The 142,952-nt window shown below is 38.4% G+C and overlaps 9 protein-coding genes and 2 non-coding genes across 17 annotated transcripts; 6 read left to right on the forward strand and 5 right to left on the reverse strand.

Moving 5' to 3' along the window:
• Positions 1-509: 509 nt before the first annotated feature.
• On the forward strand, positions 510-26,736 carry LOC6035559 (solute carrier family 46 member 3). 4 transcript variants are annotated; one of them, XM_038266987.1, is made up of 7 exons: positions 510-682; positions 20,275-20,625; positions 20,702-21,103; positions 21,484-21,752; positions 21,985-22,224; positions 25,931-26,171; positions 26,235-26,736. In XM_038266987.1, exons 2-7 carry the CDS (start codon positions 20,375-20,377, stop codon positions 26,557-26,559), a joined length of 1,728 nt encoding a protein of 575 aa, XP_038122915.1. In that variant the 5' UTR covers positions 510-682; positions 20,275-20,374; the 3' UTR covers positions 26,560-26,736. The 4 variants fall into 4 exon arrangements, with proteins under 4 accessions (XP_038122915.1, XP_038122913.1, XP_001845715.2 ...); XM_038266985.1 differs by having other exon boundaries at positions 20,270-20,625; positions 26,235-26,559; XM_001845663.2 differs by having other exon boundaries at positions 20,287-20,625; positions 26,235-26,559.
• Trnag-gcc lies at positions 12,605-12,675 on the reverse strand. The gene has a single exon. It is a non-coding gene; the product is annotated as a tRNA-Gly (tRNA).
• On the reverse strand, positions 12,908-12,978 carry Trnag-gcc. Its single transcript has one exon. It is a non-coding gene; the product is annotated as a tRNA-Gly (tRNA).
• Positions 26,737-32,408: 5,672 nt separating the features above from the next.
• On the forward strand, positions 32,409-38,880 carry LOC6035560 (angiotensin-converting enzyme). Its single transcript, XM_001845664.2, has 5 exons — positions 32,409-32,984; positions 34,705-34,920; positions 35,227-35,785; positions 35,844-38,382; positions 38,444-38,880. Exons 1-5 carry the CDS (start codon positions 32,979-32,981, stop codon positions 38,811-38,813), a joined length of 3,690 nt encoding a protein of 1,229 aa, XP_001845716.2. The 5' UTR covers positions 32,409-32,978; the 3' UTR covers positions 38,814-38,880.
• Positions 38,881-41,896: 3,016 nt separating this feature from the next.
• Positions 41,897-74,165, forward strand: LOC6035562 (soluble guanylate cyclase 89Db). 3 transcript variants are annotated; one of them, XM_038248656.1, is made up of 10 exons: positions 41,897-42,109; positions 60,678-60,971; positions 61,426-61,630; positions 62,145-62,336; positions 71,478-71,555; positions 71,869-72,351; positions 72,409-72,666; positions 72,725-72,963; positions 73,022-73,793; positions 73,939-74,165. In XM_038248656.1, exons 4-10 carry the CDS (start codon positions 62,295-62,297, stop codon positions 74,026-74,028), a joined length of 1,962 nt encoding a protein of 653 aa, XP_038104584.1. In that variant the 5' UTR covers positions 41,897-42,109; positions 60,678-60,971; positions 61,426-61,630; positions 62,145-62,294; the 3' UTR covers positions 74,029-74,165. The 3 variants fall into 3 exon arrangements, with proteins under 3 accessions (XP_038104584.1, XP_038104583.1, XP_001845718.2); XM_038248655.1 differs by lacking the exons at positions 61,426-61,630; positions 62,145-62,336; XM_001845666.2 differs by lacking the exons at positions 41,897-42,109; positions 60,678-60,971; positions 61,426-61,630 and having other exon boundaries at positions 62,074-62,336.
• A 32-nt stretch (positions 74,166-74,197) lies between these two features.
• On the reverse strand, positions 74,198-82,003 carry LOC119766460 (flocculation protein FLO11-like). The gene is made up of 4 exons (XM_038251019.1): positions 81,839-82,003; positions 80,599-81,775; positions 74,495-78,669; positions 74,198-74,427 (listed from the first exon to the last, which is right to left on the reverse strand). Exons 1-4 carry the CDS (start codon positions 81,920-81,922, stop codon positions 74,245-74,247), a joined length of 5,619 nt encoding a protein of 1,872 aa, XP_038106947.1. The 5' UTR covers positions 81,923-82,003; the 3' UTR covers positions 74,198-74,244.
• An 854-nt stretch (positions 82,004-82,857) lies between these two features.
• Positions 82,858-83,987, reverse strand: LOC119765223 (trypsin-1-like). Of its 2 annotated transcripts, XM_038248661.1 has the most exons (3): positions 83,823-83,987; positions 83,350-83,744; positions 82,858-83,295 (listed from the first exon to the last, which is right to left on the reverse strand). In XM_038248661.1, exons 1-3 carry the CDS (start codon positions 83,923-83,925, stop codon positions 82,918-82,920), a joined length of 876 nt encoding a protein of 291 aa, XP_038104589.1. In that variant the 5' UTR covers positions 83,926-83,987; the 3' UTR covers positions 82,858-82,917. The 2 variants fall into 2 exon arrangements, with proteins under 2 accessions (XP_038104589.1, XP_038104588.1); XM_038248660.1 differs by having other exon boundaries at positions 83,350-83,987.
• A 102-nt stretch (positions 83,988-84,089) lies between these two features.
• LOC6035564 (trypsin-1) lies at positions 84,090-90,508 on the reverse strand. Its single transcript, XM_001845668.2, has 4 exons — positions 90,014-90,508; positions 85,000-85,141; positions 84,552-84,946; positions 84,090-84,497 (listed from the first exon to the last, which is right to left on the reverse strand). Exons 1-4 carry the CDS (start codon positions 90,095-90,097, stop codon positions 84,123-84,125), a joined length of 996 nt encoding a protein of 331 aa, XP_001845720.2. The 5' UTR covers positions 90,098-90,508; the 3' UTR covers positions 84,090-84,122.
• Positions 90,509-105,733: 15,225 nt separating this feature from the next.
• Positions 105,734-109,413, forward strand: LOC119765222 (trypsin 3A1-like). The gene is made up of 3 exons (XM_038248657.1): positions 105,734-106,479; positions 108,428-108,984; positions 109,043-109,413. Exons 1-3 carry the CDS (start codon positions 106,101-106,103, stop codon positions 109,223-109,225), a joined length of 1,119 nt encoding a protein of 372 aa, XP_038104585.1. The 5' UTR covers positions 105,734-106,100; the 3' UTR covers positions 109,226-109,413.
• Positions 109,414-113,141: 3,728 nt separating this feature from the next.
• On the forward strand, positions 113,142-115,388 carry LOC6035565 (trypsin-1). The gene is made up of 4 exons (XM_001845669.2): positions 113,142-113,501; positions 113,581-113,749; positions 114,513-114,907; positions 114,964-115,388. The coding sequence occupies exons 1-4, from the start codon at positions 113,355-113,357 to the stop codon at positions 115,321-115,323; spliced, it is 1,071 nt and encodes a 356-aa protein (XP_001845721.2). The 5' UTR covers positions 113,142-113,354; the 3' UTR covers positions 115,324-115,388.
• Positions 115,389-133,356: 17,968 nt separating this feature from the next.
• Positions 133,357-142,283, forward strand: LOC6035566 (trypsin 3A1). Its single transcript, XM_001845670.2, has 5 exons — positions 133,357-133,638; positions 141,114-141,298; positions 141,372-141,549; positions 141,628-141,833; positions 141,910-142,283. The coding sequence occupies exons 1-5, from the start codon at positions 133,536-133,538 to the stop codon at positions 142,111-142,113; spliced, it is 876 nt and encodes a 291-aa protein (XP_001845722.1). The 5' UTR covers positions 133,357-133,535; the 3' UTR covers positions 142,114-142,283.
• Positions 142,284-142,952: the final 669 nt, after the last annotated feature.

Here is a 142,952-nt window from a genome sequence, read left to right on the forward strand (position 1 = left end):
ATAAAAATAAATACGAGTTTTGGAAATTTAAATTTTAGTAACAAAAAGACAAGTGAAAAATGGGAAAATTGGCATGTAAAGCATTTTTTATGTTTTAAACTAATATTTTATTCAAAACTCGTTTTAAGTTCCACCGTGTTTAGAACAATACTTATGATTGTCACGGCTTGTACTAACGAACGACGACAGTTGGACTAGCCAGGCATTGTTTGCCCGATCGAGCTCGAGCTACCGTTGATCGTAGGTATATGCGCTTAAGTTCCACGTTCTATCACGGACGCGGGTGTATGCCGATATCGTGGATGTCACCGCCACCGGGGTTGAATTGGGCCACAGACAGGTGGATGAAGCTTTACATTTGCTGCCCTGGTTCATGAGTGGTTAAAAGTTTAAGTTCAATTTCAGAAATGATTTTTTCATACTAAAAAAACGAGATCTAGTTGGCTATGACTCCTCCAAAGGGGTACACCGGCTCAGGTTTAATTTTTAAACCGACCCGCTCAGCTGGCTGGCGGTTTAGTCTCGCGGCAACCGTTTCGGCGTACGGTACGATCTTTCGGGAACTCTAAAACCTCGCGGCGGTTCTGGAGCGGTTAAGAATAGGCCAATTTCGTGCGGTTAGCGCCTCTCGGCCAGGTTTCGGTGACGATCCTCGAGGCACACAGTCTAGTTGATCAGGAAGGTTGTGTCAGTTGGGTTGACAAATTTGAACACATTTGTTTGCCAGTGGCGGGAACTCTGCTAAATTGGATTTACGAGAATGGTGTTTCGGCTCGTTAGTCGGAAATCTTCCCAACTCTATCTACGTGAAGTGGATTATCTCGCGTGATAACGTGATGTGGAGAGCAACGAAAGGAGGGGGGGATTTGAATTTGAATTTGAATTTATGTCCGGGATGCTCACATGAGGAAGATTGACGCGCTGCTCTGGTCGTTAAGTGTGTGTCAGTTTGCGAAAGAAATGTAGTTCAATGGCAATTACTGTTGGATTCCGGATGGCATTGCTGCAATTGTGAAGATTTCAGTGCAAATAGTGTTTTAAACCTAGGAAAATTGCGCATTTAACTGAAAATAACTGATCAAGTTAAAGAAAGTCTTTGATTTGATTTGAACATAAAAAATTGAATGTTACATAAAAAAAGTTGCTAAAATTTGTAACTATACATAAAAATAAATTTGAAATGCCACTATCTTGGCTAAATTCATTAACACCTTCAAATTGATACCCTGGTGACATTTTCATCTTGCCTTGTGGGGCAACCAAATGGTCAGCAAGTTTCGCATATGTTTGAGCAACTTTTAAATAACACACCCCGAAGATCGTACGCGAAAGGGTGTGCAAAAATTGGCGAATCATCATGAAAACATGGATCATGGTGATTATCCAACTAGTTGCAAATCAACTATGGACCAAAGAGACTAAACGAATTGCAAATAGCAAACACAAAAAAAAAACGTCAATTTGTTTCACCCCTGTGTACACCATCCTGTCCAAATGGGACAGTTTAGAAAGTTGCGATGAAGTTGCAAGGTTTCATGAAAATAATACTTCTATCATTTCAAAGCCGTGATAGAGACTCATTGCAAATCGATTTGTTTCGGCAAGTTAATTATCACCCAGTCTAATCAAAGAACCTGTCCAATGCGTCGCAAAAGTGTTTCTCGGACAATGTCGCTAATTTTTGGCTGATTTAGAGCGTGCGGTAATCCTCGTGATTGTCGTGTGATTTTGACTGAGTGTAAAAATTATACATTTTTACCGAATAATACGCTTTTAATGTAATTTTGGAACTCAAACTAAGTTATTTTTAGCTCATGTGAATTTTCATCATAAAAATATTGTCTCCTAAACTCATTAAAACAAACACAACTTATTTGTTCATCAGGAGGTTGAGATTGAGGACAGTCCAGATTCCATTATCCAAATATTCGTTTTGATTATCGAAGGTTTTTTTGGACTTCGGATAAACGAATGCTGACTAGTTATTTTTCCCGTTTCTTATTGTTTTACTTTTAACATCGTTAACGTTACTTAATCCACCTTCGTGAAAAATGTGAAAAAAGTCGATTTTTTCCCGTTTTCGTCATTTTCCCATTTTTGCGCGTGGCGCGTCGAAAAACTCAGTTTTTATTTTCAAAAAATCGTATCTCAGAGAAAACATAACTTCACCATTTTTGATGTATTATGTGAAATTTTCCGAGGAATCCGATAAAAATATTTTCAGACATAGGCTCTTTGGTCCCGAGACCTTCAAAACAGCATATTAAGTTTTCATACGACCTTTTCAAATGTTAAGCTAGATTTTTGAAACTTCTTACTATTTTTCCTAAATAGCCACAAACTAATCACGTTTCTTTTGCATCTAAGACAGCTAAAATCGGATGAAATGGCGCGGAGATACGATTTTTAAAAAAAAGTGGTTTTTGCGAAAATCGACGAAAATTGCCATTTTTCGGACCACCCTAACACGGCGTAGGTCACCGTAATGGCCAAACAAAAAAATACGGGTCTAATTATTTCGGCCAAGGAACCCTCGGAAAAATTTTGGGCCCGATCGGAGAACTTTTTTTTTCGAATCATGCTGTTTTCGTGGGGAATTGCTGCATATAAACAATGGGCAAAGTTTTTGAAAGATTTAAATATTTTACAATCAGTTTTTAACATAATATCAAAAAGACGATTTTATAGACGGCGTTTTCTAGCAAAAACGTACCTTAACAGAGCTTTTTTTTAAACCAAAACTAACTTTTTAAAAGGGCGTAATATTGAATGTTTGGCCCTTTTGGAATGCTAGTCTTGATTTAAAAATTTAAAAAAAAAATCGAAAGGATCGGAAAATTTCACGAATGTTTCATATTTCAACATTGTAAATCGGACCATTAGTTGCTGAGATCGACATTAGAAAATGGTGTGTTGTTTGGGTGGGACTTAGAAAACATCAATTTTCCTGTTTTTAAACCTTTGCATGGCAATATCTCAGCAACTTAGGGTCGTATCAACAAAGTTCATAAAAGCAAAATATAGAGAATTTTCACAGCTTCTCAAAAACATTTTTTTGCAAACATGTGCAGTTATTTAAAAAAATGAAAAACTGCGACTATTTTCAAAAAAGTCACCAAAAAATGAATTTAACTTACAAACGGTGCACTTTATCAAAATTTCAGTAAAGTACTTTTTGATTGCAAATTTGATTCACATCGAAAAATGAAGTTGAAAAATTTTTGCGACCAATTTTTTAAATCAGTATTAATTAAAAAAATCATAACTCGGTCAAAGATTTTTTACACAACCTGGAAATTTCTGAAAAGTTGACATTTGATGTCCTCTAAAACATATCAAAAAATTAAAAAAAAATAAAATAGTGTTTTTTTTGCAAATCAAGTTTTAGTGACAAAAAGTTAAATGAAAAATCACAAACATATTTTTACCGTGTATAATTTTTTTCCAGTGTAGTCCTACAACTTTGCCGAAGACACCAAATCGATGAAAAAAATCCTTCAAAAGATAAAGATTTTTGAATTTTCATACATCAGTTTTGTATGGACAGCTGGCGAATTTGTATGTAACAAACTAATGATGCAAAATGGCTTCTTTGGGCATACCGAAGGCACCCAAAAAGTTTCAGTCGGATTAAAAAATAAAAAAAAATCGAATGACTGAAATCTGAGAGAACTGCTCAGCTGTCGAATCGACACAATTTGTTCTCAAAAACGAGAAGAAGTTTGTCGATCATGTACCCAGTAGCGTGTCCAGCTCCTCGAGGAAGGTGGGGCAATGGACGTTTTGAAAATTTCGTCGTTTGTGGACGCCCCCTGACTAAAATTAGAACAAATTTCAGAGGATGGTGGGGCAGTTGCCCCATGTTGCTCCACCCTGTGCACGCTAGTGCATGTACCCAACATAACCTTATAAGCAGAATTTAATATCATAGATTTGATTCTTAAATATTGCCAAAACTTTTAAAAATCATTTTGAACTAGTGATTTGTCTACTAAAAACGTAACTTAATCCACCTTTAGGTGGTTGGTACCTTCCTCTCATTTATAGAGTGATTACAATCCCCTAAAGTGTCCACATGGTTTATGGATCTCCCCTATTAACGTGATCGCAGCACCTAAGAGGTCCTAATAAAAATAAGTGACGAGTAAAAAAACAGACTTCCTACAGACTTTTTGTCAAGATTATACAGACACCGCCTTTCAGGAAAATGGCATCCCTCTACAAGGCTTTTTTCGTGGCGATCAGACGGGACCATTTAAGGTTATGTAAATTCAGACCATTTTTAAACTGTTTGTAATTTTAGATAGGTAAGTCAGATCATAAAAAATCTTAATCCACAAGAAAGGTCTTCTCATATGCTTTCTAGAAATATATAACATTTGAGGGTTTCATGAAAAAACCACCCTTTTTACCATAGTTTTAATTTAATATGAAACAGTTTTTTTAACATAACTTTTTAAATACATGATAAAACTGCATGAATTTAAATAGCAACTTAGGGGACGTTAAGACGGATCGATTAAAACCATTCCGGCCAAAATCGGTTGAGCCTGTGACAAGATATTCCAGTGACATTGATTTGGTACACATGTCTACATACAGCCAAACACACAGACATTTACTCAGCTGGTGATTCTGAGTCGATATGTACAAATGAAGGTAGGTCTAGGAGGTCTAACTAAAAAGTTCGTTTTTCGAGTGATTTTATAGCCTTTCCTCAGTAAAGAGAGGAAGGCAAAAATATTTGAATTTCACTTCTAGTATTTCAACTAAAGTTAAATGCATACTTATGTAATTCGTAGTTACAATATTTTTCCTGAATTGTCATTCTATTTTGTTGAATTCACCAAAACCGACCAGATAATCTCTTATTAAATAGCTTTTTTAACACTGGAGGAAGGAGGGCGAAAGACAACAACTTTAAATGAAATTTTTATTGGATTCATTGAGTAACATAGCAAAATCGTTTAACAAAATTCCAATTTGCTTATCGTTAGATTTTTTGCAAAATTTCGTTGATTCATGCTTCAAATCTATTTAAATTCTATCTCATAATCTATTGATGGAATAAAAAAAATAATTGTGTCTTCTTGTTTAACTTCATGATTCGAAATCCGGACACTTAGTAGCATATCATTTTTGTTATAGCTGGCAAAAAATCATTTAATATGTTCGAAATGTAGAAATATCATCAGGATGTAGTATAAAGTTTTTAGAGAATGTATGCAAATTATGCCTTTTCTAACAATTTTCCATCACAATTTTAAAATTAAAATGACTTGTTGTGCTTCGAATCCCGGACACTGACAAAAGCTGATTCGAATTCCGGACACTCGATTTTGCTAATGAATCGCAACAATTTGCACAATGTTAGTGAATGGCATTCTTTAGGTCTTAAATAAGCTGTTAACATCAAAATAATCGATATTTTATATGAAAATTAGCTAGAATTTAAGGAAATCAAAACCATAAACTTCTGCATTGCCTTCCCGGTGCTTCGGACGCTTATGAAATATTTCAGTGAAATGTTTCGCATGTTTGGTAAACTTATAATTTTATTTTATTTAATTGTTTTGACATTAACTACAGCGCTCAAACAAACTTTAAATTAAAGGTGATGTTAGAATTCATCAAATTACCCAGTTTTGACATTCATAATGCGAACTTTTATTTATCTAAATAATTGATAACACAAGATGAGGTGTCCGGGTTTCCAAGCGTCCGGGAATTTGAATCATGACGTTATTTCTTAAAAAATAAGAAACTAGGACATGAAATTCAATTTTCATGCATTTTAAGTGTTTTGTGTTGCCTAAAAGCGTTAATTTTCAAAAGTATGGACAATGGCTGCAGAAGAAATTGAGCTTATATTGTTATTAAATGATTTAAAAAAAAATACGTCATTCAAAGAAGCATGAAGTTATCATATAAATTTAGAGTTTCTTGTTATTTTGATGTACTGGGTACTGGCATGTACTGGGCTCTTATCGATGCAAATTTTCCACCCATTTTCCGCGACACCTCGTACCACTGCTATCTTGCACTGTGTATCAGTAAACATGTTCTAATACCACAAGCATTGACTGCACTTCACACACATAAATCACCGATTTGCATGTCACTTGGTGCAGCACTGATGATCCACGGGCGGAACAACGATCAGCTGAAAAACTCTACACTCCGTCCGCTCATCATCACCGGTACTCACATATATGCGATTTTATCGGTGTAATGCAATCAAGAACGTAAGGTTTCGTCTCTGCACGTTTGCCCCTAATGTTCCGATAGTTGTCCTCGAAAAGCCCAGCCCTGAAAAGTGTTGAAATGTGAACTGCAACTGCAATTAATCACTGCCGTTTTCCATTTTTTTCAAGGAAGTTTTCTTTCCTTTCTTGAAGTTTTGATTTTGGAAAATATATTAGTGAGTTTGTAAGCACTCGCCACGAGAGCACTACAGTAACAAACGACATGTGCCTTTTGGGTGATGACTCGTCGGTTAGTCGCGTGCGTTTTTGGCGGAAATGCTCTCGCGCACGTCGTCTGGGATCGCGGGAAAATCGCCCGTCGAAGATCTTTACGACATTTCGCGTTACGCTGTACCTTTTTTTTTGCACAGCTGTTTTACTCAGACACGTTTTGGGCTTTTAGTGGCTCTGCTAATTAGACGTCAACGGAGGGCTGCTGTTGAATCAGCTGGTGGAGATTGCGCTTTTGTGTCACGAGGGTTGATTTTCTTGACAACATTAGGGATTACACTAGGTTAATTATTGTTATCGAACACAGATTGAACTCAGAACTCGATTGTATGGTCAGAGCTTAACAGCTTATTTTTGTTTGATTTGAGAATGTACTTGCAAATGAGGAATCAATTTTGTCTAAGCTATTACGTTTATTCTATTGATATTGTTATTTTTTTTTATCTTTTTATAAAAATTAGCAAACTAATTTTTGAAATGAGCCTTTAAAAATAAATTCATGCAGTAACACTACACAACTTAAAAAAACATCCAATTTTGAAAACCTACGATATGCTTAAATTTAAAAATTGTAACGTACTTCATAAAATTAATAAAAAAAATCACTCAATTTTGCAAATGTTGCTCAAATGTGTTTATGGATAGTCCAACTGGGTGACAATGACGCGATAAAAAAAGAGTTTTAGAACAATATACATTGTCGGGCACTTTGCAACACCATACAGTAGCTATACAACAATGAGCCACGTTTCCTCCCATACCGGACACCACTCCAGACTGTCAGCCTGCGAGAGTCACGTTTTGTCAACTGCAAAAATTCCACGGCGCTCAGCGTTGATGCACCTGGTGGCGATAGAACGATCGGACAGAAAGTGATTTTTCATCAACTTTGTTTTTCAAAGGCATAATTTTTTGTTTTGAATAATAGTTTGATGATGATTATAGATGATTTACCTATATTTGTCAACTTTACACTTATTTTCTCTATTTACAGTTTTTGTCTCTACACCTTTTAAAAGTGTTCTCTTGAAATCGCTCTAATAATAAACATTTCAAGTAAAACCTCGGAGCATAATTGAAATCATGTCTTAAGCTTTTTGAGAAAAAATCAAGCAAATCAAGCTTGAAGTTTCAAAACAACAATTTACAAAAAGAAAATTTTTCAGCACGAATTAAACGTTTAAGGATAAATAAGATGAGTGCTGAAAAATCGAGTTTGAAAACGAGTTGAATGCATTTTTTTTGCAAATGTAGAAGACACTCTTTAAATTGGATTTTTTCAGTGATAATTTACAATTGCTAAAAAGATTAGCATATTTTGGGAAATAAGAGCAGTTCTCTAGGATTTCGGTCATTCGATTTTTTTTGTATTTTTTAATCCGACTGAAACTTTTTTGGTGCCTTCGGTAATATTGAATGTTTGGCCTTTTTGAAATGTTAGTCTTGATTTGAAAATTTTAAAAATATTATTTTAGAAAAGATCGGAAACCTTTGCATTGCAATATCTCTACAACTAAAGGTTGTATCAACAAAGTCCGAAGAAGCAAAATATAGAGAATTTTCCCAGCTTTTCAAAAATATTTTTTCCAAAAGTGGGCAAACATGTGCACTAATTTAAAAAAATGAAAAACTGCGACTATTTTCAAAAAAGTCCCCTAAATATGGATTTAACTTGAAAACGGTGCACTTTATCAAAATTTCACTAAAGTACTTTTTGATTGCAAATTTGATTTTACATCGAAAAATGAAGTTGAAAATTTTTTGCGACGAATATTTCGATTTTTTGAAAAAATCAGTATTGATTAAAAATTCATAACTCGGTCAAAGATTTTTTGCACAACCTAAAAATTTCTGAAAAGTTGGCATTTTATGTCCTCTAAAACATATCAAAAAATAAAAAAAAAATTAAAAATAGTGTTTTTTTGCAAATCAAGTTTTAGTGATAAAAAGTTAAATAAAAAAATCACCGATTTGTTTTTACCGTGTATCATTTTTTCCAGTGTAGTCCGTATCCATACCTACAACTTTGCCGAAGACACCAAATCGATCAAAAAATTCCTTCAAAAGATACAGATTTTTGAATTTTCATACATCATTTTTGTATGGGCAGCTGCCAAATTTGTATGGAAAATTATATGGACAAACTAATGATGCAAAATGGCTTCTTTGGGCATACCAAAGGCACCAAAAAAGTTTCAGTTGGATTAAAAAATACAAAAATTAAAATTGAATAAAAAAGACCGATTTCGTAGAGAATTGCTCATAAGTAGAGCGTCCAATTTCCCGCTGTTACAAATTTCCCGGGAAACGGGAAATTTTCAGCCAATTTCCCGGGAAATCCCGGGAATTCCCGGGAAATTTTAAATTTATTGAAAATTGTTATGATCTTGGTTTTAATTAATATTATGCAACATAATTGTATAGCACATCAACATTAATGGTTTAAATAAGTGTGAAGATCAATAAACAGCTTGACTGCATGTAAAAAATCATTCAAGTGCAAGAAAATGTATTTTGGTATTTTTTTATGAGAAATTTTAAACTTGTCTCTATGACCAGTTTATTGAAATGAGAAAAAAAAAAATGCAGAAATTATTTTATTCATGACAAATACTGGTTTCAGCTCTTGAACAAATGGTAAAGCTTTTTAGTGTTGGTTTTACTCCAAACAACCCAATGTTTTCATAATTTGAAGCATGCTTTGAATATATTTTTGCATTTTTTGAGAACAAACAATAGAAAGTAATTTTCAATGATTTTTTTTTTGTATTTTTGTGCAACATGATTTAAATTATACGATAAATTAACATCATTCCACGAAAAGTCTTCTATTTTTTCAGATTTAACCCTCTAACATCTGTAGTTGCGCCAGTGCTTCATAATTCTTTTACTTCAAATTGTAATTTCTTTAGTACTAGGTGTTCAATCAATTGAATGAATTCTTTTGCACAAATTCGATTTACATCTCATTTGATCATGGTCAACAAAAACGTAAAAAAAATCTAAATTTTAATTTGGAGTTAAGGAGTTCATATTGTTTTGACGAAATAACATCAATCTGTTAAAAGCTTATCTAATTGTAATAATTTAATACTCATTAAGCAAGATCTATTCCCAGTTGCTTCAAAAATTAATATTATCAGAAATAATTCTGATACATATCATTATTTCTGATACTCTGATTAATTATATATAAACCAAACAATACATTTAATTGAACAAAATCATGTTGAGTTTGTTCATTTATTATTTTTTCAGAGCATTTTCAAAGAATAGTTCCAAAAATTTAAGAAAATGTATACTTCCCCTTGAATTTCGGGAATTCCCGGGAAATTTACAAATTTCCCGGGAAACGGGAAATATTTTTTTTCGGGAAATCCCGGGAATTCCCGGGAATTTTTTTCCCGGGACGGGAAATTGGACGCTCTACTCATAAGCTTTTTAGCAATTCCGTCGTGAAATTACTTGCTTTTCCTGTCATTTTTGAACGATAAAAAAGCCTATTTTCTGTACCAAAAAATAACAAAATTCAAAATAAATGCTGTAAAGTTCTACTTTTCAGCACTGAAAAGTTGAAATTTTCAGCACTTGTTTCGAAAAGTAATAATTTTCAACGTTTTTTTTTTATTTCAACGATTCATTGACAAAATACATACACATTTGACCTATATCCACTCAAAGGGTGTTTTTCGGAATTGCAAACAATGTTGTATGGAGCTCGTTGCAAAACCTCGTAGGATAAATGCACGACTCGTGCTGAAAAAATCTGGAGTTTTTTAAAAGGTCTAATAAACCATATTTCCAGTTTTTGCTTTTTGGGTGTTTTTGAAACCGCCTTGAGTCATGGGCATTAAAAAACACCCAAAAAGCAAAAACTGAAAATTTGGTTTATTGGACCTTAAAAAAACTCCAGAAGTCTTCTACGACTTTTTTTACAATTCTAATCGTTTTAAAATCTCCTAGTTTTGTTCTCAATTTGTTTTCCTTGTGATAATTTCTTATGACATAGAATTCAAACAAAATTTGGAGCAATTCCAGCCCAAAACAGTATTTTTTTAGGCACATTTTTCTCGACCCTCTCCGATTTCAATGAAACTTTGTAGACAAGTTATCCTAGGCATATATAAGCCATTGTTGTGCATATGGAGCCAGTTACACTCGATAATGACATTTGAGAAGGACGTGAGTGTTTTAAATATTTTTGTATTTCGTAATTTAAATATTGCTATATCTCGAAGCCGTTGCATCGTATCAAAAAGTGGTCAAAGACAAACTTATAGGAAATTTGACGGGCTTTTCGAAAAAAAAAAACACTGAAAGAAAAAAACATTCCACTTTTATGAGATTTTTTGATTTTAAAGTTTAAAAGTCAAATTTGAAGGTGAGCCCACGATTTTTTTCGTTCAAAATTGTTGTGAAAATAGCCTAAGATGTTACAAAAAGACTCACGAAAAATGCAGGATGGAGCAACTCATCTAACAAAATACAAAAATCATTTAAAGAAACTGTTTTTGTGAAAAGTGCTCTAAACTTCAAAATTTTTAAAATCCGAGTACGGGAATCGATTCTCCAGACAATTTTACATAAAAGTCTCCATATTGACCATTGTCCTTAGTCCAATCCTTGTGAAGTTACAACGGTTTTAAAAATAAAAATGTAAAAACTACACTGAAAAAATATTATGTTTTCAGTTATGAGCAATGTTATTAGCTTATATCTGTAAGCCCATACATCCAATTGAAATGTGGTCAAAGACAAACTTATGGGAAATTGGACGAGCTTTCCGGTAAAAATATTTTCGAAACTGAAAAATCAAGTCTGTCATATAGAAATTGCCAAAAACCATCAAAAAACCTGTTTTTTTCAAAATTTTTATTTTTAAAACCGCTGTAACTTCACAAGGATTGGACTAAGGACAATGGTTAATATGGAGACTTTTATGTAAAATTGTCTGGAGAATCGATTCCTGTACTCGGATTTTGAAAATTTTGAAGTTTAGAGCACTTTTCAAAAAAACAGTTTCAGTAAATGATTTTTGTATTTTTTTAGGGGAGTTGCCCCAAGTAACATTTTTTCCCAGGAGTTCTACAAGAGCTCTTCAAGATATTTACAACATAGCAGTTTGGACCGCGGTATTATAAAACTCTCTTCAAGTACTCTTCCAAACTCCTGAAGAAGTTTTGAAGAGAATTTTATCCTACCGCGGTTCAAACTGCTATGCAGTAGCTATCTTGAAGAGCTCTTGTAGAATTCCTGAACAAAAATGTTACTTGGGTGCTCATCCTGCATTTTTCGTGAGTCTTTTTGTAACATCTTAGGCTATTTTCACAAAAGTTTTGAATGAAAAAATTTGTGGACTCACCTTCAAATTTTACTTTTAAACTTAAAAATCAAAAAATCTCATAAAAGTGGAATGTTTTTTTCTTTCAGTGTATTTTTTTCGGAAAGCCCGTCAAATTTCCTACAAGTTTGTCTTTGACCATTTTTTGATACAATGCAATGGCTTCGAGATATAGCAATATTTAAATTACGAAATACAAAATTATTTAAAACACTTATGCCCTTCTCAAATGTCATTATCGAATGTAACAAAGTTTCATTGAAATCGGAGAGGGTCGGGTGCAACCGATTCCCTATTTGACATGGAATTGCTCTTTGAGAAAATTATATGAAAAGTATTAGACACTCTAAAGGATGCTGAACAGTACTGCTAATTTTTGTGTTATTTTTGTATCCTGTTTCGTCTTTGAAAATTTTAGTTTCACAACGGAACTGCAAAAAAAAAACGAAATTAAAACAAACATTATTAAAATATTAAACTATTTATGAACACGTAAAAGTTGCATGAATGCAAAATTCTGTAAAATACTGTTAAATGTTAGTTTTTGATAAGGCTGCTGTAAATACTTTGAAGTTTTTTCACCATGTTTTCTTCAAATATTCTTCTTATAGTAATGAATACAGTATTGTGACAAGACAGATAGTCGGATTACGTAGTTTGTGGTTAAGTTTTAGCAAAATATTAAGCTATTTCTTAATCGAAATGCGCCTCCGGACTTTTCTTGGCCTTGCTCTATACTCACTGTGTTTATATTATATATTCAACAACCCAAACACCAAAATATCATTGCATCGGCCGGGAATCGAACCCGGGCCGCCCGCGTGGCAGGCGAGCATTCTACCACTGAACCACCGATGCTTGTTATAAGTAATGAACTCAAACATGATTACAATGCTCATTCAAAGTTCAGGTTTAGAATATTTAGATTTTTCCCCGGTTTCTTTTTTTCATTTGAATAAAAAATATCAATTATTACAAATATTCAGGATTTTTTTATGATTTTCTTTTCCATATACTTCATTCAGTCAAAATATTGTTGAGTGTCCAATCACAATCGGTAATTTTTCAGCTCAAACAGTAAAAAGATCTATGCATCGGCCGGGAATCGAACCCGGGCCGCCCGCGTGGCAGGCGAGCATTCTACCACTGAACCACCGATGCTTCTTAGATATCAGTGTGAAATCAATGCATCTAACTAAAACTTCCCGGCACCACGGGCACGCTAAACGGATTGGATTAACAGAACTTTCCGCGACAAATTGGACTTGAATGCTGCGATAAGCAATTCTAGCTTCTTCTTTGCAGTCATACTGATGCGGCCGTTTGAAGAGTGCGGCTCAAATTGTACTAGCCAAAAAAATGAATGGGTCATCTCTTGGTTGGGAATGCTTATATGTATGTGACGATTGGAGCGGTTAATTCCAAAGTGTAAGGGTGCTATTTTTAAAACAAAGTTGCTTTAAGCTTAGAGATGGCCATACGATGAGCATGTACTCGAGTTCAGTGGGTTCAATGCTTAATGTTGGTACTCCAACTATGGTCACGATTAAAGATGTTCTATTGCATTAACGACATCGTGCGAATTGATTGGCTTAACTGATTGTTAGTTTCGTTATTTGCGTGACGGTGTTAATAGAAATGAGGATTCTAAATTTAGTACTAATTTGGCATTATCAATCACAATGTTGTGTCAACACATAACCGTGCATGCAGAAAATTATATCAGCCAAAAAAAATTAAAGTTCTGGGTTATAATTTTCCGCTTCGATGATATCGTTCTAGGTTTCAATGTCAATGAGAGATGACACAAATACCGGCATTTTTCCGACTGGAGCCTGCAGTAGAGTCACATGAGCAAGCAACCGTGACTTTGCGTGCCTTCGATTAAAAGTAGTTTGTATAACAAATTGCAAAAAGAAGATTTTTTCAGCATGAGTCGTACAAGTTTTGCAACGAGTTGCTTGCAACATTTTTTTGTGATCAATAACAATGCTTCTAGAATTGAATTTTATGTCAAACATTCATGTGTCAAGGAAATTCACCATTAAGAACAAAAAATAAATAAATTAAAAATGTTACTTTTCGATACTAGTGGTGAAAAGTTCAACTTCAGCGCCCATCACAGAGGTATTGAAAGGTATTAATTTTCCATTCTGTTATTTTTGGAAGGGAAAAGTAGTTCGTTTCTCCAGAAGGACAGCAAAAGTTGACAGTTTCACAGCGGAATTGCAAAAAAGTTATTTTAACATAAATAAATGTTATTGAAAGGTTTAATATTAAATAAAAAAAAAAATTCTAAAATATTAAAATTGATAAATCTATCAAAGTAACTTCATTCAACTGTGCTTTGATATACAGCTAAAGCTTCTGGCTAACGACAACAAAGCCCAATCAAGCAGCCATTTTCCCCGTGCACAGGTGGGCTGATAAGAACAAATATTTAAATGATGCTACTGAAGCCGATGGCGAAAGGGAGAGTTCTGCTAAATGTAAAGTATTGTGCTGAAATATATTACTCAAATGAATGCAGTGTGGGCACACGTGTTAATGAAACAGCTGTAATTGATTGTTTTCGCTAGATTATGTACATGTCAAGACATCGCAAAATCAACTTATCTAAGTTCTAAATCTTTTCGATCTATGATCCATAAACTTTGAAAAATATTTGCAAACGGTCTAACTTTGTTATATACCTAATTTAGTCAAGCAATTCCAGCTCAAAACAGGATTTTTTTGTTGCTTTTTTCTTGAAAGACAATCTTGTGGAAAATTGGACGAGCTTTCCGGTAAAAAAAAATTCGAGACTGAAAAATCAAGTCTGTGATTTACCATAAAAAAACCTACTTTTTCGACATTTTTATTTTTAAACCGCTGCAACTTCTCAAGGATTGGACTTAGGCCAATGGTCAATATGGAGACTTTTATGTAAAATTGTCTGGAGAATCGATTCCCGTATTCGGTTTTTGAAAATTTTGACGTTTAGAGCACTTTTCAAAAAACAGTTTCAGTAAATGATTTTGTCCAACCTGCATTTTTCATGAAAAAAATTGAACGAAATAAAATCGTGAACTCACCTCACCTTCACCTCACCTTCAAATTTGACTTTTAAACATAAATATCAAAAAATCTCATAAAAGTGGCGTAGGGTAGAGTAGTCATCAATGAGACACGGGGAACAATGATAAAATGGCTCTCACAAGTCGTAGTTTCAACCAATCAGGCTCATATTTGGGGGAAAGGTGTGTCTACTGGATACACGTCCGCCATCATAGTGGCTTTGGTTATGGACGCTTCCTTGAAAAGTTATTCATAAATGTTTGATTCTGGGATGTAAAAGTAAATTATGGACAAAAATTACTTTTTCACTCGTAGGCTGCCATTAACACCAAAACTAATATTTCTTCAAATTTCTTTCGACGTTCCATAGGGATTGAGTTGGACTACAATGTCCTTTCATTAGGTTTGGCCAAAATTTAGAATATACCCAGTATCCAGGACTGTCTCATTGTTCCCCACTCATTTCAGCTCATGGGTAACAATGAGACACTTTGATTTTTCTTCATTAAACTTTTCAAAATCTATGGAAATCTTTCAAAACATGAATTAAAAGTGATTTTTGGCATATTTATTGAGTTTTAACTTCATTTAACCAAAAATACAAAGTTATTTGGTATAAATATACGGATTTTACAAAATTTAAATACTTTTTAGTATAACTTTTGTTAATTAAAGTTTCATGTTGGCAAAATTGCTCTAAAATGTTCAAAGCAAGTTACCTGCAATAGAACAATACAAAAACATGATGTTTTGCTAGAAAAATCTTGATTTTCGTAGTGTGTCTCATTGTTCCCCAGCTGTCTCATTGTTCCTGCCAAGTGCGTCTACAATGAGACAGTTGAATAACTCTGGCTGTAGATATCGGATCGATCTCATATTTTGGTCAATGTTAGAACACATTGAAAGAAAGAAAATGCAACAAAAAGCTCATTAAAACATGCTGATGAAAAAATGAGAAAAATCTTTGAAAGTTGAAAACCAAAAGTGTCTCATTGATGACTACCCTACCCTATACTTTTTTTCAGTGTATTTTTTTTCGGAAAGCCCGTCAAATTTCCTACAAGTCTGTCTTTGACCACTTTTTGATACGATGCAACGGCTTCGAGATACAGCGATATTTAAATTACGGAATGCAAAAATATTCAAAACACTCACGCCCTTCTCAAATGTCATTATCGAGTGAAACTGGCTCCATATACACAAAAATAGCGTACTTGAGCGTAGGATAACATGTCTACAAAGTTTCATTGAAATTTGAGAGGGTCCGGTACAACCGATTCCTTATTTGACATGGAATTGCTCAGTCATATCCTCATTCTGATAAAAGTCATAGCACTAAATTTCTGTCAAACCCAGTTCTATGAAATAACAGTAATTTAAAACAGCTCTTGCTCAACAACCGAATTAAATTATATGATATTTATTGATAAGGAATCGATTTATTTGTATTTAAGTCGATAAATAAAAATTTCGAAACATTAATTTTTTTTTTCAAAATAAAAGAAATTTATATCATTTTTGTAAACTCTATAACAATGTGAATTTTATTATAAAGTCCAGACTCGATTATCCGAAGGCCTCGGTGAAATTTCACTTTCTTTAAAAGAGTTTTTGTCATGTTTGTATTATTTATAATTGTTGAGCTTGCGTATGAAATTCTAAACTACTCTAAAGTGATTTAGAATTTTTGTACCCAAAATGGCGGCCGAAAAAATTCATTTGGTAATTTTTTAAAGCAAACAACAATTAAATTTTTACTAAAATGTGGCCACAGAAATAAAATTTGACGTTAAAAGTAAGAAAATAAAAAAACTGATTTTGTTGTTGTTCGATTTTTTCAAATTTATATTTATATTCAGTTTTCTTTTCCATGTACATTCATTCAGTTGAAATATTATTGAGTGTCCAATCACAATCGATGACTTTTCGCCTCAATTTTAAATACTAGCTACATTCATTTATTCATGAAATCTGGAGTTTTTTTTTAAAAGGTTTAATAAACCCAAATTCCAGTTTTTGCTTTTTGGGTGTTTTTGAAACCGCCTTGAGTTAAAAACACCCAAAAAGCAAAAACTGAAAATTTGGTTAATTGGACCTTTAAAAAAAAAAAAGAAAGGATGATCGTAGTAATCGGTGCGTGCGGGCGCGAAAAGTTTTTGCTGCGTCATGTTTTTTCTTCGATTCAAAATTCTCTAATTTTTCTGATAATCTTTATTTTGTTATTACAAATAAGTGAATTTACGGAAATTCCTTTGTCCGTTTTTTTTTTTTAAATTTATATTTATTCAAATTTCTTTTCCATGTACATTCATTCAGTTAAAATATTATTGAGTGTCCAATCACAAACGATGACTTTTCACCTCAATTTTAAATACTAGCAACTTTCATTTATTCATGAAATATTGTAGCTTTCGCTATTCAGTGATTTCAAATGTAGGAGGTCCTACATGTACAAAAGGGAAAAGGGATACCTTAAAACTAACTTATAAACTATATAAAGAGCGGATCAATGCAGCTGAAGACTGCAATGATTTTTGTCGAAATGCATCAATTATCTTATTGGACATAACATCCAAAGTGTCAACTTCGGCTAATTGATGAAGTTCACTGGTGCTGAACCAGGGAGGAAGTTTCAGAATCATTTTCAGAATTTTGTTCTGAATCCTCTGAAGTTTTTTCTTCCTGGTTAAGCAACAGCTTGTCCAGATCGGCACAGCATAAAGCATGGCAGGTCTGAAATTTTGTTTATAAATTAACAGTTTATTCTTGAGACAAAGTCTAGAATTCCTGTTTATAAGTGGATACAAACATTTAATATATTTGTTACATTTAACCTGGATACTTTCAATGTGATCCTTGTAAGTAAGGTTTTTGTCAAAACCAAGTCCAAGATATTTCACTTGATCCTCCCACTTTAAATTTACCTCATTCATCTTTATAATGTGATGAATTTTTGGTTTAAGAAAATCAGCCCTTGGTTTGTGAGGGAAAATAATAAGTTGAGTTTTGCAGCATTTGGAGTAATTTTCCATTCTTTCAAATAAGAATTGAAAATATCCAAGCTTTTGTAATCTTCTTGTGATGACACGAAGGCTTCTGCCTTTGGCGGAGATGCTTGTGTCATCAGCAAAAAGTGATTTCTGACATCCTGGGGGCAAATCAGGCAAGTCAGAAGTAAAAATATTGTATAAAATTGGACCCAAAATGCTTCCTTGAGGGATGCCAGCACGTACAGGTAGTTGATCAGATTTGCTATTCTGATAACATACCTGCAGAGTACGATCCGTCAAATAATTTTGAATAATTTTCACGATATAAATCGGAAAATTAAACCTTTTCAATTTCGCAATCAAACCTTTATGCCAAACACTGTCAAATGCTTTTTCTATGTCTAGAAAAGCAGCGCCAGTAGAATAGCCCTCAGATTTGTTGCTTCGAATTAAATTTGAAACTCTCAACAACTGATGAGTAGTTGAATGCCCAAGGCGAAATCCAAACTGCTCATCAGCGAAAATTGAATTTATTCCTTTGTCCGTTCCGGTGGCCATCCATACCGCATACCGGTAGTGGCAATAAGAAATGTTTGGTAGTTTCGGTGAAAGTTTTAAATTGTGACTCATGGTTGTCGTCAGCGGAAAGGAAGAGACAGCGGAAAAAATGAAATATACAAAGTGACCATCGGCTAAGGAATTTCGTGGTTCTCACTTGATCCTGCCCGAATCCAGTGAACAACTGCATGTGTTTGAGGAATGATTTCAGCAGTCCCATTCCGAAGAAATGCTTCCCGTTTGATAAGCGCTGAGCACGGCCACGATTCCTACCACCAGAACGAATTGGCCGAGTGATGACCTTCTATTAGGTGCTGTCGGGTGGTTCAACTTGATGCTGTCGATCGTGCAGAACCAGAAGAGCTGCAGGAACTGCAGATGACTAAAATTTGAGATTCCATCTAATTCGAAGATTCCGACGATCAAATGGACTGAAGCCCAAGATATCTGATTTGGTGAGATCTTTCCTTTTAAATATCAGAAGATTCTTTCATTTACACTGACATACACACATTCCATTTAAGATAATCCACGCCAATATTTGAAGTAATCTGTTGAATATTTCTCTATATTGATGTCTTTTGATCTTTATTTTATATATCTTTTTCTTGATATTCTTTTCTTCTTTTGCTCTTTCTACCATCTGTTTCTTTAATGTCCTTGTGAGGGGATCATCGATCCATCCGCATTGACATACTATCTTTTCATTTTTCTTCTTATCTTTCTTCATATTTTTCACTCTTTTTTAACACTTACTACCAGTCTTTGTGAGGGGATACTGAGCTCGATTTGCTCTCCATCCGCAATGACCTGTTCTCATCTATGTTTTTCCCTTTTATTAGTAGTTAGAATCAAAGCCGGGGATCGGGGAGGGAGCATCAGGGCAGTGGACGGTATGCTGTAATGGCGGAGATTGGATGTAGATAGTGGAAGACCAGAACTACGCCACAAGGGGAAAATAGCGTATTAATTGTACAATTCTTAAGGATTGTCTAATTACTACATCTATTGACCCCTGTCAGTCTCCAGCTGTCTGCCGCGCCCTTTTAGGCCCCCAACAGGGTGCGAGCCCTGTTTTTCAGCTTTGTCAGATTTTTTTCGGAGTTATTGGAGGTTACTGTCGGAAGGAGATTCTCTTCCCCTGAGGACACCGTGAGTGATTTTGCTTGTTCGCGTCCAACCACCCCCTTTTGGCCCTTCATACGGCAGTAATTTGAAGATGCTCCCTTTAAGTCTGAGCCACTGTAATTCTAGGCAACCGCTACATAGGTCATCCTTGTGGCCCTGTTGGTTATCCCATCAAATCAAATCAAATCAAATTGGACCTTTAAAAAAAAACTCCAGGAATATTGTAGCCTTCGCTATTAGGGATTTCAAATGTAGGAGGTCCTACATGCACATTGTTGTTTTTCGTGATTCGATTATCCGAAGTCCATAAAAACCTTCGGATAATCGAACTTCGGATAGTCCAAACTTTTGATAATCGAGTCTGGACTGTAGTCTCATTTTTTTTAAATACTCTTTTCAAACTTTGATTGAATTCTATGTATTTAAGATCTTTTTTTAAACATGAATCAATTTAATTTTTTTCTATTTAAGGTTTTTTTTAAGTGGAATCCTGAATTTAACGACAATTTTCTCCATAAGATTTAAATTTTCTCCGTTTCTTTAAAAAATCGTTGCATCCATGATTCAGGACAAAACAAAACAAAAATTCTTCATGCTTATTTTTTATTTAACATGGAACCCCCTCCTCGTTATATTCTGGGAGATTAAGATTTATACAATTTAACGCAGGGTTGTAGTGGGTTTAATTACCAAATTTTGAATCTCTTTCTCTATAATAGCACAGAAATGATTACAGCAATACAACTAGTCTAACCAATGAGTGCACCAAAGTGACTGTGATAATACCGTAACGCACACAAGTTCAAGTAAAGATAGTTCCAAAAATGACAAAACAAGTCACAAAAATGCCTGAACCGGACCGAAAAGCCACGACCAGCACATTCATGGACAAGTGGCGCTACTTTAAGAAAAACATCACCGTCGAACCCATCGTGGCGTGCTACATCATGCCGAGCGTGCTGGCCGGCCTGGCGACGCAGAATCTAAACCTGGAGAAGGCCTGCCGGGTTAATCTGGACTACGGTGACACGATCTGTGACGCGCTAACGCGGCGTGAAACGGCCAACTACACGCAGTGAGTTTTTTGGGGCAGCACGTGACTTTGGGGTCACAGTTCTAACGATTTTGGTTTTTTTGCCCTCTTTCGACAGTGAGGAAGAAATGGTCCAGCAGATGGTGGCGCGGATGGCCGGTTGGAAGACGGTTCTCCAGAGTGCCCTGCCTTGCATGCTGATCTTGTTCTGGGGCTCGTGGAGTGACCGGCATGGCCGCCGGAAACCGTGCATTCTGATTCCGATCATCGGCGAGTTCACTACGGCCATCGGCCTCATTTTGTGTACGTACTTCGAGCGGACACCGATGGAGGTCGCCGCCGTTACGGAGGCTCTGTTTCCGGCCCTCACCGGGGGTTGGTTCACCATGTTTATGGGGGTGTTCAGTTACATTGCGGACGTGACGACCACCGAGGAGCGAACGCTGCGGATCGGTATCGTGAACCTGTGCTTTTCGCTGGGTGTCCCCATCGGGATGGCGTTCAGTGGAGTGTTGCTCAAGTAAGTTCTCTGATTAGTATTCAATCGGTGTCATTCGCATAAACGTGGGGGTAATTTTGTTTTCCGTGTCACGTGCGTAAGCGGTTTCCACCCGCCGAAAATCAATATTGTTAATGGGTATCTATTATGAATAAATATTTGCGAGCAAAATTGATTTTATCTGGGGACAAACAATCAGTGACGAATACAAACGAGTGACCGATGACCTCGAATTTGATCAATAAAAATTTGCCATGCTCAAATGATTACAGGCCATTCTTTGTACCACATTACCTCATAGACGCGCCTCATTTGCGGTTTTCCACTTTCAATTTTAACCTTCAATCTTGCCCGGCATACACAGTGTTCAATCTTTTTCCTCTACCCCTTAACCAACCCAGGAAAATCGGTTTCTACGGCATCTTTTCGATCTCGGCCAGCCTGTACCTGGTGGCGTTTTTCTACGGGGTGTTTTTCGTGCCGGAGGTCGACATCGTCAACGAGAAGGAACGGCTGAAGGCCCAGGAGAAGAGCGCACTGGCCGACTTCTTCGACAAGGAACACGTGATGGAGACGTTCCGCGTGGCGTTCAAGCAAGGCGAACGCCAACGCCGCCTCCGGGTGATCATGCTGATGATCGTGGTTATGGTTGTCATCGGGCCCCTGCACGGTTAGTGGAGTGTGCATTTAGTAGAGCTGCATTAGCCTTGGCCTTAGACTGGGTAGCTCCGCGGAAGTGCGATATTATTATTTTTAGCCGGTTATTAAAGTCAATCTACGATAAGTACACTGCGGGCACATACACACCCGCTGGGCTGCCCTGTTTAAGAATCGTTTATCACTTCATCCGATTAGGCACTAACCCCAGCAGCTAACCTGTCTTCCGTCGTGTTCTGTTCCAGGTGAGATGTCCGTGATCTACCTGTTCACCCGGTACCGGTTCAACTGGAGTGAGGTCGAGTTCAGCTTCTTCTCCACGTACGGCATGCTGACGGGGCTGATTGGGACGATCTTTTCGGTGGGGGTATTTTCCCACCTGTTGAAGATCGACGACGCCCTGATCGGGGTGATGTCCTCGATGTCGAAGATCCTGTCCAGCTTTGTGTACGCGTTTGCCGTTACCACGTGGCAGCTGTATTTGGGTATGTGAAATTTAAAGGCACCGTAATCTGGGGTGAATCGGGACTACAGTCTGAATAGGGACAGCAGTTTTTAGAGCACTTAAAGCTTTTAAATTTAGAAACGGATGTACACATTTTGTAGGCCTGAGTCTGTTCTAACCGAAACCAACCAGAAAAATCAAAATATTGTGCTCCAACATGGTAAAAACTGCTGTCCCAATTCGCCCCATGTGTCCCGATTGACCCCAGTTTACGGCATATTTTTTTGTTTTCAACTATTTTTTTACAAAGAATTTTGTCCTAAGGGCTTTGTCTTGAATTCATTGAAACTTTGTAGACATGTTATCCTTGACTTATATAAGCCATTCTTGGGCATATGGAGCCAGTTGCACTCGAGAAAGAAAGGCTTAAGATGTTTAAATATTGTTGTATTTCGTAATTTAAATACTGTTATACAGAAATAAACAATACAATACAATAAAGCATGGAAAAACAAAAGTGCTCGGATCGGACTTAAAAAAATTCTGGAAGTTCCCTGGCGAGATAACGAGACCCAAAAATTTGATTTTAAATTATTTTATGTGATAACCAACAGATTTTGAGATTTTGTGAATTTTAAGTATAAAATAAAAACGATTTTTTTATACCGTAAAACGGGGTGACTTTGCCTTTTCGGGTTCTTTGGACAATTTTCCACTAGGAGAATGTTAAATAAGTTTGTAAATAATAAAAATTATGTGTCCTTGAAACACAATTAAAAAAAAAATCTCCAAATTTATAGGCAATTTCAGTTGAACAAATTTCATGTAAAATGTGAAAACTTTTGATTCATGCTTTGTATTCCGTTTAAAATGCAATATAAATCTATAATTTTATAAACAAAACTAGTTTTAACAAATTTCAGGCAAAATTCCTACTTTTCAACAATTTTATGTAAAATTTATTAGTATTTTGATAAAAAGCTTATAAACTTAGTAAACTAAATATAAACTTTGATTTTTTTAAACTATATCAGCTACTACATTTAACGTACAAATAAAGTTTGAACACTTTAATATGATTTTAACAAGAAAAACTATGACTATCAAAGTCACCCCGGAATTTAAACTAAGAATTTTTAACGTAACTATTTTTCTAAACACTATTGAAAAAACTTTTTTTTCCAAAATAGTGCATGGACTTTGTGTGGCCTACCCCAGTACATGTTTTAAAAATAATAATCTTGAGAAAAACCTTACCTGTTGGAAAATATTTCAAAAACAAATTGAAATCCTATCAAAGTCACCCCGGTTTACGGTACTATGTAATGACTTGGAGTTACAGCAATATTAAAATTACGAAATACCAAACGATTTTAATAACTTCAAATTAATTTAATTGCAACCGATGTCCGTTTTTTGATATCTCGTGACGGAGGGGCGTTACGACCCCTTCCATTTTTGAACATGCGAAAAAAGAAGTGTTTTTCAATAATTTGCAACCTGAAACGGTGATGGGATAGAAATTTGGTGTCAAATGGACTTTTATGTAAAATTAGACGCCCGATTTGATGGCGTACTCAGAATTCCGAAAAAAAAACGTATTTTTCATCGAAAAAAACACTAAAAAAGTTTTCTAAATTCTCCCATTTTCCGTTACTTGACTGTACAAAATTTTGGAACATGTCATTTTATGGGAAATTTAATGTTCTTTTCGAATCTACATTGACCCAGAAGGGTCATTTTTTTATTTTGAACAAAATTTTTCATTTTAAAATTTCGTGTTTTTTCTAACTGTTGAAATGAGTGGCTAAAGAGTGACGGGCACCAGTTTTCTGTGCTGAACGAAATGAAACTTCCTTCCATTTTCCGTACGCTAAAAAGCTATATTTTCCTTATTAATAACAGATAAAGTTCACAAGATACAATTTACTCACAACTTCGGTGTCTTTTCACAGCTGGAACGGATTCTCGTTCCCAGCTGCGCCCGCGCTCCCGCTTGCTTCAGTTTGTTTTCAACTTCTGATTCTTGCCAAGCGACAGCACGGGCACCTGACAAAGCAACACAAGCAAAGACAAATGACGTTGAATAGGGGGCTGCTTCGGACGCGCTCCGTCGCAACACTAACTTTGCAGGGTTATTTTTTAGAGTGTAACAATGATCTACAAAGTTGTAGAGCAGACAATTTAATATATAGACATAAGGATTTTGCTTATAAACATCACGAGTTATCGCGATTTTACGAAAAAAAGTTTTGAAAAAGTAACTTTTTGCGTTTCTCTTTGTTTCGTCGTCCGTGTCTGTCGCGGGTGACCATGAACGGCCATGATCAACGACGACCAATATTTTCAAAACTTTTTTTTCGTAAAGTCGCAATAACTCGTGATGTTTATAAGAAATTCCCTTATGTCTATACAGTCGACTCTCTGGTTGTCAATATCCAAGGGACCGTCGAGGAAGAGAATCATCAGTTTACAGAACGATGCAAAATGAAGACTCGATTGAAAATATTTTTTTATTGATACGCAGCAATGGGAGAGAATCATGGCAACGTCCATCAAACAAAAACAAACTAATGTCAAACACCCTTCAAAGCTTCGTTTCGGCAAGAAAAATGTCTATGCAAGCCATGAGAAAGTGAAATTATTGACAACCGGAAGAGATTTTTAAAGCAAACAGAATCCAAGGGACCGTCGAGGAAGAGATCCTTCAAGCAAGGGAAAATATCGAGGAATGAAGATAATTGAAGTATGCAGATTGAAGGGACTGAAGAATTCATCGATAGATGGAGAATTATTGATATCGAGAAGATCGACAGCCAGAGAGTCGACTGTATATCAAAATTTTTTTAATTGTCTGCTCTACAACTTTGTAGAACATTGTTACACTCTAAACAATAGCCCTGCAAAGTTAGAAAAACACGAAATTTTAAAATGAAAAATTTTGTTCTAAATGAAAAAATGACCCTTCTGGGTCAATGTAGATTCGAAAAGAACATTAAATTTCCCATAAAATGACATGTTCCAAAATTTTTTTACAGTCAAGTAACGGAAAATGGGAGAATTTTGAAAACTTTTTTAGTGGTTTTTTCGATGAAAAATACGTTTTTTCGGAATTCTGAGTACGCCATCAAATTGGGCGTCTAATTTTACATAAAAGTCCCTTTGACACCAAATTTCTATCTCATCACCGTTTCAGGCTGCAAATTATTGAAAAACACCTCTTTTTTCGCATGTTCAAAAATGGAAGGGGTCGTGATCAGGGACAAAAGTTACCCCTTAGGACAAATTTTCACGCAAATCGAAGAGGGGTCGGGGCAATTGCTGTGTGAGTTGGCGGAGAATTACCCATACATAAAAATTGCTTATATATGCCTAGGATAACATAACTACAAAGTTTCACTAAAATCGGAGAAGGGCGAGTAAAAAAGTACCTGAAAAATTCCTGTTTTTTTTTAAATTGCTTTAAAGCAAAAAAAAGCCTACTGATTGGTTGAGCGCAGCCTTCCCTGATTTAGATTCAATTATGCTAGCACTTAGAAAATTTTGCCTTGTCTGTTGTTGGTTGGAAATAATTTATCGGATTTGGGTATATCACTCGAATAAAGCACCATGATTCTCCATAGAAATATGCTCCCAGTTGGTGGGGGCGCATAATGATTCATTCAAATCAAAATTGCAATAAATGAAAATCTTTTATTTTCTGGTAAGCTAGAAAATTATACATTTCTTTTTTTAATTTTTCCTAGGTCCAATCGTAGAAATGCTAAACGGCACTTCGTTCATCTCAATGCGTTCAATTGCTTCGAAGCTGGTAGCGTCAGACGAGCTGGGCAAAGTCAACTCCCTGTTCGGGGTGGCCGAAGCGTTGATGCCGCTCGTTTACGCCCCAATGTACACCACCATTTACGCGGCTACAATAAACGTGCTGCCGGGCGCGTTCTTCCTGCTCGGTGGCGCACTAACGGCTCCAGCAGTTGTGATTTTCCTGTAAGTCAACGGTCGATTTTGAATGTTAGTTTATAAATGAAAATTAATTATGTGTAATTTTAGATGGATGTACCGAGTGCACAAACGCGAGGAAAAAGAGTTGGCAGAAGAGACCCGCCTTGAAGACAAGTACAAACATCTCACCGATGGAACGGAAAATGGCTCAAGCATTATGAACGGAACGACGATACTTGGTGATTCTTCCGGCTCGCCAGTGATGCCCGGACGGCTGGGATCGATCCGAAGGCCATCGGCTGTTCGGGGTTCCATATCGGGTGGCATTGCCAATGCAGGATTCGTGCCGGAAGACAGTGAAAAAGTAATTCACGAAACAATGGAAATTGTGAAAGATCTGCCCGTGCTGCACGTGGAACACTGCAAACTGTGATTGATTGTAAAAGGGAGACGAGTCCTCGCAAGTTCTATTTCGTTAGGTTTCGTTAGGGTACGCAGATCTGAAAGTATTACTTTAATGATAGAAAGAATTTTATCGGTGCGTAGTTGATCGATTGAAGCATTGAAAATGTATTTATATTTGTTTAATAAAACATTACTTTCCAAAAAATGTTAGTTATTTAATTATGATATCATGTAACAAAAGTCCCATAGAATAGGATGCTGAACTTGAAGTGACTGTTAGTCGAAGCCAGAAATAACTGTGTAAAGATGATTTTATCTTGTTTTGTGGCATACAGTTATCGTCTTGACTTCAAATGTTAATACATTTTGTTAAAATGCTATTCGGATGCCACTTTCTGCAAGTAAAAAGAATTCTTTAATATTATCCTATATTGTATTTAGTATTTGAGCAATTCTCTACCAAAACCGGAAATGGATTTTATTTGTATTTTTTTTTATTTGGCTCAAACTTTGTGGGGGCCTTCCCTATGACCAAATAAGCTATTTTGTGTCATTATTTCACCCATACAAGTTTCCATACAATTTTGACAAAAATGGTACGTACATTTTCAAGCAGCTGTAACTTTTGAGTGAATTTTTTGATCAATTTGGTGACTTCGGCAAAGTTGCAGGTATTGTTGAGGAGAACTATTGAGATAAAAATAGGCACACGGAAAAAAATGCAGATTTTTTCATCAACTTTTTTTCACAAAAACTCAATTTCGAATTTTTGATATGTTTTATGAGACAAAAATCTGCAACTTTTGAGCTATAGAGAAATATGGTCAAAAAATCTCCCGCCAAATTATGAATTTTTGAAAAAATAGTGATTTTTGGATAAAAAAAATCGAAATTTCATGCAAAAACAAATTTGATGTAATTTTTCAATGTAAAATTGAATTTCCAATCGAAAAGAACTTTACAGATTTTTTGATAAAAGACTCTGTTTTCAAGATATAGCCACCGAAAGTTTGATTTTAGCGAAATATTTGCGGTTTTTCGATTTTTAAAAATAGTGACCATGAGTGACCACTTCTAAAAATATTGTTTTTGAAAATTTCAGAAAATTCGCTATGAAATTGTCTAAGAGACATTGAAGATTGGACTTCGGATTGCTGAGATACAGCCGCTTTAAGGAAAAGAAACAGGAAAATTAATGTTTTCTAAGTCTCACCGAAACAACCCTCCATTTTCTAATGTCGATATCTCAGCAACTAATGATCCGATTTTCAATGTTAAAACATGAAAAATTCGTGAAATTTTCCGATCTTTTCGAAAAAAAATATTTTGGAAATTTTTAAATCAAGACTAACATTTTAAAAGGGCCAAACATTGAATATTACCTCCATTTAAAATGTTAGTCTTGAATTAACAAAAAAAATCCGCGTACCTATTTTTTTCCGTAGTCCTGAACAATACCTACAACTTTGCCGAAGACACCAAATTGATCAGAAAATTCACGCAAAAGTTACAGCTGTTTGAATATGTACGTACCATTTTTGTATGGACAACTGCCAAAATTGTATGGAGACTTGTATGGGTGAACCAATGACACAAAATAGCTTATTTGGTCATAGGGTAGGTCCCCACAAAATTTGAGCCAAATAAAAATTTCGTAGAGAGTTGCTCATTTCCATTTTACCTTTTACACAGTAAACACGAGCATGTTAAAAAGCAGTTTCTTATGAAATTTGCCAGAAAAGTATGGATGCAGGTCAGTGTCCAGTTTAAGAACATTCGTGTCATTGCCGTCGTCGTGCTATCTTGTCGCACCTGCCATTTTGACGTTCCGAGAAAAACGCGTTTTAATGTTTGACCTTGAAAAAACAAAAACGAAAGCACGCAACGAAAACAATAACAAACACGTTTTGTTTGGCTGACCATGATGTGCATTGTCCCGTAGTTTGGTTGAAGTTGGTTGCTGGAGTCCCGAGTTATTATTACAAATGTTTACGGAAGTCTGCTAACATGTACGTGTATCAAACGCGTTCTGGCCTGAAATCCCTTTGGCAAGTTGTCGCACTTACAGCAATTTTCAGGCTGTGTCAAGATAGCACGACAAGATTGAAACTACTTTCATATGTAAAGTGACAAAAATGCACGGAGTTTTTTTGGATTTCGTTGAATATCTCAGTATTGAAATCGAATTTTGGGGATCTGTGAGGGTCAAAAGGTGAGGCATTGTGAGCTGCACAAAATGGCGTTCTTAACTCAATTTGGCCCAAAATGCACGTACGACAAGTTGGCACGACGGCGACAATTTATATCATTTTTTAATCTTAAAATCATGCTGCCAATGCTAAATGATGACTTCCTAGATAAATATAAATGCAGAATATTATTGGTGGGATTTATAGCTATGATTTTAAATTATGCCTTCTTTATTTTCATTTCTCATTTTAATATTATGTATTAGTATTTTTAGTGAAAGTTTAGTTAAAAATGTGGATAGTCCGGGAAGTGGAGAGTCGGTTTTTGAATGCTGGATTGAAGAGGCACTAAGCGACGGAATATCAAATTGGTGGCGGAGAAAAGTGTAGTTTCCGACTGATGAGCGTCGTCTTTGGCGTTGGAATTACGGTGGCAGCTTTGGACACATCTTCGGTTTTCGGCTCGGAGTGTTTCTGGGGCTCAGGATTTTTGTGCTGGAACACATCTAGGTTCCATAAAAGTGGAAATTGTGATTTTGTGAATTAGAGTTCTTTGATGAAGCTCAACGCAAAGAAAACAGAAGAAAAGGACCTCTACTAAGAAGCAGAGCCTTTAGACGCTGTTGGTGGAAATTCCGGAGCGGTAGAACGGCTGTTTTGGTTCCTGTTGTCCTATACCGGTGAGCTCTTTCCATTTTGGGTACTTATTTAGTGTTCATGTATTAATTACATAACAGAAAAAAAATATTTGAAGTTGTTATTGTCAATGTCATGGCAACGTTCTTTTTCAAGAAACTTATAATTTCATGGCTACCTTGTTATTCATTGAAATAATTATTTCACTTTCCAGTGATTTTTTACGATCTCCGATCTAATTTGTGCAATAAATAGCTTAAGTTTGGTTATTATTTTTTTGTTTCATAGCCTGATGGATGTTTTGAAGTTCTTTTTCGTTTTTTTAGTTTTAGTTTGAGACCAATACTATGGTGTGAACAAAACATGTTTAAAACTTTCACTTCTGTTTTCTATAATTCATTCAAAATGTTAACTCAACAGTTTTTGGATCCATCTGGTGTCTATACGAATATTCTATGGAGCTTTGTTTAGTTTTAGATATAAATCATAACATTAAATTTTAGCCCCGCTTTTGGAACAATCTGGGAGATTACAAAAAAATAAATAAATAAAGATATATTTGTTGTTATTTTCCAACATTGGCATCAATAACGTTTTTGCTAAGTTGTTGTTGTTTGTTGATTTTATTTGAGAAACATTAACCCTGTGAGTCATTCGCTTCCGTTTTTTAGTGTTCCAAAATTAAACTCACACATTAAATGTATAGCGCTGTTAAAACATTTTCATCTTGACAATAGTAAAGTAGTTTGCCTTCAATTTTTATTCAATCTTTTTTTTCTTAACCAAAATTCAAAGTTAATGCTGCCAAGATTGGGACAGATTATAACATTATATTGAAATTTAGTCTTGACATCTGCCCTGATTGAAAAAAAAAACTATTATTTTTGTTTAATAATCCATTTAACCATTTAACCTTTCAGTTTTTGTATCCACCTGGTGGCTAAATTTAAAATGCATTTTATAAATAATCTTGGACAAGTAACAAGACATAATGTTTGCATTGATTTTCAGGAATACTTTCGGAACCATCTGGGAGACTTTCAAAATAAAATATTTAAGTATTTGTAATCTCTTGGTTTTGGAATCACTAATATTTTTGGATAGTATTTTCCAAGATATAATAAATCAATTGGATAAATTACCCTTTTTAAGCATTTTTGATAGTTATGTATTTTGTCAAGTTTTTTGTAATATTATTTTTGTTTTAAATGCCAATATAAAATTAGTGTTTCCAAAATTAAGGCAGTTGTTTAAACCCTAGGCACTGACAGATGTTTCGAAGCTTTTGTCATCTAGCCCCCATTGCCATCAGTTTTTTTTTTTGTATATTTTGTTCCACGAGCATCCATTTTTTTTCTTCTTTTTTATATTTTTGTATTTTGAATTTTAATAAGTTTTCCTCCCAAGATAAACTATTCCATATAACTTCTTTCTCCGAATTAAACAGATAGAAGCTTCGAAACAACTTGTTAAGCTTTTATTGATTTTGTTGATATTTGAACTATTACTTGTTATACATTATATAACCCCTCATTGTTTTCACTATATTCATTATAATTATTTTACCTTTATTGCCATACATTTCAAACGCCAAACATACCCCCAAAAAAATTACTAACCCCTCTCAAAAAATAAAATCCCAGGGCCTTCATATATTTTATGGACTGGATGAGGGAGTCGTGGGTCACCTGGCCCAAGTCACATGAATGTTATTGTCTTTTTAATCATATCATAACAAATGGTTGGATTGAGAATGATAATCTTTTAAGGTCCGTAAGATATAAGTCGGTTACTAACCAAACCGTCTCAGTTGAAACATACTGTGGTCATGGCCAAGTCCTGCCAAGACGGGGGTACTAATACATACATACATACATACATGATTTTAAATTATGCCTTCATAGAAAATATAACAATTTGTTTTACAACATTCAAAAATTAGTTCAAATTGCTCAGTATTTGAACTAATTTTTGAATGAAAGCATTCCAATTTTCAGTAAAGTCCATAGCGCGAGAAGTATTTTTATTTTAAATGTTTCTGTGGCAAAAAACTAAAGGATTCCGCAGCATCAAGTTCTTTTCTGGAACACCCTATTAACACTTAAAAATCATAAAAAATCCATGCTAAAAGGTTCCTCAGGATCACGGAAGTTTAGTTTTTCAAAAGTATTATGAGACCTAACGGGTTTTCTCTAAAGTTTGTATAGAGTGGCGGATTATGATGGTCGAGCCGCACGAATTTTCCATACAAAGTTTGGGGAAAAACTTTTCGGCTCTATATTAATATTTTTTCTAGGGAACTTTTACTGTATGTTTAATTTGATTTGGAATGTGCAGACAAAATTTTGGACGGTGTAATGAATATTATTTTAAAAAGGACGCTTCTTAACATAGTTATCGTTCGAGTAACTATCATGCATTCCCATCGATTCAATGTTCAAACAACGATTTTTATGGGGCCACATCGTTGTTTGTGGAAAAGTCTGAGCAATGCTCGGTAATACACATTAGATCTCATCGAATTTCTAGAACTAAGTAAAATGGAAAGTCATTGTCGCCTTTCTTTATTACAAGTTGCAAAGATGTTGGAATGTCAAGATTACGCCTGATTATTTTACGACATTCATTTCGATATCATAAACTAATTATGCAACTCTATTTACATTGAAATCCCGTTACTATCTCCCAGTCCCGTCCAGCGTGCGTTTCTCAAGCCGCAAACAGTTTCATTACTCCGGCCGGCAATTACTAAACAGTTTCTTATAATATTGACGTCGAGTAAAAACTGCATTGCGCGCACACAACTCACCAGCAATCGACCCAGTAGTATCAGAGCGACTTAATCACTATAGCTAGTTCGCAGATCTTCGTCGGCTCCTTTGACAACGCGCGCAACCAGCCGATTTAATCCCCGCTCGAGCTGAGTATATACAACAAGTGCAATAAGCTCGCAGGGCTTAAGTGGGTGGTTGTTCTAAGCATCTTCTAAGTCGAGCTTTCGGGAGGGAGTATCTTATCTGGAGACTTCAGGCTTGGAGCAGCTCAGCAGCGTACTGGCTCTCTTGGAAGAGGGGCCTATTATTGACGAGGGTGTAAGCAGCGCTTATCTCTATACTTTTCGCGCGTACAGAGGAGGTTTGAAAAAACAACAAATAACACTGGAAGTTGAGAGTCATTAACCATCAGTCAATCGAAGCCCGTTGGAGCGGAAAGTTGGTGTGCAGAGCCCGAATTGGACGGATGGGCGGACGGCGGTAGTCAGCGAAACCAAGTGCGAATCAGCGGACGTATTTTTGAATAAGCCAGCGTAGAAGAGACTGAAGCAAACGGTTTAACCAAAATCGTGGAAGATTTGCTGGATGAAGCGTGTAATTTCGGCATGAAGGGGAGGAGATGAAGGAGAAATTGTGTGATTGAAATACTTAATAGGACCATTGTTGGACGATTTGTTCGCGGTGTGGCCACTGTGCTGAGGGCAGACTGATTCTGAAAGGAAGTAAATTTCAGCGCAGCTTTGTCAGTTGAAGTGTTTGCGTGAGAGAAGACAGTACTGCTGCATACCAGATGAGTTGAACGTAATGCAGATTTCGGGAAGTTTGGTGAAGCATAACTAATCTGCACGATGAAGGTAAGTGCTGTGAGGACCGCTGAATTGCCCATGTTTGCATAAATGTCCCATATGCAAAAAACAGTTTTCGAGAAAAAATGTATTTCATCCTGATTTCTAGAACAAACTTCTGGATGTTGTTGGATTTTCTGTTAGATCACAAAGTTTTGAACCAAACTGTATTAAAAACACCAAAGCGATTAAAATGTGTATGCGATATTTATGCGATCAGGGGCAGTGAAGAACCTGTTTGTTTTGGGATTCAACCGGCGTGTAATTGAAAAGTTGAAAGTCATTTCGCAAATCTTTGGAAGATTCTAACGCATGGAAGCTCCCAATGTATCCTCTCTGAGCTACACTCAAACAAGAAATGTATAAATGTTTGTAACCAATCTCTTCAAAATTTGAAATGGACCACCTCGCCACGATCGCTTGAAGACATCCGAAGAAAGTTATGTGCATTGTGGTCTGAACGGCTGTCAAGCTGTGTTTGCATTTGATAGTCAGAATTCTTTGATTTGGGTGTAGATTTTTTTTTTATATTTTGTTTCATTTGGGCTATCGTCACATTTATTGGCATTGTTTATGGCGATTGTTGACTAACTAGCCGTTCAAACCATCAATCAATCAGACATGCTGATAAAGTACCCATAGAAAGTGAATTTTGGGTATACAGTATGGTGCGAGATTATCGCGAGTCTGCAGATCACCCGTACAAATTGGTTGATTGATGCTTCATCATTGATAGCCGAAGCTGATAAAATTTGCGTATCCTGGTTGGAATAATGAATAAGCAAAGAGCAATGAAAGTAACTAAAAACTGCGCAGCTGACGAACGTTAAATTTAGCAATAGAGTGCACTTGCACCGGCGAAACAGAAGCAGCTGGATTGAGGAGTTGCATTTCTCCTTGGGGGGTGATCGTAGGAGGGGGTGTAAATACAGACGATAAACAATGACGGTGACGGCGCGGTGTCTGATTGACATTGCCCTTAATTGATGGAGGCATATGCGGGGGAGCATTGTTTGGGGGAGTGAAAAATGTTTATCATGACTAAGTGTTTCAATAGTTAATTAGTGGAACTGGTGAATGTTTGGCTTTGATAAAAAAAATTGCATGTTCAAATTATCACTAATGTATAAACCTGATTTTTTTAATAAGTATAAACAGACGCAAAGAAAATATTTTGATAGCTAACGATGGTACATTTCACAGCGGCTCACAATTTAAAGTGTAAATTATTTTATTTTAACACTTGTAGCACCAACGGGGTCAAAACTTACGCGAAGCACCAAGGAGGTCAAAAAAGTTGGAAATGCAACTTATTCCGGCTGTATCGCGGCGAAAACACAACCGATTTGGATTATTCTTGTTGCATTCGATCCGGAAGGATGTCAAGAATCACCTACAACAAGGTAGATCCAAAACAGATGCGTTAACCTTAAGTCAAAATAAAAAAGGCATTTCCAACTTTTTTGACCCCGTTGGTGCTACAAGTGTTAAATCGTGGGGACGAATGCAATATAATGCAATATAACTTAGAGGAAAATGGGTGAACCGAATTTAAATATTTTTGAATCTTAATCTTACAGATATTTAATAGAGATTTGGTAATGTTTTAATAACATAAAATATGATTTTTTTTCGTGAAGTTCAGTACAGTTGCAATAGATTTGATAAAAATGTAATTTTCTCACTTCCTAGTTGAAATAATAATTAATCAAATATTAACCCTTTTCAGAATGCAACAATTCTGCTAGTATCACTAGCAGTTTTTGTCCAGCAACTAAACGCACTACCCCAGCAGGTGGTAGCTAACGATGTCCTGTCCGAAGAAGAAATGATCGCCACTTTGCAGGCATACGATCAGGAAGTTCGTCAGCACTGCAATCGGCAAGTGCAGGCCAACTGGAACGTCGCCACCGATACTGAGAACAAGGACTACGAGGTGGAGCAGGTTAGTATAAAGTACCATGAGCTCCGGTATCCAAAGTACAATAAATCAAATCAATCAATTTGTCGGATGGCAGGATGAAAATAAAGGGAAAATTGAAATAATTGCCCACCCCACACATTTCGATGATTAATGGGAGTTTTATATCGCCTCCGTATCGATAGTGACAGGTCCATTTAGCGAGCTTTTTGATGAGCGAACACGGGTTTGCGTTGCACAAAATCAATAAGGCAATAAAGAGCGTTTTGATAAATTGATTTGGGCCGTTTAGTGCTGAAGACAGGCTTTGTCATGGATTTCTATTTACAGAATGCGGCCTCACTTGCCTACGCAGCGTTCCGGAATGATTACTACGAGCGATTTTTCAAGGATGCGCCCGTGGAGAACTATAAGGATGAAAAGATCCGCAAGCAGTTGCGACTGTTGAAGGACCTCGGAACTGCAGCGCTGCCGACGAGCAAATTGGAGGACTACAACAGGGTCATGCGACGAATGGACGGCGCATACCAACTGGCTGAGATTTGTCCTTACGATAATCAGCAGTGCTCTGGGGATGCTGCCAAGTGGACACTAGATCCGGAAATGGAACACGTGCTTGCCACATCGAATGATTACAACGAACTGGCGTATGTTTGGAGACGTTGGCGTGAGGAATCGGGCAAGAAGATGCGCTCGGACTACAAGGAGTATGTAGAGTACGTCAACGAAGCGGCCAAGTTGAATGGGTACGCCGACTATGGAGAGCTTTGGCGCTCGCGATACGACGATTCTGATTTGCGTGGCACTTTGGACAGATTGTGGAAGGAAGTGGAGCCGCTGTACAAAGAACTGCATACCTACGTGCGGTACAAGCTGCTGGATCGTTATGGTAAGTGGAAGAAGGTTAAAATAATACACACATGATATTGAAGTTTCGTTCAATCTAGCTGACCACATGGATCGGGACAATAAGATGATTCCAGCACACATACTCGGAAACATGTGGGCACAATCGTGGGTAAACTTGTACGACCGGATCAAACCTTTCCCGGAAGGTAGTTTAGTTGACGTTACGGCCAAGATGAAGGAATTGGGTTACAACGCGAGCGTCATGTTTGAGATGTCCGATGAGTTCTACCAAAGTATGGGACTGCCTAGCAGTGCGATGAGTTACGGTCCTAAAGCAGTGATTGAAAAGTTGCCCCACAAGATGGTGTGTCACGCCTCGGCTTGGGACTTTTGCGATGGGGAGGACTTCCGAATTAAGATGTGCACAAATGTCAATATGGAGGACTTTATAACTGTGCATCACGAGATGGGACACATCATGTACTACATTCTGTACAAGGATCAACCACAAATGTTTAGAACCGGAGCAACTCCAGCGTTCCATGAAGCGGTTGGCGATACGATCGCTTTGTCCGTGTCAACTCCAAAGCATCTTCTGAAGGTTGGACTTTTGGAGGAATACGCTGATACCGAGGCGGACAACATCAACGCACTGTTTGAGATGGCACTGGAACGCGTTGCGTTCCTCCCGTTCGGTTATCTGATCGACTTGTGGCGTTGGGATGTTTTCAGCGGAGCCGTAAATGAATCAGAGTGGAACAATCACTGGTGGATTCTTCGCGAGAAATACCAGAAAGTGTACGCTCCAGTGCAACGCTCTGAGGAGGATTTCGATCCCGGTGCAAAATACCACATCCCGGCGAATTCGCAGTACATTGCTTATTTCCTGGCACACATCTTGGAGTTTCAGTTTTACCGATCACTCTGCATCGAAGCCGGTCAGTACAAACCGAACGATCCCACTTCGGAACCGTTGCACAAGTGTGACTTCTACAACAGTAAAGCGGCAGGTGACAAGCTGAGGGAAGGATTGCAACTGGGATACAGTGAAGACTGGACACTTGCACTGGAGAAACTAACCGGAGGTCGTGAAATCAGTGGTCAGGCGTTGTTGGAGTACTTTGCTCCACTGTATGAGTTTTTGCAGCGTGAAAATAAGAAACTTAAAAACGCAGAAATGGAGGAGATAATTGAGACGTACAATCAGCAATTTTCGGTTGCTTGTAACAAACAGGTCAAAGCGCAGTACGCAACTCAAGTTGACGTTGAGAACATTACTCTGCGACTGGAGTTGACGGAGATCCTGAACGAAAATACAAGATTTGTGCAGGAGAATTACAACAAATACTTTGTCGATATCAATATGGAGGACTATGAAAACAAGGAAGTTCAGCGTCAGCTGCAGTATTTGACACAGATATCCATCAATAGTTTGTCATCAAATGATTTCAATGCTCTTAATACGGCACTTGGGAAAATGCAGGACATTTACAGTAGGACAGTGATTTGTCCCTTTGGAAAGCCGGAATGTACAGAAGGTCAATTAAGTTTGGATCCCCATCTGTATGAAATAATGGCCAAGTCGGAGAATTACGATGAGCTGCTGTATGTTTGGAAGGAGTGGCGTGACAAGACTGGGCGACTGATGAAGGACGATTACAATGATTACGTACATCTGATGAATAAGGCCGCTGGACTCGCTGGGCACGACGATATGGGAGCACTCTGGAGACAGTCCTTTGAGCAGGAAAATTTCGTTGAAAAAATGAAGGATTTGTGGGGGGAATTGAAGCCTTTCTATGGTGAGCTCCATAAGTATGTGCGTAGGGAGTTGATGAAAATATATGGTGATAAGATGGATGCAAAGAATCCAAACATTCCGGCTCATTTGTTGGGCAATATGTGGGCTCAGTCCTGGGTAAATCTGTACGATCGTATCAAGCCATTTAAGAATGCGGTGGATCTGGATATTACTAAAGCTTTGATCGATAAGAAGTATACCGTTAAGCAACTGTTTGATATATCCAACGACTTCTACGTTGGCTTAGGTCTTCCGGACAACAGTATGAGCTATGACGAAAGTCGTGGAGCTGTGATTGAGAAGCCAACGGATCGAGTGGTGACTTGTCACGCCTCTGCTTGGGATTTATGTGATCGACAGGACTTCCGCATCAAAATGTGCACCCGAATGAATATGGAGGACTTTGTCACGATTCATCATGAGATGGGCCACATTAACTACTACATTCTGTACAAGGATCAACCTGTTACGCTGCGCGCCGGTGCCAACCCTGGGTTCCACGAAGCGGTCGGTGACACGATTGCCCTGTCCGTTGCTACGCCGAAGCACTTTAAGAAGATTGGTCTGCTGGACGACTACGAGGATACGCACGAGAACGACATCAACGCTCTGTTCCAGAAGGCACTCGATCGTGTGGCCTTCCTGCCGTTTGGACTGCTGATTGATATGTGGCGCTGGGAGATCTTTGCGAACAAGGTTGAGTTTGCCGACTGGAACAAGCGCTGGTGGGAGCTGCGGGAGGAGTACCAGATGGTTTCGGCTCCGGTAGATCGCGACGTAGACGCGTTCGATGCTGGTGCCAAGTATCACATTCCGTACGATAGCCAGTACATTTCGTAAGTTTCTTTTGGTTTCATCAGATTACAATGAAGAATTTAATTATCTTGCTCTTCACAGTTACTTCATCGCGCATATTTTGGATCTACAACTGCACAAAGCTCTCTGCAAAGAGGCAGATGAATACGACCCTGAAGATCCGGCCAAGCCGTTGCACAAATGTGACATCGATGGTTCTACAAGAGCTGGCGATCTGCTGCGGGCAGGTCTCTCCCTGGGACGTTCTGTACACTGGTCCGAAGCGCTCAAAGCTATGACCGGTGAAACCGAACTGAAGACTGACGCTCTGCTGGAGTACTATGCACCGCTGCACGAGTTCCTGAAGAGAGAGAACGAAAAGGCAGACAAAGACGCCGGAGTGTCGCTGGTTTTGTCCAGCAGTCTGGTCATCGCGGTGACCGCGGTAAACTTTCTATTGAGATTGTTGTAAATTAGTCAATCGTAGAAACGAGGTTGTAAATAAACTATTGAACGCAATAAAAGTGCAATAAATAAGATTGATTGAGAATTGTCCGTGGTCAGTGAACTCCGCTCCAGAAATTCGCCTCTTCCCGCTATTCGCAAAGCTGATGCTAGTTTATGTAGTGTATCAAAACAAACACGCTAGTATACGTACTAACTTGAAGCACGTGTGAAGTTACTCTCACTTTCGTTCGGTTTTCCGAAAGTATGGGGTAACTCACGAGCGTAAAATAGCGCGCGCGTCTGCTAGATTCTCTGAGTGCACAGTTTGAGTTCCGCCTCGTGCTTGATGCCAAAAACTGGCGCGGCAATTAAAACGTGCTATCGGCGATCGCAAGAATATTTCACTTCATCTTCAATCGCGTGTCGATTTTGATTGTGATTGACAGGTTCCACAGGCGGCTGGAATGGCTTACCGGAGTCGTGGTTGATTGTTTGTTATCGGAGGGCAGTGGGTGGGCACGTTGAGACAGTCTTATGGCTCAGTGGTGACTGTTTTTGGAGAGTCTAATTGCTGCAATAAAAAAGGGGAAGTTTGAACGAGCTAACAGTGAAGAGTTCAACTGACTGCGTTCAATCGTTTTTGTCGTACGTTATTTTAAACTTAGATTGGTCTATGTTGATTTGTCTCAACTGACGATTTGTACTTAACGTTCATTCTTCAACGTATTCTCTAAAACATGATATTTTTACAGTATTTTTTTTATCTTTAACTGAGTTTTGCAAATGCTGTTGCAAATATTTTTCAAAGTTTTTGTTAACCTCTTCTTTCAAAATCGGCCTAAAAATCAGGAAATTCAAGTGAAGCATGCTTGGTTTTATTCTAAAATCATTTGATTTTGAGTGAATTTCTGATGTACATTTTTGTGCTGCTTTTATGTTTTCCGTAAAATTTAACTTTTTTGAAAATGATACTTTTGTAAAATTAATTTTAATCCAATGTTTCTATTCAAATGTAAATGTTTGGCATGTAAATTAAATAATTATATTTTCTAAACTGTTTTGCTTCCCTCCGATCTTAGCCAGTGTTGAATGACAAAAACTTAAAAAAAAATGGATTTGCATAATTGAATTAAAAAGATACAAAATAAGTTTTACTGTAGCTATGTAAGTAAGCCGATAGAAAACTTTACAAAAGCTGAGATGCAAAACAAAGTTGTCTCAGAGTTAATTGATTATTTAATTGGTTATTTCAATGCCAATCAATAATTTAGACAACTCGAACTTGTTCGTATTTCGATAATATTAAATATTTCGAAGCTAAACTCATCGAAGCTTGTCAATTTTTCTTCCCCAAGTATTCCCAAATCACCCAAAATTAGGTCGTTCAGTGTGTAATTAATCGTCGATAAAGCACTAAATTTCTCTCCCCCAAAAGCGAATCGATCCATCAATTGTCCTGAAAGTTCTGAAACAAAAGATCCCGTCCTTCTCATCCCTAATTACCCACTGGAGAGCTTACAAAACATCATTCTGTTCGCACCAAACAAAAACCATCGTGCGGCTGGCAGGGTGCCACGCAAGCAGTTTTAAGGCGTGGACTTGTGTTTAAGATTGAGTACATGTTTAATGGGTAAAACGGTTCAACTATAATTTCTTAATTCACCTATAATAATAAAGGAAATTAAGACCTTTCCAATGGGTATATCAAAAATGTGGCAGCTATCTAAAATTATGGGCCCTTAGGTAATATTTAAATAAGTTCTAGGCAGGATGTCAGGAATCAGTGTTGCAAAAGAGTGATAGAAAAGCTATCAATAGATTATCTCTGCACCAAAAATATCCGAGAGTATAGCGGCCGTCACTATAGCTTGTGAGATCTCTTCTTGTGTCTCGTGATTCCCAGCGATGCCATTCTCTCTCTATAACTCCTTCCCTTTTCCTCGACTATGCGCTCTCACCGCTGAGTCTCTCAATCTTTCCGAAAACTGCAATGAGAGAACGCGAGATGGCGATTAGGAGCCGACCACGCATGACGCCCCTTCAAACTGCGTTTGCAAAATTGGTTTTGTGGCGGCTTTTGTGATTAAACGCTGTTGAGGTATGATGTTCGTGGAAGCGAGAATGAGAGAGAAAAGGAAAATGTCAATCGCGAGTGGGTAAACACGAAAACGTGTTCGGCTATGTTCGGCGCTGAGAGTTTCAATGAAGAGAGAAGAGCAGTTGTATTTGAGGCATGAATATTCAGGCGAGATAATTGTAGTTGCTGAGAGCTGATATTTTGATATTTTAACAACCCTGTCAGGAATTGATATGCAAATTACGTCCAAAGTATTCTAAATGTGCATCGATGACTTCAAAATTATCGAAGATTCCAGTCCTGTAAAAAACCTGTCCTGGATTATATCCACTTTAGAAGGTTCATCAAACCATTCAAGGTCTTTTTGGACCTTATTCCTATATATTGTGGAACATAACTAGAGTTTTAATTGAAAAGGACCTATAAACATAGAAAATCCCACAGCTTATTGTACACTTTCAAATAAATCTCGAGATAAAATCATTGGAGATCTTGTAATATTTACAGGAATTGAAATTCATACAAATACTAGGAACCCTCTGATATAAAAATCGAACTTATTTCAGTCTTAAATGTTGCTCTATGCTTGACTGCTCATCCCGCCGCTAGCATTCATCGTTAATTAAGCCCTTCAATCGCGCGCTAGACCCACCAACATAACAACAAGAATCCTTCAGCAGTCCTTGGCCGACAAAGACGAAGACGACGCAACGGGAGGGACAATGATGGCAGGGTCCGTTTGGCTTAGTGGCACTTGGCAATCAATTGTCTTTCCTGATTAGGCGAATGCACCTATTTTGGACCTATTGGCCAGCAATTGAGGTTAGGTTGCTTAGAACTCCCCCAGGTTGAGGAAGGACGAAGAAGGACAAACCGGAAAGCACTGTTTGCGTGCCGCGGCCAGTAAGGACATCTCGTGCCGGAAGTGGAGCCCCAATCCCCCATTTTTCCATCACCCAACGACGAGAGGAAGAACAAGCTGAGTGGTATAAAAAACGCACTCACTTTGGGGTGCTCGTGTTAGTCGGCTTTGAGCAGCCGTCGCGAATGGACGTGTGCGGAAAACCTTCGGCGTCGTCGTTGTCGGAGTTGAACACTTGAAAGGGATTATTCGGGTTGGTTCTGGTGAAAGTTGGACGTTTGTTGGGCTTCTCGAGTGGGACGTCGTTAGAACTTTCGCTTTTCCCACGGTGGAGGTCTGTTCTTGTGGGGGTGGTCAAGGAGAAGGTCGCCTTGGCTTGGAGGTGAGCAAAGCAGAGCAGAGTGTGTGCTAGCATATTTTCGTATGCTGTTTGTTTGGTTGGGTTCGTCGTAAAGATTTATGTCGAAGAGTAGAGTGATATTTTTGTGTGATGAATGCCCATCATTAGAATATGTGATGAGCGGCAAAGCAAGTGCACGATCGAGAAAAATCAAGAGAAAAGTGCATAAATATTCATACGGATGGTGCTTGCGGGGAAAATGAAAAATTCACAGCAGTAATAAAGTTGCGCGAGAAAAACACAGCTTCAAAGTGTCCTAAGAAGTGAACAGCAGAAACATCTGAACACGAGAAGTGGAAAAGGATTACTTTTGCCGACTGGGACTTACTGTCAGAATCACACGGTTCGTGGCTCCGGGAGCGAAAATCGCTGGGAAAGCGCTGTTGAGCTCGATGAGCAGAGTTCCGCCAAGATGTATGGAAAGCATGTTGTCGTTGTTTTTCGGTTGGCATTTCCCAGCGTGTGATGAATGAGTGAAGGATACGCGATGTACACAGAAAAAAAAATGTAAATTTACCCAACACTGAAACTATGCTTAACACGTAAACATGCTCAATGTAAATTTGAAAAGCAATGTAATGAGTTGTATTTCACTTAAACAGCCTTCATGTAAAATGAGATTCAATGTAATTCATGAATCTCATGGAAACACAATTTTTGTTTTGGCACAACCTAAATTTGAAAGTATGAAAGACATGTAAATTTATTTCAGATGTAAAATCTTCAAAATCTAAAATCTAAAAGCATTTAATTGCGAGTTTGTTTTGCAAATGACAGTTCAAGTGCAACGCAAAACAAAGTCGATTAAAATTTGCGCTAGAAGTGGAAGTTGTTGTTTATTTAATTAAGGTGGCTTAAACCAAAATGTTTGCGGCACCAGAGTGAAGTGAAGATGTTGTTGTTGTTTTTTTATGTAGAAGTGTTTGGATAAACAATCTTTGTTTAGTTTCGGCTGGTGTTCAGAAAACCGTAATTTTATCTTTTCATGTGCACTATTTACTTGCTGAAAATGTTGAAGTTCCAAAAACAACGTAAGTATCTTATTTAATGGCTACTTCTACATCCAAGTTGTTCAGATCATTCAACATTTTAGCTCCCTGATCTGCAGCCAGAAACGACTCACCTTTTACCGTGCAATTTGCTGCCCATCGGGAGTGACGGCCTCGAACCTGTCCCCGCCAGTGAATCCGCTGCTCCAGGATGATCTGCTGACCGTTCTGTTTGATTCGTAGGTCAGCTGCAGCGGCCACGTATCTACCGCTGCGTCGGGATTTTTGAGCACAGTCTGACCGGAAGCGGCTGTCCGCCTGCTGGGGCAGCGCCACCAGCTGTTCCCTAAACCAAAACCACTGAACAGGTTCGCAAATTCTCCCAAAGGGTCTCCATAAGTTTTCCGTCGGTACGGGTAAGCACGTAGTTATGGTCTTTCTGGTTTTTTTCGGGGCAGGAACACCGATACGGCCTTAGAAGAGCTGCGACATTGAATGTACATCTTGGCGGCGCCGGTTTCAAAGCGTTCCGGCTGTGCAGGTTCTGCGACATCTAGAGATGAATCCGGCTCGGTAGGTAAAGCTGGTAGCAGGCGAACGGAACGCGCCTTCGAGGAGATGTCATCGTGCTGCTGCACAGCGCCGCGTGCCATCATGACGACGGGTCGCGATTCTAGCGGTGTTGGTTTGACGGCGGCCGTGACCACCGATCAGGAGACGGGTGAGCGGCAGTCGGAGACTGGTGCCATGGTATTGGCCGATCGCGGTGTCGTTTGCAACGTCGAGTTCGATCATTTCGAAGGCGGGAACGCGCTGTTCGGTGCTGGCCGAGGCTAATCCGGTTGAAGGACGAGTTAGTTGCCAATCCCTCGTTGAAGGCCTTTCTAATTACTCTTTTTTCTTATTTCAGTACAATCTGTACTGAAATCCGATGGTATACATTGGCCTACTGGACTCACTTCGATCTGCTGTTTGTGCTCCTGGAAGTGATCGACGCCGACCACGTCCGGATGATTTCGGACCACGTGGAGCGGATGCATCTCTACCGCAGCAACAAGGAGCAGGACGGAGACGTTGGGCGTAAGTGCCGTCAAAAATCTGTCCACGATCAACCCAGAAAAGCGCGAAAACAAAAAAAAACTGGAACTTCTTGGACTTTGTCGAAGATGTTTTTGTTTCAAAATTGACAACTGACGTCTAGGCGTGCCCCTGTAACTGAAATTGCTACAGCAGAGTAATGTGATGTAAGTTGAAGGTAACGAACAATATTCGACGGAAGCGTGCGCGCACCCTGGCGATGGGTAGAAACGGTAGAAATTGGGTAGAAACCGAAGTGCTGTTCGTTTTAGCAGCGCGCTTGGAAATATTCAATATTTTTGCAGGTTCAGTTTTTTTTCTTATTCATATATTTTGGTACATCGTATTTGAATAATTGACTAAAATCAAGTTTAGTTAAATTGTTAAAGTTGTTCAGCGCAAAAATGCGCATGAAGCACGGTGCACAAGCCATTTTGATGCTTTTTTGCCTTCCTCACCTTAATGAGGAAAGGCTATAAAATCACTCGAAAAATTAACTTCTTTATTTGACCTCGTAGACCCACCTTCACGTACATCTATCGACTCAGAATCAAATTCTGAACAAATGTCTGTGCGTGTGTCTGGATGTGAGTCCGTGCACCGAAAAATATGCACACGATTATCTCCGGACTGGCAGGACCGATTTGGACCGTTTTGGTCTTATTCGATTCGTCTTGGGGTCCCACAAGACCCTAGTTTATATTATGAAGTTTAGAAAAGTACTTCAAAAGTTATGCTAAAAAGACGATTTGGCTAGAGTTTGAAATATTATAAAAAAGGGTGTTTTTTGTAAGAAAACCCGTCATGCTATATATTGATAGAAAGGTATTTGGAAGACCTTTCTAACGCGTTCAAAAGATTGAAAGTCTGACAACCGCATCAAAAGTTATAAGCACTTAAGTGTTATTTATACACTTTTTTGAGGCCGGATCTCAAATATTTTGATGAAAAAGTTGTCCAGATCTACAACAAGCACAAAAGATTGAAGATCTTACAACCCTATCAAAAGTTATAGGTACTAAACTTTTTTTTTTAAGCCGGATCTTAGATATTTTGATAAAAATATGCGAGGAAGGCACCAACCACCTAAAGGTGGATTTAGTAACGTTTTTAATTTTAAAAGCTCATACTTGGGGTTGCGGCTAATTTTACGGTAAATTTTATAAATTGACAAATATAAAGTTAAAAAAAATTAAGCAGAAGTGCCTCATTTATTTTTTTAGATGAATTGCCTGGTTCTCGAGATTGTCGATTTTTTCACAATCAACTGTTTTGAAAAAAAGGTTTATTTTTTAATTTCCCTTTAGCAACCTTCTTTAAGTTAATTCCATACACATTTTTACAGACACTTTCTATTTTTCTTATATTTCTGCCAATTGTACAAGTCGTTTCATTGAAAACTATTATTTTCTGGTGAAATTTTGGGAAAGGTAGATTTGAAATAAAAATTGCATTGCGCCTTAAATGGTTTTTCTTGGCAAAATAAAATTCGCATAGGGCTTTAGGACTATATTTTGTGGAGGAAATTTAAAGTCGAGACACCTACCGTCAGGTGTTAACTTATCTAGTTCAGTACATCACACTCAACAGCTTTCTGTAAACTCAGTCACAGGGTTAGAAATGTCATCCGCCAAATACGTAAACAATAAACTTGTAGGAACCGATCAGCATTTTTTTACAGTTTTGTTTAGTGTTTTTCGTTATTAAAAAAAAAACCGGTCAGGTGAGTCGATGGCGTCGACAATATTATTCCACCGGCCGAGATGGCCAGCCGAGCCAGGGGAAGTTGGAGTTGGAGCTGTCAGTGGTCAATTGAGACGCAGTAGCAGCAAAAGAAGGATGATTCTGGGAAAAGCAGTAATCGGTTCCACTTTGAGGACGAGGATCTTAAGCCATGGTGCTAAAAGGGTGGCTTCAAAAAGCGAAGAAAAGAAAGAAGAAACGTTATGAAAGTAATGAACACAACAGAGAAGAATCGCTAAGCAAGGAAAAAAATAAATCTTCAAAAAAAAAAAAGGAAAATAACGAAAGGAATCTGGTGAGTATTTCTTCTTAATTTTTATTTCATCCTAATCAACTATTGTTGCGTAATTTTTAGGTTACCGTTGAATTTGAATGGAAATCATCTGATTTTATGGAAAAGGCCAGACAAAGAGAAGCACTTTTAAGCTGAACTGAGAGTAGATTCCGCACTTTAAGCAGCCCCACATTCTACTTGGGTTGGATCACAAGCTATCTGAGGAAGTGTGAGCTGATGCTATCTGTACGACTTCGACCGTGCTGGGATGCTGTTTTAAACCCAGAAAAAGGTAGCTTTTGCAAAGTTCTAATACCATAGATGAGTAAGTTCATTCCGTATAGATAAAACCACCATTCCTAGTCATCACAAAGCAACTTGCTTTTGTATAGATTTGTTTGTAGTTAATAATTTATATTAAATCTACATTTCAAATGCTCCGTTGAATTTGGTTTCTGGTGTAAGATTCAAACATTATTAAACTTGTTGGAATGATTTACTTTTAAAATTTCGTTCATGGTCAACCAATTCAAGTTTTCATATAGTGCAAATACTCAATCTGATCAAATGAAATGAAAAAGTATATCATTCTAAACAATTTTCTATAAAAGCGTTTGAAATTTACATCGGATTCTAGATTCAACGGGGCTAAAAAAAATCTCACTTTTGTAAATTTACGTTGATTTCATCGGAAATTTACACGTTTCTGAAATGTTTTGCCTTGGTACGATTACGTTGCATAACACTTAAATTTACAATGAAATCAATTTAAAAAAGCATCATTAATGACGTGCACTTTTGGTACATCATAAATGATGTAAATTTACCGGATTTTTTTTTTCTGTGTAACCGTTGACGCTTGGGATTGTGTTTTAATGTGATTTGATGGAGCATCGTCGTCGTCGTTGGTTAACTGAGCGTGACAGATGAACTTACTTTTTCGGGGTGTCGTAAAAAGGAAGCCAGATTTTTGGGGAGGAGGGTGCAAAATTTGGGTTTGAGTACGCGTTGTTTGAATAAGAGACGGTGTCGAACTAGATCTGTTGGAAGGGATAATGAGGTAATTTTAATGGAGCTTTATTACAAAATTGAAAAGTTTTAGTACAATATAATTAATGTTGAAAATAATACTTATTTAATGAAAATACTCAGACATAACCTACTAATTCTTGCATAATAAATTTTATCCAGTTCCAAGCATCCATCTCTAAAACATATTTTTTCTCTATGACCAATGAATCCATGTTGCCTAACTTGTTTTAAAGGATTTGTTTTAACTTTATTGCGAAGCTTGAAAGTTTTTCTTCGAATTGTCAGAAAATTACACCAAGGATTCAGCTTTTGACATTCAAAATTGAAGGAATAATTCCTGAGTAATTAGCTTAAAAAAAAATTAACAATTTCAGAGACACACAGATAATATTATTTTCCAATTTTTATATTAGCTTTCTGAGACTTTTTAGATCAGCAAATATAGGTCCAGTCTTCTACCTTTCCAAGCAAATTGTGAGGAACTGTTTCATTTCTCTTATTTTTATATGGGTAATTCCCCGCCAACTCACACAGCAGTTGCCCCGACCCCTCTTCGATTTGCGTGAAACTTTGTCCTAAGGGGTAACTTTTGTCCCTGATCACGAATCCGAGGTCCGTTTTTTGATATCTCCTTTCATTTTTGAACATTCGAAAAAAGAGGTTTTTTTTCAATAATTTGCAGCTGTCTGGGTGCCTAGAAAATATGACCCCCTGCTCCACAAGCAAAAATTGTTTTTTTTGGGTTATTTTAAGCATCTGTGCAATTTTTGAGCGAAATTGGTTGAGATTAACCCATTGATACCCGAGCCTAAACTTGGTGAAAAAAATGTTTTTTATACATAAATGACTTTTCTAAATCGCTAATAACTTTTCAGGATCGAGTTTCACAGCTTTGGTGTGTTCTACAAAGTTGTAGAGCATTAAATTTTCAATAAGAATCTCACGTTTGGGAATATTTGGATGGAAGTAGAGCACCGTGCAGACCAAACTGTAAAAAAATTGGGTTTTCCATACATTTTTTTGATTTTTCCCATACAAACTTCACCTTCAAGTATCAATGGGTAAATGTTGGCCGATTTTGCTCATATTTCACCCAGAGTTCTAAAATAGCCGAAAAAACAATATTCAGCTTGTGGAGCGAGGTTTTGAGGAAAAGTCCCATATTCTGGGCACCCTACTGTCCATACAAAAATGATGTATGAAAATTCAAAAATCTGTATCTTTTGAAGGAATTTTTTCATCGATTTGGTGTCTTCGGCAAAGTTGTAGGACTACACTGGAAAAAATAATACACGGTAAAAAAATGTTGGTGACAAGGTTGGTGATTTTTTATTTAATTTTTTGACTTTAAAACTTGAATGGCAAAAAACACTATTTTTATTTTTTTATATGTTTTAGAGGACTTGATGCAAACTTTTCAGAAATTTCCAGGTTGTGCAAAAAATCTTTGACCAAGTTATGATTTTTTGAATCAACACTATTTTTTTCAAAAAATTAAAATATTGGTCGCAAACATTTTTCAACTTCATTTTTCGATGTTAAATCGAATTTGCAATCATGTATCATCATTTTAGTGAAATTTTGATAAAAAGCACCGTTTTCTAGTTAGGCCGTTGCAAATATTTTTCAAAGTTTATAATCATATTTAGCATGTTTGAACTCCTTTGGAAACATTTTAAATTTTCATAAAATACCAATGTACAGTCACACGAATTTTTTTTTGCATAAAAAAAATCCGTCAATACCTCGATATTTTTAAAACAGATGATTGGAAAGCAACTGTACGTCTGTAAAATGCATTTTATAACACTTTTTTCGTCCAATGTTGAAACTTAGGCTTGTAATTTCAATTTTTATATTTTGCCCTGGACACTATTTGCCGTGGTTATAGCGCCACAACTCGCTTTCTGTAACAGTATTCATAATTCCAGTCCACGCTCATCAAGTCGTCATGGCATAGTGGTTAGCATTTTTGCTTACCAATCCAAAGGACGGGGGATCGAACCCCACCTCGAGCGGCTTTGATTTTTCGTTCATATTCATCATTTAAAATTTTATGTGTTCTTAACTTTCTCGTTGGGAGCAGATGGGTATCGAACCCAGAACCATTCGCTTACAAAGCAAACACCGTAACAAGTCAGCCACGGCCGCTCCTGGTCCACATGTTTGCCCACTTGAAAAAAAAAATATTTTTGAGGAGCTCAGAAAATTCTCTATAGGATCTATCTACCTATTATCTATAGGATATCTCTATAGGATATCTCTATAGGATATTATCTTTAGGATATCTTTATAGGTCATATGGAGAGTTTGATGCTCGATTAAAGCTCCAAAAATACTTTTCAGGCTATAAACTTACCAGTAACAGCACCGCCTCGAGTAAGCACGCAAATTTATGCCACTTACTGGCCAAAAAGATCAAATTTAATGCACTTTTGATCATAATTTCTATTTTGCGAGACCATTTCTCATCATTTTGGTGGCACACACATTTACACGCAAGATCAGAGGTTAACTGCTTAACGAAAGTCGCCATCAATATCTTTTCACTTGCGCTAACGATTTCAAAGCGCTTAAGATATAGAATTGATTCCAACTACCGGCAACATGTTCTTTTGACCATTACTTAGTCACTTACTTGAAAAATAATCTCGAAAAATGTAAATAATTAGCAAGCACCAACAAAAAAACAAACGCGCTAAGTCTTTTGACGTTTCAATTTTGAATACTGATTCTAATCGAAGGCTGAAAAAACCGAGCGAGGAGCGAAGGCAAATAAAGAACAAAGAGTGGCCACCAACACTACTAACATGCTGGTGCAGCGCCTGTTGGTGTGAGCAAGTTCTGCCAGGAAACTTTCGCTATAAATGCTACTTTTCGTGAGTGTTCGCTTAAAATTTCATCAATTTTGGCAGCACTAAGCGGACCCAAAAGAGCGCTGGAAGAAAAAAAGAACTAAGCTGAAAATAGAAAAATGGGCGTGGCACAATGCACTCGACTGATTAGAGTGCATTTTTGAAATATTTTTTTCAATGCTTGTAAAAGGAATAGCATAACTTTTAATAAAAGTGAAAATAAACAGAAATGTTCACAAAAAGTTGCTCTACTCGTTGGTGTACTTGGTTTTAGTGAATTTCAAGGAACAATCCAGATTATCCAACATCATTCAAGCACGACCGCTTATAAGGTTTCAAATGGGCATATTTCCCTTATTTTGCTTTTTTGAACTTTGTTGATACGACCCTTAGTTGCTGAGAAAAGGTTTGAAAACAGGAAAATTGATGTATTCTAAGTCTCACCCAAACAACCCACCATTTTCTAATGTCGATATCTCAGCAACTAATGGTCCGATTTTCAATGTTAAAATATTAAACATTCGTGAAATTTTCCGATCTTTTCGAAAAAAAACATTCTTATGCAAGCTTTTGAAAGCGGTATATTGTATTACAGATTCTGTAGAAGTTTTTCATAATACGATTGAACTCATTCATTTAGTTTATGAAGCTTTGTTTAAAAAGAAAATCTCTTAAATTGCTAAGGCTTTTGCAAATATTTCAATGAAATTTTGAGTAAAGGCAGCACAAAAAGTTGTGTTGGAAAGTTTTACGTTGTTTCTAAGCAATATTTTATTTATACTGTTTCGAAAATGTGTATGTGTATGTCATGTTCACATTTAAAAAAATTGAAATGATATAATACATTTTATTTTTTTATGTCTAAGTTAATGTTATTTCAGACATCACAATAAAATAATATAAGAAAGAATGAAATTTAATCGTTACGTGGAAACATTTTTTGTTTTATTTTTCCATCAATCAGAATACCCGCACGTGTCTCTGGAAAATCCAACGCATGGCCGGTTGGTGGGTCATATGACGGATGAACTTTGTGTTGTTCGACGTGGGTTTTTTTGTGAGAAACTTTTTTCGCTCGCCCAAACGCTTGCTCCAAGTGACCTGTGTAAACAACCCCAGATGGTGTACAGACGAAAATGTTGAATGCTGGTAAAAAATCAACATTTTACAAACTGGAACGTCCATTTGCTTTGGCTCGTCGTTTGTATTCTGCCAAAAGAACGAAACTTTTTGCAAACCTTCTGGAAAGCATATTTTTCCCATCGGGTTTCCCTCATCACTTTAGCTCGTCTTCCAGCGAAGTTGATGCCTTCTATGTTTAACAAATTCGCTCCAAACCAGAGGCAATGAATGGTGGGAACTTTTTGAAAGTTTCCGACAACAAAGTCCGGCTCGTCTGGTTTTCCAGAAACTTTCTTAATCATCCCCAAGAGATAACAGTCAACAACTGGGTTTTGGTTTAATCCATTTGACCACAACAAAAAATCACACCAACAAAACAAATCGTCCAACTCACATTCAACATATATATTCTGTCCCTCCCCCGCTACTTGTGTCCTCAAATCAGACCCATAACGTAATCTTCCGGAATCATCGACAAACCGTTTTCATGCTTTTACTGATTTGCCACAAAGTATATGCTAAAAGCTGCTGGGAAAATCCCATTCCACCCTTGCCCTGGTGCTCGCGTTACTCATAACAACTTCATCAGCATAAACTTTTGGCTGCGACGACGACGACGCCGGCAAGCGACAAGTAAAACCAGATTAAGGGACAACGATAAGCATGTCTCGCAGTCCTACTAAATGGGGAGAAAGGGATTTGCTCCCACAACATTGACGAGCACGACGTCGCAACGGTTGATGTCGATAGCTTAAGCAGCATGGTTAAGGGCCAAGAGATCAAATATGAAGTTGAAATTTAGACGTCAAGCGATAGAGTTGGTTGAATTGTTTGGGAAAAATACACAACTCGACATTTTTCGAGTTGATGTCAGTAAATGCTTCAGTTTTGTCATGTTATTATAGATTTGAGTACGTTGAATATGCTTCAATCGGTAGAATTTATGTTCAGTGAATTTTCTGAAAATTAATAAAATTGTGAATTTCGACCTTAAAATATTTTGAATAATCTCAAGCAACCATGCGCACCCCTTGATTTGCTACCTCCATAGTTTAACTCAAAGTTCTCAAAGTTTACAACAATAGGTTTTCATGCTTCTAAAAATATTTTAACTTGAATTTTCCTGATTTTTTTTCTCATATCGCCCCTTAAAAACACTTACCGTCTGATTCCAAATTTATTCACCTTCACCCAAGTCATTCATATATACGGTCAAAGTTCTTCGTCATTCAGCAAAAATTTTCATTCAAGTTTCGCTATCAGACTGTGACGTGGTTTTTGCCACAACCTAGGACGGACATCAAAGGCACGGACTTCACCCCCGCAAACAGACGACACTCGTGGAAAACTGACGAAAGAAAGAGCGATTTTCCGGATTTTCCCATCGTAGCCCAAGGTGGACCGAAGACGACGTTGTGTGGAAGGAAAATTCTAGCAATGATGTTTAATATGCCTAGTCTACTCAGTTAGGCGAGACAAATTTAATGATTTGTGAGAGATTTTTTTTAAAAAACTTTTAAGGATTTCATTTTCAATAATGAACAGTTTAAAAATGTAAAAAATGTCTTATTGCATAGCGTCACAAAAATTTCTTTAAGAAGCTTAAAATGCGCGTAAAAATTCAAATTAAATTTTCCTTTTTTTCTAAATCATCACCAAAGCGGAGAAAGTTTTTCCTCCTTACGATCTTTGAATTGTTTTTGTCCGTTCCGAAGAGATCATTGGGACGGAACTGGAATCTGTATTTGATTTTGCTTTTGTTTTGCCCAACAAACTTCTTTGGCTTGCCTCTCTAACAGAAATAACGAAATTTACCACCGTTCGCCGTCCTTTTAGTTTCACGTTGTTTCGTGCTCTAATTAGATTAACACTTGCTCTGTGTTCGAGGGAGGGTAGAATGGCAACTGCCAAATTTGTGTTTTACCTGAGCTTTTTTTAACGTATAGATACAGAGTGGAATTAGGGTGTATACACTTATTTTTGTGACCATATTTTTTGGGAATTTGTTAATAATTACATTTTTTACAAAACTGGTCTTCAAAGTGTTTTCTCCAATCAAAATAGTTTAAAAAATTATCAAGTATACAGTATACGCCCTAATCCACTCTGGAAGCTTCCCGCAAGAGAAAATAAAATTTCGTTACTGTACTTGTAACATCATTTTATTACCTCAGCTGACTCGTTTGTTTACTTGTCTCTTTACCAACAAACAAAAAAAGTTTTTCTCTGCTGGAAAAAAAACCACGTGGAACACTACCTGCACCAGGTGCTGCGGTTGAGGGGTGCTCAAATTAGCAAACCGACAGGAGGAAGCCTCGGCTTGGAGATTGCGAAAAGATAAGTTTTGGCTTCCACGTGCGTTTCAAAAAAAAGAAAAACATTTCACGAAAAGCTCGTATTTTGTGTGGCTTTACTGCGAGGGGAAACTTCAGCGATGAAAAAAGTCTGTTCTAGAGAGGTAATTTTCATCTGACGAGAGAAAGTTTTTCCTTGTTTTGGGTTTTTGATGATGCGCAAGTTTTGTGCGTGAGTTGATGCCAAGTCACGATATTCATGAATATTCTAAATTGGAATGAAAAATTAACAGATTTTTTTTGGATATGGCTAGAATTATTTATTTTATTTTTGAATTTATGAATTGTTCGCTGAAGGAAAATATAATTTACGTTTTGCATAGAGCTTTAAGATTGCATTGCAAAAACATTTTACCGCATTACTTTAAAGCTTCAGATTTGAAAACCTCATTTGAATTATGTTTGAGTTAAGTTATTTTGATTATTACAGTTAATTTAAACCTATTGAAACATCCAAATACTGTGCAAAAACATGATTTAAACATGTGTTCGCCCTGACACAAAGAGGCTGGCCAAGATAAATTCAAAAATAGATTTGATATTCAATGAATAAATAAGCCAACTATTTCAAACGCACTTTTAAACAAATCAAAAATTTGATGATTCACTTTTCTCAAAACCGTATGCCCCTCCGTCACTGACTACCACGGAATTCCCTTGGGGGCAAGGAAATGATTTATTATCGTTTTCATTACTGGAAAATTTCCCACAGGTATGCGGAAAACCATCCACAGTTTATGCGCTTCGAGGAAAAGCTTCTTCCTTTTGAATGAATTTTCTTGACAAACTTTCTGTAATGTCGTATGGGTAATTTGAGAAAAAAAAAAAGATTTAGTGTAAATGGTATCCTTGTCCAAAATTTGGCAAACTGCTGTTGAAAGAATTTTTTAATAAACTCAATAAAACATTCGTGAGCCTTGGCTTCCTTCATTCAATGATTCTTAGATCTTGAAGAGAATGAATGTAAATACTTACAAATTGAAAGTCCACCGAGCGTCTTCAGTAATGACTTTTGAAATGGATTTGTTTATCGAGACTCGAGAATTATCAGCTTTGCGAGTTGTTTTCGTTTCCTTTGAAATCAATATTACTGTGTGATTGCGATCAAAGGTGCTGAAAATATGCTCGATTAACGTTCAGCCCAAACTTTGAACAGACTTTTCATGGTCAATTTACGCAGTCAACAGGGTTTTGGATACAGTTTCGTAGTACGCGCTTTACTGGGTGGTTTCCCTTGAGTACTAGGACGAAGAAAAATTAGATTTCCGGTACGCAACTTTGGATGGCACAAGGTAAGCGGAGGACAAAATTTGAAAGGCAAAAATTTAATTAAATCCCCCAACTCCCAGACTGAAGGTCGGACTGGGAACGGAAATTTTTCGGTGGCCCATCTCTCGAGGGCAATGAGAAGAGGTGATAAAAAGTTTCACTTACTTTCGGCATTCTCTTTGGCGATTTTTGTGAGGGGTTAGATGTGATTTTATAGTGGGACTAGGATCAAAAGCATGAAAATTTTATCGATTACAATTTATTATTTTAGGTAAGGCTGGTATAATTTTTTTTCAAAGTTTTTTTGAACCAATTTAAAATTAGCCCAATTAAACAGAGGGGGAAAACTATATTTTTTCAAAAAAACATCAAAATTTCAATGCAAATTTAAGTGCAACCAGCTGAAATCAATTTAAAATGCATTCCCCTGCGCTTAGAATCAATTTTAGCATGTTTGGGTTGATTAATACTGGTTTATGCAACAAGTTGCGAAAACAAGATTTTTTTCAGCACGAGTCGTACATTATTCAACGAGGTTTACCGAGTTGGATAAATAGGACGAGTGCTGAAAAAATTAAGTTTTGCAACGAGTTGCTAACAACATTTTTTGCAATTCCGTCGTGAGACTACTTATTATTCCTGCCATTCTCGAACGACGAAACAGCCTACTTTTCTCTTCCAAAAATAGCCGAATCTAATAGTAACCCATTTCAAAACAAATGCTGAAGAATTCTATTTTTCAGCACTTAAACAGATGCTGAAAAGTTGAACTTTTCAGCACTGTTTGGCAAATTAATTCTCTTCAAAAAATTTTTGATTGAAATGATCCATTGATAAATATATTGACATTTGACTTATAATTCTGTGCAAAGGTTGTTTTTCGGAATTGTAAAACGTGTTGTATGGAACTCGTAGCAAAACTTGATTTTTTCATCACTCGTCGTATTTATCCAACTTGGTATACCTCGTTGGATAAAAGTTCGACTCGTGCTGAAAAAATCTTCTTTTTGCAACTAGTTGCATAATCTACTATTTTGCAATTCCAAAACACGCATTTTGAGTGTAATTTTATGACAAACAGCCATGTATTAAGTACATTCACCGTTCAAAACAAAACAATATTGAAAAATGTGACTTTTTGAAAATTCAACTTTTCAGCACTCATTTCAGTAGAACTTTTCAGCACTGGTATTGAAAGGTATTGATTTACAAATCTGTTGTTTTTGGTAGGGAAAGTAGATTTTCGTTTCTCAAGAAAACATGAAAAGTTGACAGTTTCACAGCGGAATTGCAAAAAAATAATATTTTGATTTTTGTTAAATTTTCGATGTTTAGCATCGCAAAAAATTTTTCTTCGCTGATTTTTTTGTTTTCGTAAAATCTTATTACTGATGATTGCAAAACAACTGAACGAGTCTGAAATGCATTTTACAACACTTCAAATGTTGAGATTATGGCTTGTTATTAAATTTTTATCTTTTTTTTGCCCCCCCCCTTTCCCCCCGCGTTTGGAGTTTGGTTTTGTACTGAACTTGGATACTAATACCAGGAAAAACATATTCCATGAATAACATATTTTGACATATTCCAGGTTTCACCAGGGAAACTGAAACGGTTCAAAATTGGTTTGATCGTCTTGAATATAATAGATGATAAGTCTGAACTTTCATTTTGAATGATAGAATATTACTCACGGTGTATTGTTCCGAGAAAATTAGGATAAAAAATTCGGCAAGTCTAATATTTGGCACCATGAAAGAAAACTTTTTTTTTAAGATTTTTTTTTCGATTACATAGGATTTTTCTTCAGAAAGTCGATGGAAAACGATGGATTCATGTTCATATCCATCAAATTTCTTATAAATGTGCCTCAAGAGACTCTAAATTACATATTTGACCGCAAATAAAAAGTTTCCAACCCAAATTTACCAGATTTCTAGTTTTCTTTGATATAATCCCAAAATTCAAGCTGGAAACCTCAAAACGGCCGAATAAAAATCGTTTTTTTGTACAATTTGTCATGAAAATACAGCAACAGATTGCCCGGATACAAATTCAAGCTTAAAACATTGCGGAGCTTACAGTATTTCATCTTAAAGCTATTTATTACAAAAATATCACAATTTTTTTTTGTAATCCTTTGCCATAAAACACTATGTCATTTTAAAACATTTTCGAATCAATTACATTGTAGAGAACAGTTTCCAGAACATTTCACATAAAAAAATATTTATTTTGGTTTAATATAAGTAAAGATATACCCAATTTTTCAAAAAAGCGACTTTCTACAAAGTCCTGGATTTAATTCTCATTTAAACGATGAACACTGCCTACTAAGATTTTTTAAGGTTGAAAACATTTTGCTAAAACACAAAATTTATACAAAATTTTGATGAAATTTATGGAAATTATTTTATTAGAATAATGAAAAAACACAGTAGGCGGTGTTCATCGTTTGAATAGAAATTTAATTCTGGAATTTTCGAGAAAGTTCCTTTTTTATTTAACGTAATTGAGTATATCTCTGCTTATACTGAACCAAAATAAATATTTTTTTATGGAAATGTTTTAAAATGTCATGATGTAATTTGGCAGAAGTTTAAAAATTATATTGGGAATCTTTTGGGTAATAAATAGCTTTTAGATGAAATACCTTAAGTTTTGCAATGTTTTAAGCTCGAATTTGTACCCGGGCAATCTGTTGCTGTATTTTCATGACAAATTGTACAATATTAGAGGTCAAATATGTAATTTAGAGTCTCTTGAGGCACACTTATAGGAAATTTGATGGATATGAACATGAATCCATCGTTTTCCATCGACTTTTCTGAAGAAAAGTCCTATGTAATCGAAAAAAAAATCTTCAAAAAAAAGATTGCTCTAGAGTCTAGACCCCCCGACGAAATATTTCGCCGGATCTCGCAAAATGCCGGGAAAGAGCCCTTCTTTCATGGTGCCAACTATCAGACTTGCCGAATTTTTATCTTAAATTTGTTCTAGGAAACACACCGTGTATTGACTGTTGAAGAATATTTCAGTCTTTTGTTAAAACAAATTGAGATTTGCAGAGAACTCCAACTTCTAAAAATTTAGTGACTCCTACTCCAACTTCGGCTTCTTCAAAAAGACCCAACTCCGACTCCGCAGTCCTGTATTCAAGTGTGTGTGTGTGTGTGTGTGTGTGTGTGTGTTTGTAGAATTAAAGATTTTCAAATATTCTCAAACCTTAAACCGGAAGTGCCTACTGTTTTGCGTGAGCCCCACCCGAATGAGATAAAGGATGTAAAATGCTTCACACTTTATCAGGGGCTTTGCCTTTTTTGTTTTGTTACTCAGGGTTTTTGTTGCATTGCTCTCGGGGTGATAAATCTGGCTGGCTGGCGGAAGCATGCCAGTAAAAAGCGGAAGTGTGCTTTTTGTGCGTTTTCTCTCGGCTTGAAAAATGATGATTACGCCCTGGGACGTCAACCGCTGGCGCGCTGGGTGGTGGAGCGGAAAGGTGCCCAAAATACAAACGAAGCGCTCAAAAGGAACTTGCTTGAAGGACTTTGATGAGGTTTGGTTGCGGATCGTTTCCAGTCAGGGGGGCGATTAAATGAGGTGGGAAAATATTAAGGTTATTTGTTTTGTACGGCAATGGAAAGGCGTAAAGTCAATCGATCGGAAGAATGGGATTGTGATAAATTATTTCTTTCTTTGCAAATAAATTCTTTAATTTAATTTCCTTTAACGAGGTGCCAACTCATATACCATTTTGAAATCAGAATCAGCTGTTAAAAGAATAGCACGTCTAAAAATAGCTTGAATCTCAACCGCTACACACATAGTTCTACATCATTAGTGTCATGAATGAAAAAATCATCTATCCCACTTCAGCCGAACCGAATCGTGAACAAAGTTGAGAGTCGTGACGTATCAGTATAAATCTTGTTGAGTCTCACACCCCCTTGAACATTGGGTGAGTGTTAGGGTGTGATAGACGAGACTTTGCTTCTGATGAACACAATAAAAAATCATAGCAAAAATGGTCATTTTTAGCATCAAACAAGTTTTGAGCATCGTTCTTTTTTCCAAAATTTTAGTTTTTTTACTGTGCACCCACATTTATCCGAGAATAACATGGCAATTTGGTTTTGTTTCGAAATTTGAATTGCCGCTTTTCTTATGCCACACTCGAACAACTCTTCGCCCACACCATGTCTCGAATACTTTTGAGAATTTTCCTCTCAAAGAAAAACGAACGACTCACCAGGGTGAGACTATAGAAGAGATGACTCAGGGGACGGCTTCTGTGTGACAGACGATCACATACGCGCGATTGTTTATGCTAATGTAACCACCTGCGCTTGGCGAGCGTTTTGGGAATCCCCGCGAGGAATGTTCGAATGTGATAACCCTTGGCATTCCCGAGGTATCAGTTTTTTAAAGGTGCTATGAGCAGTTTAAACAAATTACAAGCAAGAAATCATAAGAAAGGTTTAAACTGTGTCTTCCGAGCAGCAGTGCTAGATCTATTCGACCGTGTTGCAGTCAGTGCGAGCTAGGTACCGGCGTGCCTTTCGAGTGACACTGCTATGGAAAGGACATATCGTCGCCATCGTGCTAACTTGTCGTACGTGCATTTTGGGCCAAATTGAGTTAAGAACGCCATTTTGTGCAGCTCACAATGCCTCATCTTTTGACCTTCACAGATCCCCAAAATTCGGCTTCAATCCTGAGATATTCAACAAAAACCGAAAAAACTCCGTGCATTTTTGTCACTTTACATATGAAAGTAGTTTCAATCTTGTCGTGCTATCTTGTCACTCCATGAAAATTGATGTAAGTGCGACAAAAGGCCAAAGGGATTTCAGGCCAGGAAAGTCAGGATGCGTTTGTCGCACGTACAAGCTAGACTACCGTAAACATTTGTAATAATAACTCGGGACTCCAGCAACCAACTTCAACCAAACTTTGGGACAATGCACATAATGGTGATCCAAACAAAACGTGTTTGTTATTGTTTACATTGCGTGCTCTCGTTTTTGAATATTCAAGGTCAAACATTAAAACGCGTTTTTCTCGGAACGTCAGAATGGCGGGTTCGACAAGATAGCACGACGACGTCGATATCCAAGCGGTACTTCCATCATTATTGATAGCAAAGTTGAATTATTGTAAAGAAACAATCGTTTTCTATGCAAAACATCCTAAAGGAGCATTTTTGTTGCATTGCTTAAAGATGTCATGTACCCGGCGTGCGCTAAAGCAGTTTAAACATTTTCATATTAAAGTGTAGGACGCATTCCCTACGGAGATGAAGAATCGATTTTTCCTCCCATTCAAGGTTGGGTTGTACGTACTTTCATTGCCGAGGTTTGCTTGCTCGGGACAGCCACTTTATGATGTTACGCAGGGTTGAACCCTGATTGTAAATTATTTTCTTTTTAGTTCTAAAGTTTTGTCAAGAAGTTCTTGCTTGAGTCGTCTAAGCCACATAAACAGATTTTGAAAGTCACTTATTTGAATACAACCTCTACCAAGAAAAAGTCCGTCTACTTGAAGCATCTCGTGCTGAAAATCATCCTTTATGCTTTGAGTAAATTGCCGCTGGAACATTAAATTTTCATCATTTCCCAACTCACTTTCATCACCTTCGTATCATTGTTGCTACTCAGTAGCAATTGGCTGCTGCGTTGGCTTTCTTTTGCTTCAAGTAGAATATGGTCTCGTTTGATGAGTAAATTCAAATTATCATTGAATTTTGGATCGTCTCTCCAATATGAAGAGTGTGTCTTCTACAAAACACGAGATAGAAATGATGTTAAATGTAAAATTTAAATTCCTCCCCGACAGATGTTCCGACTCGGCACGAGCTAGATTGCAGCAGTATCGCCATGCAAAATTCTATAAAGTGGTCGAAGAGGTGCTGCTGACAAGCTAAAAATAAGCACAAAAAGGTCGTTGAAGCTGAAATATCGGAAGGTATACACAACGAGAGATGACAAAAGATTTTTGATGCTGAGGAATTTGGGTTGTGAGCAGCCAACATGATCCTATGAGACATTGAAAATCGGATTTTCAAAGTTACGGAATCAGGCCGACATCATGTACGGAATGTTACTGGAGAGTGTTCAGCACTTTGTGCAGGTAAGATCGTAAGATTTCACCCTTTGGTAAGTGAACCTATTTATTAATAAAATGTAAACACTTTTTTCTGAACATAAAATGAGACGATTCTCCGACGGGAGATTCTGTACTATATCAAGTATCAGTTTCAGCTGAATCCGTCAGTTGATTGTTTCGCAGAAACTGATAACGATATGGTACTCACAACAATTCCCATGTTGGAGAAGGTGTACTCATTGGCACGAGCCCTCCGTCAAGTGCTGGAAAGTTCGCCAAAGTAATATTCGAGCCACCCCTCCTGGAACCCTTAAATAACAAGAGCGCCCAAATTGAACCGGGATCCAGGAGGTGCGCGCAAGCGAATATTATTTTCGAACTTTATTGAGTTTCCCTGATTGATTGGATTGTGTATGTGCATTATGGCTACGCGTAATATATGTGTTTGTGTTCATGTTTTCGGAAAATTGGCTTTCAGCGCAACGAATGACGGCACGGGACGGCAACGTGGCGAGGTGGAAATTCAAGGTGGTGGGTGAACCTCTGATGAAGCTGGGAGGTTGAATTTTTCCTGAGGGAAAGTTATTAACTGGAAAGGAAAATTAAACGTTGCATTAGCAGTTGATTAGCTTGGAGTGAAATGATACAAAACATACGTAGAAAATTTGTCTGAAAAAATAGCTGTGAGTAATCATGCATCATTTCAAGTATTTTTTTTTCACTAATTGTTTGTTTTTTGTTGTTGTTGATAAATAATGTCCTATAAAAAGCCAAAACATTCAAAATGTTCATACTTTATCTTACATTTTTATTTTTCATATGAAACTCTGGGATGTTGTTTCTAATACTAGTCTAACAACTGTCAAAATCTGAGAAAGATTTTTTTAATTGGCGATGAGCGATGAGCTCTTGAGCTAATAATAGTGTTTTATAGATAAAGTTTAATTCTTTTTACATGTTAAAGATTTCAAATATATTCCAATAGTTTCGTGCGAAAACATTATTAAGTTTTTATGATATTTTGTGTGACTATTTAACCTAACAGATTTTTTTCTTTTCTGAGGATTTTTTAACAATTATAATTTTTGCATACAAAATGAATATTTATGACAATAAAAAAAAACAAACAAATAGTTTTGAGCATTTTGCAAATCAAGTGTACTGTTAGTTTAACAAACAATTAACACTGCATTTTAGAAATATTCCAAGTAACAAACACTGCCATATTCGGGGACATTATTACAAATTTTTAAGTGTTAATTTAAATTGTTAGGTAGAGAAAAAATCAGTGATTTGAGATAACCAAAATTTAACTTGGAAAAGGTTCCACCAAATTACATTTCAAAGATGTACGGCCTCATCATGCAGGGGGTGAAGGACGCCGTATTGGTAAGTAAAAGTACAAATCTTCAAGAGTGCGTGTGTCCCTTCTTGTTTGTCCCCATTTGAATCGTATATCTTTACTGCGAAAAATGCAACAACATCACACCGTTGACAACGCAATGTTCCTCGTGCACGTGTTCGTTTGGTTTTTTGGCGCCGTTTGTTTTATGTTACCTGTTGCGCTGAGTCCACCTCACACCGTTTGTTTTATTGTGAAGTATGTTTTTTAAAGGCGCGTGTGTGCGTGTGGTTTGTCTTTAAGTGTGGCGTGTGTGTGTGTGTGTGTTCTTTCTGGTGCACGTGTGCGTTGAACAGGTTCGCAAATCGCACCAGACAAACCCACTCTAACAATCAGGGAGGCAATTTTGATTTTCCACCCTCGAGGATGGGGAAACTGTGGAAAGAGAAGCCATGGAAAGTCAAAATTGTTTCGCGAGTTTGCTCCCCCCCAGCTTGATAATTCTACTCAATCACATTCATTTCTTGCGCGAACTGAAAGAGCTTTTTAGCGAGGAAATTTCACTTGATAGCAGCGCAGAGTGTTAGCAGCAGTAGCACGGAAAATTGGCTTTCAGATTGAAACACGATGATGATACGTGACGATAGTGTTTCGAGCTGATTTGAGAAACTTTGGATTTTTTTACCGGAGGAGATTGTCACTTTTTAAAATCATCATTGGCGAAATTTTGAAATATGAAATGACCAAAATAAGAGATAAGCCCTTCAAAGTTGACGAAAGCGAGAAAACTGCAAAATTTACGATGAATGTTAAGGATTTAGATAGCAAAGTGATTGCCCCCCGGGCAATAGAAGTCTAATTAACTCAAAACAATCTAAAAAGCCTTTTTTGCATTGGTTATAATATATTCGTCTATACTCAGAAATTTTGGAAACCTATGATTGCAGGTTTACAGGTGTATAATGCACGTTAAAACACTGTAATTATTTTTTTGACTTTTTTATGTTTTTGCCCGCACTTCCCCCCCCCCTCAACTTTGGTCAGTGTCGAGGGACATAAACTTCAAAAAATATTTGCAACGGCCTTAAACGTTTTTGATAAAGGGTAAAGGTATTATTTGGGTAATACTCCGCCAACTCACACAGCAGTTGCCCCGACCCCTCTTCAATTTGCGTGAAACTTTGTCCTAAGGGGTAACTTTTGTACCTGATCACGAATCCGAGGTCCGTTTTTTGATATCTCGTGACGGAGGGGCGGTACGACCCCTTCCATTTTTGAACTTGCGAAAAAAGAGGTGTTTTTCAATAATTTGCAGCCTGAAACGGTGATGAGATAGAAATTTGGTGTCTAAGAGACTTTTATGTAAAATTAGACGCCCGATTTGATGGCGTACTCAGAATTCCGAAAAAAACGTTTTTTTCATCGAAAAAAAAAAACACTAAAAAAGTTTTAAAAACTCTGCCTTTTTCCGTTACTCGACTGTAATTTTTTTTGGAACAATGTTTAATGTTCTTTACGAATTAATATTCTTTACGAATCTACATTGACCCAGAAGGGTCATTTTTCCGTTTAGAACAAAAATTTTCATTTTAAAATTTCGTGTTTTTTCTAACTTTGCAGGGTTATTTTTTAGAGTGTAACAATGTTCTACAAAGTTGTAGAGCAGACAATTACAAAAATTTTGATATGTAGACATAAGGGGTTTGCTTATAAACATCACGAATTATCGCGATTTTACGAAAAAAAGTTTTGAAAAAATTGGTCGTCATTGATTATGGCCGTTCATGGTCACCCGCGACAGACATGGACGACGAAACAAAGAGAAACGCAAAAATAACTTTTTCAAAACTGTTTTTCGTAAAATCGCGATAACTCCGTGATGTTTATAAGTAGGCTTAGTGATTTTTCACGCTCAAAATTGCAAATTTCACGGGGACTTTAATTTCAAAACACCAAATTTCACGTAAATTTCGCGGAACGTGAAAAATATTAAAATAACTATATCAGAAACAACTTTTCATGCTTGTTTTCAATAAACTTAAAAAAATCATAACTTTATTTGAACGTGAAACTTATAGTTATTTTTAAAAAATCCACTTATAGCCATTTATTGAGCTGCTTTTTTAATGTTCGACTTATGCAGCTAAACAGTTTTCGCTGATTTGCTACTATTTTATCCTTTACATTTTATTGAATTTCATATCTAACCCAAAACAATCTAACAATTAAAATAACTTTTTTTGCGACATTTTGCCCAGTTGAAAATATTTTTTGAGTTTTCATCTCACTTTTCAAAAACTAAATTTAAATTCAATAGGCAAACATTATTTAATCTGTAACGTAATCTTCAAAATGTTAATGAAAATCTGAACAGAAAACATACATTTTTTAATTTCCATGGGAGCCATTCAAGCAAATAATCAAATATCGTGAAAATTAAACATGTGAAATGTTTTTAAAAGGTGTCTTTAACATTCCAACGCCCAAGGCTCCAAAAAAGTTGGAACGGTAACTTCAACTCAATGGTTCTCGGGCATAACTCAACCAATCAAGATGATTCTTCTTTCCAGTGATTTGTTAGGATGTCTAGATGATTCTAGACCTTTGCAGAACTTAATTTGATCAAATCTGTAATTTTTGCGATCAAAAACATCGTTCCAACTTTTTTTTTTCGGGTGTAAAAAAAAATTCGCCGAAAATTCCGCGGAGGCAGTCGTTTAAAAAAAGTTGGAACGATGTTTTCGGTCGCAGAAATTACAGATTTGTTCAAATCAAGTTCTGCAAAATTTTAGGATCATCTAGACATTCTTACAAATCACTGGGAACAAGAATTGTCCCGATTGGTTGAGTTATGCCCGAGAACGGGCGTGTTGAAGTTACCGTTCCAACTTTTTTGGGAGGCTTGGGCGTCCGTGTAAGTTGGGCATGCGTTGGGCGTTCCAGTGTTAAAGATGAAAAACTAAATCGAAAAAAAACTATCAAATAAATATTAATTTAACGTTGAGTAAACCAAGCATGACTCTTTTAATTTCTTATAAAATTATATGTTTCAAATATCAAATTAAATAATGATTAAATTGTTATTACGGGTCATGAAAATATTGCTAAATTAAGTTTGTTTACTAAGTAAAATTGATAAACTTTTTTAGATTATCTAGTACATAGCAATCTATTTACTCAATATTTTTCTTTACTCGGATGAAATTCAGTTTTTCAATCTATTTTTTTGCTCCTCCGATTAAATCATTGACCGAAGGAAAAGGGAAAGACTACTTTTTCCACTTGATTTAATTGATTTCTAATAAAAAAATATCACAATAAAATAAAATTTATCAAGTTTCGGTTGAAAAATACAGAATTTATAAAAAAATGCGAGATTATATTTTTTTCTTTGACTGATTTGTGTTAACATCATTTAAGTTTTCGTTGCATTCACTTCTTAGTAAATGTTCTATCAATTTCATGTTAATGTAGGTTTGTATGGTTCACATCACATTTTTCAATTGAAAACTAATAAAATTTACTTAAAAAGCCATTAATGAATGAAATATTGATAATGTTATTATTTTAAAGAATTGATTTGAGAAAATTTACAAATTTCACGGGATTTCACGGAAATCATCAAATTTCACGAATTTCACGCTGTCCGCGAAATCGTGAAAATTCACTAACCCTATTTATAAGCAAACCCCTTATGTCTACATATCAAATTTTTTGTAATTGTCTGCTCTACAACTTTGTAGAACATTGTTACACTCTAAAAGATAATCCTGCAAAGTTAGAAAAACACGAAATTTTAAAATGAAAATTTTTGTTCTAAACGGAAAAATGACCCTTCTGGGTCAATGTAGATTCGTAAAGAACATTAAATTTCCCTTAAAATGACATGTTCCAAAAATTTTTACAGTCGAGTAACGGAAAAAGGCAGAGTTTTTAAAACTTTTTTAGTGTTTTTTTCGATGAAAAATACGTTTTTCGGAATTCTAAGTACACCATCAAATCGGGCGTCTAATTTTACATAAAAGTCCCTTTGACACCAACTTTCTATCTCATCACCGTTTCAGGCTGCAAATTATTGAAAAACACCTCTTCTTTCGCATGGTCAAAAATGGAAGGGGTCGTACCGCCCCTCCGTCACGAGATATCAAAAAACGGACCTCGGATTCGTGATCAGGGACAAAAGTTACCCCTTAGGACAAAGTTTCACGCAAATCGAAGAGGGGTCAGGGCAACTTTTCCCGATTTCGTGTGAGTTGGTAGAGAATTACCCATTTATATATTATGTAGAATCTATTTGATCAATACTTTAATAGTTAAAGACAATAGGTTGTTCTCTATTAAGAGAAAAGTCTTTGCATCCATACATTCAAAACCATTTCTTAAATTCAAAAAAAAACATGCTAATTAAATTCTCGTCAAATACCAACCATTCGTCAGCTCAAACTCGAACGACATTCCTTAACGATATTTGACCTTCCACCGAAGGTATACCGTTTCGACCTTTTACCCCAAACCACCCACACCGTCCCCGGAGGCCATCACCGGATATCGATATTGGCTTTTGAACGCAACACTTGCCCGAGCAACGCAACAACAAAACGCAACATCGTTTTCTAAATGGCCTAGCCATTACGCCCGACCATGTACAGCGCCACGTGGCGGGCAGACACTTTGAGGGAGGACAATAACACACGACGGACGGCCGCATTTGGGAAGCTTTACGATTATTGTTTTGCCACTTTGGAATATTGCGAACTTTTGGTCTTGACTCGTATTTAGAGACTTTTAGGAAATAATTAATTGCACGTTCGACCCCTAAGCAATACTTCTACCTGTTACATAAAGGTGTGAAAAATAAAAATATAAGTAAAAAAAAGAAATAGTCTCTTATAAATTTGAAACTCAAAGTCACATCATCTGCCAGAACTTGGAACTTTTGCAATAAAATCCAACCAGCAAAAGAAGTTAATCCCAAATCCTCACACATTATGAAGGCCACAAATCGCCGCTTCTTCCCAAAGGCATAATGTAGAAACCGTAAAAAAGGAACCCGGAACCCCATCTGGGCCAAAGAAAGGCCAACGGAAGGATGGGAGTTCATTTCCAATCTTCCGTCTTAGGAAGGAGGAGGATTTGTTGTTTTATGATTGGAAATGGTCTCGCAGGGGGAGGCTAAAAATTGGAACTGAAACCACATGGTCGATCCCATGGTCAATCAGAGCTGCCTAATATTGAGGGTGTTTTAGGCTTAATTTGAGTTTTTTTTTCTAATTCTATTTAAAGCCTTGTTTCAACTTTGTTGTATTAAGGAGTTATGATTCCAGTAACTTTTCATTTGCTTTTCAATAAAAAGAATGTTTGAGTTGCAAACATGCAAACATTTTACAACACTTAAATAAAGACATTTAAAAGTCACCCGAATGATTAAGGTTATCCCTAATGATGTTACATTTTGAGTCAAATATAGATTTTGAACGTTACGTTTGAACCGAATTGAAATCAACAAATATACTGTAATATTGTTAAATATGTATTTTATATGTGTATTTAATAAAAAAGGTAATAGATTTATGAATTTTAAATGTGAATTTACGCAATTAAAAAATAAATGTTTATGTACCCAGAAAAAGGAAAATTGGAATAACATCCAGAATGATATTGGTAATTACGACGGGAATGAACCATTCAATATAAAAATCAATAAATACATCCAACAAAATGGTTTATCAAATGACTTCCTCAATAAATATCATTTGTACGAAATCTTTCTCGTGCTCAATAATTGTCACTTATAGCCCATTACGAGTGCCCTTTTTTATCTTCAGTGTAAATATGGCACCCCTTATTATCACTATTCCGATCAAACAACGCTCCATTTATCTCCTATCAGAAGTCGATTAATAACGACACCAAACAAACTAATAATTGCCACCCTTGGTGTTTCTGTCCATCAGCCAAGAAACTGAGCTCCGATAAAAGTTATCCTTCTACCAGCAACGTTCTGTGGACGTTTCATGAAGACAACCAACTCGTTATCCTTCCCAGTAGTTCCTAATCGCCGGAAAGCATGCACATTTCTGGTATCTTTACAATATGCTCTCATTGCTGGGTACAAAGTGACTGTTCAAACCAAGCCACTGGTGACATCCTTTTTGATGAGCTTGGTAGGGTGATATGACCAATTTCTATCTTTTCATAATTTTAACAAGATATAATGGAAATTGAATTTCTCACTTAAAAACGTGAAATTTTAAAAAAAAGTCAGTTTTCAATCTCAATTTTAAAACAAAACCCTTACTCCAAAATACAGAAAGAAAGAATGAACGGAACGTGCCCCAAGGGCCGCAATTCAATGATTGGTGTCCGGACGGGATCCGTGCTGGACGCCGCCGGCAACGATGGGATGAAAACGACAACAAACCCAAAGAAAACAAACGAGCAAAACCCTTTCCGTTTCCGTTCGACATCTATCCATCCGAAGGCAATTCGGGGGGACCAAATGTTGCCCTGTGGTGAAAGCAAACCGGCCCCATAAAGACAATCAATCAAATTTATGTCATTTTTAATGAGAAAAGCCATTTTGACGTCCGGGTGGCCCTTTTTGCAGCGCTGATCAGCCGTAACAAGTCGGTTCATATTTTCAGTTCATTACGATGGAGATTTTACACGAGCATAATCTTGGGGAATCCCGCTACGTGGCCTCGAGGGTTGGATTTGCTGGACCGTAAATGCGTGCTCGAGGGTCAAAAGTATTCAATTTAGTGACCCTTTTTCAGCTAACTTGATTATTCTTTCTGGCTCCGATCACAAGTTCGTTTTTTTTTTGCTGCGTGGGAAACTTCTTTGAAACTTGGTTTGGGCAATCAGATACTGGATTTTATATTCCATTTAATTTGAATATTTTCTGGAGCTGGTTGAAATATTTTAAATCAAAGTTGGACTTTTAGTATTGTGCAGTTGAATGAACCTCGCATGTAATTTTTATTAGTTTTAATTTTTTTGAGTGCATTAATCCTAGATTTTTTAGTTGTGTACTTGTACAAACATAAAAACATAAAAACATAAAAACATAAAAACATAAAAACATAAAAACATAAAAACATAAAAACATAAAAACATAAAAACATAAAAACATAAAAACATAAAAACATAAAAACATAAAAACATAAAAACATAAAAACATAAAAACATAAAAACATAAAAACATAAAAACATAAAAACATAAAAACATAAAAACATAAAAACATAAAAACATAAAAACATAAAAACATAAAAACATAAAAACATAAAAACATAAAACATAAAAACATAAAAACATAAAAACATAAAAACATAAAAACATAAAAACATAAAAACATAAAAACATAAAAACATAAAAACATAAAAACATAAAAACATAAAAACATAAAACATAAAAACATAAAAACATAAAAACATAAAAACATAAAAACATAAAAACATAAAAACATAAAAACATAAAACATAAAAACATAAAAACATAAAAACATAAAAACATAAAAACATAAAACATAAAAACATAAAAACATAAAAACATAAAAACATAAAAACATAAAAACATAAAAACATAAAACATAAAAACATAAAAACATAAAAACATAAAAACATAAAAACATAAAAACATAAAACATAAAAACATAAAAACATAAAACATAAAAACATAAAAACATAAAAACATAAAAACATAAAAACATAAAAACATAAAAACATAAAAACATAAAAACATAAAAACATAAAAACATAAAAACATAAAACATAAAAACATAAAAACATAAAAACATAAAAACATAAAAACATAAAAACATAAAAACATAAAAACATAAAAACATAAAAACATAAAAACATAAAAACATAAAAACATAAAAACATAAAAACATAAAAACATAAAAACATAAAAACATAAAAACATAAAAACATAAAAACATAGAAACATAAAAACATAAAAACATAAAAACATAAAAACATAAAAACATAAAAACATAGAAACATAAAAACATAAAAACATAAAAACATCGAGTTTAATTCTTAATAAAATAGTTGTCTGCCAAAAATGTCTAATATTTACAATTAGGAACTGTTCAGTCCCAGTTTAATAAGTTAGCTTTCAATGCATATATTTCATTCAAATTTTGCGTAGCCAAGCCATTTCCTAAATCCAACGCGTAGCGTCCGCTTCATTTTCTGTGAAGATTAATCGTGGAGTCCTCTTTGTTAACCCATAAAACCAAACGAACACGACGGCACCATGGCACTAAAAAAAATCCCCATGTAAACCTTTTAGTTAGTTATGCAGGAGCAAAAAGGTTTTCAATCGGTCAGAATCTACCGTTCGTTCTACTATGTTATTCAAAAAACAGTTTCACAAATTTCTTTGGCGTCCCTTAAGAAAGGAGCTTTCTTGTTCTTTGGTGTGGGGAAGTGAAATATGGTGATTCATCCGATTTCTTTGGCTTAAATCGGAGGGTCGTTCGACTTGATTTGGCCTGCCATAGATTAATAATTGAGACACAGCACTGTGAAAGTAATGTGGTTTGATAGATGTAGACAGCAGAGTTGCCAGTCAATGCAATTTCTGCAACTGGTGATAGATTGGAGTTTCTACAGTATTGTATTGATGATATTCTATGGTTGATCCTTTTAACAAAAAGAAAAAAAAGGTTTGATAAAGGGATCGGATGTGAAGTTTTCCTCAAAAAAGCTGGAAGGTTATCGTTCCAAGCATCGCTTTGTTTTGTAATCTCTTCCAATTGAACTCATTCCAATCTATAGTAAATTATTCTTGTCACGTTGAATTTGCTCCTGGGATCCTCTTTCAAACTGGAACCTTATCGTACGTAAATTATAAATAAAAAGTATCAACTTCGGTACTGAAAGCCAATTTATCTCACAAACCACATATATTTTACTCACCACCACAGCTGTGCTTCACAACACCGGTCAGCAGCGAAATAGCTTCCAAGCACATCACCTAATCGCACCGCGGGCTATGAATGACCCCTGTTTGGTCCCAAATGTCCGTGTTCCTCCAACCCCCACACAGTTTATTGTGATTGCTAATTTATCTCTATCTATCCCATCTACACCGTGACATCTGATGCCTGGGGGTTGTCTATCTGGCGAATCCGATCATCTGGCAACAATGGAACCAAAAAATACGAACAAAAAAAAAGCTCGAGTACGGTGAGCATGTCTGGAAACAGGCGCTGTTCACCGCCGGTTGTAAACTGACCGTTTTCAACACGTACCAGGTGAGTTTTTTGGCTGGGTGGAAGAGGGGGAAGGCTCTGCAGTTTGCATACCTTTCGGGCGGTTTTTAGGAATCGTTCGAAGCAGGTAAAGCGAAATGAGGTGAATAATTTCTGATAATGTGGTGATCGTCAAAGTAGCTCAATCGAAGATTGACTTTTGACGAGCGCCATATTTTGACCACCCTTTAGATTTTAGATGTGATTTGATTGTCGTCACCTTGGTACATCTCCAAAGGCGATAGACATTTAACGAAATATTACGATATTTCTCTAATGCAAATGTTCTACTACACTCATAACTCTCATCTCCCAGCAATATCCGGACAGTCTGATCCCGGATCTGGCGGCCGCCTTATCCGCCATCACGGGCAGAAGCATCGACGACTTTATGGTCTTCTTCGGGCGCTGTTTCGTGCGGTTCTTCAGTAACTTTGGCTACGATGAGCTGATCAAGTCCACAGGTCGATACTTTTGCGACTTTCTGCACTCGGTCGACAACATCCATCTGCAGATGCGCTTCACGTACCGCAAGATGAAGAGTCCCTCGATGCAGCTGATCGAGGTGGATGAAAAGGGGGCGGTGCTCGTTTACCGATCGACGCGATCCGGCTTTTCAAAGTATTTACGCGGTCAACTGATGGAGATCGCGAAGCAGCTCTACAACATGGACATCACGATCAACGTGTTGGAGAGTCAGAACGATATTCCGGGAGGGACCACCGGACCGATATCCATTCAGGGTGGGTTGAAAACGGTCATTGTGAAGTATCGGTTGGATTTCGATAATCGGGAGTATGTAAGTTGAAGACAGTGCGTGTGGATAGAGACCATGTTGTAATTTTGCTTATCCTAGATGGAGAAACGTGTCCATATAAAGGCTCATCCATCGCAACTCACACTGCCATCGGTTAGCAGTAGTCTGCTGCTGGAACTGTTTCCCTTCGCACTGATATTGAACGAAAAGATGTGCATTACAGCTGCCGGCGAGAAGCTTATTGAGTCATGGATGCTGAACAATGTGACTAAATCGCCGAATGAGCTTATGGGAGCCAAGGTTACGGATCATTTCAAGTTGCGTCGACCCACGGGAATAACGTTTACGTGGGATAATGTAAATTCAGTAAACTGAAATGGTAGAAAGGGTGGTGTAACAAAAGTTTTCCTTTCAGATGAAGCGTCTCCAAACGGTCAACTTTGAGATACAGTTGTTGAAGGGTCAGACTGTTCTAGAAGCGGAGGAAGCTTCCGCTTTGACAGATAATAAATCTGCTGTTCCGGAACCGGATGATCCATCGAAACTGATGTCCGTTGCTAGGCGAGGTTCTCATGGACTTAAAAACATTCTACTAAAGGGAGAAATGCGTTACATCAAAGATATTAACTCACTAGTTTTCCTTTGTAGTCCACTGTAGGCTAGACCGATTAGTGTAAGATATTTATAATCATTGATGATCGTATTTTCACAGCATCAACAACTTGGAAGAGCTACGTGAGGTAGGACTATATTTGAACGATCTCAACACCCATGGACTAAGTAGAGAGATGGTGTTCTCTGGATTTTCGCACAACTCCCGGCTGGATCTGATGTGTGAGCGTGAGGAAAAGCGAGCTGAAGAGCTGGAAACGTCGTTAGCCTTGGCCGACTCCTGGAAGCGGCAGGGTGATGAATTGTTGTACAGTATGATCCCTAGGTCGATAGCTGAACGGCTGCGAGAAGGGCAGAATCCACTCGAGACATGCCAGACGTTCGAGGAAGTGACTGTTCTGTTTGCAGAAATTCAGGAATCGCTTATGTCCGATGACTCCATAAAATACGCCATGACGACTGTAACCACGTTGAACGCGGCTTTTAGCGCGTTCGACTCTTTGGTACAGACGCCTATGGCCTATAAAGTGGAGACTGTTGGCAAGGTATACATGGCGGTGAGCGGGGCTCCTGACCCTAATCCTTGTCACGTCCAGCACACAGCCGATCTAGCGTTGGGAATGCTCCAGAGCATTCACGACCTGAAACTGCCGGGAGTTGGAGTGAAAATCGGAGTTCACACCGGTCCAATAGTTGCTGGCATTGTGGGCCTCAAGGTGCCCCGGTATTGCCTGTTTGGAGACACGGTCAATACATCGTCCCGTATGGAAAGTAGCAGTGATATCAACAAGATCCAAGTATCAGGATATACAGCCAACAAGCTGAAAAAGTATGGCTACAAGCTAACATTCCGTGGAAAGGTAGCGGTAAAGGTAAGCTCAGGCAACAACAAAACGATGCCTCTGTGCTCTCTTGTATTAAGCTTGCTGGGATTCCTATCAAGTTAGCACAACAGAGCAAAAAGGCATCGAAAATATGCTGACTTGCACGACTGTGCTTTTTTTTCTCCCCTCAAAGGGTAAAGGTGACATGGAAACTTTTTGGCTAGAAGGGGGACCAAGCGGAACTGCTACTACAGGTAGTAAAAAAGTGGAGAAAAAGAAATAAAACGATTGGTCATCAATAGCTCGAAGACGGGCTCTGCCTCTTTCTAAGACAGCTTTTTTACTGTGCCTTCACTTCTGCAATTACAGTTTAACGAATCTGAATCCTTTAGCTCACAAAGACTCGCACTTATAGTGAATCCAGTGGATTTTGCGAATAAATGTTTGTAATCTGCTGTGAAGAAGTTTTTTTTATTAATAAATGAAAGAAATTCCTTGCTTAACACCCACACCCAATTCCGTTGTACAGGATAAAGTCGATGTAGTTTTGGACATTGGTGAATGCGGCCGGTTGGTTGTTGTTTCCACATCCTTCGCCAGCAGTCTCAATAGTGATTCCGATAAGTGTCAGCAAGGAAGGATCAACTCTGGATGGTGCCATCAATCCGGCTCCGTCATCACCCTAAAATGTAAGTTAGTCAATTAGTAGAATAGTTAAAACATTCAAAAATAAAATATCAACATTCTACCTCACACGTTGATTTCACCGAACCCGATTGAGCTGGTTGAACAACTCCACCGCACAGATTGTTAGTGGTGAGATTGTCGTTTGCCAGTTTGCACTCTGCCGAGGAGTATAACGGAATCGACACCTCGTGCGGAACCGGTGATGAATGACCCCCAATGCTGTCAGCACCCCATCCAGCGACCACAGCCTGCGTTCCGGCGTACGAGTCAAACGTCGTTGGCAAGCAGATGGGTTGGATGAACTCGGACATCGCGACGGGACTATCGAGGATCACTATTCCAATGTTGTTGTTGAGCGGGTTGTTCGTGTTGAACTTGGGATGGGGGATCACTCTGGCTAGGTTCTTGGAAAATCGTTGCTCCGTAGTCGACATGGTATCGTACACGTTGAAGAGTGCCGTTGCTTGCGAGAAGAGTGGCATTCCGATGACGGTGGTGGCGGTTGTTACGACGGCACGATCGTTTATCAGCGATCCCTGTCCGGCGTTGGAGTTGAAGTAGACAAAGCGTGTGGTCCAGGGGTACTTGTTCGCGTGGTCTACGACAGTTCCTCCGACGACACGATGCTGGCGCAGTTTAACTGGAGAGTTCACCTTTCCACAGACCTCCTGGCAAACTGGACAGCTTAGCGTGGGCCTTGCGATGCTGACAGGTTTGTTGTTACTGTTTGTACCGATCCAGTTACTGATTATGGGTAGTTTGTTGATCGCGTTCCAGTTTAGGATGCCATTTGGATTGTCTTCTTGCTGTTGACTGGGTGTGACATCGTTCGAAGCTAGTGGATTACTTGCTTGCAGTTGTGACAGAATACCACTCAGTTGTCCAGCGAGTACGGCCGGACTAAGCGCATTTGTCACCTGAGTGACTGTTTCGTTGCTTCCAACAGAACTTAATTGATTGTAAAGATTGGTTAGGGCGGGATTGTATGCTCTGCTGAAATTAGTTTGAAAGATTGAGTTTATTGGCGCCGTAATGATGCTTGTTCCATTCGAAATGATTTGTGATAGGGCTCCTCCTAGCTGATTCGCGTCTGGAACAACAGTTCCATTTGCGTTGTTGGCACTAGTTCCGTTAGAGGAAGCAGTTTGGTTAGCGATTTGTGCTCCAAGGTTTCCGATCGCGGCCGTGCCGTTTGATATAACTTCTGCTACGTTGCTAAATCCGGATGTAATTTGATTCCCAATGCTTTGCAAAGGATTAGTTCCAGAGTTGGTATTCTCCGTGGTGTTGGTGTTAGTGGCATTTGAAGCGGCTCCAGTGAAGTTTGAAGCTAATCCAGCTAGTTGATTGATGAACTGCTCGAAGGTATTGTTGGGTAGGCTGAACGACGGAATTCCAAAGTAGCTGTCGGATTGGACTTGTTGCGGGAAAATTGTCAACAGTGGATGCTTCTCTGTAACTGGCGGGCTTGGTGTAAGCTGTGCGGAATTGACGGGATTCGTCTGTGGTTTCGTCAGGATATCATCTAACTGGACGGCAGGGTTGTTGGGAAATGGAGCCGTCTCGTTATTAAGTTGAGATACTAAAACTGCCAGCTGTGATTGGAAGTTGGAAAGATCTGGGAGTGGCCTGTAGACTGGTGGATTACCGGCGGTGTTTTGAAGTCCAGTGGTGAAAGGACCATCATTGCCAACAGGGACATCACCAAATGTTGGTATTTGAGGGATGTTGAAGCTTGGGATGGCAAAGTTGTTCAAGCCACTTGCAGTAGTATTGAAAATGGATGGAATATTGCTGCTGGCAAGAAGCTGTGATGCCGCATTTTGTGCTTGATTTATGGGATTGTTATTGTTAACGGTGCTGTTTAAAACGTTTACAGCTTCCGATGCCGCACTTTGAATTTGCACAAAAGGGCTGTCGTTGGTTATCGGAGGATTACCGAGGAAATACCCTCCGTAGGCATATGGAAAAGAATGTGCATTCAATCCACCAGCAGTTTTGTTAAAGATGCTGGAAGGATTCGAGTTAGCTACAAGCTGAGAAGCAGCCGTTTGTAGCTGACTTACCGGAGTATCGCTTGCTACAGGCGCATCACCTAAGGTTGGAATCGCCGGGATACTGATTCCGGTGATATTGGGAAGTGAAGTAATCGCATTTAATCCAGCAGTTCCGTTGAATATGGTCGGAATATTACTGCTTGCTAATAATTGAGAAGCAGCAGATTGAATTTGATTCAGGGGAGTGTCGTTAGCTACATACATATCACCGAAGGTTGGAACTTGCGGAATTTGGATTCCAGCGTTGCTAACAATGCTGTTGATTCCAGCTGTAGTGCTATTGAAGATGCTCGGAACATTGCTGCTTGCTAACAATTCGGATGCAGTAGTTTGCAGTTGACTGATTGGGTTATCATTGGCTATAGGTGTGTCTCCGAGCGTTGGGAGCTGCGGAAGATTGATACCTGCATTACTAGGAATGGATGTTATAGCACTGAATCCACCCGTTGTAGTGTTAAAAACATATGGAATGTTACCACTGGCCAGAAGTTGAGCAGCAGTTGTTTGAATCTGCTCGATTGGACTGTCATTGGCTACGGGGGTCGGAATATTAATACCGTTAACATTGGGAAGTGAAGCAATGGCACTTAGTCCTCCAGCAGTACTGTTAAAAATACTAGGGATGTTACTGCTAGCTATCAGCTGCGCCGCAGCTCCTTGAATTTGGTCAAGCGGGCTGTCGTTGGCTGGAGCTGGATTACCCTCTATTGCCGGTAACAGTGCACTACCACTTGGTGGTGGGTTGAAACCAGGGAACAACTGAAACACGTGTGGTATTTGACCGACAATAGCCGCCGGAGCGACAGGGCTGGCCGTAGTGGAATCGGTAGAGGAACTTGGAGTAGAGTCTGTCGGAGGACTTGACGTGTCAGATGGGGCTGGTGATGAACTTGGCCCCTGAGTTGTAGGTGTAGGATCAGACACCGCTGAAGGCGTGGTAGATGTTGGATCAGACACCACTGGAGATGACGAGTCCGTTGAAGAACTCGGACCTGCTGTTGTAGGTGTAGGATCAGACACTGCTGGAGAGGTTGCATCTGACGGAGGACTTGGCGTGTCAGATGCAGTTGAAGCTGCTGTGGACGGTGCAGGTGTGGTAGATGTTGAATCAGACACTGCTGGAGAGGTTGCTTCTGTCGGAGGACTCGGAGTGTCAGATGCAGTCGAAGCATCGGTAGACGATACAGGCGTGGTAGATGTGGGATCAGACACTGCTGAAGAGGTTGCTTCTGTCGGAGGACTCGGAGTGTCAGATACAGTCGAAGCATCGGTAGACGATACAGGCGTGGTAGATGTGGGATCAGACACCGCTGGAGATGACGAGTCCGTTGAAGAACTTGGAGTTTCTGTTGTAGGTGTAGGATCAGACACTGCTGGAGAGGTTGCTTCTGTCGGAGTACTCGGAGTGTCAGATACAGTCGAAGCATCGGTAGACGATACAGGCGTGGTAGATGTGGGATCAGACACTGCTGGAGAGGTTGCTTCTGTCGGAGGACTCGGAGTGTCAGATGCAGTCGAAGCATCGGTAGACGATACAGGCGTGGTAGATGTGGGATCAGACACTGCTGGAGAGGTTGCTTCTGTCGGAGGACTCGGAGTGTCAGATACAGTCGAAGCATCGGTAGACGATACAGGCGTGGTAGATGTGGGATCAGACACCGCTGGAGATGACGAGTCCGTTGAAGAACTTGGAGTTTCTGTTGTAGGTGTAGGATCAGACACTGCTGGAGAGGTTGCTTCTGTCGGAGGACTCGGAGTGTCAGATACAGTCGAAGCATCGGTAGACGATAACGGCGTGGTAGATGTTGTATCAGATACTGCTGGAGTTGACGAGTCCGTTGAAGAACTTGGAGTTGCTGTCGTAGGCGATGATTCTGTCGGAGGACTCGGTGTTTCAGACGCTGTCGAAGCGTCTGTTGACGATACAGGCATGGTAGATGTTGAGCTTGGGGTAGTGGTTGTTGATGCCGTACTTGTTACAGTTGTTGGAGTTGTAAAAATAGGAGAATATGTGACAACAGGACGCACGGCATTAATATCCGGTTGAAGAGCAATCAATTCAATCAAACTCGGGAAACGTGGCGGATTCAAATTTGCTTCACCCGGTACATTCTCACTTGGTCCATCAGGTAGGTTGGAGGCACTTGACTCAGCGGATGGGCTGATTGTACTAGTAGAATCTTCGGAGGGAGTAGATTCTGTAGAGCTCGGATTCGGAAAGAGGGCTGACAATCCATTTAATGTAGGTTGAGGTAACGAAACCAAATTTGATGTGTTTATTACGTTTTGCAGAGAGTATGCCGGTTTTTTGACAGAGTGGAATGCATTGGAAGGATCGCGGCTATTTTTAAAAATTGAAGTTTCCAAGTTAGATAAGTTGGACTTTCCCAGACGAAACTGAAAAAAAAATTTCTGTAATCACTCACTTAAATTAAACACAATATAACTCACTGTTGAGCAATCACAAAAGTTACAAACAAAAGCACACCATAAAATCACTCCCAAGCTGCGTAAATGTACACTTGAACTCATGGTCCTTCCGTCCAGTTTCGCGGTCACCGTTCGAATGACTGCAAATTCTGGACACATGTCGGTTAAGGAAGATTTGGATCGTGAGCACTTTTTCCAGGAATTGAACGCAAAGAAGAATTGTTAAAGCATTTATCGCCCCACAAATATGCAGTGCCAAAAATAAATGTTGCACTCCGCAGCATGCACACATGGGTCAAATTAAAAAAATACCGGTTTTCTCCTTAATTCAACAAGATTTCAGTTTTTTTCTTGCCTGCTTTTTTTGACTAACGGTTTTTATGCGCGATGCTGCTAAAGTTAAACACGCAAGAAGCATTGCAAATCTTAAGCTGATGGTCCCTTTTTTTCCTCTTCTTATGGGATGATTATTTGGAAAGTTTGGTGCATCAACATCGTGATATTGAGAACTAATTCTTTTTTTTAAATAAGACAGAGCTTGAGCAGAGTGGAAAAAGAGTTTAAACGTGCGAATTGAATTAGTTCCCCCTTATTTTACCATCTAATTACAATGTTTGAGAACAAAAAAAAATCCGCGATGGCAAGAAATAAATCCATTATATGACTAGAGTAAGCCTGTTGGCATCTTGAAATTTTTCAATCATCCTAGCTGGTGGACAGCACATGGAAGTTGTTGCTACCAATCGTAAAACTTTTTAATATAAGAAAGCCTCTTTCGATGATTTTTGTCAGATAAGTAAAAAAGAAACTCAATGGATTTGAAACGGAATGACGACTTCATATATATTTTTTTTGTATGGGGTCTGAAAATTCGAAAATTTTTGTTAAGTAATATAAAGAACGCTTCCTTCTATATTTCACTTTGGATCATTGAATCACTAGTTAACAATGACCAACAATATTTCTGTGCTGGTCCCAATCGAGGGGAAGAATGAAGTTTGGGGTCCCAGAAACGCGTCTGAATTTTGTTCAAATACCCCTGACTCAAAGCAAACAATAGAAATGTTATTAGACATTTTAATGAAAAAAAAAATTAAAAACATCATGCTGGGCTGAATGGTTTTTCCCCAAAGTATGTAGGAGAATTTGTGCGGTTCACTCCTTGTACATATTGCATGCAATTTCTGGATTTTGTTTTGCAACGACGACGAACCACCCTAATTCTCCTTACAAACTTTGGAGAAAAACCATTCGACCCTGTCTAAATGATGTTGAACAATTCTTAGTGCTAAAACTATTTTCTCTTGATTTAACGTCAGCAAGGATATGGTGAAATGCGCACAATATGGTAAGGAAATTATTAAGAATAAAACGACTGTGTTGTGATTGGATTTGAAAGAAAACTGTGATGTTTATTGTTGCAAAATATGTTTGTTTAAATGCTTGAAAAAAACCCCCGTTTTTTAACAATGACAACTAACCTATGAGCATTGATAGTTGGGGAACATTGATACCTGAAGTGTTTGGGATTGAAGTTAATGCGTTGAGACCACCCACTGTAGTGTTAAAGACATTTGGAATGTTTGCAATGGCTAAAAGTTGAGAAGCCGTTGTTTGTACCTGATCGACTGGACTATCATTGGCTACGGGGCTACCACCGTCTGCCGATGCTGGATTACCACCAACTGTCGGTAACAGTGCACCACCACTTGATGGTGGTTTAAAACCAGGGAACAGCTGGAACACGTGTGGTTTTTGGCCGACAATAGCTGCCGGAGCGACAGTACTAGTTGAAGTGGGATCGGTAGAGGAACTTGGAGTAGAGTCAGTTGGAGGAGTTGGTGTGTCAGATGAGCTTGACCCTTCAGTCGTAGTTGTTGGATCAGACACCGCTGGAGATGACGAGTCCGTTGAAGAGCTTGGAGCTGTAGTTGGATCAGATACTGCTGGAGAAGAAGCTTCCGTTGGAGGACTCGGCGTGTCAGATACAGTCGAGGTATCGGTAGACGTTACAGGAGTGGTTGATGTTGAGTCCGATACAGCTGGAGATGAGTCCGTTGAAGAGCTTGCAGTTGTAGTTGGATCAGATACGGCTGGGGAAGACGCTTCCGTTGGAGGACTCGGCGTGTCAGATACAGTCGAGGTATCGGTAGACGATACAGGAGTGGTTGATGTTGAGTCCGATACAGCTGGGGATGAGTCCGTTGAATAGCTTGGAGCTGTAGTTGGATCGGATACTGCTGGAGAAGAAGCTTCCGTTGGAGGACTCGGCGTGTCAGATACAGTCGAGGTATCGGTAGACGTTACAGGAGTGGTTGATGTTGAGTCTGCAGTTGTAGTTGGATCAGATACGGCTGGGGAAGAAGCTTCTGTCGGAAGACTCGATGTCTCCGTTGTAGAGTCAGACACAGCTGGTGATGATGAGTCCGTTGAGGAACTTGGCGCAGGAGTCGTAGGTGTTGTTTCTGTCACCGCTGGAGATGATGAGTCCGTTGAAGTACTTGGCATTTCGGTTGTTGGTGTTGAAACCGTCGAAGAACTTGAAGATTCAGGTGTAGTTGTAGTAGTTGTTGTTGTAGTTGGGTCCGTTACAGTTGGAGTTGTTGTCACAGGTGTTGTAGTTGAGAAAATCGGTTCAGCTGGTATTGGCGGCCTCGTAGCACTAGGGTCCGGGTGAAGAGCAATCAAATCGATTAAACTTGGCAAGTGTGCTAGGTTTGCATTTGTTTCTGCCGGAACATTTCCATTCAGTCCAGAAGATAGACTGGAGGCATCTAAATCATTTACAGCATTTTTGCCAGTTTCGCGACCACTTGATTTTTTCGAGCTCAACCATTTAGACCTTGCTAGTCGGTACTGTAAATAGAAAAAAATTGCACTTAAAGGCACACTTGTGAAAATTATGACAAAATTACTCACGGTAGATCCAACATCACATAAGTTACTAATAAAAGCACAGAATAAAATCACTTGCAAGCAGCGTAACTTCCCACTTGAACCCATGGCTCATCTGTTCAGCACCACGGTCGCCTCACGAATGACTGTAAGTTCTGGTCGCTGATCGGTTAAGGAAGATTCTGACCGCGAGCACTTTTCTTCCTAAGAGTTTAACACAAAGGAGAAAAATAATGTTAATGCATTTGTCGTTTCAAAATGCAGTGCCGAAAATAAATGATGTACTTCGCAGCATGTATGCATGGACCAAATTTAAACAAAATACCGGTTTCTTAAATTTATCTTGATCGAAATATTTTCTTTTCCTTTTCTCGGGACTATGGCTAACGGTTGGTTATACGTGTTCTCGCACAAGACATCGACAATGACGATGCAATTTTTATTAACATAAATATATGCATTTGGGCAGTTTTTCTTATTTTTTGTATATAGGCTGGGGAGTTCGAATCAGGAAATTGAAATAGTCGCTCAAATATATTTTTATCTTTCAATATTTGAGTAATTTTTTATGACTTGATATCTAGATGAAACAATACACATCCATTAGGAATGTTATTCAAAATTTTAAACTTTAGGTTCTTTTTTGAACTGGAGTCCTTAGTTGTCTCAATTGGCGGCATCTATTTTGCTTGATGTAAAAACGAAACTATTGGCACTACGCCCCCCGGGGCATGGCCTTCCTCTAACGTGGGATTTCTGCTCCAGCGCCTCTGACGAGACAGGAGAAACCGGGACCGACGTTTTACTTCACCATCCGATAGAAGCTCAGTGGATAAGGCGGGAATCGAACCCGCGTCTCATAGCATCATCGGGATCGGCAGCCGAAGCCGCTACCCCTGCGCCACGAGACCCACATTGCTTGATGTATTTTTCTTAAATTAAAACAGTTTTTGCTGCTTTTACCCGCAAATCTGTGACTTAGTTAGAATGTAATAAAATGATTGTGATATAAAATTGATTACTACTAATATTTATTTCAGAAATCATGTATATTTGGAATGTATTTTGTGATAAATAAATAATTTTGCATGTGTATGATGAGTTTACTGAGTACAGTAGCACCCATCAATAGTACTGTTCGAGATGAACGCCTCGAACCGATTTACTCTGCTGTACACTCCGGGATAGTTCGGCTTGGCACAACCCTCTCCCCAGGAAACAACGCCCGCGATCTGGTAGATACTCTCGGCGGACTCCATTTCGCTGTCCGTCGTCACATGCAGCGGACCTCCGCTGTCACCCTGGCAAGAGTCCTTCATACCCTCGGGATAACCGGCGCACAGCATGTTGTCAGTGATACGTCGCTCTCCGTACGCCGATTTGCGACAATCTTCGTTGGACAGAATCGGTACGATCACTTCCTGCAGCGTGTTGGACACGTCACCCCCTTGCGAGGTCGTACCCCATCCGGTTACGGTTCCCTGCAGGGAGAGAACATTTGTGAAATTTGAAGGTTATGAGAGAAGTTAACTTACATTTTCCCCGGCAAACGATTCTCCGGATGTGGGTTGACACACCGGACGCAATCTATCGTTCATTTCAAGCACCTTATCCAGTTTCAGGATTGCGACATCGTTGTCGTAATTGCCTGGATTGTACGCTGGGTGCCTGATGACACGCTCCACTCTGGCAGTAATGGTTTCCGATTCCGAATCCGTCGAGCGATCGTGGTCCAGAAGGGTAACGCTGATCCGCCTCGGGTTAAATCCGGTAACACAGTGCGCGGCCGTCATGACGTGTCGATCAGTTATCAACGACCCGCCGCAGTAGAACGAGTCCCCATACTTAAGGATGGCCATCCACGGAAACTGGTTGACGCGCGTCTCCATTCCACCGACAATTCTCTTGATCTGGTTAGTGCGACCACACTCTGCGAAGAAAATTATTTTGGTACAGCTTGTAATCATGTAGGTATTCAATAGAAAAGGTGAGATGTCGCAAGTCTTACTACACTCGGTACAGTTCTCAGCCGGTTTGAGGGGTGGTAAAGGGCGTTGAATTCCCGTAAGTAACTCTAACCACTCGAGGAAGGCATTGTCCTTCTTCTCCATCGCAGGTTGACTTTCACTGGGAGGTTCCCGCAAAATCTGAAATGTGGGCGAGAAAAAGCGGGCGAATACTAAGCGAATGAGGGTAATGAGATGAACGGGATCAATGAGATATGCATAAAATGAAAGCTGGTGGTTTCGAATAAACAGTAAAAAATACACACAAATTCCATCCCATTTTTATTTTCCCCGTGTATTAATCAGTCCTCCGAACAGTAACAACCATCCACCGTGTTCGACATAAGCCACGTTCTGTACCGATTTACTCGGGTATAAACTCCAGGATAATTGGGTTTTGCACAACCTTCACCCCAGGATACGATTCCGGCAATCTGGTGAATGTTTTCCGCCGCTTTCTCCTTGTTGATAATATGTAGTGGACCACCACTGTCACCTTGGCAAGAGTCCTTCTTGCCCTCTGCAAATCCTGCGCACAGCATATTATCCGTGATTCGCTTATCTCCATATCCAGACTTTTTACAATCAGCGTTGGACATGATCGGTACCATGACTTCCTGTAGATTCACCGAGACCTGACCGTTTTCCGAGGTTGCGCCCCATCCCGTCACTAGTCCCTGTAAACAAATCCATTGTTTATAATCATCTCAACCATGTTCCAATGCACATACATCGTATCCGGTAAAAGACTTCTTCATATCTGGCAAGCACACGGGTCTTAGTTTCTCGTTGAAGCTAACTGGCTTCTGCAAAACCAACACGGCAATATCACTGTTGTAGTTGTTCGAGTTGTATCCGTTGTGCTTAATCACGCGGGACACCTTACCGGTAATCGTTTCCGCTTCAGTCGTACTCGAGCGGTCGTGATCCAGCAGCACCACGCTGATCTTGGACGCGTTGAATCCGTGTACACAATGGGCCGCCGTCAGGACATGCCGATCGGATATCAACGATCCACCGCAGTAGAACGTCCCACCGTACTGTAACATCGTCATCCAGGGATACTGGTTGACTGCGGTTTCCGTTCCGCCCACGATTCGGGTCGCCTTGTTGGTACGACCACATTCTACAAGGCACTTTGATTAGGGCACATTTGGGATCCCGTCTAGCAATACTTACTGCAGGAGGCACAGTTGGTGGCTGGTGTTAGTGGAGGGGCTGCAGTGGTCGTAGTGGTACCAATCAAACTTGCCAACCACTCGAGGAATGGATTTCGTTCAGTTGGGGCTTGTCTGGGTCGGGTATGGATTTCGTGTGCTGTCTGGAAGAGGAAGCATCGCCAAGAGGAATCATTAGGGATGTACCGGAATGGATAGGATGATGTTAGATGTTTAATGATGATGTTGGATTTGAATTTTGATGAAAAAGGATGATGATTACGAATAGGTTGATCATGGGGTTGATGAGGCGTGTTTCCACCGTACGACATTATTATGTCTCAGAGATTAAAGTACGTGATCTAAGGACAAGTTTCCTAATAAACAAGCAAACTGCAACAATATGGTAACACATTTTTAAGGTTCTGAAAGGTATCATTCCCGGTCGGCCTTTTCTCGGCCATGTTTGTTTTAGAAAAACATTCAAATCTTGTTTCAGAATGTGTAATTCAAAGCAAGATATTCTTTGTGTCGTTTTTAGAAGTATTTTACATATCGTGATTAATTTTTCATTTCAATTTACTATTTCTGGTCCCTGAATTTAGAACCATCATTGATAGTCATTGCCTCAAGAGTCAATGACACCATCTGAAATCAAACCACTATTTACGTGAGGTTTTTAAAAATCAAAACCCGCAAGGTCCATGTCCATGTTTTTGAAGAAATCATTTTTGGTTGTTCAAATTTATGCAACCTTTGGCTGACCGTCCAAAACATGAAATTGTCAAAAAATACCGTTTTAAACAAATTTAAAACAAAATCAACTAAATGTTCTGAACCAAAGCTGGTCCAAGTACAAACTAATGCTTAAAATTATTCTCAGAACAAATAAAAAATCCAGCATTTCCTTAGTTATGCTGGTTTTTAGTTTTCATGCAACAAATTGTGTAAAATTATAGTCTGAGCCACGTAGTCTAGTGGCAACGCTTCCGCCTCGTAAGCGGTAGATCGGGGTTCAAATCCCGGCTCGGACCAACACAACTGGTGGATTCTGGATTGATTAGTAAACTGGACCTAATTAAGACACCGTATGAAGACAACCTATGGAATGTTAACATTAATCTTATCATGTTAACATAAAGTTAATTAATAAACTTCACTATATCCGCTATATAAATGCCGGCCCCGATACTCTTAACGGGTGTTCCCTCACCCGTTTCAGCATGCAGTGCTGAAAAGTTCAAATTTTCAGAACGTGAAAAAATCAAATTTTGCACTGAGTTCCATGCAAAAAAAGCAAAGCAATCCACTTTAACGACCCTCTGGTCTTTTGTAACCTCTGTTGCAAGTTTCTGCTCATTTTTAGGCGTCCGAAGGTTATGCGTGGTGAGTCACCCAAAACCTCTTTTACGCAAATGGACCGACGGCGGGAATCAAACCCGCGCCCCATAGCATCTCAGGGATCGGCAGCCGAAGCCGTTAATCACCGCGCCACGAAGCCCTCCATGCAACATTTTTTTGCATTACCGAAACTACATTTGAAAATGTTTTCAATAGAATGAAACGTATAAATACAAAAAAAAAACACAATTTGTTTGCCATGCGTACATTCTACTCAACGAATGGTTCAACCTAGTAGTCATTGATTATTGCAATAACCCAGTCAAGTCAATCGGAATTCTGAAACGGAATTCAATTCGAATCGTTTACGTATACCGTTTCAAATGCAACAAACGATTCCGTGTACGTTTGAAACGGAATACGTAAACGATTCGAATTGAATTCCGTTTCAGAATTCCGATTGAGTTGACTGGGAATGTTTTCTTGTAACAAGTTTTTTAGGCGTCTTAATTTCAGGTCTCAAAATACGTTTGAAAAGTAAGGCGTCAGTTTTTATGTTCTAAAAACCAAACCGAAAAACCGACGCCTGTAAATCTAGTTAACATTCCCGCACTCTAGCTTTTTGTTTTGAAAAACAGGCTCTTTCGTCGTTAGAGAATGACAGGCAAAGTAAGTAAGTTGAAAACTTTAACTTTACAGCACTTGTCACGAAAAGTATAACTATTTGATACTGACTAGAACATTTGAGTTCAGCTGGGTAACAAATGCTGCATTAATTTTCAATTCAATTCTGTTTTATTTGTGAATAATCAAGTAACAATGAGTTCATTTAGGTACACAACAGAGTTTTGGTGTTCCTTTCAGCTGTGTTTCAATCGTAATTCAATCGAAAAATTATTACTTATAACTATGGAATAGACAAGAGTAAGAAAAAGTTTTCAAAAAACTTACAGAAACAAATGCTGCATTAACAAACTCAAATTATAAAGATGTTTTCCGGAATTGAAAAAAAGGTTCAACAACAAGTTGAACTTCATTTTTTCAGAACTCTTCATATTCATTCACAACGATTAGAGCGACCAATTTTCCGGATGCTTTGAGGGTTTTCCGGGAGTTCCTGGGAAATTTAACCACGACACTAGTCATTGTTTCATTCGTCAAACCAGTATGAGTTGAGTATTTTTGAGTTTTTCGTTGTTTATGCAATTCATATCGTGTAAGGGAATTAATTTGTGAATACCTTTGTTTTGTATTTCACTTATGTTCCACGCATATTTTTTGAAATTATGTGATTTTTCTCGAGAAACAATGAATGGACGCTCTTACCTCTATATAGGCCAAAATTGATGATTTGGCTATTCTGCCGCTCCAATCTAGTCCGTCCCATTTGTAAAAAGTGAGTGCTGAGATATTGCCGTGAGAAGCCCAAAAAATGTTTCACCTTTTTTTACATTTCTAATCACAAATTTTTACATACTTTTTCAACAACTATTTCAATATTGGTTCAAAAAGTACCCCTATCCTAAAATTGACTCAAAAAACTTGAAATTTTAAGATAAATTTGGTAAATTTTCGTGCTGGGACTGACCTGACTTTATTTATCCATCAATAAAGGCAAGTCTGTCTGTTTATCAAGGTACACGGAGAAAAAGAGTTCTCAAAATCGTGAACAAGCGTTCATGAAATTCGGAACCACGAACAAAGTGTTCAAATTTCATGGTACGTTTTTCAAAATCGTACCATGGAATTTGAACACTTTGTTCGTGGTTCCGAATTTCATGAACGCTTGTTCACGATTTTGGGAACTCTTTTTTCTCCGTGTAGGCTTGAACATTCTCAACAGAAATTTGCCTGTCATTTGTTGGTTTGTTTTGGTGGTTTTCCAAGTTATTTTTATCAAAGATTTAAAAGTTTGATTGTTTCAGGTTAATTTAATTCGGCAGATGATTTTAGAAAATTTCCTGGCTACAAAAATGTAACCAGCAACGTTGTATTATTTCTTTACCTTTTGTAGCAGAACAAATGAATATTTGATTGCATGTATCAACACATATCAACATCTGGACCCTTGAATTGAGTAACCCAGAATCGTTGAACGGAAGGGGAACCTAATCCAGAACCAGACCATGAATATTCAAGAAGGAATAGTACTGATTTTACTGAATATTAGCTCAATGGTATGTAGTTTTTTTATTACTGTGGTTATCCCAAGCATGAGGAAAAAAGGCAGGATAGGTTTTCGATTATCGACAAAATTCAAAATGTACCGTAAACATGACAACTTTATGTGTTTTGAAGTTCTGCTAATAATTAAATACATAGTCTGTATAAAGATAATAATTACACAATTTTTTCTATTGATTTGTGAGATATTTCCATACAAGGAACTGACTTGCCTTTATTTTGCATATGGGACAGCACCAATGCGATTTTTGTTTTGGGATTTTTAGAACAAACATAACTTTTTTATTAAATAGGCTTTAAGTAGATGTTAAAACAAGACAATTCTTAGGTTTATCTCAAAATCGACAAAAATACATATGGGACGGACTTGCTTCAAGCGGCAGTATTATTAAAAATCAATCAGGCTGGTACAAATTTTATTTAAAATTTTTGTCTCCCCGTCCTTCAAAAAGGCCCGAAAAAGATATATTTTCATAACCGCAAAAACTTTTCATTTTTCGTTAAAATTTTTGTTTTCGTCAAATCTTACTAATGATTGCAATACAAATGAACTAGTGTAAACAAATGAACTAGTGTAAAATGCATTGAAAAATACTTTTTCCATGCAAATTTTGAAACTATGGCTTGCCCACCATTGAAAAAACGGCTAATATCCACTTTTGTCAAAAACGAGATATTAGCACCAGGTGGTAGAGGATGGTCCAATGCATCTCCTGGAACTTGAATTTTACTGAAATAGTGTTTAGACTTGGCTGCCGATGCGAAAAACCAAACGGTAAATATGCCACTCTTATGGGAAATTGCCTTGACGGAGATTTTGTGACAAACTCTAAAACGCGTTTTTCTCGGAATACTTGATTTGGCATAATAGCCGAATTTTCAAATTTGGGCAGTATTGCAATATTTATATTTTTTTTTTATTTTTTAGTCCCTCTTGTTTTTGTATTCGTCACCAAATCTTCACCAAGCCAATTTTAAAGGGGAATGGGATATAAGCCGTTTGGTTTATGGCATCAGCAGCCAAAACAATTTTTTTTGAAATTTTAGTTTTGTAAGATGCGTTGGAGCATCCTCTACCACCTGGAGCAAAAATCTCGATTTTGCCAGAAGTGGACAATAGCGTTTTCTTCGATAGGCAGTAAAAAACCCTTTGGATAAATGTACGACTTTAGCTGAAATAATCTGAAACATGTTGAATAAACTACTATTTAAATATTTAAAACAATTTTGTTTTTCAGACATTTTCAGATCTGATTATTTGAAATCACTTTTTTGGACAAATTTTCGTTCTGAGACGCACGTAATACACCGTTCGCCTTTCTTGTGCGTTCATTTTTAATCCTTCAAACCAGTTTTGAAAACAAAAAAACACAAAATCATGCAGCGAGAGCAGTATCAGAGAAATGGGACTCCATTTTTCAGAATTAAACAGGTTTACTGGTTTATCGAACTTGCATCTTTCGAGGTGCTTTTCACAGTGCCGATTTTTTCTTCTGACTTTCGAAACTTACATGGGCACTGATTCCAACCAGGATGCAGCCCAGAATAAGCAGCAGCGCTGAACTGATCGCCAGGTTCGAAGCTAAGAACTTCATTCTTCTTGAGTTGATTGCACTGCTCGGTATCACAAAGTATGTTACACTAACGCTCGGAATTTCACACCTGTACTGTTCAACCACCGGACTGAAATTAAAACATGGATTTTTTTCCACTTAATCACAGCACTTTCACCATTTTAATTGCACCGAAAATAGTGGTCACAACTGCCACTACGAATACTAATTCATTGTCTGGTGTCCAATTCGGGCACAAACTGACTCATAAGAATGTCGTTAAAAGTTTCGTTTTCACTTCGCGCAGACTTAAATTTGGACGATTTCAAGCTAGAACGGTGACCGAAGGCGACCCGATTTAGTCCAGGTGGGGGTCTCCAGGTCTAGTCTCGTCGCAATGTGTCCCGCTACTAAATCGCAATCGGTAATTCTGAGCGCGCTGAACCACCGCGAGCGCGCGTCCGCGAATCGAGTCATCGCGGAAAGAAAGTCCGCCGCCGCCACCACCATGCTCATCTTCTACTCCGTCGGCTGGTTGACCATTTTTTCCCACCAAGTTGACTTAAATAGTAGTCATCATTTGCCGGAGTTTCGTCCTCTGCTCTGATCTCTACTTGGAAGCAACGGGGACACATCTTTGAGGCCGATACGACACACTCGATCCTCGTTGAAGCAGAAGATCCAATTAACGGCCGCGAGCATAGGCTAGGAAAATTTGAATGCAACGTATTCGTTAAAAAATATTTCTTCTTGAAAATCATACTTAATTACTGAGATTTTGTTTGAAAATAGCATCATTTTAAAAATCCTGTTTTTTTCAATATTAAACATGAAGCGGCCCTGTTTAGAATTGACATTATTGATATTAATATTAATATAATGGACATGGATTTAACACTCAGAAATTACCTCAACTATCAACGACTTTGTTTTAACATTTTGTCAAAAACCAGGATTCAAAAAATTAGCAACATTGCTATTTTTTTACAGAGTTACTCAATGTGCTATACAAAAATGTTGTTTTGTGTAGTTTTCCCCCGATCAATACCTCGTCGCCATCGTGCTAACTTGTCGTACGTGCATTTTGGGCCAAATTGAGTTAAGAACGCCATTTTGTGCAGCTCACAATGCCTCACCTTTTGACCTTCACAGATCCCCAAAATTCGATTTCAATCCTGAGATATTCAACGAAATCTGAAAAAACTCCGTGCATTTTTGTCACTTTACATATGAAAGTAGTTTCAATCTTGTCGTGCTGTCTTGTCACTCCATGAAAATTGATGTAAGTGCGACAAAAGGCCAAAGGGATTTCAGGCCAGGAAAGTCAGGATGCGTTTGTCGCACGTACAAGCTAGACTACCGTAAACATTTGTAATTATAACTCGGGACTCCAGCAACCAACTTCAACCAAACTTTGGGACAATGCACAGAATGGTGAGCCCAACAAAACGTGTTTGTTATTGTTTACATTGCGTGCTCTCGTTTTTGAATATTCAAGGTCAAACATTAAAACGCGTTTTTCTCGGAACGTCAAAATGGCGGGTGCGACAAGATAGCACGACGACGTCGACCTAATGCATTACATTTTTTGAGACTTGCATGGATAAACTTGAAATACAAATTCAAAATTCTTTGGTCTCATGGAAGTTTTCCACAATGAATTCTTTGGATTTATTGTTGAAAACTTGTTAAAAAAATGTGAGGAAAATAAGCATGTTTCATCAAGCTTTTGATAGGTAATGTTGTATGCGTAAAGTTTTTTTTTGTAAATTTGATCTGAAAAATTGCCATTTAGAATGAATTAAAATATTTATTAACAATTTGTTGGATTATGGGTAAAACAGGTTTTCGCCTACTTGATACAGCATTTGACGTATTGATCATACACGAAGAAAAAAGAGTTTCCAAAATCGTGAACAAGCGTTCATGAAATTGGGAACCACGATTTTGAAAAACGTACCATGGCATTTGAACACTTTGTTCGTGGTTCCCATTTTCATAAACGCTTGTTCACGATTTTGGGAACTTTTTTTTCTCCGTGTAGGGTAAATAAAATCTATTTTCAAAAATGTTTTATTTAATAAATTTTTTAATCAAAATTACAAAAGGGCCAAACATTGAATATTACGCCCATTTTAAAATGCTAGTCTTGATTTAAAAATTTTAAAAACATTTTTTTCGAAAATATCGGAAAATTTTACGAATGTTTCATGTATTAACATTGAAAATCGGACCATTAATTGCTGAGATATCGTCATTAGAAAATGGTGGGCTGTTTGGGTGAGACTTAGAAAACTTCAATTTTCGTGTTTCTTTTTCTTTAAGCCGCTGTATCTCAGCAACCAGAGGTCCAATCTTCAATGTCTCTTAGACAATTTTATAGCACTTTTCAAAAAAAATATTTTTAGAAATGGTCACTCATGGTCACTATTTTTAAAAATTGAAAAACTGCAAATATTTCGCTAAAATCAAACATTCGGTGGCTATATCTTGAAAACGGAGCCCTTTATCAAAAAATCCTTAGAGTACTTTTCGATTGCAAATTCAATTTTGCATTAAAAAATAATGTCAAACTTGTTTTTGCATGAAACTTCGATTTTTTCCAAAAATCACTATTTTTTCAAAAACTTAAAAATCGGCGGCAGATTTTTTGACCATGTTTTTCTATGGCTTTAAAGTTGCGGATTTTTGTCCCCTGAAACATCTTAAAAAAATCTTGAAAATCAGAAAAAATACGTATTTTGGGAAATTGAGTTTAAGTGCTAAAAAAGTTGAGAAAAAAATCTGCAAATTTTTTTCCGTGTATCTTTTTTTTCTCAAAAGTCCTCAACAATATCTACAACTTTGCCGAAGACACCAAATTGATCAGAAAATTCACTCAAAAGTTACAGCTGTTTGAATATTTACATACCATTTTTGTATTGACAGCTGCCAAAATTGTATGGAGACTTGTATGGGTGAACCAATGACACAAAATAGCTTATTTGGTCATAGGGAAGGCCCCCACAAAGTTTGAGTCAAATCCAAAAATACAAAAAATAAAAATGGTCGAAATCGGCCGATTTCGTAGAGAGTTGCTCACATGTCCAATTTTTGTCAACCTGTTCCATCTTATTTTCCTCTGGTACAAACTTCGAACAGCCGTTACGACCGGCTCAAGCAAACATTTTTATGGGTGGACTTCTTTCACACCGGCTAGTCAACGTGCGAAAATCCGACTGCTGTTCCGCGCAGAAATATGGAGCCTTATAGGGTCGGAGAGGGCTCTGTTGGCCACGTCCTTTGCGATCTGCTCGAAAGTTGACCATTATCTAATCTTTTGCAGCTGATATCTGAGCTTCAGCGAACCACTGTTATACCCCATACTCCCTTATGAAAAAGCAGAGTAAGCAGCTGTCGATTGGATTGGCCAATAATCTTGAACTTGCTTGGGGACGGCTACCTTTAAAACAGGTACCGAGGGATGTTCTCTGCACATCGGCTCATCGTGCTTTGGTAGGGTAACCGAATAAAAATAAGCAAATGTTTATACTTGTTTATCACTTTAAAAAAAAAAGTTCAAGATGGTATGTCAGAGACATAACCGAAAGACATAGGACCAAACAATTTGAATGTGTTTTTGGATTGCTAGTGAAATCTGAAATAAGATTATTTTATTTTGTTTCATAGATTTGTCGGCAAAATTGTCATAAATGTTCTCCCAAGGTGAACCTTCTATGAGGGCACCGGCAACTCCAGGTTGTGGCCACTACGGTCGAAATGTCAATTTTCATGTTCAGTATCAAAAACCATGAATTTTGATATCCATATTGCCACAACTCGTATGGTTCTGTTAAAGACCCTCCGGGCCCCGGGGAAACCTGCTTTGAGATCACCGGTCACTCAAGGTTGTGGCCACTACTGTCGGAATGTCAATTTTCATGTACAGTATCAAAAACCATGAATTTTGATACCAATATGCCACAACTCGTATGGTTCTGTAAAAAGTCCTCCGGGCCCCGCGGGAACCTGCTTTAAGGGCACCGGCCACTCCAGGTTGTGGCCATTACTGTCGAAATGGCCATTATGTTCAGTATCAAAAACCATGAATTTTGATACCCTTATTGCCACAACTCGTATGTTTCTGTAAATGTCCCCCCACCCCCGCCCCTCCTCCGTCCCGAGGGAACCTGCTTCGAGGGCACCGGCCACTCCAGGTTTTTTCCACCACTGTCGAATTGGCCATTTTTCATGAGAACCGTCGCATCATAGCGACTTCCACGCCGTCCGCTTCACTCGAATTTCCTCCTTCTGCTGCCGGTGGTTCTTCCTTCTGGTTGCTGGTCCTCTTCTTCTATTGGCCGCTGCTGCTGCTGCTCCACGCCGGCCCGACGTGCACAGTTTGAGTGCTCGTTCCAAAGTGACTTGCTTTTGCGAAATTTTCTGCTTAAATAGCGGCACAGCCGGAGAACGGCACAAAAGGGGCGCGGTCTCGAATGCATACGCTCGCTCTGATTGGTCATCTGTCCGATTTGTACTGAAAAATTACTCATTTTGATTGCATGTTTTAAGTGCTTTAACTATGTTTAGTCAGACTATCTATGTAGTTAAACAATAGCTGAAGTCTTCCTCTTTCGATTGGTGGTCCAACCATCTGGATTGATTCACAGGGAAAAAAGATATAAGCGTTCAAAATGTCCCCTTTTTTAACGCTTAAAAGTGACGCTTTGGATCGAATTTCTGAACTGGCCCCCCAATATAGTAAGTAAAGACATAGTCCTATGTCAAAACTCATATTCAAAAAATCATTAAAGTTTCTTCTTTTCTAATTAATTTTGATCACCCTAAAGCACACCTTTCTTCTTTTGGTCGCTACTGTTGGAAGTAGTCAGCAGAGAAGACACTTGCCGAGGAACTTCGCGGACAGGCTTTTTAGTAGGTGGGTTGTACCGCTATCGGAATTGAAACGACGGAACGTGCATAAATTAGCGCACGGTTCGTTTTGGACCACGGTTCGCCTGGGTCATCATCGTAATCACCATGATCATCGTCGTCGTCGTCGGCGTCGCCAAATGGTGGGGACGCTCGGGACATACGACAACGGGAGGATAGTTAGTTCCAACTGCACACTGTACCTCTTAATACGTTCATTCGTCGTGGTCATCGCCATGGGTGGAGCGTAGAATGGACTCAATTTGAACGGCGATCGTGGCATTCAGACACAAAGCAGGTAATCACACATAATTTGATAGTTGCACATGTTACTTCAGGTATCCAACGGCCATTGGAATTAGTTGCGAGATCCAGAGCGTATTGACAGTGCATTCCGGTCACGAAATGGTGCACTTTGAGCGGAAATGATGGTGCTCACTACAGTCACATAACATTACGATGGAATGAGGTTGACCTTAAGTGGTGAAATTAGGTGAAATGTTACGTCAGAAGGAAATAAAATCTCCTTTGCGAAAATAAATCTCCAAATATTTGCATTCCAATTGAAGCCAAAGCTGAGTAGTTTGCATCTGGTTACTGTTTTTTTAAGTGCAAGCAAATGCGTAGAAAGTGGTTGCCATGCACATTAATCAGATAATAACCGGTATATTTGTGACGACAGTTGGGAGGATATCCCAAGTACCTTGCCACTGAAAATTGGCCGTCCTGGTAAGAGCCTGCAAGTGGTATCCGGTATAATTGCATGTTGGCGTCAGTCTGGTTTGGATTAAACACTTTTTTTTGCATTCATGAGCAGCTTTTCAGTGCGTCTCTTCAAGAAAGTACACTCGCTCATCCTTTGCCAATGCGAAATGGAGCACGTACTTTTGATTATAAACCAAATATTTAAGTTTGAACTTCTTTTTTTATTTTGTCGGTCAACTTATTATTGCATGTTGATATACGTTGCATTTGAAAGTAAGGCCGATGCAAATATTTTTCACAGTTTTTGTCCCTTGGTTCTGGCTGGGATAAGGGGGGGAGGTGGCAAACGAAAAAAAATATATTGAAATAACAATCCATAGTTTCAGCATTCGCGTGGGAAAGTGTTTTAAAATGCATTTTACACTAGTTCAGTTATTTTGCAATCATTAATTTCCAAAAAGGAATGATTTGATGAAAACAAAAAAAAAATAGCAAATCAAAACTTAAACATCAAAAATTCCAGAATTTTTTTAATCAACTCAAACATGCTAAAAGTGATTCAAAACGCAGGGAAACGCATTCTAAATTCATTTCAGCTGATTGTACTTTAAACGTGTGTAACCCTCCCCCCTTGAGGTACACCCCCTATTGCTCTTCCTCACTGAGACTATTATTATTTATTGATGACGATCTTCAGCTTCTGATTCGTCTGAAGTATGTTCGCCGAAGACAGTATCAACGTTCTCGTGATCCTGCACTGAAGCGAATTCAAAAAGATTTGCAAAAGGTTATTGACCACAGATTCACTCTTCTGCGAAATGAAAAGTTCGCAAGAGATGTCGAACAAATTAAACCTTTTTGGAAACATTCAAAGGTTCTTAAGAAACCTCAAAAACCAATCCCTTCTTTAAAAGATGGTGATAATATTCTATTAACTAATGGGGAAAAAGCTCAGAAACTTGCTCAGCAGTTTGAGAGTGCTCATAATTTCAACTTGAATGTTTTGAGTCCTATTGAAGATCAAATTTCAATAGAATTTCAGAATATTGTTGAACAAGAATTTTCATCAGATGAAGTTTTTAATACGGATCTGAATGAAATAAAATCTATTATCAAAAAATTTAAAAATATGAAAGCACCTGGTGAGGATGGCATTTTTTACATTTTAATTAAAAAATTACCTGAAGCAACTTTTAGTAGCTTGGTAAAAATTTGCAACAAATGTTTTGATTTGGCATATTTTCCCAGGAGTTGGAAAAATGCCAAAGTAGTTCCAATTTGAAACCGGATAAAAATCCTGCTAAAGCCTCAAGCTATCGGCCCATTAGTTTCTTAATAGAATTATGATGATGATGATGAGCAGTTTGGATATCACCTTGGGCATTCAACTACTCATCAGCAGGAAGGTGCTGTGTCCTATCCCTCGCCTAGACCAGACCAAAATCCATGATAAAGCTGTCAGACCAAATCTGTCAGACCAAGACTGTCAGACCGAAGAGCAAAAAGTAAACAATCTTGGTCTTCGACGAAGGTGCACACAAATCAAGAAAAGAAACTTTGAAAAAGAATTTTATTTTTCCAATTCAATGACTGGTTTTGGACTGCAAAATTGAATGTACGCCAGAAAATGATTAAACAGAGCGGCGTCCTTTACACCGACAATTAAATAAGCAGTTTAAAGCCTTATTCTTCCAATTTAATTTTGGATCGCGTTTTCGGTTTACACCTGAACAATCTTGAAATTATTTATGCGGATTTGTGATTCCTCTCGTTCCCATCATTCCCTTGCTCATCAGTTGTTGAGAGTTTCAAATTTGATTCGAAGCAACAAATCTGAGGGCTACTCTACTGGCGCTGCTCTTCTAGAAGTAGAAAAAGCATTTGACAGTGTTTGGCATAAAGGTTTGATTGCGAAATTGAAAAGGTTTAATTTTCTGATTTCTATCGTGAAAATTATTCAAAATTATTTGACGGATCGTACTTTGCAGGTATGTTATCAGAATAGCAAATCTACGTGACGGCGTCCCTCAAGGAAGCATTCTGGGTCCAATTTTATACAATATTTCTACTTCTTTTTTTTGTTTCAATAGGGCGAAAAAATCTGCCTGCAGACATAGTGTGAGGTTAGAGTTGCATCCGACTCACTAAAAAACGCCACTTTTATCACGGTAGAAGCCTTCGTGTCATCACAAGAAGATTACAAAAAAGCTTGGATATTTTCAATTCTTTTTGGAAAGAATGGAAAACTACTCCAAATGCTGCAAAAACTCAAGTTATTATTTTCCCTCACAAACCAAGGGCTGATTTTCTTAAACCAAAAAGCCATCACATTATAAAGATGAATGGGGTAAATTTAAAGTGGGAGAATCAAGTGAAATATCTTGGACTTGCTTTTGACATAAACCTTACTTTCTTACAAGAAAAAACTTCAGAGGATTCAGAACAAAATTCTGAAACTTCCTCCCTGGTTCAGCAATTAGCCGAAGTTGACACTTTGGACGTTATGTCCTATAAGATAATTGATGCATTTCGACAAAAATCATATAGTTTGTAAGTTAGTTTTAAGGTATCCCTTTTCCCTTTTGTACATGTAGGACCGCCTACATTTGTAATCACTGAATAGCGAAAGCTACAATATTTCATGAATAAACGAATGTTGCTAGTATTTAAAATTGATGTGAAAAATGAAATGTGTGTGTGATTGGACACTCAATAATATTTTAACTGAATGAATGTACATGGAAGAGAAAATCTGAATGAATATAAATTTAAAAAAAAACTGAGATTATTAGTATAATGGTATTTGATGGTTCTTTCTGCTCGACGCTGTCGTGCTATCTTGTCGTACGTAGCTTTTTAACGTTTCGAGAAAAACGCGTTTTGATGTCTGGCCTTGAATAAACAATAACAAACACGGTTTTGTTTGGTGCATTGCACCGAAGTTTGGTTGAATTTGGTTGCCGGAGTCTCGAGTTATACAGTGAATCCTATTTTTACGCGGAGCGTTACGTTTTTCTATATTGTCGATTTCTCAGAAACGATGCAACATTTTTGCAATATCGTAAAAGCAATTTGTAGGTTTTGTTCAGATCTACAAAACGCTTTTTGAAGCTTGCAAAGATATTTATGGTTTTAGAGTAATCGACGAAAAAAAAGCGTAACGCCACCGCGTAAAAAGAGGTTTCTCTGTAACTAAATGTTTAATGTTTACGTTAGTCGAGCTCGTATTTGTGTCAAAAGCGTTCTGATCTGAAATCGCTTTGGCCAATTGTCACACTTACATCAATTTTCAGGCACGATAAGATTGAAACTTCTTTAATATGGAAAGTGACAACAATGCACGAAGTTTTTCCGGTTTTTGTTGAATATCTCAAGATTGAAATCGAATTTTCATATTTAATTTTTTGGCCCCTTTCAGTGTTTTTATCCACAAAACACGGATTAAAGGCCATCCACAAATCTGGGTATCCAAGAACTTCCGGAAGTGATGACCTGATGATCTACCTGATCAACGGGGGTCTATACAGGTGTATTTACCTTCTGTATAGCATCAGATAGCCTCAGTGGATCACGATGGACTCTCGTTTTTGTTTATTGAAGGACAACCATTAAAATACCCCCCCCCCCCTCTCTACACTCGTATAGACCCCCGTTGATCACCCAAGTAACATTTTTTCCAGGAGTTCTACAAGAGCTCTTCAAGATAGCTACAGCATAGCAGTTTGGACCGCGGTAGGATAAAATTCTCTTCAAAACTACTTCAGGAGTTTGGAAGAGTACTTGAAGAGAGTTTTATCCTACCGCGGTCCAAACTGCTATGCTGTAGCTATCTTGAAGAGCTCTTGTAGAACTCCTGGAAAAAAATGTTACTTGGGCAGGCAGCTATCCAGGCCATGACTTCCGGAGTTCTTGGATGACGCATGACCCAAATATACGGTCAATATTTTTAGAGTTATCGTCAAAATAGTAAGTTTGATTCAAAATCGTATTTTTTTTACGAAACTGACAGTAATTTTGAAACGATAATTAGGATAGTTAGATTTTTATAAAATCATCTGAAAGTAGACATTCCGAAATACTAACGCACAAAATTTCATGAGGTTTGGTCGAAACACAAACGAACAAAAACAATTTGAATTGGGAGTTAGGTTTGACATATCGTCTAAGGTCATATACTATTGACCGGTACTGTATATTGATTTGAGATTATTCTAACAAAAAGTTTCCAGATTTAACACCAAAAACAGTTGTGTTGCGGTGGAGTTGGGTACTTTTTTGGATCGGAAGTCGGAGATGGAGCCAGAGTCGCTGAATTTGGGAGAAGTAACTAAATCTGCAAATCTGTCCCGCCCGTGTGGATCAATTGGACCGCGCACTGGACTTACAATCCGGAGGTCGCTGGTTCGAATCCCGCGGCGGGCGCTCTAAAATTCTTTGTGTAAATATGGGTATTCGGCGCCGTCGCTCCGTGCCATACTTTCATACACTTATGATCCCAGGGCGGCGAAGTCCTTGTAGATAAAAAGGAAGACACTAGTGGTTGGTACTAGCAATGGTGGCCGACAGCTATAAAGCCAACTTCTTTTTTCACTAAATCTGCATTTAATTCAGATTTTTTCTAATTTGTATATTTATATTGCAAGCATCAACCTATCAGAGTCACCCCAGCTTTCGGTACATATCGAATCAAATTTTCAGCAAATTTTGTGCGTGTGCATGGTTACACTAAATCCCCCATGTGCGCTCTTTTTGGGGGGGCGCACACCGGGGGAGAGCGCAATTCGGGGGAGCGTTATTTCGGGGTTTGAGCGCAAACGGGGGGAGCGTTATTTCGGGGTTTGAGCGCAAATCGGGGGAGCGTTATTGCGGGGTTTTGGCGTAAAATGGGGTTTTCTTTTTAAATGTACTTTATTTACATATAAATGAAACATTTGTATAAGGGGTCATCCATAAAACACGGATAAGGGGCCATCCACAAATCTGGGTATCCAAGAACTCCCGGAAGTCATGCCCTAGATATCTACTTGATCAACGGGGTCTATATGGGTGTATTAACCATCGGTATAGCTTCAGGTAGCTTCAGTGAACCACGATGGATCTTCTGGGTTACGTTGGATTGTTATGGGCCCTCCAGGAACTCCCGGGAGTTATGACCTGATGATCTACCTGATCAACGCGGGTCTATATGGGTATATTAATCATCGGTATAGCTTCAGGTAGCTGCACTGAACCACGATGGATGCTCTGGAGTTCGTTGGATTGTTATGGGTCCTCCAGGAACTCCAGGGAGTTATGACCTGATGATCTACCAGATCAACGGGGGTCTATATGAGTGTATTAACCATCGGTATAGCTTCAGGTAGCTCCAGTGAACCACGATGGATCTTCTGGGTTACGTTGGATTGTTATGGGCCCTCCAGGAACTCCCGGGAGTTATGACCTGATGATCTACCTGATCAATGGGGGTCTATATGGGTATATTAATCATCGGAATAGCTTCCGGTAGCTTCAGTGAACCACGATGGATATTCTGGGTTACGTTAAATTGTTATGGGTCCTCCAGGAACTCCCGGGAGTTATGACCTGATGATCTACCAGATCAACGGGGGTCTGTATGAGTGTATTAACCATCGGTATAGCTTCAGGTAGCTTCAGTGAACCACGATGGATATTCTGGGTTACGTCGGATTGTTATGGGCCCTCCAGGAACTCCCGGGAGTTATGACCTGATGATCTACCTGATCAACGCGGGTCTATATGGGTGTATTAATCATCGGTATAGCTTCAGGTAGCTGCACTGAACCACGATGGATGCTCTGGAGTTCGTTGGATTGTTATGGGTCCTCCAGGAACTCCAGGGAGTTATGACCTGATGATCTACCAGATCAACGGGGTCTATATGAGTGTATTAACCATCGGTATAGCTCCAGGTAGCTCCAGTGAACCACGATGGATCTTCTGGGTTACGTTGGATTGTTATGGGCCCTCCAGGAACTCTCGGGAGTTATGACCTGATGATCTACCTGATCAATGGGGGTCTATATGGGTATATTAATCATCGGAATAGCTTCCGGTAGCTTCAGTGAACCACGATGGATATTCTGGGTTACGTTAAATTGTTATGGGTCCTCCAGGAACTCCCGGGAGTTATGACCTGATGATCTACCAGATCAACGGGGGTCTGTATGAGTGTATTAACCATCGGTATAGCTTCAGGTAGCTTCAGTGAACCACGATGGATCTTCTGGGTTACGTTGGATTGTTATGGGCCCTCCAGGAACTCCCGGGAGTTATGACCTGATGATCTACCTGATCAACGCGGGTCTATATGGGTATATTTATCATCGGTATAGCTTCAGGTAGCTTCAGTGAACCACGATGGATCTTCTGGGTTACGTTGGATAGTTATGGGCCCTCCAGAAACTCCCGGAAGTTATGACCTGATGATCTACCTGATCAACGGGGGTCTGTATGGGTGTATTACCCATCGGTATAGCTTCAGGTAACTTCAGTGAACCACGATGGATATTCTGGGGTACGTTGGATTGTTATGGGTCCTCAAGGAACTCCCGGGAGTTATGACCTGATGATCTAGCTGATCAACGGGGGTCTATGTGGGTATATTAATCATTGGTATAGCTTCAGGTAGCTTCACTGAACCATGATGGATGCTACTGAAGTTACCTGAAGCTATACCGATGATTAATTCATCCATATAAACCTCCGTTGATCTGGTAGATGTCCAGGTCATGACTTCCAGGAGTTCCTGGACGACCTATAACAATCCAACGTACCTCAGAGTATCCTTCGTGGTTAGGTGAAGCTACCTGAAGCTATACCGAAGATTAATGTATTCATATGGGCCCCGTTGATCAGGTAGTTCATCAGGTCATAACTCCCGGGAGTTCCTGGAGGACCCATAACAATCCAACGTACCTCAGAGTATCCTTCGTGGTTAGGTGGAGCTACCTGAAGCTATACCGATGATTAATGTATTCATATAGGCCCCGTTGATCAGGTAGATCATCAGGTCATAACTCCCGGGAGTTCCTGGAGGACCCATAACAACCCAATATGGCGAAGGGTATCCATCGTAATTCATGAAGCTACCTGAAGCTATACCGATGGTTAATACACCCATATAGACCCCCGTTGATCAGGTAGATCATCAGGTCATAACTCCCGGGAGTTCCTGGAGGACCCATAACAATCCAACGTAACCCAGAATATCCATCGTGGTTCACTGAAGCTACCTGAAGCTATATCGATGATTAATATACCCATATAGAACCCCGTTGATCAGGTAGATCGTCAGGTCATAACTTCTGGGAGTTCCTGGAGGACCTATAACAATCCAACATGGCTAAGGGTATCCATTGTGGTTCACTGAAGCTACCTGAAGCTATACCGTTGGTTAATACACCCATATAGACCCCCGTTGATCAGGTAGATCATCAGGTCATAACTCCCGGGAGTTCCTGGAGGACCCATAACAATCCAACGTAACCCAGAATATCCATCGTGGTTCACTGAAGCTACCTGAAGCTATATCGATGATTAATATACCCATATAGAACCCCGTTGATCAGGTAGATCGTCAGGTCATAACTTCTGGGAGTTCCTGGAGGACCTATAACAATCCAACATGGCTAAGGGTATCCATTGTGGTTCACTGAAGCTACCTGAAGCTATACCGTTGGTTAATACATCCATATAGACCCCCGTTGATCTGGTAGATCATCAGGTCATAACTCCCGGGAGTTCCTGGAGGACCCATAACAATCCAACGTAACCCAGAAGATCCATCGTGGTTCACTGAAGCTACCTGAAGCTATACCGATGATTAATATACCCATATAGAACCCCGTTGATCAGGTAGGTCATCAGGTCATAACTCCCGGGAGTTCCTGGAGGACCCATGACAATCCAACGAACTCCAGAGCATCCATCGTGGTTCAGTGAAGCTACCTGAAGCTATACCGATGGTTAATACACTCATATAGACCCCCGTTGATCAGGTAGATCATCAGGTTATAACTCCCGGGAGTTCCTGGAGGACCCATAACAATTTAACGTAACCCAGAATATCCATCGTGGTTCACTGAAGCTATCGGAAGCTATACCGATGTTTAATACACCCATATAGACCCCCGTTCATCAAGTAGATATCTAGGGCATGACTTCCGGGAGTTCTTGGATACCCAGATTTGTGGATGGCCCCTTATCCATGTTTTGTGGATGACCCTTATACAAATATTTTATTTATATGTAAAAAAGTACATTTAAAAGAAAACCCCATTTCACGCCAAAACCCCGCAATAACGCTCCCCCGATTTGCGCCACTTAGAGCGTTATTTGGGGGGAGCGTTATTTCGGGGTTTGAGCGCAATTCGGGGGGCGCAAAACGGGGGAGGCGCAATCGGGGGGAGCGTATTTAGGGGATTTAGTGTAATCCAATAAATATCGAAGAAAAACGTTTCTTAATACACCATCAGGTGGTTGGTGCCTTACCCACATTTACAAAGTAATTCAACTCCTAAGTTGTCCTAATCCAGATTTGCATTGATTACGGTCTAAAGGCTTATGGAGCCGACTCGGTCCTAATCAGGTTCCAGCACCGAAAAAGACCTGATAAAAATAAGTTTCTGGATAAAAAAATATACCTGATACAGATTTTTTCAGAAAACATGCAGACTCACGTAAACAAAAAGACCCGGCTTTTGAAGTTATGCCAAAAATCACCTTTTTTAGTATCTACAAAAAACTTTTCACTTTTAAAAAACTAATCTTTATAATTTTGAATAGGGTCTTATTGGACCCAAAAGCGGTCATAAAAAGGCAAACCCGGCCAAAATCGATTTAGCCAGTTTTGAGATACGCGTGTGGAAAGAAAATCATGTCTACATGTATCCCCACAGACATTTGCTCAGAATATGATTCTGAGTGGATATGTGTACGTGAAGGTATATCTAGCAGGTGCATTTAGGTAGTTCAATTTTTGAGTGATTTTAGTGAGGAGTGCAAAAACGCGTAAATTTGTAGCATTGAAATCAGCGAAAGGCACAACACAACGTGATAATTTAAAATATAAACATGCATACAAATATTACGGGTATCCAAACATGACACGATTCAAGACTGGGATGCAAAACTGATGATACATAGCGTGAGTGAGAGCAGACAATGTTATGCCACTGAAGTCTTTATCGGATTTCGCACTTTTTTGGGGTTCCAAGGTAAAAGTAAGTTTAGTTCCCAATTTGGAACTTTCATATCAAGTTTCCATGTTTGTTATAATACATCGGTTCATAACAAGTCAACACATGGTATTCGATCATGTAGAAGAATCGAAAGAAATCAAGCATTCGGCAAGTTCTTTTTCAACATGAGGTAATATGCAGGGGTTCCTCGCTTTAGATATTGGTCTCGCACGTAACTTCGCGGACAATGTCTCGGGTCTACGCCGTGATAGGCGTTGGAAGAAAACTGAAAGTTGGTCCGAGAACCAACCGGAACGATTCATGGAGGGGGCAAAATCGAGCAGATCGGTTACGGTGCTCAATAGCCAAAGTCATGATCGGAAGACTTAAATAATGGTAATAGCAGGGTAGCGAGCGTGCACGCGGCGCGTGTGGTTCGTTTCAATATTGCCGACTGACTTGTGGGGTTCCCAGCTGCTGTGGTTTGTGTGACGGATTTGTCGTCGTTCCGCACAGCTTGGTGGGACTTCATCATCGCGTGGTCGCGCGAAGTATCTGCATGCAACTTTAAATACACAGACACAGACTACGTTTAGCAGTGACTACCGAGTACCGTCGATTGGTGTGATTCCGTGTCATCTTGAGTGGTTCACCGAAAGAGAACCTATCATTCGATTCGACTAACAAAGAAGAAATTGACCTATTGCAGAACAAACATTTTTCCATTTCTTGCTCACCCTTTGAAACCGCGGTTCAAGGAATCATCTTCAGGATCACGAGGAATCACCTTCAAATCGAGAGAATTGATTCAAGTTAACCCCACCCGACAGTCCGGATAGTTGTAGGAGGATCGATGCTGCCGTCAATTCACAAAGGGTGGCGGCTGCGGTCGGTGGCTGGGTGTCCGGTTGGGAGGCTCGTGGCGAATCGGTTTACTTTTTCTCCAATTATTTTTTTCATTTGTTGACTCAGTTACACAAAACCGATAAAGAGAAGCGAAAAAAAAGGTGTCCCGACTTGGTGGTGGGTTCGCGTAAGTGGACGCCATCGTGGCCGTCGCAGTGAGCGCGAGGAAGCCGACACGAGGAAGTCGTTCCGAGGAAGAAGTCTGCCGAGAGTAGTCGATTCAGGTGAACCGTACGCCTTGAGTGAAGTTACGGACGTCGGTTCCAGTGCACAGTTCCGGGAAGGAAGCCACGGATGTACACGGCAGACCTCGAATTCGAAGAATGAGAATACTCGCGGGTGAAGTGACGGTGATCGTTTGCAAACTGGTTGTACTGTGGTCATTGCATGGCGGAGAAACCGTCGGTGGTGCGGCCACCAGTGAAAGTGAACCGGTGCACCGGGTGCTGGAACGGTTGGAGAAGCTTAACCGGGTCGGGACGTCGGCGTATCACGATGACTTCATCAACAGAATAAACTACGACGTTTACGTAACACCCGTGATGAGTCCGCAGCAGCGTGCGGAGACGTTACGGTCCAAGAACCCGTTACTGTCGTGGCTGGCCAACGTGCTGACCTTCGGAGGAGCTGCGACCCAGACCCAGACGACACGACCGGAAGTGGCGCTGGACGAGGAACCGGAAAAAGCATGCCCAAAGTGCAGTAAATATGCGATTCGGGTGGGAATGGAAGTGGTTCGATTGGCTAGTAGAGTAACTCTCGGTTTTACGATCCTGCTTGTGCGATTTGCATTTTTGCAGTTTTGACGTAATTCGTCGAACTTGAAAGTGTTTTGTCGGTTACGGTGACAAATGCATGCATAAAAAAAAGAGGAAACGAAAGTCACGGTGGAAGTATTGTGCGACCCAAATTCGCAGCCGGATGACACAGTCGTGTGTAGTGGTTTTCACGACAAGTTTTTTTTGACTGGGATTATGTGAATTGAAGATGATCATCGAAGATAAATAACAGGGTGTTAAGTGTTGACTGTCTATTGATGGTCAGTAGGGTAGATGGACTTCAGTTGAAATGGTTTGGAATATTTACAATAGATTTTGATAAAAGTCTATATCATCTTTTTTCAAATCAACATGCTGCACAGAAAAAAATAATGTAAATTTGAAAGCTTTAATTTTGGAAGGTTGAATATTACCTCTTTCATGATGTAATTTTACCTCAATTTAGACTGAAAAAGTGACATTGCACCAGAAACGTGGTAAAATTACACATTTCCAGAAGTAAAATTACACAATTTTTCTGACATAAAAGATGTACCCCTTCCCAGATGTAATATTACCATGATTTTTTTTTTCTGTGTGCTTTCTTAGGTGTTTAAACCTATTTTTTATAGCTAAGTTATTTTTAATATCGTCAGTAGGGATGACATTGGTCCTGGGGGATGAGATTGGGTCATACAAAATTCTACATATTTATATGATCCCATCTCACCTCTCAGATACAAGTTCACTCCTGTTGAAAGAAAATTTTACAGTGAAAATTTACAACGAAATATGTTGCTGCTGAATATAAAAAAAACTTCTCTTGTATTTTTGATAAAGCAATTTGCTTTATTTAAAACTAAAAGAATTAATTATAAATATCTGGAGTTTTTTTTTGAAAAGGTCAATTAAACAAAATTTTATTTATTTTTGCTTATTGAGTGTTTTTGAATACCCCTGACTCAAGGTGGATTCAACACAGAAAAAAAAATCATGGTAATATTACATCTGGGAAGGGGTACATCTTTTATGTCAGAAAAAAGGTGTAATTTTACCTCTGAAAATGTGTAATTTTACCACGTTTCTGGTGTAATGTCACTTTTTCAGTCTAAATTGAGGTAAAATTACATCATAAAAGATGTAATATTTAACCTTCCAAAATTACAGCTTCCAAATTTAAATTATTTTTTTCTGTGAAGCACACCCAAAAAGACATTTATTTGCTATTCTACTTATATATTGTATATTGCCCATGATCGCATAAATGTTCCATATACATTTTGGTTTACCTATAATAGATCTAAGCAAAATTTTTGACTTTCTTTGATTTTGATTAGTTTTCTTTCTTCCCGACCAAATCGAGTGACATGCACATGGACATTTTTGATTTTGAAAAACTTATTATTCACTTAGAAAGAAAGTCGAAAGAGAACAAATTGCTCTCTTCTTATGCGCAAATTATCGTTAAATCAAAGATGAAACAATCAGCTTTAAATTGTTGGTTATAAATCCCAATCTTACTTGTACATTTAGAAGTAAAAATTCAGATGCTGAATATTGCTGCTGCTGCTTTTATTAAATATATTTAAAATTAAATATTTGTGAACCATGTGAAAAATAATTAAAATCAGGGAAATCCAACGTAGAGATATTCATGAAAACATATTCAGCAGTCCTTTACGTTAATCTCATACACATATTTTTTTGTGAACAAATCAACTGTATTTGTAAAAAAAGTAAAAAGAAGTAAAATAGAAACAGATTACTTTGAAGTAAAAATGTACAATAATGTGCAAAAGTTTGCTTATTTATCGCATTCTCGATTTAAAGGAAATGTATTTCTTTTTTTGATTGAACATGGACAACATTCAAAACAACTTTCGCCCTTCCAGCATGTGGCGTATCCCTCGTGACGTCCCGGATCGTTGGCGGTGTAAAAGCAGATATCCTCGAGTTTCCCTGGATGGTGATGTTGCTGTATAAGGGTACGTTCTACTGTGGCGGCTCGTTGGTCAGCGACCGTTACGTCCTGACGGCTTCGCACTGCGTGTTGAACTTCAAACCTAGCCAGATCACGGTGAAAATCTACGACCCCGCCAACTCCCGGATGGTTTCACGAACGGTGGAGAAACTCTACGGGAACGATCGGTTCAACTTGGATACGTTCAACAACGACATCGCCCTGGTTAGGCTACTGCAACCGGTGAACGTGGTTGATCAGTACGTGACCGTGTGCTTGCCAACGCCGGGGAAGAACTTTGCTGGAATGGACGGAACCGTGGCCGGATGGGGTAAGCTGTCTAACGGTACACTGTCACAGACGTTGCAGCAGGTCAAGGTGCCCATCATGACGAACCAACAGTGCAAAAAGAGTGCTTATCGAGCGACCAGAATTACGGACAATATGATGTGTGCCGGGTACTCGGAAGGAGGTCGTGACGCGTGTCAGGTGAGAATCATTGCAATAAGTGCTTGAAGTTATGTTCTGACAGCATTCATATTTTTAGGGTGACAGTGGAGGACCACTTCTGGTTGGAGATGCAACTCTTCGGGAGATTGTCGGAATCGTATCGTGGGGTGAGGGTTGTGCCAAACCCAACTACCCAGGAGTGTACACACGAGTGAATCGATACCTGCAATGGATCAAAACACACGCCAAAGATGGCTGCTTCTGTGATCCACCGGAATAGCTACAGCCAGCACAAATTGTGGCTAGATAGTTTTTTTTAGTTACTTTATCTACTGATAAGTTCTTTTGTAGTAGAGCGTAATGTGATGTCGCGAAATGGACCGTAATGGTCGAAGTACAATAGCTCTTGGAATGCCAATAAATTATCTCGTATGAACACTTTTACAATTGTTCATCATAATTTTATCATTTCCTAGGCCCAGTTGTTTTTTTTTTGCGATATGGAGGCGTTATATTAGTTTGCTTACCGTTTATTCTCGATGACAAATACCCCATACTTTTGAAGGAGTTTGCAGGTGGTGTGGATAATGTTTAGAAATGATTTACATTTTATTATGTTTATGATTTCTTTAATTGTTGATATTATTGAAATTTAAAGTTAACCTTTTTCTTGCCATCAAAATCTAGATTTTACAAAGCATTTGGCATAACAACACTTAGGTTTTCATAATCTTATGGTTTATTGCCTCAACTTGTTTATTTGACTTTGCCAATGCACCAATGCTGTAGAAGATAACACCAAGGTTTTAGGTTCTTTTCAAATGGTTTAACAAATTTTGCATTACAGTCATCCCACATATTCGGAACACCCACAAATTCGGAACACTTTTGAGATTATTTGTCAATAGCATGCCAAATGCTGCTTTTCTGCCGACCCTGCTATTTTTAGGACCTTTATTTCGACATTCTTTTGCTATTTCACTAGTAAAAGTAATACTTTTAAGACAAAAACTTCATTTCAAGACAATTTTATCCAGAGCAGCAAAGCACTGCCTCCAAATTGCCTGTTTCATAATTGTGGGATTTTATTGTGCCTCCCACAATTGTGGAACACATGAATTTAACTGATATTTACACAAAAAAAGTCATCAGACCATGTATAAAACATCACTAAGCTTGAGTTTCATTGATTTCAGTGTGTGAAGTCATTATTTTGTTAAAAATCTGTACTCCTTGAGAGAACCAAGGTTTGTTTACATCCGTAAGAAAAAAGTGTTCCGAATTTGTGGTTTTCATGGGTCAATGTTTTTCTTTAAAAAGTTGATACAAAACGTAAAAAACTACAGCCGCTCTATACATCAATCGAAAGATCTCAAGAAAAGCTTACATATGAAGGAAAATGCAACACATTATGTTCGACTATCGATTTTCTATGATTTTTTGACCATCGGCCGATCTGTAAACCGTTACGAATATGTGGGATGACTGTATATTGCCTCCTTGGCTGCCGTTTTACGGCGATATGATGTATACGCCATTGAGGTGATTTTGCTGTAGACACGATTTTCTGTTTTTGTTCATATTTTCAATTTTAAATGACTAATTTAAGGTCTGCTCTGTAGAAACTGTTGAAAAGTACAATACAAATGTGGCCCCTAAAAAATTTCTTGTTTTTTCTTATTCTCTACGATTTTAAACCACAAACATCATTTGGCCGTAAAAATAGCAATAAAAAATCACTACTTTTCCTTCCCAGTGATGTATGTATACTAGGGTGGGTACGGATTTTGAAAAGTTCTCAGATCAAGTTCTGGTCTGGTTCCCCTTGTAGGGCATACCCAAAGGGATTCTCACACCAAATTTCAGCTCATTTGGTTGAAAACTGGCTTGTCTCAAGCGGGTTCAAGTTTACATGGAAATTACTATGGGAAATTTTGAATTTTCGTTCATTCGCTCCTACAGGCCTGAGGAAAACATGTAGAAACTTCTAGGATGGCCAGAAATGAGCGGAATCGTCTGGAGAACAACTTTCCCTAAGAGACCAGGTCGATTCGTTCAACCCCCATCGAACTCAACGGCAATACATCCGGGGTTTTCGGAACCAACGGTTTTCCTCAGAAAAGCATCAAATTTTCCTTAGCATGCTATGAATGCTTGATGAACACCGCGACGCCATGTCAAACAGCTACCACGTGGACTAGCATCGCCTATGAAAAAATACTTTTTATTGCTTTTTGAACCAACGAGTTATCATTTATGGTGATCAGGATACTATTTATCTGTATTCTGAACCTCCAAATAAGAAAAAAAAACTGTTACGTTGAAATATTTGCAAAAAAAATAGAAATTTGCTATGCAAAGATTCTGAATTCGACTAAATAATATCAGGATTACTCGAAATCATCATTTTCTAGTTAAAAGAAGGTTTGCAATGGAATATTCCAGCAGTTTCTCACCCACGTGGTAGCTGCCTGACGTAAGGCGTCGCGGTGTTCATCAAGCTTTCATAGCATGCTAAGGAAAATTTGATGCTTTTTCAGGGAAAACCGTTGATTCCGGAGACATCGGATTGTTTGCCGATGCGCCAGGTCTAGGGACAACGAATCCATATGCTCTCTTCGGGAAAAGTGTTCTCCAGACCATTTCCCATAGGCTTGACCATACCAGAAGTTGGCGCGTGATTTTCCCAGACCTGTAGGAGCGTTTGAACAAAAAGTTCCGATTTCCCATAGTAATTCCCATGTAAACTTTAACCCTGATGCGCGCAGCCAGTTTACAACCAAATGAGCAGATATTTGGCATGAAAGTCCCTATGGGCATGCCCTACAAGGGGAACCATACTAAAACTTGATCGGAGAACTTTTTGAAAAACGTACCCACCCTAGTATACATTCATCATGGTGAGTAAAATTGGCGTATACATCATTGTTTGTTTGCTAAATAAAGTGGGCCCCATAGCAGTTATTTGAAAAATTCTTTCATCAGGAGGTAGCTTTTAAAATTATTTATCAGACTGTACAATAAAATTGAAACTGTCCAAATGGCGTATACATCATATCACCGTAAAACGGCAGTTGGACTCTCTTTCTAGCAGGATTTCGTTTCAATATAATTTCAATTTTTGTTTTAACCTTTGATGCAGTTTTTAAAATGAATAACAAATTATTTTGGTGAGAACAATAAATAGACCCGCTTTCGGTACTTTTATCAATTTTAATTCGCTCTTCAATTTTATTGGTTATATTGGTTACACTTAAAAAATGGTTCTGCGAGCTCCTTTTTCGATATCTTGTGATGGAGGGATTTTATGTTTTTGATGTTTCGATAAAAGGTGTGTTTTCAATAATTTGAAGCCAGAAATGGTGATGGTTTGGAAGTTTGCTGTCAAAGGGACTTTTATGTATAATTTGACGCCCGATTTGATGGCGTACTTAGAATTCCAAAAAAGGGTATTTTTGAAACTATATTTGTGTGTTTTTCGATGAAAAATACGGCGGAGAATAACCCAGATGGGAGGTTGTTAAAAGAAAACATCTGCTGGACATTAGAAAGCAGCGTTATTACATATAAATAATTTAATATCATGAATACAATTTTAAACTGAACAAACAGTTTTGTTCTCTACACAAAAACTTTTTTGGATATAGTAAAACGGTACCTGAACCACATCATCTTTCTTTTCTATATTCAGTCAATGGAATTCCCCAAATTACTCTATCGAGGGTGAAATGATTGAAACCTCTACATCAGCAAATATAATGAGACTATTTTTGACCTAGAATTTGTCTATGCACCGAAAGCCTACTTTAAACTGCTGACGTCCCTCTTACTTCATGCTAATTGTACGGTGATAAACACATTTCTTCTGGTCTACGCAGCAGCTCTTCAGTGATAGTGTCATGATCGGACGACCAAGTCTCCCAGTAGAGAGCAAGAAAAAGCTGAGCGAGGAAAGCTTTGTAGTGTGAAAGTACAGTGGAAGCTTGTGAGAAAAAACTGGTCAAAATTTGATAAACTTTGATGAAAATTTTATTTACTTTCAAATGAATAAAACTCCCTTTTGTATCTTATTCTTTACCAACATAAATTTTGAAAATTTGGTCTAATCCACTGTTCCATCTGACAACTTTAGCCCAAAGAAATGGCTGATTAGTTTAGTGTGTTGTGTTTTTACTTTCCTTTCCGTGTCAGCCAAACTCGCTTACCTGATCTGTTATCGGGGTGCAGGAGGTGGGGAAGACCCGTGGGTCTACAGGGGAGGAACGTTGCAGCGAGTTGTATGATTTGGGTAAAATTTACCTCTTGTTTGGGGACCAGTCCATGTTCAGTCCAGGTCCAGCCCGTTGGTGGTCAGTTGTTGTGCAGAACAGTTGGAGGCTGGAGCACGATCCGTTCAAGTTTATTTACAAATGACTACGATAATTATAGCGGTTGCGCTGGTGGCGTCCCTGGTAGTGGCCACGGGAGTTCTGTTCAACGTGAAACCGGTCAATTCCGCATCATCGTCACGAGAGCTTTATGGCTGGAGCAGCTATCCGGCAGGGGGTCGTGAAAATGTAAATACGTTGCAGTTTGAAGCGTTGTTCATGAAAGTGAAATCTAATTGTTTGTTTTAAAAATTGGTGTACTTTTCAGAATGTCACGTTGCTGGACCAGTACGCCGTAACCGCGAGCAGCCAAGAAGGGACACTGAAAGCTCCCACGGCAAATCGGAACGTTTGGACCTGGATTTCGTCCATTCTGGGGCTGCCCATTGCAAGTGTGTTCGCATGGCGGGCGACACCGACAAACTGTAAACTCTGCTGTAAGTGTGTTTTCAGTGAATTGATTAATTTTATAATGTTAGTAAGAATTGAGTGTTTGCATTCGGATAGAAGGAAACACCTGCAGGAAGCGTAAACAATAAAATAAGGAAAACAAGATAACTGCTAATCCACTCAAAATTAAAAGTTACTTAAGAGCAAAGCGTAACTGTGTAACTAAGAGTAAGAGCCTTTGCTTTTTCAAGAAAACCTAAGGTGCTTCCTTAACACTGGAACGCCCAAAGCATGTCCAACTTACACGGACGCCCAAGCCTCCCAAAAAAGGTGGAACGGTAACTTCAACTCGCTGGTTCTCGGGCATTACTCAACCAATCGGGACGATTCTTGTTTCCAGTGATTTGTAAGAATGTCTAGATGGTTCTAAAATTTTGTAGAACTTGATTTGATCAAATCTGTAATTTCTGCTACCGAAAACATCGTTCCACCTTTTTTAAAACAACTGCCTCCGCGGAATTTTTGGCGATTTATTGTTAACACGCAAAAAAAGTTGGAACGATGTTTTTGATAGCAAAAATTACAGATTTGATCAAATTAAGTTCTGCAAAGCTCTAGAATCATCTAGACATCCTAACAAATCACTGGAAAGAAGAATCATCTTGATTGGTTGAGTAATGCCCGAGAACCATTGAGTTGAAGTTATCGTTCCAACTTTTTTGGAGCCTTGGGCGTTGGAATGTAAAAAAACGAGTTTTCCGTGCACTTAGTTTGTAACGAGTTATTTCTTTTATGTGACTGATTTCCCAGCATGTGGTGCCCCCCAGAACACTTCCCGCATCGTCGGTGGCCAGGATGCCCCGGAGGGACGCTACACGTGGATGGTGGCGCTGTACTACAACAACAAGTTCATCTGCGGCGGATCGCTCATCAACGACCGGTACGTGCTGACGGCGGCCCACTGCGTGTTCAACACGGATCGGAGCCTGTTTTCGGTCAAGTTCCTGCTGTACGATCGGTCCATTCCGGCGCCGGAATCGTTCGAACGGCGAGTGTCGTACATTATGACGAATTGGTTCGTGAACGCTTTGGTGTTCATTACGAACGATTTGGCACTGTTGAAGCTGAACGAGACGGTTCCGATTGGCGATAGTTTGTATCCGGTTTGTTTGCCCCAGGAGGGACCGACGTTCGCCGGAATGGAGGTAAGTTCGGCTAATGTTGTTTGGGATTGATCTTTGAAACCTTCGTTTCTCCGTAGGGTATCGTAACTGGTTGGGGAAAGCTGGGCAATCGGACGTTCCCGACGAAGCTGCAGGAAGTGCGGGTGCCCATTTTGTCCTACACTGAATGTGCCAACCAGAGTAGCTACCACAACTTCCAAATCAACGATAGGATGTTGTGCGCTGGAGTGCCAGAGGGTGGCATGGACTCCTGCCAAGGTGACAGCGGAGGTCCCATGCACATTCAGGACGCCGATACGGGAAAGTACGTGATCGCAGGGGTTGTTTCGTACGGTTACGGTTGTGCTCAACCCTCATATCCAGGAATCTACGCACGTGTCAACAGATTTCTCTCGTGGATCAAGTTCAACACCCGTGATGCCTGCTACTGCAGCTGATGACCGGACCGTACGTCGAAATTTGAATAAATAAACATTGTTCGCTACCTGTTGTTGTGGGAAGACGTAGAGTGTTTGACATCTCTCTTGAAGAAAGACCTTCGAACATTACTTTGAACTCATCTGACGCCCCTTCACACTGTGTCACGTACCGCAATCGTGCGTCAACAGCTACGAGAGGGCGTTTCGTAGTCGTAGCCGTCGTCGTCGTCGTCGCTCAAGTTCAATGTTAGTAAGGGTCATTGATGGATTCCACGCTCTTCCACGCGTACTTGAGTGAATCATTTAACGGTTTCGTCTCGCACAATTGAAACTGGCTGTGGTAGCGGTTGGTAGGGCCTTCCCCGAAAAGGGTGAAAGTACGCGCCCGGGGACGACAGTTAAATTCGACCGCTGCGCAGCGCTCAGAGTTCATGTTTATTTTGGTTTTTTTTTTAAGCTGAGGGAAAAAGTTTGAGATAAGATAGCAAGTTTGCTCGAAAACCGGTGAGAAATGCTGGTTGAGCTGTGATGAACTGGCTTGAACCCAGGGTGATGTTTTGAGTCAGCTTTTCGTGATGATGTGATTGACTCTTTTTGACATTGATAGCATTTAGAGATTTAAACGTCCGTCTTTGAAAGTTATTTTTCATGTTTTTCAATCTATTGCAATTAGTTGAGGGATAATATTTGCATAAATCTCAGGATTATTTCAAATATAATCATATAACACACTAAGGAGGGGAGGGGTGGAGGACTGAGCAACAGTTTTTAAATGTTGTCTGAAAATGTAAAATTTTGCGTTACGAATTTGTGACGAATCCGTGCCCAAGCACAGAATTGGGCGAGTTATTTCAGAGTGTTTCAAACATTTTCGCTCTTGCAAAAATATTTGTCTTGAAAAAAGTAAACCAAACTCGTATTTTGAACATAAAAGCTACCGGGAAAGTAAAGTCAAGATTTTTAAGGCCAAATCGAGACTAAATTGAAAAAAAAAAAAAAAATGATGCTAAATCTGGATCTCTTCCACCCGACTGACGACGTCCACAGGATAGCGAAGATGGAGATTGGCTTCAGCGAGTGCTACCGAAGTTCTGAATGGGGTGCGCCCCCTCAGTCAATCCCCTGCTGCAGCGGTTGTCCCCTTGAGCTGTGATATTAGATTAAATAATGCCTCCTTTCCTCTAACTATCCCACATCTATTAGCTATTTCGAAGGTTATTTTTGCATTTTTTTTTTTCCTTCTCTGTCTAATTCGTTCTCCTTAGTACCAGTAAACTCTCTCCCCATTTTGAACAATTCAGCTGTTGAAAGGTAGTCCATATCTCAGCTCAGGATAACAACTGCACCAATGTAATTGTTAAAGCAACCTAATAAAATGAAATGAAATGAAAAAAAAAAAAAATTAACGCCCAGGGGACACGGTAAATGTGCATGGTAGAGTTGTTTCTAAAATGGTTATAATTTATCATTCGAGAACTGATCCTATTAACTTAGTGTTATTAGGGACACAAATACTAGATTCACCTGGTGAATGGATGGCTTCGCATGATAAATTTTAAATTTTACCAAACAATATTTTAACATTATTTTAATTGTAATACGAATCAAATTAGGGGAGTGTGGGTAACGTTGACACCATAAGGAAATCGCTTTGCCGCAGGCTATGATAGCATTTTTTGGGTTTAGGAAATGTCAGAATGATGGAGATTATATCCTATGAAAAAATAATAATAAAAAGCAATGTTTTTCGATAAAATAAGAAAAGTTCTCAAATTATCTAAAAAAATTCATTGTGGTATGGTAATAAGAATAATTATTTTATTTGAATTTGTTGTCTATCCCTTTAAAATGTCAATTAAAAATTGAAATAGCCTGATATGGACACACCTGGGGTTAATTGAACATAGGGTAGAGTAGTCATCAATGAGGGGAACAATGATAAAATGGCTCTCACGAGACGTAGTTTCAACCAATCTGGCTCATATTTGGGGGAAAGGTGTGTCTACTAGATACACGTCTGCCTTTATAGTGACTTTGGTTCCCCAGCTGTCTGATTGTTCCTGCCAAGTGCGTCTACAATGAGACAGTTGAAGAACTCTGACTGTAGACGTCAGAGCGATCTCATATTTTGGTCAATGTTAGAACAAACTAAAAGAAAGAAAATGCAACAAAATGCTCTTTAAAATATGCTAATGAATAAAATACAAAAATCGTTGAAGTTTAAAAACCAAAAGTGTCTCATTGTTGACTACCCTACCCTATTATGTGGGTTGATTGAAACATTGTGGGTTAGTTTAGTCAAATTTGAAAGAATGGTTAAACCAGGGGTGCCCAACCTTTTGGCCCTACGGGCCAGATCTGATGTTTCTAAAGCAGTGGCGGGCCGGAACTAATATTTAATAAAAGTTGAAGAAGTTAACACATTTTTGTTCAATTTTTATTATTGGGTTCTTTTAAAGAAAATAAATAAAAGAACTAGTGTTGCAAAAAAGATTCCTAAATCTTGATTTTAAGAATGAATAACAAGGATAACATTGAAAAATGTGTTTATTTGAGTTATTTTAATTTTTGTTTGTTTAAAATTGTATAGTTATTGTTTTTAACGATTGCAATTTTTATTAAAAAAAAACATTCAAATTTCAATGGTCGTTGCAATTTTTTAAGTTAAATTTCCTCAACACTACGATATAAAAAATCAATGAGACATGATAAAATTTATTCAAACGAAATTTGGATTCGAATATCCTTTTAAAAAAACAAACTTTTTGAGTTTTTGTGCACCTTTATTCAAATATTTTAATAAATATTTTAAAATTATTTTAAACACAAGCTAAATTTAAAAAGTACAAAAATATGTATTAAATCATTTTAAATTCGTTATTTTCCAAATTCAAGGTTTATGAAAAAATATATTTTTGCTCTCTTGTTTCATGCCCCATTGAGACATTATTTTTATAATTTTAAAATTTTGGCCGCGATCTATTCTCAGTTTGAATAATTTGCCTTTTTAAGCTTCATTAACACTGGAACGCCCAACGCATGTCCAACTTACACGGACGCCCAAGCCTCCCAAAAAAGGTGGAACGGTAACTTCAACTAGCTGGTTTTCAGGCATTACTAAACCAATCGGGACGATTCTTGTTTTCAGTGATTTGTAAGAATGTCTAGATCTGGGTGATGAATAGAGAGAATGCGTAACGTGATTTTCGAATGATCCCACTTTGTTTACATCTACAAAGTAAGAGGCTGTTCAAGAACAAGCATGACTTTTTTTCTTATTGGAAGATGAGCTGTTTTATAATCAGTAGTATGTGTTTATTTTTTTCTAGTATTTGACATATTTTGTTGGAAAATTGTGTGTTCTATCAGAATATCGATCGGTTAGAATAGGTTTTTCTTATTTTCGGGTGACGAAGAAATGCGGCGAGAGGAAGGAGTGGCCGTGGCTGACTGGTTACGGTGTTCGCTTTGTAGGTGAATGGTCCTGGGTGATTCCCATCTGCTCCCAACGAGAAATCATAGGAAATATAAATCTAAATCTGAAACTCTGAACATGAACGAAAAATCAAAGTCGCTCGAGGCGGGGTTCGATCCCCCGTCCTTTGGATTGGTAAGCAAAAATGCTAACCACTAGGCCATCGCGACTTGGTGAGCTATGACTGGAATTTTTTTTTTTTTTTTTTTTCAGGTAGTTTATTTAACAACAGTCGTACATTGTAAACATAAAGCTATTCTCGATCCAACGCCTACAACTAAGCTAATTTAAGTCCCAATTCCTTTCTCTTTCCTAGTCCCGGTCCGAAAGAGCCCGGGGGGTAGTCCCTGTTCCACTCGGTCTAGACATGTGGTCAGGGGGGCCCCGGGGTTTCGGCACAATCGTGCACACTCATGATGATTCATCCAGGCGCCCCGGAGGAGCCGGAGGGTTGTCCCTGTTCCACTCGGACAAGACGTATGGTCAGGGGGGCCCCGGGTCCTCCGGGCGCGACAGTGGTGGAATCTCAGTTGAGTGCAACTTCAGCATACATAGAGCCATTTTCCGAATTGGGCTTTGAACCAAAGTTTGTTATTCCATCTAATTGTACTGATACTTTTCTTTAATTCAAATAGGCTACCTTTTGGAAATTTCTTTAACACAAAGGAAACTGCAAAACTAACTAGCCACAAAGCAGCTTTTTGCTTTTGGTCATTGGTTTGTATTTTCCAAGCAAGAATGTCTTCTGGGTCTGCGCAATTGATTTTTAAACGATTTGCTACGGTTTTTTTCAGCCATCTCCACACGTCCTGTGATGCGGCGCATTCCCTGAGCCGGTGGAAATTGTTATCCTTTTTCCCACAGATTTCACAAATGTTGTCCGCAACTCGTCCTATCTTGTACTCGTGCAGTTTGTCCTTGTTCAACAGCAGGTCGTTGTACAACAGGAACAAAGTGCTTCGGCTATCACTTGTGAGAAAATTGTGGCTCAGATTGTTCCACAGATTCTCCCAGTCCAGGTCGGTCAGCTTTTCTTCGATCTTAGGCACAGTTCTTCGTTGATCCACATGATAGCAATAGAGTAGTCGCACCGTGTTTAAGGTGTAGCTACTCCCCAGCTCTTCAGCTTCCACCAGCCAGTCCTTGGTGTTTCGTCCCAACACGTCCTTCTTGCCAAACTTCAGCATCGAAAGATCCTTTTTCTCCTCGCCATCTTTTCCATACAGCACGTTTTTCTGAAACAGTGCCTTCGCTTTGGCTTCATGGTCTACTAAACACACACCTCCTTTTCCTAGGTCCAGGTACAACTGATTCCTCTCGCATTTGAACACCTGACTCTGCCATAGAAAGGCGCCAACAGCTTTCCGAATCTCAGCAAGATGCTTGTTGTTCGGGGGGAACACCTGACACACGTACCACAACTTGGATAGAATAAACACGTTCAGCAGCCATGTCCTTTCCAACAAATTCAACTGTCGAACCCTATGTAGACTGATTCGAAACTTAATATCCCTTACAAGCTTAGCATAGTTGATATTGACGATGTCTTTCCAGCGCTCTGTAAACATCACTCCAAGGATTTTCAACTGTGTAACTTCTCGAAACTGCTGAGGTCCACATTTTGCTCCATTCAGCCGAAGGAAGCAAGATTTCTGTTTGTTCAGCTTAACACAGGAAGGTAGAGCGTAGGAATTGACAATTTGGAGGACCAAATCAAATTCAGCGTCATTCCTGACTAGGATCGCCAAATCGTCTGCGTACGCGATAACTCTAACGAACTGGTTGTCCATTAGAACGCCCTGGACGTTTTCAGCGATTCGCCGGATCAGGGGCTCAATGTATAGTACAAAAAGTGCCATACTGAGCGGGCAACCCTGACGGACAGAGCTGCCAATAACGATTTCCTTTGTCATAAACCCGTTGAATATTACTCTGGATGTAGCCGGTTCATACAAATTCTTGATGCAGTCAATGAAAGCCTGCGGGATTCCAAACTTGTCCATAATTCGCCATAAAAACTTGTGGTTCACCTTATCAAACGCCTTTTCCAAATCTGTACTCAGGAGAAATGCTTTAAACCGTTTGGACTCAGCTGTCCTAAGCATAACTTTCCGCAGCTTTTTCAAGTTTTCTGCACAAGATCCGCTTTGCAGACATGCAGATTGTCCCTCTCCCAACAAATCACCAAGTACTGCATGCAACCTGTTGGCCAATATTTTGGTGAACAACTTGTAGTCCGTATTCAGCATTGAGATAGGGCGATACTTGTCCAGCGATGCCGCATCAGCTTCTTTTGGAATCAATGTTATAATTCCAGCCGAGAACTCTTTGGAGGCTTCAAAGATCCATCCAAATACCCGTTGAAAAGCTTCAGCAGGTCCTCCTTAACAATATCGAAATGAGTCAGATAAAACTCATACGAAAGTCCATCCGGCCCCGGAGACTTTTTCTTTGCTGCAGCCAGCGAAGTTGATTTCAACTCATCTTCGCTGATCGGTCGCAGCATCTGGTTGGCTTGTTCTACGGACAGAGTCTTGCTCACACTTCCTAAAGCCTCAGCAACAACACCTTCATCCGCCTGCAATGGATCGTTCCTGAAACAGTTCGAGTAAAATCCTTGAATGATGGCTTTCAATCGATCCTGGTCATCGGTTAGAGCTCCGTTATCCAGCAATTTGAAAGACGAAGACGCGCTGAACCGGTGGACCTGGTTGGAGACGTGGAAGATGTTCATCTTCTCATTCTCGATCAGCGACGTCTCAGAAAGTTTGTTCCCGAGGTACTGCAAACGTTGACACTCCATTTCCATGAGCCGTGATTTCACGATGGCGATTTCTGCCCGAACATCAAAACCATTACCTAGATCGACTGCCAATTCATTCAACTTCTGGTACTGAGTACTTTTAGCTGAGCTGATACGGCGGTTAAACAAACGACCTTGTTCTTGATAAAACCAAGTGATCTTTTTCTTCACAACATGATTCCACCAAATACTCCTATTCATCAAATGCACCGGTCTAGCTCTAAGCCCTTCGTACTCCACCAAAAATCGGTTGCTAATGCTGTCGTCCTTCAGGAAAGCTGGGTTTAGCTTCCAGTACCCTCTTCCACGCCTACACAGGTGTTGTGGGTCGACCTCGAACTTCAAAACAACGGCATGATGATCGGAGAAGGCAACAGCTACATTCTTCACCTCAAGTATCGTATCGAGGAAATCTCGTGACACGTAGAAGCGATCTAACCTTGATGCTGAATCGCATCGGTGAAAGGTGAAACCGGTGCAACCCTTTTCTTGGCCAGCGTCCTTCAACTGCAGCGCGCTCACCATGTCCTTAAGACCAGCTCCGATATTAGCCGAGCTATTTCGGCTGTCCTTTTTTGCCAAAACACAGTTGAAATCACCTCCAATGACTGTGTGGGAACACCCGGGTTTGACCACGTGGGCCGTGATACTATTACGGAACAAATCATCTCTTTCTTTACGCTTGTCAGACCCAGAATGAGCGTATACATTGACGTAGTTGACGTCATTGCATACAATAGACACGATCCTGCCGCTCGGATCATAGATCAAATTTCTAAAATCTTGATTTTTACGGATCAAGATGGCAGTTCCTTTGTTCTGGCAACTAATATTAACGAAAGCTTTGTGGGACGAAATAAAACTAAAATCCTCAAAATGAACCTCCTGACAGAATACAATATCAAGATCATTCAAGTGTACAAAATCATTGAGAAGTTGCTTGTTAACTTTTGTTTGGATGGCATTCAAATTGATCGTACCAACTTTCTTCGAAAATGTCATTTTGAATAATTACTTACGGTAGCACTTCTACGAAATCTGCGTCGCTCTCAGCGGTGACTTCCTGTTGATCTGATCTGGAAGCAGATCGGCTCTTGCCGGCCTGATCCTGTCCGGCGTTGTCATGTGGCCTCCGCTCACTCCTACTCCGTGATCGTAACTTCTGCACCAGGGTTACGCTGCCACCGGCTGGAACTTGCGGGATTGCTTCTCCTTTCCCTTCGGTACCTCTGCGGAACTTGTTCCGAGGTTTGCGTGCTGGACCATCCGGCAACACTGGCGCTTGAGGGGGCCCCATGGGCACTGGTGGACTGATCGGCAGTGAAGGTTGTGCCGGCGAGATCGGCAGTGACGGTTGAGCCGGCGAGGGCGACGGTGGCGGCGGTGTCAGCTGTACCGAAGTCGGTTCTGTTCCAGACACCCCGACGTCCATCGTGTCGCTGACAAGTTGCTGGTTCCGATTAGATTGCAGCAGCGTCATAATCATGGGCGAAGCACCATCACCTTTAGCGAAGGCAGGGAGAAGGCTCGTTCCAGCCAGGACCGAGCTGAAGCTCTTCCCGTTCCCATCCGATGGCTTAGCAAACTTCCGGGGACAGTTTGCCTTCACGTGCTCTGTGCTTTTGCAGATGAAACATTTGTTCACCAGTCCGTCGTAATATACGCGAGCCTGGAAATGTCTCACGCGGATTTGCGCTGGTAATTCCTTGGTAATTTCCATGTATGCTCCGCGCACGGTCGAGAAAACCGGGAAGCCCGTGTCCTCGTGATAGCGCTCGCGGATCTGCTGGCGAACAACGCCATACACCGACAGAACCTGGTGAATCTCCTTGTCCTCAATCTCTGGAGGTAGATTGAAGATGCGGACATATTTGAATGTCTCGTCCGCCTCCGACATCAACACATTGATGGATGTTCCGTTGCTGTAATTGAAGTTCATCACCGGCTGGAGCTTGTCCTTGACGGCCTTCATCTGCCGCTCGCTTTTGAACTTCACAAAGATTGCCTTTGCTTGGGTGTCTCGATGGATCGAGTAAATTTCGTTCGGTGGCATCTGCCAATTCCGGCAGAACCCGAACATTTCAGCATCCGACGGTTCCTGAGAGCCTTGTCCGAAGGCGAACTTCAGAGTATGAACTCTGACCTTGAATTCCGACATGGTTGTAAAACACGTGTTCCGGTTGAGGTTAGATACGATTTTGGCACACTTTAGCCGCAGCGAGAAGCGGGCACCGATAGCATTGTCCAGTAGAACAAAAAGCGCTTTGTTGAGTGAAAAAGAACGAAATTAATCCGGGAACGAATTGAAAACACGTCTAACTGTGAGCACGACTGTTGCTCGAATGGAATTAGGAATACTGTTACTATCAACTATATACGCGCTGGGTCCTTGTCCATTTGACAAGGGTTCGGAAGTTCTAAATAACGTTTGAACCCGATTGGTGCAAACGTTCTTCAGAGCGGGGCTTGTTGATAAAGCTGAAGTACCTCGCGCTCGGCTAGCCAGCGTAGAAATGGGTCACCGAAGCTCGGCAGAGCTAACACCTTCCAAATGCCTATGCGAATTATTTGCATGTATAGAATGTAGATCTAAAAATACATGGAAACAACTCAATTTGTAAGAAGCGGCCGCGTGGTCCCGTTTGGTTGGTTGCACACACACACACACACACGAAGAAATGCGGCGAGAGTGTTATTCTGAGATGTTGCAGATAAATTCCCTGATTGATTTTAGAATCCTGCAGCTCTTCCTGGTCAAGCGAAAAAACATCGCTCATTCTAGCGAAACTGATCCAACAAACAGAGAAAATTTTCAGTAAACCAGTTTTTCAAACAAAATCAAACAATAAAGACAACTTCTGGATGAATAAAACCGCATCGACTCCATAAACAACTTCCATTCATAATTATAAAAAATGAAGATCTCGCCTGTAACTTTCTTAAGATTTCTTGACTTAAACTCTAGGTTTAAGTTCCATTCTTGCAAAAAAAAAAACAAACAAATTTTAATGATCGATAGCAATACTCTCTACTTTTGGCGAACAGTAAATTGGTTCTACTTTGACAGTTCAAAATTGAGGCCGTTTTGCGAACCACTATTCAGCACCCAGGTCTAGATGATCCTAAAATTTTGCAGAACTTGATTTGAAGAAATCTGTAATTTCTGCGACCGAAAACATCGTTCCACCTTTTTTAAAACAACTGCCTCCGGGGAATTTTTGGCGATTTTTTTTTACACGCAAAAAAAAAGTTGGAACGATGATTTGATCGCAAAAATCACAGATTTGATCAAATTGAGTTCTGCAAAGTTCTAGAATCATCTAGACATCCTAACAAATCACTAGAAAGAAGAATCATTGAGTTGAAGTTACCGTTCCAACTTTTTTGGAGCCTTGGGCGTTGGAATGTTAAAAAAAAACTTTATCACTGAAAAGTTGTTCTGGAAAAATTCACTTATTACTTACTTATTATTTAAAAATATAGAAAATGGAAAAAAACTTCGATTTGAAGTAAACACAGTAAAAACCAAAAGAAATTTAAATTTAGTGTCTTTTTGTACATTTTTGGACAACAATCCAAGTTTTTTCATAAATTTCACAATTTTACGAAAGTGATCATTTTGTTTTCTTGCAAAATTTTTCAGTTTGGAAATATCGATGTAGAAATTACAAGAATTAAATCCAAACATGAAGAATGTTGTTATAATATTATAAAATTTGATCTTAAGATTATTTTTTTAATTCAGACAATCAATTTATTTATTTATTTATTTATTTAATATTTTATGAACAGCCTTAAGGCCGGTCATAGAATTATTTTGAAAAGCCGTCGCGGGCCGGTCGTTGGGCAGGCCTGGGTTAAACGTATGATTTTGTGAGACTTTAGAAAACTATTTTATACCTTTGAAAAAAAAAAATCATTACATTATCATTTTTTTGATTCATTCTTTGCTCACGACATTTCTTTGAGGAAATCAAAATATATTACCGATCTTGCTACAACATGTCATAAAAAATATTTGAGAAATTCGGTAAACCTTTCAACATAGATCAAGTAAAGGCCTCTGGATTGAATGTAAGTAATTTATGTTTAGAAACTTGGTATCCGTTCAAATCTCTTGTAGGGAAAGATAATTTGATGAAAAGCACTCCAAATTTTAAAAATCCAGCTTCCAAATTGCATCTGTTTACACATTAGCAACTGTGGCGCCCCGCTGATAATGATAAACATTGCTGCTTCGAGGTGGGTGTGGTAAAAGTCTCTGCCCGATGACAGCCCACTAATTTAAGGTTTGTTTACATGCCCTAGGCCCTGAGACGAATGATACAGACAGCGTGCTGCGGCACTACCGAGTATTGCGCAGTTTGGAAAGTCATCAAACCAATATTCTGCGGGCATAGGAAAATGCTTGATACGCAGACATTTCTGGAAGTATTCAGTTGTTCACGGAGAGGTTGGCTTTTGAAACATGCAGATTTTATGACCATTTTATCGTTTTTCACCGATAAGAAGCGCATTTGCTCGTATTTGGTTGCAGTGCTAATTTTCCCATAAAATTTCAAAAAGTTCACCTTCCACGGTTTAAGTCTACCAAAAAGTTGTTTATAGGGTGCTCGCCGTGATGATTCACTAGATTTGCCTGAAATTGTCCAAAAACCAGTTGATCCAACATTGGGCCGTGCTGACATAACACCCACCTAATGCAAACAAACGCTCGCTTTTTCCGCCAGAGAATTCACCGTCAGCCCGAAAAGGCCTCCATTCAAGTTCAAGATAGTTTATCGTGTATCACCGGCGACGTTGAACTTGAAATAGTTCAAATAGCAGTTACGGATCGCGCTCGTCGTCGTCGTCATCGTCTGGTTTGACACTTTAGGAAATGCAGATGTTGGCTGTTCTTGAGGGTGTCGAGTTCGTCTTCCTACAAACCTTGGGCCGGAACGTTGTCATTTCTGTTTGCATTTCTTCGAATTGCTGTTTGCAAGTAGGAAAGCTCTTTGCCAAGGTTCACCTGAGACAAAATTGCTTCTAAATGACAACGTAGAAAAATATTTACATAATATTGAGTCAATTATTGGATATCTGAAAGACTTCAGTTTGATTTTCGAACTTGAACTAGATCGAGTTCTGCTAGTTTCGGATAGAATCTAGATCAGTGGTACAAGTGCACCGTTTAACTCTGCGAAAAGCTATAATTAGATGCTATTTTTAACCCGTCAGAACATCATTTAGTCAAATCTGAGGGTACATTGAGGGCAACTGTTGAGTGTGTGTGTGTGTGTGTGTGTGTGTGTGTGTGTGTGTGTGTGTGTGTGTTTGTACTGATGATAACGATAATTAGAACAAAGTATTGTTTATGCTCTTGAAAGAGATGTTAGTTCTGTGAAAAATGATAAATTTCAAGAAAATCAAGAAAGAAATATAGCGTTTACAGAAATTCATAAATCTTAATAAATTTAGGATACTCACAAATATTGAAGGGAAACAAGGACAATGCCATTGAAGAACCATTGGTCTTAGTTCAAATTAGTACAAACTTTGTATGTCGTAAAACTAATAAACAACAACTTTTATAAACCAAAACTGTCTTCCGATACTCAAAGAGTGCACTCCAGTACCGGTTCAATCCAGTATGGCCGTTGCAATGTCAAACAATTGCAAAACAAACTCTCGACACTTTGCAACGATTATTCAAGTGAACCCTCGCAAGTACATCCAATTGGTTGAATGGCTTGAAGTAACAATTTCATGATTAAGAACTTCGGTCGGAATAAAAATCGAACATAATATTAATAAAATCACTCAATTACGACATTTTAGAACCTTACCCCAGACGTGTGAGTCACGAAGCTCCTTCATGTCGTGAACATCATCTGCGATGATTTCTCTCACCTTCCTTCGTGCACTTTCAGTACTCCAACTACTAAGGCGATCCATTGAAGTAAGTAGTCAATGGGGTGTCGTATAGTAAACACACACACATACCCACTATTCGCAGTATAGTTGTTACATAGTTGGGATGTGTGTTAGCAGAGCCAAGGACAACACCCATACCTCGTCGCCAACGCCACGCCGGGTTTCACTCCTCTACCACAATGTTTTGTTTGTTTATTTTTTTCTTCTCTCCTTACATTTTGACCAGACATCGGAGAGCTTCTCTCGTCTGGGGGGGTGTTTTGGGTTGTGTTTGGGGGTGGTTGATTCTCTTTGGTTTATCTCACGGCTCTCGCGGTGATCCTCCCTCGCAGCAACGATCGGTTTAGGGGTGGCTTGTCAAGAAATCTATCTTTTGCTTTAATAATAATTCTAATGTCCCAAAAAAGCTGAATTTTCGATCAAACAATTTGGAAGATCATCTACTATTACAAAAAGATAAAACCAAAGGAACAAAAATTCATTCTGTCCTTCTAAGTTTGCTTCAGAAAATGTCATCTAAAAAAAAAAATAAAATAAATATCTTCTCTGGGTTTCACAAATTTGAAACAGAATTGATTTTGGTGCTGATTAACCATTCAATTTGGGCAAGTTTCAATCAATAAATAAAATCCTTCCAGTGAATTAAATGTGATTTAAGAGCGAGTCCAGTTTTCATCCATTTTAACCCTTTAAAAAATAAAAGTTAAAAAAAATTAAGAATCTGTCTTTTTCTGGTGTCATCTAGTATCCTTGGAAATGAACTAGATTTTCAATAAATGCGAATCGAAGATTCTTTTTACTTTATTTTTTAAATGGTTGAAATTGATAAAAATAAAAAAATTTATGCATGTTTCTTATGTGAAATTGTCTCAGGAACACGAATACCATGAAATTATCACCGGAAAATTTGATCCAAGCGGTTCCCCGAGCAAAAATTTACTAATCTAACCCTAATCTAACCCTAGCGCAGCCAGTCTTTCGAGGGCATCCTGGAGAATGCCTTAGGTTGATTGACGCCTAGCATCTTCTTGTCATTATCAACATTTGCAGTGCGCCATTGCATTAACATGCATTGAAACATCACAAACGTCGAAACGGCCAGGCCAACTGCGACGGTTCCCCGAGCAAAAATTTACAACCAAAAAATCACTTAAGGAAAATGTGTTTATTTTTTAATACGTTAAACTGCCTTACCCAAAGCGTTCTCAATCTCAGATGGTAGTCTCAGATGTCCCCTTCAAGCTGCAGGTCGAAGCAAGTTGATATCTGGATGGAACATTTTGCCTTCCTCACTGAGGTAAGGCTATAATCCTGCTCTAAAAATGAACATTTTATTAAAAGCTCGAAGACCCACCTTCATGTATACCTATCGACTCAGAATCGAAAACTGAACAAATGTCTGTGTGTGTGTATGTGTGTGTGTGTGTATGTATGTATGTGTTCAAAAATCTTGCCAAGTTTTCTCAGCACTGGATGAACCGATTTTGATCGAACCAGTTGCATTCGACTTGGTTTAGGGTCCCATACATCGCTATTGAATTGTTTGAAGTTTCGATAACTAGTTCAAAAGTTATGTATAAAAATGTGTTTTCACATATATCCGGATCTCAATTATATGCATGTAAACGATGTCCGGAACCATCATCCGACCCATCGTTGGTTAGGTAATCAAATGACCTTTCCAACTAATCTACATAATTGAAAATCTGGCAACCCTGTCTCAAGTTATGACCACTTAAGTGATATTTATGTACTTTTTTGAAGCCGGATCTTACTTAAATGTATGTAAACGATGTCCGGAACCATCATCCGACCCATCGTTGATTAGGTAATCGAGAGACCTTTCCAACGAGTCCACATAATTTAAAATCTGGCAACCCTGTCTCGAGTTATGACCAGTTAAGTGATATTTATGTACTTTTTTGAAGCCGGATCTTACTTAAATGTATGTAAACGATGTCCGGAACCAACATCTGACCCATCGTTGGTTAATTAATCAAGAGACCTTTCCAACGAGTCCACAACATTGAAGATCTGGCAACCCTGTCTCGAGTTATGACCACTTAAGTGATATTTATGTACTTTTTTGAAGCCGGATCTCACTTAAATGCATGTAAACGATGTCTGGATCCATCATCCGACCCATCGTTGATTAGGTAATCGAGAGATCTTTCCAACGAGTCCACATAATTGAAGATCTGGCAACCCTGTCTCGAGTTATGACCACTTAAGTGATATTTATGTACTTTTTTGAAGCCGGATCTTACTTTAATGTATGTAAACGATGTCCGGACCCATCATCCGACCCATCGTTGGTTAGGTAATCAAGAGACCTTTCCAACTAGTCCATATAATTGAAGATCTGGCAACCCTGTCTCGAATTATGACCACTTAAGTGATATTTATGTACTTTTTTGAAGCCGGATCTTACTTTAATGTATGTAAACGATGTCCGGACCCATCATCCGACCCATCGTTGATTAGGTAATCAAGAGACCTTTCCAACGAGTCCACATCATCGAATATCTGGCAACCCTGCCTCGAGTTATGACCACTTAAGTGATATTTATGTACTTTTTTGAAGCCGGATCTCACTTAAATGCATGTAAACGATGTCCGGACCCATCATCCGACCCATCGTTGGTTAGGTTATCAAGAGACCTTTCCAACGAGTCCACATAATTGGAAATCTGGCAACCCTGTCTCGAGTTATGACAACTTAAGTTATATCTGTGTACTTATTTTTCTGGACCTAAAAAAAATAGCTGAAATATGTGTCCAAACCACTCATATTACCCATTGTTGGTAAAAAGTGAGGAAGGCATCAACCACATAAGTGGATTAAGTTAGTTTTTTTATTTGAGTTTGAAAATTATGCTATTTTTTCACTAAAATGCCAATAACTCCCTTTAGATTCAACCAATTGGGATGCTTTTTCCTGCATTTTGTTGCATTTTTTAAGCCTTTTCAGATGCATTTTGAATTTTGGAATTAAATTGAATTTTGCCTAAGTTATAGCCTTTTTAATATTTTTGACGTTTTTGAACCACAAAACTTTGTCCCACTCTGCCCCACTTCCCGTTGACCTAGAGTGCTCATATTTTGGCTAGATGCTAGTTTTATATGTACAAACAACCCCTGAAAATTTCAGGCAGATTGGTGAGGTCGATGCGAGATGGGTATGCTTTGCTCGTGGACTCGCTCTTAAATCATTTCTGTGTGCGATCTATCGAGAAAAAACTCTTTTTTCTTCTTTTTTTGCACCATATTATAACAGAATAACAAATAATAATACAATTCTTACTCAAAATTTAATTTGTATGATAAAGTGACAAAAAATGAACTAAAAAAACCCAGCGACCTGCTATTTTTCGATGTCCAAAGCAATATCTAAAGGCAGTGGGATTTTGATTCAATGAATCGGGAATAGTAAATCTGAGAAGTGTAATTCATCAAAGCCTATATACATTAAAAAAATATATAATTAAAGGGCATAACAGTTGCTTAAGAAACCTCGTACACTCGATTGTTTTTTGTATAACGTTTATTTTTTGCATTTATATTCAAATAAGAATCTTTTGACTTTTGACAAATAGTGGTGTTGAGACCTTAGATCGGAAAACAAACTTTAAAAAATATTTTCTTGGATTCATAAAAATGTGTAAATTTTTGTCAGAACTGTTATGATGTTTCAAGCATTTAGAGATTCTTAAAAAAAGAAACAATTGACCAAAAGAAATAAATAAAATAATTAAACAAAACATAAAGAGCCTTCCATTACATTTTTTTTAAATCCTCTAATTCATCAATTTACGAGCCACAAAATAGGGTAATTTTTATACAATATTGTAGTGAAATTTACATTTGATAGCTCAACCTCTTTAGAAAAAAACTGTTATTTTGGTAGCTAAAATTAGGCCGTCGCTCCAGATTAACAGGAAAACTAATTAGTTTCAAGAAAAAATTGGAATTGAAATGTAAAAAAATAATCACTTTTTCATAAGCACTTTTTCGTAAAAGTTCGTTTGACGCCGAATTTCCATAAGTCGGTTTCTCAACAAATTACTTCCTTGCCCTAAAATACAGTTACAATAATAAAATATTTATGTAGTTTTTGTATTCTTACAAACATGACCAGTTGTTTGGACAATTAAAATACGATTTTATTGATTTCTGGGAGTTTTTGCATAAGTTAAAAATAACACTCGTTCGATAACCAAAGGGTCGATGTATTCGTTTGAAAAAGCATCTGATATTATTATTATTGTTTTCTAACATAACCAGTTGTTTTAAAATAAGGCCGTTGCAAATATTTTTCAAAGTTTAAAGTTTGCCTGAATAATCAGGCGGCAATTTTTTTTTTCGAAAGACTTCAAAATTTAAATGAAAATTAAAATTTAATCAACTGAAAACCAGTAAAAATACATTTTCCCGCGTTAATTATTATATTCAGCTTGTTTGAACTCCTTTGAAAACATTTTAAATTTTCATGAAATACAAATGTACAGTCCGACGAAAAGTTTTTTTTTTGCGAACAAAAAAAAATCGGTCAATACCTCGATATTTTCAAAACTAATGATTGGAAAGCAACTTTACGCCTGTAAAATGCATTTTAAAACCCTTTTTTCATCCAAATGTTGAAACCTAGGCTTGTAATTTCAATTCTTAAATATTTTTTTTTATTTTTTTTGCCCCCCTCCCCCTCTAAACTTTGGTGAGAGCCGAGGGACATAAACTTCAAAAAATATTTGCAACGGCCTAAATTGGCTTTGAAAAAAAATTGTTTTATATTCTGTCAAACATGAGCCTGCTTCGCATTATTTTTTTAACATGCTCAGTCTTTAAAAATGAATTGATTTTTCAAAACTAATTTCTCTAGTTTTTGCGTTCTTCAAACTAAAGCAGTCTTTGAAGACAAACTGGTTTTCGAAAACATAATTTCTATGAGTTTTTGAGTTATTTTGATAATGAAAAGTTCTATGAGATAATTTGAAGATGCTTTTTAAATATATTTTTGAATGTTTTTACATTATTTTGGCATGTTAAATCCTTTAAAAAATTAGCAGATTAAAACATGATTAAAATATTTCTCAATTTTTCATTCTATAAAACATGAGCAGTTCTTGGAAAACTTTTAGAATGAATATTTATCTAAAAAATATTTTTTTAATGAATTTTGAAAGGGGTTTTTTTCATTTATTGCTGTGATACTTTGTTTTGGATACCGCAAAAACGAGGAGCAAGTCAAATATTTTCAAATAAGTTATTTTGATGTTATATTCAGCCGGTAAAAAAAAACTTTCGGCTTACTGCTGTCTACTTTTTCCGATTTCGTGTGAGTTGGCGGACTAAAAACCTCTTTTATTTGGAGTTGATTAAATATTACTGATCAAAATTGAACAATTTGAACTGTAAAAATAATGGGTTCATTAGTTAGGCAATCAAAATGTCATTAAAAGCCAGTCAAACTTGAACTCAAATGTCATTCCTTCTCTCTAATCATCACCGGTCTTCTAAGAATTCCCAACGAGAGCGTGACCTTCACCACGCACTCTCTTTTCCACCCACTTCCGGGCGCTTCTCTCTCTTACTTTCTCACCCCTGAACAACTGAGCTTTTGCTAAAGAGACTCATCGTCGCAAGGATGTGCGCCGAGAGCTTTACCGCGAAACACCAAACTTCGTCCTCTCCTCCTCTCTCCCTCTTCATGTGTGCGTGCGTCTGTGTGTACTGTAACACCGCTGGTAATGTACGTTTGTTGGATTTGTGTATTGTCGCGCCTTTTGCGGGTGCACAAAATGAACTTATGTATAAAAGACGATCGTGCTGAATTCCACAGCCACAGAACAATACTGACATCAGTGTCTTGTCACTGTTTGCCCGCCAACGACGACGCCAAGGCACGACACGCGGTTCGACACGGCGCGATCTCGTACAGTTATTTTGAGTGCGATCGTCAACAAATTCGGTGCGCGGCGCGCATTTTCGTGAGAAAAAAAGTATCCCTTAGAATATCCGTCTAGAACTTCCGGCAGAATGCAGTCTTCAACGGTGGTGGTGGCCAGTTTGCTCTGGTTGGTGCAGCTCGCGGTGGCAGTTCCGGCCAACAAAAGTTTGGACAGCTCGTCGTGCAATTGTGGTAGGTCAAGAAGAACACGTGTGCGGGTCTGTGAAACATAACCTAGTTCGGGGATCGTCCCTTCCGAGAGGAATCGTGCATTCCAGTGAGGTTGCATTTTTTCGGGATTGGCTTCAGTTTCAGCTGCGTGTATGCGTTTGTGTGAAAAAAAGTGAAAGGTTAACAATGTAAACAACTGCAAAGTCCGACGTGCCGCGACGATGATGTGACAAACTGTTAATTATGCAATAAACACAAGGTACACGATTGGGCCCAAGTGCAGCGCATCAGCGTGGACGTGGACGTTGATAGTTTTTGCTCTCTGTGCCAAGTTTACTCTGGAGCTGTCAAACGCGCCGCGACGACCGACGTTGTGTGCGTTGTGAAGGTTTCTTCGATGCGCTTTAATGTGGGCGAAGGATGGACGGTTCGTGCACGTGGCCCTGTTTTGGTGGCGCCGACTCGACCAGTGAAGTGCAGCGTGACGAAATTGGGAAGAACCAGCAGCTAAATTTTTTTGAAAATTTTCTGTCGTGATCAAAATGTATGCTTGACAAATTTAACTTCATTTTCACTAACTAAATGGTTATCGACTTAACATACCAATTCTTTGGAATTACATTAAGCAACCATTCTGTCGATTGGAGCATGTCCAGGCAGCCCAAGTCTACCATACCTTGACGAAATTAAAGCGCTTACTGAGATCAACGTAGAAAAAAAGTTCAGTAATTTTTCGATTATTTCAAAGGAACTCCTGAAAATCTAATCATTAAATAGTAGTTTATGCAACAAGTTGCAAAAAGAAGATTTTCAGCACGAGTTGTACATTTATCCAACGAGGTTTACCGACAAGTGCTGAAAAAATCAAGTTTAGCAATGAGTTGCTTACAACATTTTTTGTAATTCCGAAAAACGCTTCTTGAATGATTCTTTTTTGTCAAAAACGTGTTTATTAAATTCACCGTTCAAAACAAAAAAAAATTAAAAATGTTACTTTTCGATAGTAATGTTGAAAACAAGAACTTTTTACCACTGGCACAGCACAGAAGGACAGGAAAAGATGATAGTTTCACAGCGAAATTGCAGAACTAAATATTTATCTCTTGTTTTGTATTGCTCACTTCAAATTTAAGTTCAGCGACCTCATATCTTTCAAAACCGAGTGGTTGATTGCATTTTTCATGCATATTCCCAGTACTTCATTACCACTATATCGGCCGCCATCTTGGATTACATAAATTAGGTCATTGTAGAGCATTTTTTGGTCATATTTCCGAGGGCTTCAGGTAATCGAGTCTGGACTGTATAAATCTCCACTTATTTGATGTATATTAAGCTTTAATTACAATTTTGCGAACCAAATTACAATCCATACCAAATCTTTGAAGATGATTTAACCCTGTTCCAAAAACCCGGGAAATTGTAATCCAGAGGGTTTTTTTTAATAATTATCCGAAATCATTAATTTGATTGAATTTGGACGTTGTTTTGGATTCAGGTGGTAAAATAACTCTAACATAACACTGAGTATCTCAGAGACATTATTTGTTTATGTTTGGTGGACTGTTGAATAGTTATTGAGTAATTTTCTCCATCCTAGATCTTTTTCCTAGAAACTTCCTACTTACATATTGAAATTGATTGTACTTGGATATAATCGAAATAATGTGTATAAATATGAGTTTATTATTGATCACTTCAAATGTCTACTAAAAAAACCCTCTTCAACCCAAACCCACCTCAAGGCATGCTTTGATCTACAAATTTAATACAATTTCAATGTTTTTTTTTTCAAAAATCATTTTAAAAATTAGCTTTTTTTTTTTGCAAATAACGAGTTTGGTTATTTCACAATGTTTTGAAAAAAATTCTTGGGTTAGCTTTGGTTTTCAATATCATTCAAGTATGCAATAATTTTTATTATTCCTCAAACATTTCCTAAACGCATTTTGTTGCAATTTGTATGCAAAATAAAAAAAACTTAATTTAAAATCTCAAGCATGACTTAAACACATTTTAGCTTCTATATAAAAATTACAAGATATCAATGAGGTTCACAAAATATTTGTTTTTCTTAACTTTTAGACTTTGACCGTCTCGTTCATGATTCAAAATTTGTAGAAATGGTTGTGTTTTTTTTTTAATTTTCATTTGATTTTAAATGCATAAAAAAGCGTTTTACAATGAAGAAATTTACAATCGACAAAACAAGTTTTTTTCAATGAATATTACAATACAGTCCAGACTCGATTATCCGAAGTTTCGATTATCCGAAGTTCGATTATCCGAAGGTTTGTATGGGACTTCGGATAATCGAATCACCAAAAAAAAAAAAAAAAATCTGTGTTTTTTTCTTGTTTTTTACATAATTTTTGAGTTCTACGACCCCATTTTATTCAAATTTGAGTTATTGATTGCCTTTTAAAAAATAAAATGCATTTTTCCAATATTGCATCACCGCCATATTGGCCGCCATCTTGGATTAAAAAATTCTAAATAATTTTAGCGTAGTTTAGGGGTCATACCTTAGCTCAACAATCAAAAATTAGACAATGACAAATTTTTTTTTTCGTGATTCGATTGTCCGAAGTGAAATTTTCCAGAGGCCTTCGGATAATCGAGTCTGGACTGTATGAGTATTTTTTTGCCCCTGATTTTTTAAAGAAAATTTTCATGGAGGAGAGGAGGGGGGGGGGGCACTTAAAATAAAGTTAAGAACAACATTAAACAAAAAAAGTAACATTTTTTTGTGGAGCAAAAGTAGCTCAAAATGCGAATTTAGTAAAAGGTTAGATGGGGGTTAAGTGTTTCTTTATTTTGCCTTCCTCACTGAGGTAAGGCTATAATCCTGCTCGAAAAATGAACTTTTGAAAAACAGCTCGTAGACCTATATTCATGTATACCTATCGACTCAGAATCGAAAACTGAACAAATGTCTGTGTGTGTGTGTATGTGTGTGCGTATTCCCCTTGGTGCTCAAAATTCTTGCCAAGTTTTCTCGGCACTGGCTGATGCGATTTGAGTCAAATAAGTTGCATTCTATCCGGTTTGGTGCCCCATACTGCACTATTGAATTGTTTGAAGATCCGATAAGTAGTTCAAAAGTTACGTATAAAAAAGTGCCAGAGTTGCGATTCGGATCTCACATAAATGCATGTAAACTACATCCAGACCCATCACCCGACCCATCGTTGGATAGGTAATCGAAAGACCTTTCCAATGAGTTCAAAACATTGAAGATCTGGCAACCCTGTCTCGAGTTATGACCACTTAAGTGGTATTTATGTACTTTTTTGAAGCCGGTTCTCACTTAAATGTATGTAAACTATGTCCGGATCCATCATCCAGCCCATCGTTGGATAGGTAATCGAAAGATCTTTCCAATGAGTCCAAAACATTGAAGATCTGGCAACCCTGTCTCAAGTTATGACCACTTGAGTGATATTTATGTACTTTTTTGAAGCCGGATCTCACTTAAATGCATCTAAATTATGTCCGGATCCATCATCCAGCCCATCGTTGGATAGGTAATCGAAAGATCTTTCCAATGAGTCCAAAACATTGAAGATCTGGCAACCCTGTCTCGAGTTATGACCACTTAAGTGATATTTATGTACTTTTTTGATGCCGGATCTCACTTAAATGCATCTAAATTATGTCCGGATCCATCATCCAGCCCATCGTTGGATAGGTAATCGAAAGATCTTTTCAATGAGTCCAAAACATTGAAGATCTGCCAACCCTGTCTCGAGATATGGCCCCTTTAGTGATATTGATGTACTTTTTTGAAGCCGGATCTCACTTAAATGTATGTTAACTATGTCCGGATCCACTATCCGACCCGATGTTGGTTAGGTTATCAAAAGACCTTTCCAACGTGTGCAAAACATTGAAGATCTGGCAACCCTGTCTCGAGATATGGCCTCTTAAGTGATATTGATGTACTTTTTTGAAGCCGGATCTCACTTAAATGTATGTAAACTATGTCCGGATCCACCATCCGACCCATTGTTGGTTAGGTTATCGAAATACCTTTCCAACGTGTCCAAAAGATTGAAGATCTGGCAACCCTGTCTCGAGTTATGTCCACTTAAGTGATATTTATGTACTTTTTGGAAGCCGGATCTCACTTAAATGTATGTAAACTATGTCCGGATCAATCATCCGGCCCATCGTTGGTTAGGTAATTGAAAGGCCTTTCCAATGACTCCAAAACATTGAAGATCTGGCAACCCTGCCTCGAGTTATGACCACATAAGTTATACATTGTGTTCTTTTTTTCTGGATCTAAAAAAAATGATGAAACCACTCATATACCCATTTTTGGTAAAAAGTGAGGAAGGCATCAACCACATAGGTGGATTAAGTTAGTTTTTATAAAAAATGTGTTTAGTAAATTTACCGTTCAAAACAAAAAAAAAATGCAAAAGTTACTTTTCTATACTACTGTTGAAAAATAGAACTTTTCAGCACTGGTATTGAAAGGTATTAAATTTCCATTCAGTTATTTTAGGCAGGGGAAAGTAGGCCGTTTCGTTTCTCCAGAAGGACAGGAAAAGTTGATAGTTTCACAGCGAAATTGCAGAAATAAATATTTATCTCTTGTTTTGTATTGCTAACTTCAAATTTTAGTTCAGCGACCTCATATCAGTCAAAACCGAGTGGTTGATTGCATTTTTCATGCATATTTCCAGTACTTCATTACCACTATATCGGCCGCCATCTTGGATTACATAAATTAGATCATTGTAGAGCATTTTTTGGTTATATTTCCGAGGGCTTCAGGTAATCGAGTCTTGACTGTTTAAATCTCCATTATTTGATGCATATTTACTTTAATTACAATTTTGCGAACCAAATTACAATCCATACAAAATCTTTGAAGATGATTTAACCCTGTTCCAAAAACCCGGGAAATTGTAACCCAGAGGGTCACTGAACTCGAAAATAACTTGTACTACTTGGGAAATTTGTTGTGTGCTTTATAATTATCCAAAATCATTAATTTGATTGAATCTGGACGTTATTTTGGATTCAGATGGTAAAATAACTCTAACATAACACTGAGTATCTCAGAGACATTATTTGTTTATGTTTGGTGGACTGTTGAATAGTTATTGAGTAATTTTCTCCATCCTAGATCTTTTCGCTAGAAAATTACTACTTACATATTGAAATCGATTGTACTTGGATATAATCGTAATAATGTGTATAAATATGCGTTTATTATTGATCACTTCAAATGTCTACTATTAAATAAAAAACCCTCTTCAACCCAAACCCACATCTAGACAGGCTTTGATCTACAAATTTAATACAATTTCAATGTTTTTTTTTACATAAATCATTTTAAAAATTAGCTTTTTTTTGCAAAGAACGAGTTTGGTTATTTCACAATGTTTTGAAAAAAAAAAAAATCTTGAGATAGCTTTGGTTTTCAATATCATTCAAGTATGCAATAGTTTTTATTATTCCTTAAACATTGTCCAAACGCATTTTGTTGCAATTTGTATGCAAAATAAAAAAAAACTTAATTCAAAATCTCAAGCATGACTTAAACACATTTTAGCTTCTATATAAAAATTACAAGATATCAATGAGGTTCACAAAATATTTGTTTTTCTTAACTTTTAGACTTTGACCGATCTCGTTCATGATTCAAAATTTGTAAAAATGGTTGTGTTTTTTTTTTATTTTCATTTGATTTAAAATGCATAAAAAAGCGTTTTACAATGTGAGAAATTTACAATCGACAAAACAAGTTTTTTTCAATGAATATTACAATACAGTCCAGATTCGATTATCCGAAACCTCGATTATCTTAAGTTTGATTATCCGAAGGTTTGTATGGGACTTCCGATAATCGAATCACGACCAATTTTTTTTTGTATTTTTCATTTTCTTGTTTTTAACATAAAATTTGAGTTCTACGACCCCATTTAAGTAAAATTTGAGTTATTGATTGCCTTTTAAAAAATAAAATGCATTTTTTCAATATTGCATCACCGCCATATTGGCCGCCATCTTGGATTTAAAAATTCTAAATAATTTTAGCGTAGTTTAGGGGTCATACCTATGCTCAACAATATAAAATTAGACAACGACAAATTTTTTTTTCGTGATTCGATTATCCGAAGTGAAGTTTTTCCGAGGCCTTCGGATAATCGAGTCTGGACTGTATAAGTATTTTTTTGCCCCTGATTTTCTAAAGAAAATTTTCATAGAGGAGAGGAGGGGGGGGGGGGCACTAGAAATAAAATTAAGAACAACATTAAACAAGAAAAGTAACATTTTTTGTGGAGCAAAAGTAGCTCAAAATGCGAATTTAGTAAAAGGTTAGATGAGGGTTAAGTGTTTCTTCATATTTATTATTATAACACTCAGTCATTTAAAATGTAACATATAGTATTGAAACACGCCCATGTTCATGACGTCCAAAAATAAAACTGCGTTGTTTACATTTTTATCGCGTCCGTAGCGCCAGATCAGCCACCAAACTGGATTGTTCCGGGGAGTGCGTGTGGTGGTACGGCAACTCCCCCACCAAAATTCACCACCATAACTTGATGGCTCCTCGTTGCACTTGGCTGTTGGCTTTTCGGAATTAGGCCGATTTTCGTTCAAAAGTGCGCGCGCTTTGCATGCATTTACTTTGCGACGAGAGTGACAGTCAACTGGTTTTACTTTTGCTTTATAGTATGCAGTAAATTGAAGGTTTTTGTGTTGGATTTTGGCGGGAATAAGTTGGGTGGTATATACGTGTTTAGCACATCTTGTATAGAAAAAAAAACGTCATAATAGTTGAAATATTTTATCACATAATTTCAATAAAATTTAAAACAAATGGTTTTTTTTTATTTCGATTAAAATGAAACATTAAATTAATGAAAAATCAATACAAAGTTCATTCCCAAACATCTACACAAAATCTGTGATAGTAGTTGTACAGTTGATGACGTACTAAAAGTTTCATGACTTTATGTGTTAGTTAACTTGAGGGAGTGTCTCACATTGCGTCAGCATTTTCGGGGGGAGACTGCACATAATTTAAATACCTTGTGCCAAAATAACAAAACTTTCTCGGCCCCACATGGCACTTGGTTCAGCTCGGCTAGTCGGTTCGATGAAGTCAAGGAAACAGCGCGCGTGGTTGTGAACAACGTGATCGAACCGGGCAAGAATTGATAAAGTGTCGTCCGGTTTGGTTGATTGTCCTCTGGTGTATTGGTACGATATCGATGTGTCATAATAAACGGTTTACCTTGGGGTGCGTTATTGGCAATGGTCAGTGACATATGAGTGATTTGAAGACAAAAAAGGGCAACTGGAAGGTTAAGTGCGGGTTTGATAGTGTTTGTGTGATCTTACCATTATGTTGAATGTCCATTGCTTGATTGTGGATTTATTATAATATTTATGGTTGAGGTTCGCCGCTGACTACAGTTGAAGTCTCCCCGAAAAGAATAGTTTTGATCAATCATTTCACATTTTTCCAGTTTGTGGCGTCAACGGTCGATCAAACCGAATCGTCGGAGGTGCGGAGACGGTAGCCCACGAGTTCCCCTGGCTTGCCGGGCTGTTCCGCCAAGGAAAGCTGTACTGCGGCGCGTCTGTCCTGACCAAAAACTACCTCGTGACGGCAGCACACTGTGTCAACTCGTTCGAACCCAGCGAAATTCGGGTAAAATCGTTAAATTTCCCTCAAGAACAGCACTTTGTTAACTGATCCGCAACCCTTTTCCTACCATTCCAAGGTATACCTCGGAGGTCACAACATTGCAAAAGATTTCACGGAACTTCGACGAGTTAAGCGAATAATCGATCACGAGGGATTCGACATCTTCACTTTCAACAACGATATCGCCCTGCTAGAGCTAGACAAACCACTGCGCTACGGACCGACGATCCAACCGGCCTGTCTGCCGAACGGAAGTAATGATCAACTCCATGAAGGATGACTGTGAAATCGTGAAAAATATAGCAAACAATCTTTGTATTCCATTTCTTTAGATGAACGCGACTTTACCGGAATGCTGGGAATCGTTGCCGGCTGGGGACGAATTGAGGAGAAGCGTCCTCCGTCTAAGACGCTGCGATCGGTCGTCGTTCCCATTTGGTCCCAGGAGCAGTGCCTGGAAGCCGGTTACGGCAGCAAAAAGATCTCTGAGAACATGATGTGCGCCGGATATCACGACGGAAAGAAGGATGCTTGCCAGGTAAGTATACGGCGAGATTCTTTCAGTTAATCTAAAAGCAACTAACGCAAATCTCTCTCCTTCTCCCCTCAACCAGGGTGATAGCGGTGGCCCGATGCACAAGATGGGCAGCGAGGGCAGCATGGAGGTCATCGGAGTGGTGTCGTGGGGTCGCGGTTGTGCCCGGCCGAACCTGCCCGGAATCTACACCCGCATCGTCAACTACTTGCCGTGGATACACGAGAAGCTGCAGGGAGAGTGTCTGTGCGTGCCGAAGGATGTTGCCGCGCGGAACGTATGAACGTGATCTCAAGGGGAAAAAAAGGTGCAACGATTGAAGGAACTATTTATTTAATTTATTCTAGTCAGAAAGTGTAGGGTTAAGTGATTTTAGATGTGTAAGTTGAAAATTTGAGCTAGTTTTGTTACCAAAAAATTGATCCTGTGTTTTAAGATTAGAAATAAACATTATTCAACAAATAAACCTTACACTTTCTTTATTTGATAGAATCCTGCCATCCAATGAGATAAAAAAAATAAAAAATGTTGAAGAAATAATACGGCATTAATTGATACAAAATTACACCCGCATTCAATCATTCTAAACAGGACAAATCAGTTTCGCGAGTTAAAGTTTTTAATTTTCAGCAAAATTATGCATTTCAAGACTATTTTATCATGTGCTCAAATTATTGCCTGAAAATTTCCTGATCCAAAATTGTGGGGTTTATTGCACCTCCCACAGTTATGAAACACCCTAATTCAGCTAATAATTCCACAAAAAAATGCACCAAAATTGTAAGATAAACAACACTGTTATAAACACATATTTTTGGATGGCCATTTAAGCAAAATAAATAACAGTATGCGATTCAGTAATCATTGCTAAAAATCAGTAAACAGTAAACCTGTCAAACTTAATGGATGTTGCCGAGGAAAAATCAACCTTTTAATGAGTTGTGTAAGAATATTTTATGATGATCTTAAGCATCAATGGTAAGGAAAGGAGCGGCCGTGGCTGACTGGTTACGGTGTTCGCTTTCTAAGCGAATGGTCCTGGGTTCGATTCCCATCTGCTCCCAACGAGAAAGTATAGGAAATATAAATCTTCACCCAAAGGAAAAATATATCTCAAAATCT

Source organism: Culex quinquefasciatus, chromosome 1, assembly GCF_015732765.1.
Source record: "Culex quinquefasciatus strain JHB chromosome 1, VPISU_Cqui_1.0_pri_paternal, whole genome shotgun sequence".
Taxonomy (NCBI): Eukaryota; Metazoa; Arthropoda; class Insecta; order Diptera; family Culicidae; genus Culex; species Culex quinquefasciatus.

Bases quoted from the DNA above. Each gene is read 5' to 3' on its own strand.
- LOC6035559 (XM_038266987.1), top strand. From the start codon at position 20,375: ATGACAAAACAAGTCACAAAAATGCCTGAACCGGACCGAAAAGCCACG. The intron at 20,626-20,701 runs GTGAGTTTTTTG...CTCTTTCGACAG, and splicing joins GAAACGGCCAACTACACGCA to TGAGGAAGAAATGGTCCAGC. The intron at 21,104-21,483 runs GTAAGTTCTCTG...TAACCAACCCAG, and splicing joins TTCAGTGGAGTGTTGCTCAA to GAAAATCGGTTTCTACGGCA.
- LOC6035560 (XM_001845664.2), top strand. The intron at 34,921-35,226 runs GTTAGTATAAAG...TTCTATTTACAG, and splicing joins AGGACTACGAGGTGGAGCAG to AATGCGGCCTCACTTGCCTA. The intron at 38,383-38,443 runs GTAAGTTTCTTT...TGCTCTTCACAG, and splicing joins TACGATAGCCAGTACATTTC to TTACTTCATCGCGCATATTT.
- LOC6035562 (XM_038248656.1), top strand. From the start codon at position 62,295: ATGTACGGCCTCATCATGCAGGGGGTGAAGGACGCCGTATTG. The intron at 62,337-71,477 runs GTAAGTAAAAGT...ACAAAAAAAAAG, and splicing joins GGGTGAAGGACGCCGTATTG to CTCGAGTACGGTGAGCATGT. The intron at 72,667-72,724 runs GTAAATTCAGTA...TTTTCCTTTCAG, and splicing joins TAACGTTTACGTGGGATAAT to ATGAAGCGTCTCCAAACGGT.
- LOC119766460 (XM_038251019.1), bottom strand. From the start codon at position 81,922: ATGGGTTCAAGTGGGAAGTTACGCTGCTTGCAAGTGATTTTATTCTGT. The intron at 81,776-81,838 runs GTGAGTAATTTT...TTCTATTTACAG, and splicing joins TATGTGATGTTGGATCTACC to TACCGACTAGCAAGGTCTAA. The intron at 74,428-74,494 runs GTAGAATGTTGA...CTTACATTTTAG, and splicing joins CGGTGAAATCAACGTGTGAG to GGTGATGACGGAGCCGGATT.
- LOC119765223 (XM_038248660.1), bottom strand. From the start codon at position 83,925: ATGGAGAAGAAGGACAATGCCTTCCTCGAGTGGTTAGAGTTACTTACG. The intron at 83,296-83,349 runs GTAAGTTAACTT...CTCTCCCTGCAG, and splicing joins AATCGTTTGCCGGGGAAAAT to GGAACCGTAACCGGATGGGG.
- LOC6035564 (XM_001845668.2), bottom strand. From the start codon at position 90,097: ATGAAGTTCTTAGCTTCGAACCTGGCGATCAGTTCAGCGCTGCTGCTT. The intron at 84,947-84,999 runs GTAAGTATTGCT...AGTGCCTTGTAG, and splicing joins CACCAACTGTGCCTCCTGCA to AATGTGGTCGTACCAACAAG. The intron at 84,498-84,551 runs GTATGTGCATTG...ATTTGTTTACAG, and splicing joins AGTCTTTTACCGGATACGAT to GGACTAGTGACGGGATGGGG.
- LOC119765222 (XM_038248657.1), top strand. From the start codon at position 106,101: ATGAGAATACTCGCGGGTGAAGTGACGGTGATCGTTTGCAAACTGGTT. The intron at 106,480-108,427 runs GTAAATATGCGA...TCGCCCTTCCAG, and splicing joins AAAAGCATGCCCAAAGTGCA to CATGTGGCGTATCCCTCGTG. The intron at 108,985-109,042 runs GTGAGAATCATT...TCATATTTTTAG, and splicing joins GAGGTCGTGACGCGTGTCAG to GGTGACAGTGGAGGACCACT.
- LOC6035565 (XM_001845669.2), top strand. From the start codon at position 113,355: ATGACTACGATAATTATAGCGGTTGCGCTGGTGGCGTCCCTGGTAGTG. The intron at 113,502-113,580 runs GTAAATACGTTG...TGTACTTTTCAG, and splicing joins CGGCAGGGGGTCGTGAAAAT to AATGTCACGTTGCTGGACCA. The intron at 114,908-114,963 runs GTAAGTTCGGCT...GTTTCTCCGTAG, and splicing joins CGACGTTCGCCGGAATGGAG to GGTATCGTAACTGGTTGGGG.
- LOC6035566 (XM_001845670.2), top strand. From the start codon at position 133,536: ATGCAGTCTTCAACGGTGGTGGTGGCCAGTTTGCTCTGGTTGGTGCAG. The intron at 141,550-141,627 runs GTAATGATCAAC...CCATTTCTTTAG, and splicing joins GGCCTGTCTGCCGAACGGAA to ATGAACGCGACTTTACCGGA. The intron at 141,834-141,909 runs GTAAGTATACGG...CCCCTCAACCAG, and splicing joins GAAAGAAGGATGCTTGCCAG to GGTGATAGCGGTGGCCCGAT.